Here is a 131,000-nt window from a genome sequence, read left to right as displayed (position 1 = left end):
AGGATTCTATAGGATTCTCTTTTTGGCCCTGAATAATTTCCTAGTTGCTATGGCAGTATGTTTTGGGTCATTGTCCTGCTGTATGGTGAAATGCCGTCCAATGAGTTTGGAGCAATTAACTTGTACTTGGACTGACAAGATGTTTCTGAACACTTCTGAATTCATCCTCATCAAAGGAGACAAGTGAGCCAGTTACAGTGGAAGCCATACATGCCCAAGCCATAACACGGTAGCAAACCGTAACCTGGCCAGCCTGTTTTTGTGGCCAAGTAGTGGTTTGCACCTTGCAGTGTAGCCTCTGTAGTTCTGCTGGTGAAGTCTTCTGCGGATGGTAGTCTCTGACTCATTGACGCCTACCTCCTGGAGAGTGTTCCTAATCTATGGGGCAGTTTTTTTTATTTTTATTTTTTTATTATGGTGAGCATTCTTTGGTTATCCACTAGAAGTCTTCCTTGCCATTTGCGATTTCTTAGCTCACCAGTGCTTTCTTTCCTTTTAATGAAGTTCCAAACTGTTGATTTTGGTCGGTTTAAGGTTTTGGCTATGTTTAATTATTTTCTGATATTTCAGCATCATAATGGCTTCCCTGACTTTCAATAACATCTCTTTGGTCCTCATGTTGACAAGACACCAATAGCAGACTGCACAAATTATGTGATGGAACACACCTGACGAACACACCTGTCAAGCCAATTGTCCCATCACTTTAGTGTAGCCTGAAATAGGGGGATTATGCATAAACATGTTGTAATTTCTGAATGATAAACCAATATGTACACAAATAACATCAAATAAAAGATGAGAATCTCTACGTTCTCATTTCAACTCCAAAAAGAAGAAAAAATGCTTCACTGTCCCATTACTTTCGCACGGTACTGTATGACCTTCAGTGGAAAAGGGTTCTACATGGAACCCAAAAGGTTTCTTCAAAGGGAGAGTGGAAGAAGAACCCTTTTTGGTTCTAGGTAGCACTTTTTTTCTAAGAGTGCAGGATCTGTGATGGGTCTGTCTGTCTCTATCTACGGTATATTCGCTTGAATGCCACAGCCTATTTTAGTATTGTTGCTGACCATGTGCATCCCTTCATGGCCACAATTGACCCATCTTCTAATGGCTACTTCCAGCATGATAATGCACCATGTCACAAAGCAAAAGTTGTCTTAAACTGGTTTCATGAACATGACAATGAGTTCAGTGTTCTTCAGTGGCCTTCCCAGGATCTGAATCCAATAGAACACCTTTGGGATGTGGTAGAACGGGAGATTCACATCTTGAAAGTGAACCTGAAAAATCTGCAGGAATTGAGTGATGCAATCATGTCATCATGGACCAGAATCTCAAAGGAATGTTTCCAACATCTTGTGGAATCAATGCCACGAAGAATTGAGGCTATCTTTGTTTTTGCTGGTCTGTAGGATCTATGATGGCCGTCAGCCCATCCTGTGTATCATGGACACAGCCATGATCAAAACCATCCTCATCAAGGAATGCAACTCCCTTTTCACTAACAGGAGGGTAATACGCTGAATTGAAGTTGTTGTATGGGGAAAAAAACATAAGGACTCCTTAAATAGATAATATCATTGTTATTCTAGCATTATTAATAGTACGTTAATCTTGCAGTATATAATAATTTTTATTTTTCTAGAATATCTATCTCAAAGGGCCTCTGTATGACGCCATGTTTATCGCTGAGGAAGATGCATGGAGACGGATCCGCAGTGTCCTGTCTCCCTCCTTCACCAGTGGGCGGATCAAAGAGGTACAGTCCCATCTCTCCTCTCCTTCTTTCATTCATTCCTTTATACAACACAAATAAATGAATGACTAACAACTCTGATGCGCGCGCGTGTGTGTGTGTGTGTGTGTGTGTGTGTGTGTGTGTGTGTGTGTGTGTGTGTGTGTGAGAGTGTGTGTTTGATTTGTACTATGTGTATAGTGTGTATTCATTGTTGTTTGTTGTTGTGTGAAGCAGCAACTTTAATTAATTAATCCAAGACAAATTTTCATCCGGGACATGAATATTTGATCTTATCTTCGATAAATTCAGTGGTCAGATGACAGAGTATAGAATAATAGTTCATCTTTGGAGTCACTTATTCTTTGACATAATGTATCCTGTATGGATGTATATTCTCAGGCTATATAAACATTAAAATAATTCCTGTTTCAAACATGATATTAATATATGTTTTGCACATATTAATCCACGTATCAATCATGATATTTTTCCATGTATCCTTCCCAACTCAGATGTTCGGGATCATGAAGCAGCACTCTGGTAACTTGGTCAGCAATCTGAAGAAGACGGCTGATAACGATGAGCCCATTGAACTAAAGGAGTGAGTATTTATCTCCGAGACGATAAGGTGAATTTGTAATTTCAGTGAACTCCCCCTTTAATTTTGTGGTTGTGGTTCTGGTAGTCAGAGATTGTGTGGTTGTGTTCCAGGTTCTTTGGACCATACAGTATGGATGTGGTCGTCAGTACTTCATTCAGTGTCGACATCGACTCCCTCCACAACCCCTCCGACCCCTTTGTGACCAACATCAAGAAAATGCTCAAGTTTGACATCTTCAGCCCACTGTTCCTCACAGTCGGTACAACTGCCCCCATATAACTTTCAGTCATTTTGTGCTTAATAAATGAAGCTATTGATTTCATTGATTAGACTGACATAAACCACACTGCCAATGGTTTGCGCTCTACTCATTTGACAAACACATGGGCCCTGTCAAGAACCAACCTCTAGTTCCTAAATGCTGGACACTTGGAGATCTGAGTGGATTGGATACAGAAGTGTCTAGGGATAGAGCCTAGGAGTTGTTTCTGGACAGGGCTGTGCATTGAATAGGATTGGAGTCACGTATCATGGTATTTCCTGTTCCTGTTTGTAACCGTGGCATTTCCTGTCCGTCCAGCATTCTTCCCCTTCATGGGTCCTGTTATGGCAAACAAGGAGGTATCCCTATTCCCTGCCTCGGTCACAGATTTCTTCTACGCTGTCTTTCAGAAGATCAAGTCCAATCGCGTTGCTAGCACCAGGAAGGTATGTAAATATATCTGATCAAATATACGATCTTCAGCCAGTATTGTGTAATACAATTGTAGAGATTTGGTAGCATCTGGTAGTTCTCATGTGATTTTGATCTGACGTAAGCCTGCTTCCAGAGTCGGGTAGATTTCCTGCAGCTGATGATAGACTCGCAGAAAGACAGCAACTCAAAGGGAGAGGAGCAGAGTAAAGGTGCCTGCCTTAACACACACACACACACACACACACACACACACACACACACACACACACACACACACACTGTATACTAGCATCTAACACACACACATACAGTACCTGCCTCAAACACCTATACCTACAAACACACCTACCACCCCATTTCTCCCATCATCATAGGATTGAGTGACCATGAGATCTTGTCCCAGGCATTATGACCAAGCTGCAGGAGGAGATAGACACTGTGTTTCCCAACAAGGTAACCCCTCTGCAGACTCCTATATAGTACTATTCATGTGGAACAGGTGATAGTGACAGTGACAGTGTGATAGTGACATGATAGTGACAGTGTTTTAGAGGGTACTGATGAGTGTGTAACCCCTGTGCACTGCAGACTCCTACAGATGGTTAGATAGGTGACAGTATTTTGCAGTGTGCTAATGTTTCTGTAGCATCCCTGTGCAGACTTCTGCCCAGTATTATTCATTTGAAACAGGAAGTAGATAGGTGTTGTTGGAATCTTCAGAATAGTTAAAAGGCCAGTACCTGAGGACCTGAGGGATCTACAGGGTATATACCTTAAAAGCATGTCTGACATGCAGTGGTGTGCATGACCATAGAGTGATTTCTAAACTAATACAATTATCTTAAAATAAATTATAAAACTAACAGGTAATCAGTGCAGAGACTTGTGTGATATGTGCTCTCCATCTGACTCGTGCTGCTGCATTTTGTATCATTTGCCAAGAGCTTTCTTTGGTCGACCAGACAGGAGAGTGTTACAGTAATCAAGGTTGCTAGTAATACAAGCATGCATTCGTCTCTCAGTGTCAGCCTGGGAGAGGAAAGGTTGCACCTTTACAGCTGTGTTCTGTAAAGGTCCATGTAATATTCAAGCGTTCTAAAAGCTTCCTAACGGTTGTAATGACTATCTTTAATCGGTAGCGATCAGGGAACAAGATCCCTTATAATAAATCCCTTATGAATAAATATTTCATTTATGAACGCTGTTTTGGTTCGGAAAACACGCTTTTTAAAATGCAGTGTCCTACCTGACATTCGGTTTGCATATAAACATGTTGTGAGTGCCAGGGGTGTTCTAGGGGAGTAGACTGACCTTTCTCTGGTGGCTGCCTCTCCCAATCGTGTGTGCATGCAGAAACACAACAGCTAATGTCCAACAGTGCAAGTTCATTTCGGGGGGATATATTATTATTAGGGAGGATGTTGTTGTTTGGACAACTTCAGACAGAATTTCTCCACGATGGCAGATTTCCGGCAAACTTACTTACTCTTCTTTAAGTGATACAAATATGTTTTAGTCACATTCTTGATATGGGTTTCAAAATTAAGATCTGAGTCAATGGTAACACCTTGTTTTTTTGCCTGGTGCTTAGTGTTACTGTAAGTAGTGTCTTTAAGTGTGCAGACAGTTTGACCAGGACAAGGACAAAGAGCATTTTGGCATCAGCATTAATTAATTAATTCTAAGGTCATTAAGAACCTAGTTAATAACTTAACAACATAGTGCTATCTCAGTGCTATGATCGGCACAAAAGCCAGATTGGAACATGTCAAAGGTACAGTTGGGAAGAAGGAGATTATTTAACAGTTTGAACACCTTTTTTTCAAGAATTATTATTTTTTTGCTTAAAAAGGGAAGGTTGGAGATTGGCCTAAAATCGCTAAGGACTGAAGAGTCTAAGTTACTTTTCTTCAGGAGGGGTTTCACCATGGTAGTTTTAGGTGCAGATGAACAGACCCCCACTTTGCTGAGCATTTCTGTATGACCACTGCAAAAGAGTTCATAGTGCTTCCATGTGGTGGAAGGTGGGGTAACAAGTCATCAAACACATCTTCAGGTCTTGCCTGAGTGATCCTCCTCACCTAATATTGGTTCTCTTATCTCAGAAGTATGTTGCAAATTCCTCACATTTGTAGGTGGAGAGCAGATCACCAGGTGTCTTGTGGGCGGGATTTATAAGGCTGTCAATTGTTGAAAAGAGCACTGTTTGAGTTGTTATGATTCATTATCAATTTTGAGAAATGATCCCGTCTGTCTCGGCGTTTTTTTATTGCCTTATTAAAAGCAGAAAGATGCTCTCGAAGAATATCAAGGTGGACCTGCAGTTTTTGTCCGCTCAGACTTTCTGCAAATTCTTTTAAATTTGGCCACAGCCTTTTTCAGTTTGACTGGTGCTACAGAGTCGATAGTTGCCCTTAGTTTGGTGTTGAAGCTGGTTGCTAAATCATTATCACAGGAGGAAGCTGTTGATGGTGTACTATTCATATTCATATTCATCATGAAATTCTCATCTGCTCAGCGACATGGCTAGATAAATAATAGAGTGAAAATATATTTTTCCCCACTTCTAATAGACTGACATGCATTCATGTTTAGCCAGGTTTCAGATAAAAACATTACAGTGCAGCTTTCGCTCTGAGATAAGATCAATAAAGGTTTTGCCAGATAGGGACCTAATATTCAAAAGCACCATGGTAATGTTCTCTGGGCTGTTCGGTGCTGCCCGGCCACAGTTAATGGAATGGATACCAAGTTATTCACATTTGAACCACCTGACAGTTTTCTTGTAGTCTGTCGACTGTGATAGGAAATAATAGACTGTAGCACATTCAGTATTCCAAGCAGTCAATCCACTAAAAGCAGCCCAGTTTAGTGGCATTTTGACTTCTGATTGATCCTTGTGTACATCTATCATTTACATTGTTCAGTGGAATCTAAATGTATTTTCTTCTAACTATCAAGATAACATTATTTAGCGATTTTTTTGTTTATTCATGTATAACAAAAAAGCAAGACACTATTACACACGTACATTGAAAGTAATGGCGTTCTGTATGCGGGTGTCATGAAATTAAGCTATGCAGATTAGAATAAGTATAGTACTGTGTTCATTTCCCCCCCAAAAAACACAAAAAACTAACAGCTCTTCAGATTTGCGACGAAAAAGAGTTAGTTCTGGGCTACGGCTACGTGAACGACCAATCACTAGTGCTCATGTGAGTGTAATATCCCTGTGCAGGCTCCTATCCAGTACGAGGCTCTGATGCAGATGGACTATCTAGACAGCGTGATCAACGAGTCTCTCAGGTTGTACCCCATCGACTTGAAAGAGTCGCCAAGAAATCTGTTGAGATCAGCGGCATCACCATCCCCAAGGGTATGGTCGTCATGATACCCATCTGGACCTTGCACCGTGACCCCGATGTGTGGGAAGACCCAGAGGAGTTCAAACCAGAGAGGTAATGGGCCACATCTTAACCACAACCACAATATCAATCACAACAGCAACGATAAGAGCAGTGTTCCACAAACAACCATAAAACAAACCTAAATGCGACGACCAAACACAAACAGGTTTCTTCAACCATGTATAACCATCATATTACTGTGATTTAATTGATATGTTCTTTAACCCCTCCTCCTCTGAACTCTCCGTGTGTAGGTTCAGTAAGGAGAACAAGGAGAGCATCGACCCATACACCTACATGCCGTTCGGGTTGGGCCCACGGAACTGTATCGGGATGCGATTCACTCTAGTATTGATGAAACTGGCGATGGTGGAGATTCTACAGAGGTTCAACTTCACCGTCTGCAAAGAGACAGAGGTGAGACAAAATAATGATACAATGATTGTAAATATAATTTTGTACCTATGACTTTGTTGCGTTTCTATATGTAGCAGAGGTGATTTTGGAATCACACTCGCGTGATGAGGTAGCCCTGCCTGAGACATGTAAACTGAAGTGTCGCCCTCAGACCTTGAGGATGTCCTCTTGGCTTAATAGTAGCGTTTGTGTCTTCCACATGGGAGACCCGGGTTTGAACCCCCATACTACAATTCTGTACTTGCGTACTGCATGAGTATGTACTCCCCATTTAATTTCCCAGATTGCATTTTTCAGTACTAGGCGCCAATCATCCTCAGTATAGGCTACCTACTAAATGATGGAAGTGTGAGATTTAAAAAAAAAGCTATTTGTATTTCTGCAAAACTCCCTCGAGACTTCATAGGGCCATTTTAATGTATGTCGACCCAAGAGAGGTTGTCCAGGAGTTTGAGTTTATTTGAATTTATAGTGCAATGCTACCCGAACGTAACAGTGACACTGTGTTAGGTAACATTCATAGTGTAACGCTGACATCTGTTTTACTCGTTCCTTCATACTTTAACTGTGTGTCAACTCTCACCAGATCCCCATTGAGATGGACCTGTTCCGCTGCCAGGAGTCCAACGACAACCAGCTCAAAGCAGACAGCCAGTGATGAGGACCTGCCCTGCTGCAGGTCTCTCAGTTATTATGTTACACATAGATCTAGGATCAGCCCCAACACTGGCTACTTTCAAAAATGGGAAAAAATAAAAAAAAGGGCTTCGCTTTTGCCTTAAATTGAAACTAAATTGGCGCTAATAATTGCACTGTGACTTTTATTCTTTTTTTTATGTCTTTTATGCGTTTTTATTCTAATTTTTCTTTCATGCTCTTTCCTTTTTATCTATTTTACGTAAAGCACTTTGAATTGCCTCTGTGTATGAAATGTGCTATATAAATAAACTTGCCTTGCCTTGCCTTGCCTCGCCTCGCCTCTGGGCTCTGCTGCTACTGTATGCTGCTCTCTTTGTATCTGTCTATTAGTGGAGGTCCAGGACTCGTTGTACAGAGACAGTTGTTGTCTGTCGTCTGCAGTGCAGGGATTTGCATGTGACTTGTGTATGTTTTGTACTCGTCTGGTAGTGGGTCTCTATCATCACGCTAAAAACGTGTGTATAATCACAAACTAAATCATAACATGAGAATGAACAACATGCCATCAAAACATGACAATAAATAGGTGTTAGATTAGATTCAACTTTATTGTCATTGTGCAGAGTACAAGTACAGAGACAACGAAATGCAGTTAGCGTCTAACCAGAAGTGCAAAAAAGCAGAAAAGTGCAATGTGAACAATATATACAGGTAGAGCAGTATAAGCAATATATGAGCAGTATAAGTAGTGCAGTATAAGCAGTATATGAGCAGTATAAGCAGTATATGAGCAGTATAAGTAGTGCAGTATAAGCAATATATGTATTAACAGTAACATTATAAGCAGAATAAATATAGAATGCAGTATGAACAGTATAAGCAGTATATGAGCTGTATAAGTAGTGCAGTTACCAATGTATTGGGTCTATCTATGGGTATCGTAGTGCAGCAGTAGTCAAAATGTACCTGCATTTTATCGGTTGAAGTGCCATCTCATCTGTCATAAGATTTGACTTGTAAAACTGAAAAGTAGGATACAACTAATAGCCTAAATGTATAAACACAGACCACAACCAAAAAACAACATGGGAAAATCGTTTACGCATCCTCTGCAGCAGGAACAGTGCAGAGAAAAAGTATGTACAGTAAACCCCATAACTGAATACACTTCATACGCTTCAGCGCGACACAGAACGCCTATACTGCAACAAAGTAAAAAGATGAGACAGACACGTGTCTTCAATAACTTGCATGTTTAATCAAAATACAAGCATTCGGCACATCGTTAACTTGTAGGAAAGTTTAATCAGGTTTTATCAATTGTATTATTTTAAATGTGAAATAAATATCATCAGTGCAGAGGCTATAACACACTACAAAAGTCACATTAAATCACGGAAAGTAGGCTAGGCTAATTAACGGAACTATATGAATATACAGCCGGAGCCCAGTCCAGGGTTCTGAAAGCGACAAGTAACAAGTGTGCCCATCAACTGTCTAGATATTAGGCCTATACGTAACATTTAGTCCTCCACTTTATATCACAGCCAGTATAACGTTTAAAATGACTACAAAACAAAAGCAATATAGTCTACAGTGAACGGCGCATTGTCCATTTGTCATACATGTCCAAACAGACCTGCTCACTTGAATAGGAAAGTAGCGCGGCGGTTCGTTGCTTCAGCAAACCTCTCGATGACTTTACTGTTGAAATCTATCTGTCCCTGGATCAATGCATTTTCAATGGAAAGCATGTCAAGGCCGTTCAGTCGCTGGTGTCTGTTCTGTTCTGACAGATGTATAATGTCTTTGAATCCAGCCGATGCCCAAATAGTCTCCACCAAAAATCATACATGGGAAACAGAACAGCGCATGTTTCGAGGTGGTAGCGGTTAGCCATCTCTTTTTGTCAAACCATTCCTGTTGGCCCTAAACGTTTTATCTCCAACTTCTCTTCCAAAGGCAATGTACTAAACCGCATGGTCAACAAATAATCTACACGATTCATTGTGAAAACTTTAGCTAGCTAGCATTAGCGATAGACGTACAGTAGATGAACTGAATTGCTTTATGATTATTTCCTGTCATGTCAGACCACGTTAACGACATTAGCGTTTAATAGTTTTTGGCCACCTGTTGCTAGGCAGAATTCATACCCAATATAATTTGCGTGAGGTTTTTCCTGCTTACGCCAAACACGCTCACGTTGTTCCCCTCGCAACGATGGGGCAAGAGTGCTCCGCTGCCCCACAGCAGAAAGACGGGACAGGGAGCGCAGTCCGCACACACTAGTAATTACTAGTAATTAGTAATTACTCCAAAAACTATACGGATTATGAGTCAAGTTTTATATATTTATACACACCAATTTCACCATTTAATCTATTTTGTATTAAATATAAAATACTTATTATTATTACTAATAAAAAATATGACTAATAATTGTTTCGTATTTGTAATGTACTTTATGAGACTTTATGTTTGTAATGTACTTTATAAAGAAAAAAACCCTGTATATCCCCAAATTTGATTCTATGCAATATGTTTTTTCAAATGTTGTATTTGTCTTGTAGGCTACTTTTGTGTAAGCCGTATATTGTGGGTAAAATGCACTATAAATTCAAATGAACTTAAACTTAAATGTGTATTGCAGTGGAATCCGATCCGCGTGTAAATCGAATCAATTTCCCATTGACATGAATGCAAGATTTACGCGCGCGGATTTGGAGTTAGGATTCCACCCAAAATGCGTTGCCATTGGTATCATTATGACGTTGATATGTACACAGAATTGAGAATGTTCTGCAATAATACACAAAGTTCTTGAACTTTTAGTTCAGTGGCATAACGAGCTAAGACGCAACCTGAACCTGTGCAATCAGTATTACCAGAGTGAGATATAAAGAGATTATAACCGGAAGATTCGGCGCTTATACACAGCCTACTGACTGAGGTAGGCTAATGTAGGCCAGAGATGTAGTATAGTTGACATATAGTATAGTTTTATAACACTTGTATTTGTAAATACTTGAGACGGCATAGGCCGACTACCTTTACAGCATTTGGACAAGGGACGCGTAAAAATGTCACTGAGAGATATCTGTCACTAGGAGATGATATTCCCATTAAGTCGAATTCAGCGTTGGATATTTCTATATGCCTAAAAACTCACATCTTTAGAAAGGCCTTCCTTTAGGTCCTGTCCTCTTGTTGTTGTTAGTGTTTTGTTTGTGGTTTTGTTTGTGTGTCTATTGCACTCAACTGCACAGGCTTTGAAATTGTCGGCTACAAATGAAAAACACATTCCAAATCAAATATATTTTTTATTATTATTATGAGAGACCTAAATGCATGAATTGAATTAGGGCTATTTTAATTTTGCCGAGGTCTTCTGCTTATTAGCCTATAGGCTCCTACCTGTACCAGGCCGATTCCAGTTAATAAAATGTGCCCATTATATGGCCACTGATATTTGACCTGTTGGCCACAATTGCAGGCTATATTTCAAGGCGTGTCAACAAACATAGCCAGCCAACCCACACTGGAAGCTTTTGCTGACTCTAACATAGGCCTCTGACAGGACCAAGTCACTTCGAACCATTGCATCGAACGCTGATAAGAGTTGTTAGGCAGTGAATTACCATGATAGTCATTCCAAACCCATTATGACGCCAGCCGAACGCACATTATAGATAATAACATTTCTTTGCTGCCAATCGGTGTACTGGTATTTGTTGACTGATTCAGAAGGGCAAACTCAAAGATTGTTATCCCATTCTCATTTGGGGAATCTTTCTGACATTCCTGTTGCATTATAGTATGGGTGTGTGGAGATTATTTCAATCATTTTTGTTTGTGTTCTATCTACTGTAGGTGCATAAAAACAATGGAGGTGAAAATATATATGAGTATTGAGGATATCAGGAAGGAGCATGAGAGGATTAAGACAGAGAAGGCAGAGTTTGAGAAAAAGATAGAGGAATATGAGAAACAAAAGAGAAGGGACCAAAAAGTTAGGCAGAGGGAGGAGGAGATCCTGGTCAGAAAGGCAGAAAGACTGCAGGAGGACAGGAATGAGTTCAATAGGGAGAGGGAGGAGATGAACAGTGGGATCAAGATCCTCATGATGGAGAATGAGAAAGAGAAGGAGTCCTCAAAGGAGATACTTAGAAAGGCTGAGAAGGCAGAGGCAGAGTTAAATATGATGAGGAAGGAGAGCGTGAAAATCCAAAGAGACGGGCAGAAGGTGGAGCAAGAAATGCTCAGGATGTGGAAGGAGAAGGAGACATTTCTCAAGGCCAAGAAACAGATGGAGAAAGAGATGGAGAAAAATATGGTGGCAGTCAAGAGGAGAGAGGCCCTGGTGATGGAGGCCGAAGAAAGACTTAAACTGAGCAAGGAAAAAGAGAAGGAAGAGCAGGAGAAGGAGACCTCAAAGGAGATGCTTAGAAAGACAGAGAAGGTCGGAGCAGAGTTGCAAATGATAAAGAAGGAGTGGATGAAAATCAAAAGAGACGGGCAGAAGGTGGAGCAAGAAATGCTCGGGATGTGGAAGGAGAAGGAGACATTTCTCAAGGCCAAGAAACAGATGGAAAAAGAAATGGAGGCAGTCAAGAGGAGAGAGGCCCTGGTGATGGAGGCCGAAGAAAGACTTAAACTGAGCCTGGAAAAGGAGAAGCTAGAGCAGGAAAAGGAGACCTCAATGGAGATGCTTAGAAAGACAGAGAAGGTCAGAGCAGAGTTGAAAATGATAAAGAAGGAGTGGATGAAAATCAAAAGAGACGGGCAGGATGTGGAGCGAGAAATGCTCAAGATGTGGAAGGAGAAGGAGACATTTAAAAAGGATAAGAAACAGATGGAGAAAGAGATAGAGACCATCAAGAGGAGAGAGGCCCTGGTGATGGTGGCTGAAGAAAGAGCGAAACAGAGTCTGGAAAAAGAGAAGCTAGAACAGGAGAGGGAGACATTGAAGAAGGTGAGCATGGTGACGATTAGAGAGATGGTAGAGAACCTATAGACTAAGTAGATGAAGGTGATTGTTGCTAGTTTTACTATAGCATTTAGTCCATGACCTTCAACTCTCAGTTGAATTTGTCCAATTCTTGTCTCACCTTGCACTCCCCTCTGATGTTACTTTTTTAATTTCAGATGAACGATGGCTCCAGATATGCCCCAACCCTCATGTTCTCGTTGAGAGCGACTCCTCTGATGGCTCAGCTGGTACACAATCAGGCAAACCAGGGGACGAGCCTTTCTGTCAAAAGCCTTGTTGATGTGGCCCTGGCTGAGAGCGTGTGGGGGTGCAGAGATAAGACAGGGGACTGCACATGCCGACACTGTTAGCCTGGAAACCTCAACACAATTGGCTGCTATTTAGGGATACATAGCAAATCAATTTATATAGTTGTCTTAAGTTCAATAAATTAAGTTGAACATTAAATTAAATTGACTTCCTTTCTCTACCACTGTGACTGCTTGTGGCATTTATTATTATAGAAAGTCTTACTTGTGATGACCGTGTTGTATGTAGCTGAAGATGAATGTAGCTATTTTTTTAAGTCGCTCTGGATAAGAGCTTCTGCTAAATTACTCAAACGTAGGCCTAAAGTACATAAAATAATGTATCCATTTCCTGTTAACCATCTCTAAACCCTAGATGGCAGTATTTACTCTTACACCAGAAACGTGACCAGTTTCACGTGTGGATGCAGAAGAAATAGCCTCCCAATCTGTTTCTGCAAGGAACTTCTAATTTATGGATTCTGTACATTGTTTTATGTTGAGAGTCTTGTCAAGTCTGAATATCTTAGAGTTGGGGTTTGTCCTCTACCTCCAAATATAAACGAGGACAATCCCTTTGTTTTTCATACAGGTACCACTATTGTATGTATTTCTATAATCTATGTTTCTATTACTTTACCATACTATGAAACTAATTGAATATGTTTTTAAGCGTCCAAAAAGCATTGATACCATTTCCAAGCACTCCAAGAATCATTTTGCGTTGCTGCTGCAGCAGCCGCGCAATGTCAACACTTTACACACGCACTGGTGTAGCATGTAACATTAAAATCCATCAACTTCATATCACACCATTGATGATTGGTGAACTTGTTGGATCAGTTAAGGCCTGTGCCAGAAATCAGTAGACACACCAATCACACAATGGGACTATAACAGGCACATACAGTGCATTCTGAAAGTATTCAGACCCCTTCACTTTTTCCGTATTATGTTATGTTACAGCCTTATTCAAAAATAGATGAAATTATTTTTTTTCCTCATTAATCTACACACAATACGCAATAAGGTGCTTCAACAAAAAACGTAAAGGGTCTGAATACGTATGTAAAGGTGATATTTCAGTTTTTTATTTTGAATAAATTAGCAACAATTTCTAAAAACCTGTTTTTGCTTTGTCATTATGGGGTATTGTGTGTAGATTGATGAGGAAAAAGGCTGTAACATCACAAAATGTGGAAAAAGTGAAGGGGTATGAATACTTTCCGAGAGCACTGTATTTACATCTTGATTCACATAATCACACCTCGTACACACTTGCAAGTGATAGCAACGCCTATCACCTGTCCCAATAAAGGGATGCTACAAGCGCGCCATTTCATCCTTTCCACTCTTCACTCTCTGACTGTCTGAAGTGTACTGTAGTTGTGTTGTTGTAGCTGGGTACACCTCAGCCTATGATTCTCATGGGGCGTTAGTTTGAAAAGTGTACTGTAGTTGTGTTGTTGTAGCTGGCTACACCTCAGCCTATGATTCTCACGGGGCGTTAGGTTGAAAAGTGTACTGTAGTTGTATTGTTGTAGCTGGCTACACCTCAGCCTATGATTCTCACGGGGCGTTAGATTGTCTCTGATAGAATCTTACGGTTCAGCTCAACGACGATTTTCACCTTCTGAGCACCTGTTAACTCTCTGAGCTAGCAGGCTAACCTGTGAGCTCTCAATTCTTTGTTATTGTTGAACCCTAGCTCGACGATAATTCCTCAGGTTATTATTAGAACTTGCAAGGTCACATGTGTAGGCTACAGCTAGCACTTGGGACGGACGGCTAACTAAGTTACTTGTTGTTTCCGGACAGCTGAGAACCTTGGCTAGCTTTGACAAGGTAATATTGAGAAATATTAGCACCCTGTTTGCAGGAGGGTTGGTCAGCTTGTGTTTGTAGCCCTAGGACTACTGAGCACTTTCTAGTAATTAATAATTTACTAGCTAGTTACCTCGTATAATGATCTGGAACATACCAGTTCTCTCTGGTGTGGGACCAGCACCATATCTAACTATGCGGGTACCAGTTCCCTGTAGCACGTGGGTGTAGCAATGCTGAGGTGTGCTGATATTGTACCTGTTTGTTGCATAGTGCGCTGTATCTAAACTAACCCCACAACTAAGTCAACTAATAAACATGGGTTACGCATATCTTAAACATGCCTGTGTGTGTGTGTGTGTGCGTGCGTGCGTGCGTGCGTGCGTGTGTGCGTGCGTACATGTGTTTTTTCGGGGATGCAGAGAAAGTCTTCCAGCTGTTCCAATGAGTACATCCATCCATCCATCCATCCATACATAGACCTATGCATTTAATTCTGGTTTGTTTATAACTAAGAGGAAGACACATTTATCATCTGTTAGAAATTATTTTTATAAAAACAGTTTATTATTGCTATAATAAAAATACATTACTGCAGTGTGCTAAATTTACTAATGTGATGGCCTGTTGACAAATGAGCGATGGATCAAGCATTAGTCCCATAGTACGTTGAATTAATACATGGAGAGGTTAAGCCAGGTCATCAAGAAAGATGTTGCAACACACGCTTACACAAAGAGCTATAGTGGAATAGTACCAGGCTAGGGAGGATAGGCTAGGGAGGACATACCAGAGTAGGTGTCTTATCTCTTACAGAGTGCTGACTCCGCAGCTGGGATGAATGGTGTGACCAGCCCGTGAACAACAAGGGATGCCAAGTCTAAACCATGGTTCCTCCCCAACCAAATAGCCAATCACAATCATTTTGTATACTGTAAATACTTTGTTTGACTGTTTGAATGCATCCATTTTTGGAGGGTTGGTTACAGATTAACAGCTTGCTGACTGTGATTTTCATCGCCAAAAGTGGTCCTTGTACAAGCCTAGAATTCTGACATGTAAATAAATAGCTAAAAGTAAGAAGTAGTTTGTCTTCTCTTCAAATAAAGAACACGTTTTCTCACACATCAAAAACCACTAGTTATCATCAAAAAGGATGGTCACAGTTTGCTAAAAAAGAGTACCTAAAAAGACTGCAGAGGTCTCGTAAAAGGTATTGTGGACAGATAAGATGAATATTATCATGGACTAGAGTGACAAAAGTTTGGAGAAAAAAGGATCTGCCCAAGATTTACAGCATACCACCTCATCTGTGAAACATGGTGCAGGGGGTGTTAGGTGTGGGCATGTATAGTTGCCATTAGAACTTGCTAACTTGTCTTAATTGATGATTGTACCTGCTGACGGCAGCAGCAGAATGTATTCTGAAGTGCACAGAAACATCTTGTCTGCTTGAGTGCAAGCAAATGCCTCCAAATGCATTGGATGGAGCCACACCATACAATAAAACAATGACCCAAAACACTGCCATAGCAACTAGTGGAAAGATCTTGATTGGCCAAGTCAATCTTCAGATTAAAATTCAATTGAACATGCATTACATTTCCCTAATGATAAGAATTTAGGCAAAAAGACCTCAAAACAAACAACAACTAAAGATGGCTGCAGTACAGGCCTAGCAGAGCATCACCAAAGAAGATGCCCAGCGTCTGGTGAGGTTAGTGGGTTGCAGACTTCAGGCAGTTATTGTCCACTAAATACTAGTGGATTGTCCACTAAATACTAAACATGACTGCTTCATTTGGACATTTGATAAGTCTGTCCCATTACTTTTGGGTACACTGAAATAGGGGGATTATGCATAAAAAGTGGGGTAATTTCTAAATGGTGAAACGAATGTGTATACAAATACCATCAAATAAAAGCTGAGAATCTCTACTTTAACCTTGTAGTAATTGTTTAATTTCAAATCCAAACGTTTGATAAAGTTCTTCATAACCAACATCAGGGAGATGTGACCAGAGAGTGGATCCTGGCTATAAGGGCACACTCTTGCCAACACACATTCTGGTGTGACATGTGGGATGTCTTATTGATCTATGTTGCTTTGGCTGTCTCCATGTGTGGATCATTGTAATCAGGGGTGGGGCTGGCCTGTTAAACACCTGTGCTTTGTTTCATTCAGGGAAAACAAAGAGATTTTTAACATTTCTTTTAAAGAGACAACACACATTTTCTGCCATGCCTCTGTCAATTGATTTGGCTTTAATCAATGGTTTCTTCTTGATGTTGTGTACATGTTTTCATGCCTATGTCACCTTTCAGAGGAAATCAAGGAACCTATCCAGATCTGATGTCGTATTAGATGAGTCAAACCCTGTCAGAACATAGTTTGCTTTTGCTAGATTCTTTTCTTTTCTTTTGTCTAGTATTGGTATACATGGTCGAAATGATGCACTCATATTTAGTATTTGGTCGACAATACTTTGTATGCACTAACCGTCTGGGACCCATTGACCCCACCAGGTGCTGGGTATCTTCTCTGGTGATATTCTGCCAGGCCAGCCATCTTTTTGCCAGGTCTTTTTGCCCAAAATCTTACCATCAGAAAATGAAATGCATGTTCAATAGGATTTAAATCCAAACATTGACATGGCCAGTCAAGAACTTTCCACTTTTTCGCCCTGAAAATCTCCCTAGCTCCAATGGCAGTATGTTTTGGGTCATTGTCTTACTGTATGATGAAGCGCCATCCAATGAATTTGGAAGCATTGCTTTTACTCGACCAGACAAGATATTTCTGTACACTTCAGAATACATTCTGCTGCTACTGTCAGCAGTAACATCATCAATTATGATAAGTTAGCAAGTTCTAGTGGCAGCTATACATGCCCAAACCATAGCATCCCCTCCACCATGTTTCACAGATGAGATGGTATGCTGTAAACCTTGGGCAGATCCTTTTTTCTCCAAACTTTCCTCTTGCAATCACTCTGATAATATTCATCTTATCTGTCCACAAGACTTTTTTCCACACCTCTGCAGGCTTTTTAGGTACTTCTTAGCAAACTGTAACCTGACTATCCTTTTTAAGGATAACTTGTGGTTTGCATCTTGCAGTAAAGCCTCAGCCATTTGCGATTGCTGAGCTCATCAGTGCTTGATTTTGGCAAGCCTAAGGTTTTGACTATGTTTCAGATTTTTCAGCTTTCACCATTTGTCAATTGCTTTGCTATTGTAATGTATCTCACACCTTGTCCTTTGTTGGGAATGATATTTAAGGAGAGGGACAGCGAGATATTCTTTGAGTTTTGGGTTAGGCCCATCACGGGCCTCCAAAAATAAATCTCTACGTTTTTATTTCAAATCCAAAAAGAAGAAAAAATGCTTCACTGTCCCATTACTTACGCACGGTACTGTATAACCTTTTGTGGAAAGGGTTCTACATGGAACCCAAAAGGTTTCTTCAAAGGGACAGTGGAAGAAGAACCCTTTTTGGTTCTAGGTAGCACTTTTTTTCTAAGAGTGCAGGATCTGTGATGGGTCTGTCTGTCTCTATCCACGGTATATTTGCTTGAATGCCACAGCCTATTTAAGTATTGTTGCTGACCATGTGCATCCCTTCATGGCCACAATTTACCCACCTTCTAATGGCTACTTCCAGCATGATAATGCACCATGTCACAAAGCAAAACTCGTCTTAAACTGGTTTCATGAACATGACAATGAGTTCAGTGTTCTTCAGTGGCCTTCCCAGTCACCGGACCTGAATCCAATAGAACACCTTGGGATGTGGCAGAACGGGAGATTCACATCTTGAAAGTGCACCTGAAAAATGTACAGGAATTGCGTGATGCAATCATGTCATCATGGACCAGAATCTCAAAGGAATCAATGTCACAAAGAATTGAGGCTGTTTTGAGAGCAAAGGGAGGCTCTACCCAGTATTAGTATAGTGTTCCTAATAAAGTGTTGGGTGAGTGTGTATCTAACTATCTTTGTTTTTGCTGGTCTGTAGGATCTATGATGGCTGTCAGCCCGTCCTGTGTATCATGGACACAGCCATGATCTAAACCATCCTCATCAAGGAATGCTACCATCTTTTCAGTAACAGGAGGGTAATACGCTAAATTGAAGTTGTTGTATGGGGAAAAAAACATAAGGGCTTCTTAAATAGATAATATCCTTGTTATTATAGCATTATTAATATTAGGTTAATCTTGCAGTATATAATAATTATTATTTTTCTAGAATTTCTATCTCAACGGGCCTCTGTATGACGCCGTGTTTATCGCTGAGGATGATACATGGAGACGGATCCGCAGTGTCCTGTCTCCCTCCTTCACCAGTGGGCGGATCAAAGAGGTACAGTCCCATCTCTCCTCTCCTTCTTTTATTCATTCCAACAACACAAATAAATGAATGACTAACAACTCTGACGTGTGTGTGTGTTTATGTGATTTGTACTATGTGTATAGTGTGCATTCATTGTTGTTTGTTGTTGTGTGAAGCAGCAACTTTAATTGTCCAAGACAAATTTCTATCCGGGACAATAAAGCATATTTAATCTTATCTTAGATAAGTTCAGTGGTCAGATGACAGAGTATAGAATAATAGTTAATCTTTGGAGTCACTTATTCCTTGACTATATACATAATGTATCCTGTATGAATGTATATTCTCAGGCTATATAAATATTAAAATAATTCCTGTTTCAAACATGATATTAACCCATGTTTTGCACATATTAATCCATGTATCAATCATCATGTTTTTCCATGTATCCTTCCCAACTCAGATGTTCGGGATCATGAAGCAGCACTCTGGTAATTTGGTCAGCAATCTGAAGAAGACGTCCGATAACGAAGAGCCCATTGAACTAAAAGAGTGAGTATTTCTCTCCGAGAAGATAAGGTGAATTTGTAATTTCAGTGAACTCCCCCTTTAATTTTGTGGTTGTGGTTCTGGTGGTCAAAGATTGTGTGGTTGTGTTCCAGGGTCTTTGGACCATACAGTATGGATGTGGTCGTCAGCACTTCATTCAGTGTCGACATCGACTCAGTCCACAACCCCTCTGACCCCTTTATGACCAACATCAAGAAAATGCTCAAGTTTGACATCTTCAACCCACTGTTCCTCACAGTCGGTAAAACTGCCCCCATATAGCTTTCAGTCTAAATCATTTTGTGCTTAATAAATGAAGCTATCGATTTCATTGATTAGACTGACATACACTGTGGAAACACTCTAATAAGTCCCTTTCTCACACCTACCACCCCATTTCTCCCACTCTCTCCATCGTCATAGGATTGAGCGATCATGAGATCTTGTCCCAGGCGATGATTTTCATCTTTGCTGGCTATGAGACCACCAGTAGCTCTCTGTCCTTCCTGGCCTACAATCTGGCAACCAACCCTCACATCATGACCAAGCTGCAGGAGATAAACACTGTGTTTCCCAACAAGGTAACCCCTCTGCAGACTCCTATATAGTACTATTCATGTGGAACAGGAAATATGATAGTGACAGTATTTTAGAGGGTACTGATGAGTGTGTAACCCCTGTGCACTGCAGACTCCTACAGTATATATTACTGTTGCTTTGGAACAGATGGTTAGATAGGTGACAGTATTTTGCAGTGTGCTAATGTGTCTGTAGCATCCCTGTGCAGACTTCTGCCCAGTGCTATTCATTTGAAACACGAAGTAGATAGGTGTTGTTGGAATCTTCAGAATAGTTAAAAGGCCAGTACCTGAGGACCTGAGGGATCTACAGGGTATATACCTTAAAAGCATGTCTGACATGCAGTGGTGTGCGTGACCATAGACTCTAGAATCTAGATCAAGAGAAGGCTGAGTGAGTCACCAATTCTTAGCAGGTGGTTTTGGAGCAAATTGGATAAACTGTTCAAAACAGCAATATGAAACTGGAGCTGTGTTCACACTACAGCACTGTTATAACTACAGTGGTGATACAATAGTACACCCTACTGGTCGAAATGAGGAAAAGCTTACGGCACCGGATCCTCAACCGACCAATGGTTGAGCGCCGTTGAGCAAAGTTGAGCGCTAACCCACCAATGACTTTGTCTTTTCTATTCCTAAATGAACCAGCTGATCAGGTTTTTTTGTTGAATTGAAAGATGTTTTAATATTTTGTAGCGCTCAACTCACCAATCATTGAGCGAGGAATTTCAAACGTCATCTAATTTATACGGCTCCGGAGGCCACTATCGGTGAATCTCATGTACGACGTTACTGTTACTCAGGTAAGTTTTATCCTCTTCATCCTTCGCTAGTTAGACATTTGTTAGGCATGTATAAAGCTGTGCCGATTTTGTCAAAAGATAAAAGATTGTCTGGAAATCAGCAACTGACCATACCATCGTTGACATATGCGGGATTTGGCTTGTTAATGTGTAATGACAACGTATTGACAACCTGTCAGTAGGCTAGCTGGCTAGCGCTAGCAGCTAACGGGTCTGGTGACACGGAGTTGAGAACGAACAAACATCCCATAAAAAGTGTACCCACACACTTAGAACAAGCGCATGGCGAGAGGTCTCATTGCCCGGTTTCGACGTGCCAATGCTCCTGCGCCAAAAGTCTTATATGCAGACAACAACTGCTGTCGGTAAGTTTAATAACAATTCCATTGAAACCTATGATGAAATTGATAATCCAAGTGATGTACATATCAGTTAACTTCATATAATTTTTTTGCAAGACACACATGGATAACACAGTTATAAAAACATGTAACACACGTACACAAAATGTTGATATAATTTCAGCGGTTCATCCTTCCTGGAGAATCTGTTTGGTGACTGGGTGCAGAGGGGTACTGTGGTCAGACTGGACATCCGACCCTGGCTGCACCGCTGGGATGCTGTTGTCATCAAACAGAGCCACGCCAAGTACGGGGTGTTCATGAGTGCCTTGGCAGGTGCGGTGCTCGCCTACAACAAGGCGGACATGATGCTCCTAGTCCAGGCGGTCAGGAGCGGCAACCAAGAGCTGTACGCCAGGTATTCGGACGAGGAGATTATGGCCTTCCTCAAGCCTCACCAGGTCAGGTCGTATGTCAGGCGCATTACCTGTGGGGTTGTGGTAAGTGTGATATTGATCCATGTATGAATTTCATGAATAAGAAGCAAACATACTTGCTTATTTGTCAATATGGATTCAACTGTACTGGACTAAGGTGTCACTCAGATCTAGTTTTGAAAATAAATGTAAGATCATTAGGAGTAACGACTGATTTAACACTGTGACGGCCCGCTGGCCTGTGCCTTTCCCTTCACCATATTTAACCCTCTGTTTGTCCTCGTTGTTTCTGTGAGTGTTCCAGGTGTGCAGTTTGCCTGATTGGAGGTGACAAGCCTTAATTGGGTGCACCCGGCGCGCAGGTTCACCTGACTGTTTAAAAGCTCTGGCTCCTCCTCCTCCTTCGGCAGACTCTACCTGCAGCAGACACTGCCTACGCCGCTGGTCTTGGCCCAGCATTGGCGTGTCATGCTGTTTCCTTTGTTTTGCCTTTGCTATCTTTTGTCTTTGTCATTTGGATTTGGTGCAGACGTTTTGTGCATTTGTTTGTTTGATAATTGCACCATATGGGAAAATAAAGCCAGTTTTGTTATTGGTAAAACCTACTCCGTCCATCAGTTGTGTTACACTCATTCTAGTTGTGACAACACTCAAAGCTGAGAATATACATGTTACAGGAGACCGCTTTGGTGATTGAGTCCATCATTGCCGAGTTCAGGGGACCAGCAGGCCTTGACATTGACGGAATCCACCTGTTCAAGTCGACAGAGGCAGTTGATGCTCACTGGGCAACTGTAAGCAAGCATCTCAGTTGCATGCAGGTGGGTTAATGTCTTTGCAGTCATCTTGTGTCATTATAAAACCATTCAAACTTGTATGGCAACATTTCAAAGGACACCAGAATAAATAAGGAACTTGCAATTCGTTGTGCTTTACAGGATCCCCCTGGCATACAGCTGTATGTTTCTGTGAAGGTGGTGGTGCTGAATGGCGTTCGGCTGAACAAGCACAGGTGCCGGCGAGGCAGTAACTCTTTGGAGGGGTTGCACGCACACCTGTACAATGCCATTCCTTCACAGAGATGTGGGATTATGCCATTCCAAGTGAGTAATTAAAAAAAAAAAACACTTCGATATAGCGTAGTTTCAATGATGCATTTTATTTCACAGCTTTAGTCATCACTTCTAAGCATATCCAATAACAGTCAAAATGGTCATGTGTTTCAGGTATACCTGATGGCCTTTGCTGTGCAGTGGAACAACCACCCGCTGTGTCGGCAGCACCCGTACTCCTGGTTCTTCCTGCACAGCCACAGGCTCCCTCCATCATATTTCGTGGGCCATCATGCAGTCAGAGCTTTGTACCTGTGGCACAGCCCCCTGCACCAACAACCAAGCCATACATGCCTAATAAGTCCTTGCGGCCATGTGGGGCTTGCCAAGTGCCTCAGTGTGGTGGGCAGCGTAAGAGGTACACACCCTCCAAAGACAAAGCAGCTGGAAGCTTCCAGAAAATCTTCTCCTATTGCCCGGCAACTAGAAAATCCACTACCTCTGGTTTTGAAGATGTTGTGTACGATAGTTTTGAACACTTCAAAAGTGTGGTGGATGAAGCATGCCGAGTTAGAAAAGAGGAAAAACTATTTAAAAATACCTGTGACTTACCTGTGTGATGCCACTTCTCCTATGCCATCTTTAAGAGAGAGAAAGAAAGAGAAAAAAAGCTTGTTTTTGTTTGTTTGTTTGAGTCAAAGTGTTTCAAAGTGTTTTAACAAGTAGAGCAATACAGTCAGCCTATTTATTTATATTGTAGTTAAAATGCACTTTGTAGTTTAATTAAAGAATGTTCTTGTCTTTTTTTATTATTTATATTGTAGTTAAAAATGCACTTTGTAGTATCTTTTTTATACAAACATGTTCTGGTCTATGTCCAATATCCGGTCCAATCTAACCTCTGTTTCAATCTAACACAATTAATTTACATACCCTTTATTGTTAGTTTATGTTCAATTAACCTGTGTTTTTGTCATGCGTGTCCTCGTGCTGTTTGTATGTCTTTGTCAGCTTCATGTCTTTGTGATGTTTGTATGTCTTTGTCCGCTTCATGTTTAACAAAAGTTTGCCAAAAAAACACACACAAAAAATGTAACAGAGAGGAATGGCTTGAGCATTTGTTGCTTGGTGACCTGTGTCTTTGGATAATCTTGTAGTTCTTTATTGGGCTTTGGCCTGTACAAAGCTATTGTGAATTTGTATCTTATGTGTTCTCAATTATTAATGTTTTTGTGTGCATGTCCTTGTGATGTTTGTATGTCTTTGTCAGCTCCATGTTTAACTAAATGTTTGTAAATGTTTGTCTCTCGTCATCTCACTCATGGCCTGTACCTTGACGTGGTGAGTGGGCTTTCAACTAAACAGGTCTGCCTACTTGTGTTTGTGTGTCATAAAAATAATATATCTGTGCCCCATACATGGAATCTGAGTGCATATGTAGTAAATGGAAAAATGTGCATGTTGAAACCTTTACATTGGGTTCTTTGTAAATTTTGAATGCATTTTCGTTTCACAAAATGCACTGTTCTCATGTCTTATTCAGTAACTGTTGGTGACCATCTGCGGCATTTTAGCAACCACACTCTTGCAGTTCGTTGGGACGAAACACATTCTAGTTAAAGAATAAAACTGTAATGCTATTTGGTAATTTGTGAATAACATGTTTAAGTAATAATATAAATAAAAGTATTATACAAGTATTTCAAGTATTTTGGAGTCTCTGTATGCTTGGGTTTCAGAAAAAAAGAGGAGGGTGGGACATGTCAAAAATGATTGTAGGTCAAACACCTAGAGTATAAGCTTTTGCAAATGTTTGTAAAAAAATACTTTTACCAACACCCAGTTTATTAATTATGGGCTGCATGGTAAGTAGGATGGTGGGGCATATCTCATGTCACACATCATAACACGAGGTGCAAGCATTCAGAAATGGTATGGTTTGTATGATCAGTTTCCCCTTATAAAGGGGAAATACACTATGGTATTTTTTGGTCAAAGCAATGCATCAATGGTGATCAAGTATTATAGACTACAATTTACTCTGACTCCTGTGAGAAAATGTGTTCTTTATTTGAAGAGAAGACAAACTACTTCTTACTTTTAGCTATTTAATTATATGTCAGAATTCTAGGCTTGTACAAGGACCACTTTTGGCGAAGAAAATCACAGTCAGCAAGCTGTTAATCTGTAACCAACCCTCCAAAAATGGATGCATTCAAACAGTCAAACAAAGTATTTACAGTATACAAAATGATTGTGATTGGCTATTTGGTTGGGGAGGAACCGCGGTTTAGACTTGGCATCCCTTGTTGTTCACGGGCTGGTCACACCATTGTCCTATCTGCGGAGTCAGCACCCTGTAAGAGATAAGATACCTACTCTGGTATGTCCTCCCTAGCCTGTCCTCCCTAGCCTGGTATTATTCCACTATAGCTCTTTGTGTAAGCGTGTGTTGCAACATCTTTCTTGATGACCTGGCTCAACCTCTCCATGTATTAATCCAACGTACTATGGGACTAATGCTTGATCCATCGCTCATTTATCAACAGGCCATCACATTAGTAAATTTAGCACACTGCAGTAATGTATTTTTATTATAGCAATAATAAACAGTTTTTATAAAAATAATTTCTAACACTCCAATAAGATTAGTAGGTTGACCTCGAATGTAGTTTATCAACTAATAACACATGAGTAAGGCTAAGAAGGGCTACGGAGGAAAGAGATATGAATGGTGGTTTATTTAACAGTTACCAATAACCTTAAATGTGACCAAGTAAACCAAATGAAAGAAATCAAGTTACATAGGTTAAAACCAGATAAAACAGAGAAGTTGTCTTTGTGTCTTCTCCCAGACTCAGAGGTGTCAATATGCATTGCTAATTAGATTGTGCTGGCTGCACCCCCTGGGTGGTCATTACAATGAGCCGTGTGAATGGCTCAAATGTCATCCAGACAAAGTGAGAGTGCATTAAATACATTCTTACACCCTTTATGTACACTTTTCCACCTAAATATATCAATCTCATCAATCTACATCAACTCAAACTATGCAAATAATGCAAACAACATTCAGCAGCCAAGTGGATTTCAATCAATTCTTATACATGACATTTCTGTAAATAAAACTTGAGGCCAGTGAACACCAGGGGGCGTCCTTCTTTCTGATCAATTTTCGTCCGATCCCAGGTTGAGCAATAGGGACTTGGGGGGGTCATGAGCCATTCCCAGGCGGTCTCCCATCCAAGTACTAGCCCGGCCCGACTCTGCTTAGCTTCCGAGATCGGACGAGATCGGGCGCGCTCAGCGTGGTATGGCCGTAAGCGAAGGAACCAGCCCTCTGCACTGTATATAAAGTCGAGGAAAGGAGACGCCCGCCACTTGACAACACAAACAATACTGCAGTTGATACGCAGAAGGCAGGGAGTTATCTGGGGGGGAAAAAACACCAAAACTGGAGCTGTGTTCACACTACAGCACTGTTCAAACTACAGTGGTGATACAATAGTACACCCTACTGGTCGAAATAAGGAAAAGCTTACTGCACCGGGTATTCCCAGGCGGTCTCCCATCCAAGTACTAGCCCGGCCCGACTCTGCTTAGCTTCCGAGATCGGACGAGATCGGGCGCGCTCAGCGTGGTATGGCCGTAAGCGAAGGAACCAGCCCTCTGCACTGTATATAAAGTCGAGGAAAGGAGACGCCCGCCACTTGACAACACAAACAATACTGCAGTTGATACGCAGAAGGCAGGGAGTTATCTGGGGGGGAAAAAACACCAAAACTGGAGCTGTGTTCACACTACAGCACTGTTCAAACTACAGTGGTGATACAATAGTACACCCTACTGGTCGAAATAAGGAAAAGCTTACTGCACCGGGTATTCCCAGGCGGTCTCCCATCCAAGTACTAGCCCGGCCCGACTCTGCTTAGCTTCCGAGATCGGACGAGATCGGGCGCGCTCAGCGTGGTATGGCCGTAAGCGAAGGAACCAGCCCTCTGCACTGTATATAAAGTCGAGGAAAGGAGACGCCCGCCACTTGACAACACAAACAATACTGCAGTTGATACGCAGAAGGCAGGGAGTTATCTGGGGGGGAAAAAACACCAAAACTGGAGCTGTGTTCACACTACAGCACTGTTCAAACTACAGTGGTGATACAATAGTACACCCTACTGGTCGAAATAAGGAAAAGCTTACTGCACCGGGTATTCCCAGGCGGTCTCCCATCCAAGTACTAGCCCGGCCCGACTCTGCTTAGCTTCCGAGATCGGACGAGATCGGGCGCGCTCAGCGTGGTATGGCCGTAAGCGAAGGAACCAGCCCTCTGCACTGTATATAAAGTCGAGGAAAGGAGACGCCCGCCACTTGACAACACAAACAATACTGCAGTTGATACGCAGAAGGCAGGGAGTTATCTGGGGGGGAAAAAACACCAAAACTGGAGCTGTGTTCACACTACAGCACTGTTCAAACTACAGTGGTGATACAATAGTACACCCTACTGGTCGAAATAAGGAAAAGCTTACTGCACCGGGTATTCCCAGGCGGTCTCCCATCCAAGTACTAGCCCGGCCCGACTCTGCTTAGTTTCCGAGATCGGACGAGATCGGGCGCGCTCAGCGTGGTATGGCCGTAAGCGAAGGAACCAGCCCTCTGCACTGTATATAAAGTCGAGGAAAGGAGACGCCCGCCACTTGACAACACAAACAATACTGCAGTTGATACGCAGAAGGCAGGGAGTTATCTGGGGGGGAAAAAACACCAAAACTGGAGCTGTGTTCACACTACAGCACTGTTCAAACTACAGTGGTGATACAATAGTACACCCTACTGGTCGAAATAAGGAAAAGCTTACTGCACCGGGTATTCCCAGGCGGTCTCCCATCCAAGTACTAGCCCGGCCCGACTCTGCTTAGCTTCCGAGATCGGACGAGATCGGGCGCGCTCAGCGTGGTATGGCCGTAAGCGAAGGAACCAGCCCTCTGCACTGTATATAAAGTCGAGGAAAGGAGACGCCCGCCACTTGACAACACAAACAATACTGCAGTTGATACGCAGAAGGCAGGGAGTTATCTGGGGGGGAAAAAACACCAAAACTGGAGCTGTGTTCACACTACAGCACTGTTCAAACTACAGTGGTGATACAATAGTACACCCTACTGGTCGAAATAAGGAAAAGCTTACTGCACCGGGTATTCCCAGGCGGTTTCCCATCCAAGTACTAGCCCGGCCCGACTCTGCTTAGCTTCCGAGATCGGACGAGATCGGGCGCGCTCAGCCTGGTATGGCCGTAAGCGAAGGAACCAGCCCTCTGCACTGTATATAAAGTCGAGGAAAGGAGACGCCCGCCACTTGACAACACAAACAATACTGCAGTTGATACGCAGAAGGCAGGGAGTTATCTGGGGGGGAAAAAACACCAAAACTGGAGCTGTGTTCACACTACAGCACTGTTCAAACTACAGTGGTGATACAATAGTACACCCTACTGGTCGAAATAAGGAAAAGCTTACTGCACCGGGTATTCCCAGGCGGTCTCCCATCCAAGTACTAGCCCGGCCCGACTCTGCTTAGCTTCCGAGATCGGACGAGATCGGGCGCGCTCAGCGTGGTATGGCCGTAAGCGAAGGAACCAGCCCTCTGCACTGTATATAAAGTCGAGGAAAGGAGACGCCCGCCACTTGACAACACAAACAATACTGCAGTTGATACGCAGAAGGCAGGGAGTTATCTGGGGGGGAAAAAACACCAAAACTGGAGCTGTGTTCACACTACAGCACTGTTCAAACTACAGTGGTGATACAATAGTACACCCTACTGGTCGAAATAAGGAAAAGCTTACTGCACCGGGTATTCCCAGGCGGTCTCCCATCCAAGTACTAGCCCGGCCCGACTCTGCTTAGCTTCCGAGATCGGACGAGATCGGGCGCGCTCAGCGTGGTATGGCCGTAAGCGAAGGAACCAGCCCTCTGCACTGTATATAAAGTCGAGGAAAGGAGACGCCCGCCACTTGACAACACAAACAATACTGCAGTTGATACGCAGAAGGCAGGGAGTTATCTGGGGGGGAAAAAACACCAAAACTGGAGCTGTGTTCACACTACAGCACTGTTCAAACTACAGTGGTGATACAATAGTACACCCTACTGGTCGAAATAAGGAAAAGCTTACTGCACCGGGTATTCCCAGGCGGTCTCCCATCCAAGTACTAGCCCGGCCCGACTCTGCTTAGCTTCCGAGATCGGACGAGATCGGGCGCGCTCAGCGTGGTATGGCCGTAAGTGAAGGAACCAGCCCTCTGCACTGTATATAAAGTCGAGGAAAGGAGACGCCCGCCACTTGACAACACAAACAATACTGCAGTTGATACGCAGAAGGCAGGGAGTTATCTGGGGGGGAAAAAACACCAAAACTGGAGCTGTGTTCACACTACAGCACTGTTCAAACTACAGTGGTGATACAATAGTACACCCTACTGGTCGAAATAAGGAAAAGCTTACTGCACCGGGTATTCCCAGGCGGTCTCCCATCCAAGTACTAGCCCGGCCCGACTCTGCTTAGCTTCCGAGATCGGACGAGATCGGGCGCGCTCAGCGTGGTATGGCCGTAAGCGAAGGAACCAGCCCTCTGCACTGTATATAAAGTCGAGGAAAGGAGACGCCCGCCACTTGACAACACAAACAATACTGCAGTTGATACGCAGAAGGCAGGGAGTTATCTGGGGGGGAAAAAACACCAAAACTGGAGCTGTGTTCACACTACAGCACTGTTCAAACTACAGTGGTGATACAATAGTACACCCTACTGGTCGAAATAAGGAAAAGCTTACTGCACCGGGTATTCCCAGGCGGTCTCCCATCCAAGTACTAGCCCGGCCCGACTCTGCTTAGCTTCCGAGATCGGACGAGATCGGGCGCGCTCAGCGTGGTATGGCCGTAAGCGAAGGAACCAGCCCTCTGCACTGTATATAAAGTCGAGGAAAGGAGACGCCCGCCACTTGACAACACAAACAATACTGCAGTTGATACGCAGAAGGCAGGGAGTTATCTGGGGGGGAAAAAACACCAAAACTGGAGCTGTGTTCACACTACAGCACTGTTCAAACTACAGTGGTGATACAATAGTACACCCTACTGGTCGAAATAAGGAAAAGCTTACTGCACCGGGTATTCCCAGGCGGTCTCCCATCCAAGTCCTAGCCCGGCCCGACTCTGCTTAGCTTCCGAGATCGGACGAGATCGGGCGCGCTCAGCGTGGTATGGCCGTAAGCGAAGGAACCAGCCCTCTGCACTGTATATAAAGTCGAGGAAAGGAGACGCCCGCCACTTGACAACACAAACAATACTGCAGTTGATACGCAGAAGGCAGGGAGTTATCTGGGGGGGAAAAAACACCAAAACTGGAGCTGTGTTCACACTACAGCACTGTTCAAACTACAGTGGTGATACAATAGTACACCCTACTGGTCGAAATAAGGAAAAGCTTACTGCACCGGGTATTCCCAGGCGGTCTCCCATCCAAGTACTAGCCCGGCCCGACTCTGCTTAGCTTCCGAGATCGGACGAGATCGGGCGCGCTCAGCGTGGTATGGCCGTAAGCGAAGGAACCAGCCCTCTGCACTGTATATAAAGTCGAGGAAAGGAGACGCCCGCCACTTGACAACACAAACAATACTGCAGTTGATACGCAGAAGGCAGGGAGTTATCTGGGGGGGAAAAAACACCAAAACTGGAGCTGTGTTCACACTACAGCACTGTTCAAACTACAGTGGTGATACAATAGTACACCCTACTGGTCGAAATAAGGAAAAGCTTACTGCACCGGGTATTCCCAGGCGGTCTCCCATCCAAGTACTAGCCCGGCCCGACTCTGCTTAGCTTCCGAGATCGGACGAGATCGGGCGCGCTCAGCGTGGTATGGCCGTAAGCGAAGGAACCAGCCCTCTGCACTGTATATAAAGTCGAGGAAAGGAGACGCCCGCCACTTGACAACACAAACAATACTGCAGTTGATACGCAGAAGGCAGGGAGTTATCTGGGGGGGAAAAAACACCAAAACTGGAGCTGTGTTCACACTACAGCACTGTTCAAACTACAGTGGTGATACAATAGTACACCCTACTGGTCGAAATAAGGAAAAGCTTACTGCACCGGGTATTCCCAGGCGGTCTCCCATCCAAGTACTAGCCCGGCCCGACTCTGCTTAGCTTCCGAGATCGGACGAGATCGGGCGCGCTCAGCGTGGTATGGCCGTAAGCGAAGGAACCAGCCCTCTGCACTGTATATAAAGTCGAGGAAAGGAGACGCCCGCCACTTGACAACACAAACAATACTGCAGTTGATACGCAGAAGGCAGGGAGTTATCTGGGGGGGAAAAAACACCAAAACTGGAGCTGTGTTCACACTACAGCACTGTTCAAACTACAGTGGTGATACAATAGTACACCCTACTGGTCGAAATAAGGAAAAGCTTACTGCACCGGGTATTCCCAGGCGGTCTCCCATCCAAGTACTAGCCCGGCCCGACTCTGCTTAGCTTCCGAGATCGGACGAGATCGGGCGCGCTCAGCGTGGTATGGCCGTAAGCGAAGGAACCAGCCCTCTGCACTGTATATAAAGTCGAGGAAAGGAGACGCCCGCCACTTGACAACACAAACAATACTGCAGTTGATACGCAGAAGGCAGGGAGTTATCTGGGGGGGAAAAAACACCAAAACTGGAGCTGTGTTCACACTACAGCACTGTTCAAACTACAGTGGTGATACAATAGTACACCCTACTGGTCGAAATAAGGAAAAGCTTACTGCACCGGGTATTCCCAGGCGGTCTCCCATCCAAGTACTAGCCCGGCCCGACTCTGCTTAGCTTCCGAGATCGGACGAGATCGGGCGCGCTCAGCGTGGTATGGCCGTAAGCGAAGGAACCAGCCCTCTGCACTGTATATAAAGTCGAGGAAAGGAGACGCCCGCCACTTGACAACACAAACAATACTGCAGTTGATACGCAGAAGGCAGGGAGTTATCTGGGGGGGAAAAAACACCAAAACTGGAGCTGTGTTCACACTACAGCACTGTTCAAACTACAGTGGTGATACAATAGTACACCCTACTGGTCGAAATAAGGAAAAGCTTACTGCACCGGGTATTCCCAGGCGGTCTCCCATCCAAGTACTAGCCCGGCCCGACTCTGCTTAGCTTCCGAGATCGGACGAGATCGGGCGCGCTCAGCGTGGTATGGCCGTAAGCGAAGGAACCAGCCCTCTGCACTGTATATAAAGTCGAGGAAAGGAGACGCCCGCCACTTGACAACACAAACAATACTGCAGTTGATACGCAGAAGGCAGGGAGTTATCTGGGGGGGAAAAAACACCAAAACTGGAGCTGTGTTCACACTACAGCACTGTTCAAACTACAGTGGTGATACAATAGTACACCCTACTGGTCGAAATAAGGAAAAGCTTACTGCACCGGGTATTCCCAGGCGGTCTCCCATCCAAGTACTAGCCCGGCCCGACTCTGCTTAGCTTCCGAGATCGGACGAGATCGGGCGCGCTCAGCGTGGTATGGCCGTAAGCGAAGGAACCAGCCCTCTGCACTGTATATAAAGTCGAGGAAAGGAGACGCCCGCCACTTGACAACACAAACAATACTGCAGTTGATACGCAGAAGGCAGGGAGTTATCTGGGGGGGAAAAAACACCAAAACTGGAGCTGTGTTCACACTACAGCACTGTTCAAACTACAGTGGTGATACAATAGTACACCCTACTGGTCGAAATAAGGAAAAGCTTACTGCACCGGGTATTCCCAGGCGGTCTCCCATCCAAGTACTAGCCCGGCCCGACTCTGCTTAGCTTCCGAGATCGGACGAGATCGGGCGCGCTCAGCGTGGTATGGCCGTAAGCGAAGGAACCAGCCCTCTGCACTGTATATAAAGTCGAGGAAAGGAGACGCCCGCCACTTGACAACACAAACAATACTGCAGTTGATACGCAGAAGGCAGGGAGTTATCTGGGGGGGAAAAAACACCAAAACTGGAGCTGTGTTCACACTACAGCACTGTTCAAACTACAGTGGTGATACAATAGTACACCCTACTGGTCGAAATAAGGAAAAGCTTACTGCACCGGGTATTCCCAGGCGGTCTCCCATCCAAGTACTAGCCCGGCCCGACTCTGCTTAGCTTCCGAGATCGGACGAGATCGGGCGCGCTCAGCGTGGTATGGCCGTAAGCGAAGGAACCAGCCCTCTGCACTGTATATAAAGTCGAGGAAAGGAGACGCCCGCCACTTGACAACACAAACAATACTGCAGTTGATACGCAGAAGGCAGGGAGTTATCTGGGGGGGAAAAAACACCAAAACTGGAGCTGTGTTCACACTACAGCACTGTTCAAACTACAGTGGTGATACAATAGTACACCCTACTGGTCGAAATAAGGAAAAGCTTACTGCACCGGGTATTCCCAGGCGGTCTCCCATCCAAGTACTAGCCCGGCCCGACTCTGCTTAGCTTCCGAGATCGGACGAGATCGGGCGCGCTCAGCGTGGTATGGCCGTAAGCGAAGGAACCAGCCCTCTGCACTGTATATAAAGTCGAGGAAAGGAGACGCCCGCCACTTGACAACACAAACAATACTGCAGTTGATACGCAGAAGGCAGGGAGTTATCTGGGGGGGAAAAAACACCAAAACTGGAGCTGTGTTCACACTACAGCACTGTTCAAACTACAGTGGTGATACAATAGTACACCCTACTGGTCGAAATAAGGAAAAGCTTACTGCACCGGGTATTCCCAGGCGGTCTCCCATCCAAGTACTAGCCCGGCCCGACTCTGCTTAGCTTCCGAGATCGGACGAGATCGGGCGCGCTCAGCGTGGTATGGCCGTAAGCGAAGGAACCAGCCCTCTGCACTGTATATAAAGTCGAGGAAAGGAGACGCCCGCCACTTGACAACACAAACAATACTGCAGTTGATACGCAGAAGGCAGGGAGTTATCTGGGGGGGAAAAAACACCAAAACTGGAGCTGTGTTCACACTACAGCACTGTTCAAACTACAGTGGTGATACAATAGTACACCCTACTGGTCGAAATAAGGAAAAGCTTACTGCACCGGGTATTCCCAGGCGGTCTCCCATCCAAGTACTAGCCCGGCCCGACTCTGCTTAGCTTCCGAGATCGGACGAGATCGGGCGCGCTCAGCGTGGTATGGCCGTAAGCGAAGGAACCAGCCCTCTGCACTGTATATAAAGTCGAGGAAAGGAGACGCCCGCCACTTGACAACACAAACAATACTGCAGTTGATACGCAGAAGGCAGGGAGTTATCTGGGGGGGAAAAAACACCAAAACTGGAGCTGTGTTCACACTACAGCACTGTTCAAACTACAGTGGTGATACAATAGTACACCCTACTGGTCGAAATAAGGAAAAGCTTACTGCACCGGGTATTCCCAGGCGGTCTCCCATCCAAGTACTAGCCCGGCCCGACTCTGCTTAGCTTCCGAGATCGGACGAGATCGGGCGCGCTCAGCGTGGTATGGCCGTAAGCGAAGGAACCAGCCCTCTGCACTGTATATAAAGTCGAGGAAAGGAGACGCCCGCCACTTGACAACACAAACAATACTGCAGTTGATACGCAGAAGGCAGGGAGTTATCTGGGGGGGAAAAAACACCAAAACTGGAGCTGTGTTCACACTACAGCACTGTTCAAACTACAGTGGTGATACAATAGTACACCCTACTGGTCGAAATAAGGAAAAGCTTACTGCACCGGGTATTCCCAGGCGGTCTCCCATCCAAGTACTAGCCCGGCCCGACTCTGCTTAGCTTCCGAGATCGGACGAGATCGGGCGCGCTCAGCGTGGTATGGCCGTAAGCGAAGGAACCAGCCCTCTGCACTGTATATAAAGTCGAGGAAAGGAGACGCCCGCCACTTGACAACACAAACAATACTGCAGTTGATACGCAGAAGGCAGGGAGTTATCTGGGGGGGAAAAAACACCAAAACTGGAGCTGTGTTCACACTACAGCACTGTTCAAACTACAGTGGTGATACAATAGTACACCCTACTGGTCGAAATAAGGAAAAGCTTACTGCACCGGGTATTCCCAGGCGGTCTCCCATCCAAGTACTAGCCCGGCCCGACTCTGCTTAGCTTCCGAGATCGGACGAGATCGGGCGCGCTCAGCGTGGTATGGCCGTAAGCGAAGGAACCAGCCCTCTGCACTGTATATAAAGTCGAGGAAAGGAGACGCCCGCCACTTGACAACACAAACAATACTGCAGTTGATACGCAGAAGGCAGGGAGTTATCTGGGGGGGAAAAAACACCAAAACTGGAGCTGTGTTCACACTACAGCACTGTTCAAACTACAGTGGTGATACAATAGTACACCCTACTGGTCGAAATAAGGAAAAGCTTACTGCACCGGGTATTCCCAGGCGGTCTCCCATCCAAGTACTAGCCCGGCCCGACTCTGCTTAGCTTCCGAGATCGGACGAGATCGGGCGCGCTCAGCGTGGTATGGCCGTAAGCGAAGGAACCAGCCCTCTGCACTGTATATAAAGTCGAGGAAAGGAGACGCCCGCCACTTGACAACACAAACAATACTGCAGTTGATACGCAGAAGGCAGGGAGTTATCTGGGGGGGAAAAAACACCAAAACTGGAGCTGTGTTCACACTACAGCACTGTTCAAACTACAGTGGTGATACAATAGTACACCCTACTGGTCGAAATAAGGAAAAGCTTACTGCACCGGGTATTCCCAGGCGGTCTCCCATCCAAGTACTAGCCCGGCCCGACTCTGCTTAGCTTCCGAGATCGGACGAGATCGGGCGCGCTCAGCGTGGTATGGCCGTAAGCGAAGGAACCAGCCCTCTGCACTGTATATAAAGTCGAGGAAAGGAGACGCCCGCCACTTGACAACACAAACAATACTGCAGTTGATACGCAGAAGGCAGGGAGTTATCTGGGGGGGAAAAAACACCAAAACTGGAGCTGTGTTCACACTACAGCACTGTTCAAACTACAGTGGTGATACAATAGTACACCCTACTGGTCGAAATAAGGAAAAGCTTACTGCACCGGGTATTCCCAGGCGGTCTCCCATCCAAGTACTAGCCCGGCCCGACTCTGCTTAGCTTCCGAGATCGGACGAGATCGGGCTGCGCTCAGCGTGGTATGGCCGTAAGCGAAGGAACCAGCCCTCTGCACTGTATATAAAGTCGAGGAAAGGAGACGCCCGCCACTTGACAACACAAACAATACTGCAGTTGATACGCAGAAGGCAGGGAGTTATCTGGGGGGGAAAAAACACCAAAACTGGAGCTGTGTTCACACTACAGCACTGTTCAAACTACAGTGGTGATACAATAGTACACCCTACTGGTCGAAATAAGGAAAAGCTTACTGCACCGGGTATTCCCAGGCGGTCTCCCATCCAAGTACTAGCCCGGCCCGACTCTGCTTAGCTTCCGAGATCGGACGAGATCGGGCGCGCTCAGCGTGGTATGGCCGTAAGCGAAGGAACCAGCCCTCTGCACTGTATATAAAGTCGAGGAAAGGAGACGCCCGCCACTTGACAACACAAACAATACTGCAGTTGATACGCAGAAGGCAGGGAGTTATCTGGGGGGGAAAAAACACCAAAACTGGAGCTGTGTTCACACTACAGCACTGTTCAAACTACAGTGGTGATACAATAGTACACCCTACTGGTCGAAATAAGGAAAAGCTTACTGCACCGGGTATTCCCAGGCGGTCTCCCATCCAAGTACTAGCCCGGCCCGACTCTGCTTAGCTTCCGAGATCGGACGAGATCGGGCGCGCTCAGCGTGGTATGGCCGTAAGCGAAGGAACCAGCCCTCTGCACTGTATATAAAGTCGAGGAAAGGAGACGCCCGCCACTTGACAACACAAACAATACTGCAGTTGATACGCAGAAGGCAGGGAGTTATCTGGGGGGGAAAAAACACCAAAACTGGAGCTGTGTTCACACTACAGCACTGTTCAAACTACAGTGGTGATACAATAGTACACCCTACTGGTCGAAATAAGGAAAAGCTTACTGCACCGGGTATTCCCAGGCGGTCTCCCATCCAAGTACTAGCCCGGCCCGACTCTGCTTAGCTTCCGAGATCGGACGAGATCGGGCGCGCTCAGCGTGGTATGGCCGTAAGCGAAGGAACCAGCCCTCTGCACTGTATATAAAGTCGAGGAAAGGAGACGCCCGCCACTTGACAACACAAACAATACTGCAGTTGATACGCAGAAGGCAGGGAGTTATCTGGGGGGGAAAAAACACCAAAACTGGAGCTGTGTTCACACTACAGCACTGTTCAAACTACAGTGGTGATACAATAGTACACCCTACTGGTCGAAATAAGGAAAAGCTTACTGCACCGGGTATTCCCAGGCGGTCTCCCATCCAAGTACTAGCCCGGCCCGACTCTGCTTAGCTTCCGAGATCGGACGAGATCGGGCGCGCTCAGCGTGGTATGGCCGTAAGCGAAGGAACCAGCCCTCTGCACTGTATATAAAGTCGAGGAAAGGAGACGCCCGCCACTTGACAACACAAACAATACTGCAGTTGATACGCAGAAGGCAGGGAGTTATCTGGGGGGGAAAAAACACCAAAACTGGAGCTGTGTTCACACTACAGCACTGTTCAAACTACAGTGGTGATACAATAGTACACCCTACTGGTCGAAATAAGGAAAAGCTTACTGCACCGGGTATTCCCAGGCGGTCTCCCATCCAAGTACTAGCCCGGCCCGACTCTGCTTAGCTTCCGAGATCGGACGAGATCGGGCGCGCTCAGCGTGGTATGGCCGTAAGCGAAGGAACCAGCCCTCTGCACTGTATATAAAGTCGAGGAAAGGAGACGCCCGCCACTTGACAACACAAACAATACTGCAGTTGATACGCAGAAGGCAGGGAGTTATCTGGGGGGGAAAAAACACCAAAACTGGAGCTGTGTTCACACTACAGCACTGTTCAAACTACAGTGGTGATACAATAGTACACCCTACTGGTCGAAATAAGGAAAAGCTTACTGCACCGGGTATTCCCAGGCGGTCTCCCATCCAAGTACTAGCCCGGCCCGACTCTGCTTAGCTTCCGAGATCGGACGAGATCGGGCGCGCTCAGCGTGGTATGGCCGTAAGCGAAGGAACCAGCCCTCTGCACTGTATATAAAGTCGAGGAAAGGAGACGCCCGCCACTTGACAACACAAACAATACTGCAGTTGATACGCAGAAGGCAGGGAGTTATCTGGGGGGGAAAAAACACCAAAACTGGAGCTGTGTTCACACTACAGCACTGTTCAAACTACAGTGGTGATACAATAGTACACCCTACTGGTCGAAATAAGGAAAAGCTTACTGCACCGGGTATTCCCAGGCGGTCTCCCATCCAAGTACTAGCCCGGCCCGACTCTGCTTAGCTTCCGAGATCGGACGAGATCGGGCGCGCTCAGCGTGGTATGGCCGTAAGCGAAGGAACCAGCCCTCTGCACTGTATATAAAGTCGAGGAAAGGAGACGCCCGCCACTTGACAACACAAACAATACTGCAGTTGATACGCAGAAGGCAGGGAGTTATCTGGGGGGGAAAAAACACCAAAACTGGAGCTGTGTTCACACTACAGCACTGTTCAAACTACAGTGGTGATACAATAGTACACCCTACTGGTCGAAATAAGGAAAAGCTTACTGCACCGGGTATTCCCAGGCGGTCTCCCATCCAAGTACTAGCCCGGCCCGACTCTGCTTAGCTTCCGAGATCGGACGAGATCGGGCGCGCTCAGCGTGGTATGGCCGTAAGCGAAGGAACCAGCCCTCTGCACTGTATATAAAGTCGAGGAAAGGAGACGCCCGCCACTTGACAACACAAACAATACTGCAGTTGATACGCAGAAGGCAGGGAGTTATCTGGGGGGGAAAAAACACCAAAACTGGAGCTGTGTTCACACTACAGCACTGTTCAAACTACAGTGGTGATACAATAGTACACCCTACTGGTCGAAATAAGGAAAAGCTTACTGCACCGGGTATTCCCAGGCGGTCTCCCATCCAAGTACTAGCCCGGCCCGACTCTGCTTAGCTTCCGAGATCGGACGAGATCGGGCGCGCTCAGCGTGGTATGGCCGTAAGCGAAGGAACCAGCCCTCTGCACTGTATATAAAGTCGAGGAAAGGAGACGCCCGCCACTTGACAACACAAACAATACTGCAGTTGATACGCAGAAGGCAGGGAGTTATCTGGGGGGGAAAAAACACCAAAACTGGAGCTGTGTTCACACTACAGCACTGTTCAAACTACAGTGGTGATACAATAGTACACCCTACTGGTCGAAATAAGGAAAAGCTTACTGCACCGGGTATTCCCAGGCGGTCTCCCATCCAAGTACTAGCCCGGCCCGACTCTGCTTAGCTTCCGAGATCGGACGAGATCGGGCGCGCTCAGCGTGGTATGGCCGTAAGCGAAGGAACCAGCCCTCTGCACTGTATATAAAGTCGAGGAAAGGAGACGCCCGCCACTTGACAACACAAACAATACTGCAGTTGATACGCAGAAGGCAGGGAGTTATCTGGGGGGGAAAAAACACCAAAACTGGAGCTGTGTTCACACTACAGCACTGTTCAAACTACAGTGGTGATACAATAGTACACCCTACTGGTCGAAATAAGGAAAAGCTTACTGCACCGGGTATTCCCAGGCGGTCTCCCATCCAAGTACTAGCCCGGCCCGACTCTGCTTAGCTTCCGAGATCGGACGAGATCGGGCGCGCTCAGCGTGGTATGGCCGTAAGCGAAGGAACCAGCCCTCTGCACTGTATATAAAGTCGAGGAAAGGAGACGCCCGCCACTTGACAACACAAACAATACTGCAGTTGATACGCAGAAGGCAGGGAGTTATCTGGGGGGGAAAAAACACCAAAACTGGAGCTGTGTTCACACTACAGCACTGTTCAAACTACAGTGGTGATACAATAGTACACCCTACTGGTCGAAATAAGGAAAAGCTTACTGCACCGGGTATTCCCAGGCGGTCTCCCATCCAAGTACTAGCCCGGCCCGACTCTGCTTAGCTTCCGAGATCGGACGAGATCGGGCGCGCTCAGCGTGGTATGGCCGTAAGCGAAGGAACCAGCCCTCTGCACTGTATATAAAGTCGAGGAAAGGAGACGCCCGCCACTTGACAACACAAACAATACTGCAGTTGATACGCAGAAGGCAGGGAGTTATCTGGGGGGGAAAAAACACCAAAACTGGAGCTGTGTTCACACTACAGCACTGTTCAAACTACAGTGGTGATACAATAGTACACCCTACTGGTCGAAATAAGGAAAAGCTTACTGCACCGGGTATTCCCAGGCGGTCTCCCATCCAAGTACTAGCCCGGCCCGACTCTGCTTAGCTTCCGAGATCGGACGAGATCGGGCGCGCTCAGCGTGGTATGGCCGTAAGCGAAGGAACCAGCCCTCTGCACTGTATATAAAGTCGAGGAAAGGAGACGCCCGCCACTTGACAACACAAACAATACTGCAGTTGATACGCAGAAGGCAGGGAGTTATCTGGGGGGGAAAAAACACCAAAACTGGAGCTGTGTTCACACTACAGCACTGTTCAAACTACAGTGGTGATACAATAGTACACCCTACTGGTCGAAATAAGGAAAAGCTTACTGCACCGGGTATTCCCAGGCGGTCTCCCATCCAAGTACTAGCCCGGCCCGACTCTGCTTAGCTTCCGAGATCGGACGAGATCGGGCGCGCTCAGCGTGGTATGGCCGTAAGCGAAGGAACCAGCCCTCTGCACTGTATATAAAGTCGAGGAAAGGAGACGCCCGCCACTTGACAACACAAACAATACTGCAGTTGATACGCAGAAGGCAGGGAGTTATCTGGGGGGGAAAAAACACCAAAACTGGAGCTGTGTTCACACTACAGCACTGTTCAAACTACAGTGGTGATACAATAGTACACCCTACTGGTCGAAATAAGGAAAAGCTTACTGCACCGGGTATTCCCAGGCGGTCTCCCATCCAAGTACTAGCCCGGCCCGACTCTGCTTAGCTTCCGAGATCGGACGAGATCGGGCGCGCTCAGCGTGGTATGGCCGTAAGCGAAGGAACCAGCCCTCTGCACTGTATATAAAGTCGAGGAAAGGAGACGCCCGCCACTTGACAACACAAACAATACTGCAGTTGATACGCAGAAGGCAGGGAGTTATCTGGGGGGGAAAAAACACCAAAACTGGAGCTGTGTTCACACTACAGCACTGTTCAAACTACAGTGGTGATACAATAGTACACCCTACTGGTCGAAATAAGGAAAAGCTTACTGCACCGGGTATTCCCAGGCGGTCTCCCATCCAAGTACTAGCCCGGCCCGACTCTGCTTAGCTTCCGAGATCGGACGAGATCGGGCGCGCTCAGCGTGGTATGGCCGTAAGCGAAGGAACCAGCCCTCTGCACTGTATATAAAGTCGAGGAAAGGAGACGCCCGCCACTTGACAACACAAACAATACTGCAGTTGATACGCAGAAGGCAGGGAGTTATCTGGGGGGGAAAAAACACCAAAACTGGAGCTGTGTTCACACTACAGCACTGTTCAAACTACAGTGGTGATACAATAGTACACCCTACTGGTCGAAATAAGGAAAAGCTTACTGCACCGGGTATTCCCAGGCGGTCTCCCATCCAAGTACTAGCCCGGCCCGACTCTGCTTAGCTTCCGAGATCGGACGAGATCGGGCGCGCTCAGCGTGGTATGGCCGTAAGCGAAGGAACCAGCCCTCTGCACTGTATATAAAGTCGAGGAAAGGAGACGCCCGCCACTTGACAACACAAACAATACTGCAGTTGATACGCAGAAGGCAGGGAGTTATCTGGGGGGGAAAAAACACCAAAACTGGAGCTGTGTTCACACTACAGCACTGTTCAAACTACAGTGGTGATACAATAGTACACCCTACTGGTCGAAATAAGGAAAAGCTTACTGCACCGGGTATTCCCAGGCGGTCTCCCATCCAAGTACTAGCCCGGCCCGACTCTGCTTAGCTTCCGAGATCGGACGAGATCGGGCGCGCTCAGCGTGGTATGGCCGTAAGCGAAGGAACCAGCCCTCTGCACTGTATATAAAGTCGAGGAAAGGAGACGCCCGCCACTTGACAACACAAACAATACTGCAGTTGATACGCAGAAGGCAGGGAGTTATCTGGGGGGGAAAAAACACCAAAACTGGAGCTGTGTTCACACTACAGCACTGTTCAAACTACAGTGGTGATACAATAGTACACCCTACTGGTCGAAATAAGGAAAAGCTTACTGCACCGGGTATTCCCAGGCGGTCTCCCATCCAAGTACTAGCCCGGCCCGACTCTGCTTAGCTTCCGAGATCGGACGAGATCGGGCGCGCTCAGCGTGGTATGGCCGTAAGCGAAGGAACCAGCCCTCTGCACTGTATATAAAGTCGAGGAAAGGAGACGCCCGCCACTTGACAACACAAACAATACTGCAGTTGATACGCAGAAGGCAGGGAGTTATCTGGGGGGGAAAAAACACCAAAACTGGAGCTGTGTTCACACTACAGCACTGTTCAAACTACAGTGGTGATACAATAGTACACCCTACTGGTCGAAATAAGGAAAAGCTTACTGCACCGGGTATTCCCAGGCGGTCTCCCATCCAAGTACTAGCCCGGCCCGACTCTGCTTAGCTTCCGAGATCGGACGAGATCGGGCGCGCTCAGCGTGGTATGGCCGTAAGCGAAGGAACCAGCCCTCTGCACTGTATATAAAGTCGAGGAAAGGAGACGCCCGCCACTTGACAACACAAACAATACTGCAGTTGATACGCAGAAGGCAGGGAGTTATCTGGGGGGGAAAAAACACCAAAACTGGAGCTGTGTTCACACTACAGCACTGTTCAAACTACAGTGGTGATACAATAGTACACCCTACTGGTCGAAATAAGGAAAAGCTTACTGCACCGGGTATTCCCAGGCGGTCTCCCATCCAAGTACTAGCCCGGCCCGACTCTGCTTAGCTTCCGAGATCGGACGAGATCGGGCGCGCTCAGCGTGGTATGGCCGTAAGCGAAGGAACCAGCCCTCTGCACTGTATATAAAGTCGAGGAAAGGAGACGCCCGCCACTTGACAACACAAACAATACTGCAGTTGATACGCAGAAGGCAGGGAGTTATCTGGGGGGGAAAAAACACCAAAACTGGAGCTGTGTTCACACTACAGCACTGTTCAAACTACAGTGGTGATACAATAGTACACCCTACTGGTCGAAATAAGGAAAAGCTTACTGCACCGGGTATTCCCAGGCGGTCTCCCATCCAAGTACTAGCCCGGCCCGACTCTGCTTAGCTTCCGAGATCGGACGAGATCGGGCGCGCTCAGCGTGGTATGGCCGTAAGCGAAGGAACCAGCCCTCTGCACTGTATATAAAGTCGAGGAAAGGAGACGCCCGCCACTTGACAACACAAACAATACTGCAGTTGATACGCAGAAGGCAGGGAGTTATCTGGGGGGGAAAAAACACCAAAACTGGAGCTGTGTTCACACTACAGCACTGTTCAAACTACAGTGGTGATACAATAGTACACCCTACTGGTCGAAATAAGGAAAAGCTTACTGCACCGGGTATTCCCAGGCGGTCTCCCATCCAAGTACTAGCCCGGCCCGACTCTGCTTAGCTTCCGAGATCGGACGAGATCGGGCGCGCTCAGCGTGGTATGGCCGTAAGCGAAGGAACCAGCCCTCTGCACTGTATATAAAGTCGAGGAAAGGAGACGCCCGCCACTTGACAACACAAACAATACTGCAGTTGATACGCAGAAGGCAGGGAGTTATCTGGGGGGGAAAAAACACCAAAACTGGAGCTGTGTTCACACTACAGCACTGTTCAAACTACAGTGGTGATACAATAGTACACCCTACTGGTCGAAATAAGGAAAAGCTTACTGCACCGGGTATTCCCAGGCGGTCTCCCATCCAAGTACTAGCCCGGCCCGACTCTGCTTAGCTTCCGAGATCGGACGAGATCGGGCGCGCTCAGCGTGGTATGGCCGTAAGCGAAGGAACCAGCCCTCTGCACTGTATATAAAGTCGAGGAAAGGAGACGCCCGCCACTTGACAACACAAACAATACTGCAGTTGATACGCAGAAGGCAGGGAGTTATCTGGGGGGGAAAAAACACCAAAACTGGAGCTGTGTTCACACTACAGCACTGTTCAAACTACAGTGGTGATACAATAGTACACCCTACTGGTCGAAATAAGGAAAAGCTTACTGCACCGGGTATTCCCAGGCGGTCTCCCATCCAAGTACTAGCCCGGCCCGACTCTGCTTAGCTTCCGAGATCGGACGAGATCGGGCGCGCTCAGCGTGGTATGGCCGTAAGCGAAGGAACCAGCCCTCTGCACTGTATATAAAGTCGAGGAAAGGAGACGCCCGCCACTTGACAACACAAACAATACTGCAGTTGATACGCAGAAGGCAGGGAGTTATCTGGGGGGGAAAAAACACCAAAACTGGAGCTGTGTTCACACTACAGCACTGTTCAAACTACAGTGGTGATACAATAGTACACCCTACTGGTCGAAATAAGGAAAAGCTTACTGCACCGGGTATTCCCAGGCGGTCTCCCATCCAAGTACTAGCCCGGCCCGACTCTGCTTAGCTTCCGAGATCGGACGAGATCGGGCGCGCTCAGCGTGGTATGGCCGTAAGCGAAGGAACCAGCCCTCTGCACTGTATATAAAGTCGAGGAAAGGAGACGCCCGCCACTTGACAACACAAACAATACTGCAGTTGATACGCAGAAGGCAGGGAGTTATCTGGGGGGGAAAAAACACCAAAACTGGAGCTGTGTTCACACTACAGCACTGTTCAAACTACAGTGGTGATACAATAGTACACCCTACTGGTCGAAATAAGGAAAAGCTTACTGCACCGGGTATTCCCAGGCGGTCTCCCATCCAAGTACTAGCCCGGCCCGACTCTGCTTAGCTTCCGAGATCGGACGAGATCGGGCGCGCTCAGCGTGGTATGGCCGTAAGCGAAGGAACCAGCCCTCTGCACTGTATATAAAGTCGAGGAAAGGAGACGCCCGCCACTTGACAACACAAACAATACTGCAGTTGATACGCAGAAGGCAGGGAGTTATCTGGGGGGGAAAAAACACCAAAACTGGAGCTGTGTTCACACTACAGCACTGTTCAAACTACAGTGGTGATACAATAGTACACCCTACTGGTCGAAATAAGGAAAAGCTTACTGCACCGGGTATTCCCAGGCGGTCTCTATCAAACTACTATCCCGGCCCCCCATCCTAGTACTAACCCGGCCCGACCCTGCTTAGCTTCTGAGATCGGGTGTGTTTTTTTTTTTTTTAACTTTTTATTATCAAAAATACATATTACAAAGCATATTTTACATTATTTACAAAAGGTGTTCAATACATCTAACATGGACATGACATAAACACACTACATTAAACGTGACGGACATAACACACACAGAACATTTGTGAAATTGTATTCAAAACCCCAAAAACAAATCAAAGAACTAAAAAAAAAGTGCCCAATGCTACACATTAAAAACTAAATCCCCAAATCCGGTTGCTGATATCAGAGTGCTGTTTTTTACAAAGTGTTTTTCAAAATCCACCCTCCCAAAAGTGTACACTAATCTAATATTCTTTTTAAAAAGTGACACAAACAGATCCCACACCCTCATAACTCTCACCTCATAATGTGCTACATTCCTCCTACATACAATAGCATACCTTACATTACTCATTATTACATTCACCAAATTAACATTAACATTTTTCTTTATTCCACACATTCCAAACAACAATAGTTTCTTCCATTCCTTTTCATTTCCGACTTTCACCCCACAGTGTTCATTCAACAAATTTTTCACATTCTCAAACAGTACAGACAACATTGAACATTCAAAAAATAAGTGATTAAAATTTTCATCTTCCCTTTTACATACATCACATTCCCTACATACATTCTTGTCAATTTGGTGCAAAACAACATTTGTGTAAACCCTATTGTGCCTAATTTTAAAATCATTGTGCTCACAGTCAATACTATTATATTTTACATTCAAATTTCCCCATACCTCTTTGACATTTAACCCCTCAAAAACCTTTTCCCACACCTTTTCCGACGCTGGCCTCTCCATCCCATCACCCAGTAAATCCGTGTATATACATTTAGTTGTGACATTTTCAAATTTAACCCTAAAACCCTTCCTCTCTACACTCAACTCTACCATCCTGTTTGATTCACCTACCTCTCCCTGTCCTAACATTAATGTTTTCCACCCATTACTAATGCTGTCCCTAATTCTCTTGTACATTCCTATAATAACCTGCCTTCTTACATCCTTATCTACTCTTCTTATTCCCTGTATGATTTCCTGTTCTGATTTGAAATTGTTATTGCTTTTGGATATTAAATGTTTGACCTGTTTTATTCCTGCTTTTTCAAAATGTTTATTTACCAGAATTGCATTGTTGTGAGTTATTTTTGTGTTGTGAAAGATTGGTTGATTTAACACCTCCCCCTTGTCCACACACTCATACTTTACATGTTTTAAATATTTCCCCCACGCTTCAAAAACCTCCTTATAAAAATCTGATACTCCCTCACACCTTGGTTTGTTAAAAATCATACAAAGACCATTCACACCACATCCACCACACCTGTGCAAGTAATCCTCAAAAAAACCCATCCAACAATACTCATCCCTACTATATAAATATTTTTTAATCGTTTTAACCCTCAAAGCCCTTTTTTTCACCTCTACATCTATCAATTTTAACCCTCCATCCTTAAACCCATTCATTAATACCTTGTGCCTAATTTTTGCCTGCTTCCCATCCCACAAAAAACTATTAATGGCCCTATTTAACTCATTTACAACCCACAACGGCAGCTCTAGTGCACTCAACACGTGATTCACCCGTGATAAAATTAAACAATTTACTACTATCACCCTGCCCCTCAACTTTAACTTCCTCATTTTCCATAAATTCAAATTCTGCTTTACCTTATTCACTACCCCTGCCCATGTAACATCCCTTGCTTCCTTTTCATTCTCACCTACATTCACTCCTAACACTTTTATCATCCCTTTCGCAACTTTCATTGGTACCTTAAATTCCCTCATATCTACCTTCCCTACACACATAATTTCTGACTTCTCTATGTTCATTCTCGCCCCTGATGCTTTCCCATATTTCTCTAATAAATACATAACCCTATTTAAACTGCCTACATTTTTCACTGTTATGTTTGTATCGTCTGCATATTGATGAATTAAACTCCTCCCTCCCCCTGGAATATTGATGCTTTGTATGTGTTGATCTTTTTTTAACATGGTGGCTAATGGTTCTGCTGTTATGCTGTATAATAAAGATGATAATGGACACCCCTGCCTAACTGATCTTTCTAAACTAAAACTATCTGTCACTACCCCATTACACTTCACCCTACTCTTTGCGCTACTATACAATAATCTAATCCAGTTCACTAATCTATTTCCAAACCCAAATCTCTCTAATGTCCTAAACATAAACTCGTGTTCTACTCTATCAAATGCCTTGTTGAAATCTACACTCAAAACTATACCTCCCTCTTCCTTCATATGCCTCACTACATCCCTGACTGACCCTATCGTATCTGCTATATCTCTCCCTGGAATACTGTATGCTTGTGTTGATGAGACTATGGACCCTACTACTGACTTAATTCTATTTGCTAATACTTTTGCTAATATTTTGTAATCCGTATTTAATAAGCTAATCCCTCTGTAATTCCCTAACTGCAACTTGCTACCCTTATTCTTATATAATACTGTAATTAAACCTGTTGACATTGTTTCACTAACCTTCCCTATCCTTTCCATTTCCCTATATACCTTTAACAAAATTGGACTAAATACCTCGCTAAAACATTTATAAAACTCACCTGGCAGGCCATCAGAGCCTGGGCTTTTGTTGTTAGATAGACTTCTGATGGCCGCATTCACTTCAAATCCTGACAACTCACTCTCACACACTCCCCTATCACTATCTGATAACCTATGCTCAACTGTCCCTAATACCTCATCTACACTATCTTTATCTACACTACCTTTCTTAAATAAATCGCTATAAAACCCCTGTACTGTTTCCAATATCCCTACATAATCATTCACTATCTCTCCTCTTTCATTCTCTATTTCTTCTATATAACTCCTACACTGTGTCCGTTTCTCTAACCTCAAAAAAAAAGATGTGCATTTTTCCCCTTCCACCGCATATTGTGCCCTACTCCTAACTATTGCTCCTTTACATTTTTCTTTTTCATGTGCTTCTAATTCTCCTTTGATACCTATATATTCTGCTATGTTTCTATTCGGATTCCTATCTATTTGTCTTAGTTCTTCAGCCATTCTTTCTCTCAATACCCATTCTTTTCTCTTTCTTGCTTGATTCCTTTTCCTACAATATCTCATACTTAAACTTTTCACTTGCTTTTTTACACATTCCCACCATTCACACACATCCTCCTCATATTTTTCACACATACTTTGCTCCACAACACACTTCATCACCATCTCTCTGTACTCCTTTTCTGCTAACACACTCGCATTCAAACACCACACTCCCCCCCCTTTCCCTTTCTGCCTGTTTCCAAATTGAAATGTGATTGCTGCATGATCGCTATATCCTGTAAATGTGTACTGTATATTAGTTATTTCCCTTGTGATTTCTTGAAAAGCTAAAACTAAATCTATCCTACTCTGTTTCAAAACCCCATTAACTATCTGCCTCCTTGAAAATTCCCTTTTACTTGCATTTCCCTCCCTCCATACATCTATCAAATTCCTAACCTCAATCATTTCTAATAAGCCCCTCCTCCCTGAATCTTGCTTAAAACTATCTACCCTATATGTATCTAACTTGGTGCAACATACATTGAAATCCCCCACCAGAATACAATTTCCCTTACAGTGCACACCCAGTGAAACAAAAAACTCTCTCTTTTCAATCTCCCTATTTGGTGCATACACATTTATCAATCTATACTTTACATTATTGACATCAAACTCTACACCTAGCACTCTCCCTTTCCCATCATTCAAAACCTCTGTTATATTTTGCACCACATTTTCTTTTACAAATATTGCAACCCCACATGATTTCCCCAATCCACAATTTACAAACAACAAACCCCTCCATTTTCCCTTGACTTCTGTGATTTTTTCTGTTGACCACTTCGTTTCTTGTATAAGCAAAATGTCTGTTGTGAATCTTGCCAGGACTTCCTCTACTTTCTCCATGTCATTTAAACCATTGACATTAAGCGAGGCAATCGTGACCATTATAAACAAGTTAAATAGAGTGTATGTCATTTTCAATATCATTTTTTCTTTTTCCCTTTCCTCCTTTCTTTGATTTTCTGCCAGCTGGCCAATTTGTTCGGTTGTCCTGCATATGCCCTCTTTCTCATTCCTTTTCCCATCAACATTTCCTCCTCAGACCCACTGTCACTCTTCTCCTCCTCAGTTACCATTGACACCATCGAGTCAGACATTTGGGGTGGGGGAGTTTTAGGTATTCCACCTCGCCAGCTAGCCGTTTCGTCTAGCGTGGGTGTATGGGTCGCCTCTCTAGACTCCATAGCTGCTTTCTTCCCTTCATTCGGACGCACAGTTCTCGGAGGCAAAGGCTCCCATTGAGATCCTCTCCCTCCGGTCTTCTGTCCGCCCCCTTCACCCCCTGTTGCCGGGTCCACCAATGCAGCTACTTCCTCATCTAGGCTCGACCCTATACCCCACTTCTCCCCCGTCTGCTCCTCCATCTGGGTGTCTGGCACACCTATCACCCCTTCATTAATTGAGTCCTCTACCACTGCCCCTTCCTCATCCTCCTCACTCCCTGATCTGCCTTCCTCCTCCGTCTCTACGGCGAGAGCGCTTCCCTCCTCCTCCCCTGCTTTACACACACAACCCGCTTCCCTATTTCCACACACTCCACACTTGTTTATAATGGTCACGCATTCCCTCGCATAGTGTCCCTGGTCCCCACATTTCCTACATAGGAAGTCCGGACACTCACGTACAATGTGTCCTGGTTGTAGGCACATCCTATTCCCTGGCGGTCTCTATCAAACTACTATCCCGGCCCCCCATCCTAGTACTAACCCGGCCCGACCCTGCTTAGCTTCTGAGATCGGGTGTGTTCAGGGTGGTATGGCCGCAAGCGAAAGTCCCAGCCCTCTGTACTGTATATAAAGTCAAGGAAAGGAGACGCCCTCCACTTGACAACACAAACAATGCTGTAGAGGCCTTTACGGAGTGCTTGCTACAGTGTAGCGTAGCGCGAACCGCGTACTAGTCGCACAAGTGACGCAGAAGCATGTAGAGGCCTTAAGTGTGCTCATCCATCACTCACTCGTTAACAACATGGCTTCGCTACTTTTCACAAAAGTATAAAGAAAAGGAGGAAATGAAATGAAATATATGTAGTCGGTCGTTCTTTTGCAAGGGGGCAATGGGTGGGGCACGGGTATGCAAGTAGCAAGCCCCTTACCTTGACTATGACAAAGTAATTAATGCTAATGTAAAAATATATGAAACATTCGCCAATTTGATTAATTTAGATGGTCACCCCTCACCAAACCACTGCTGCTCCAGATGGTTTGACGTTATCTCAAACTTCCTTCACTCAGTTTTTTCTGTATTATTTACAATATTGCTGTGAAAAGTGTATGCTTGTTATGTTAAGCAATAAAAGCAATGCCAGTTATGTTCTTAAGAATTGTCTTCTTTCCTCCAAAAAGTATAGATAATGTTATCAATATAATATAATAATCTACTCCTTAAGCAGTATCGATAATGGTATAGAATCGATAAAATCCTAACGATACCCATCCCTAGTTATGAATAGCCTAATTCATAACCACTTATAAAAATGCGTTTTGCATAAATTGTCTGCCAGGCAATTAAAAGGGACAGGCATATTTGAAACTTTGCAGCTGCTTTAATCATAATGATTAGTCAGGCTGCTCAGTATTATTGCAGATTGGGACCTACATAAATCTACTGCATATGTATGCATGTATGCTTGTTTTGGCTTACATCTCTTACATAACTTTCCAGGTATACTTACGAAATATCTGGGACAGCCCACCAATGCACAACCCGGGGGCCCTGCTATTGGGAAAGGAGTCAAGGTACAGACCCTCCATCTGCATAACAGCCTGCAACAGGTGGGTCGAGTCAAGTTTATTTATTTACTGTGAAATTGTGTGTTGAGTTATTATTATTGCATATTACAGTTGCACTTTTATTACCAATAACTACATTGATTTTGCCTGCAGGTGAATGGACACCAATCATACCAGCAGCCCCATGTTTAAGTACAACACAACCTACAGATGGAGAGACATCCACCCCATCTACCTCCACTGAAACACAGCCTGCACCACGTGAGCCCTGTGAATTGCACAATGCATTAGCACTTTTATTACCAATATATAAGTTATATGTCTAAGCAACACACACACAATGGGTATATAACTATATACATCTGTGTTTGACTTTACCTGCAAGTGAAAGGACACCTATCATAACACCAGCCCCATGTTTATGTACAACCATCCACTCCATCTACCTCCACTGAAACATAGCTTACAGCAAAGTCCTCTAGGACTCTAGTAAGTCCTCTAAGGCAGCACCTATAGTTCCTGCTGACTGGCCAGCCCTGTCTGATAAGGTGAGAACAGAGTTTGTAAGCAGAAGACCCTATCAAATAAAATCTGAATTAACTTTTCCGAAAAGAGAGAATGGAAGAAGTTGCCACCACCACAACTTTTACAGCACACTAGTAAATGGGGGAAAAATCATGAAAAGCTGTCTGGAAATATAATAAAGAAAATGTTTGTTCTAAAGCAAGTGTGGTTTGTGTTTTTGCTATCATGTTTAGATTTGAATGGATTACTGTATGTTTGTAGTGGGAAGGGGGTGCGGGGTTGATGAGATAGTGAGGTGGCAGCATCAGAGGGCAGGTTGGAGGAGTTTGGGTGGTAAGATATGCAGTGTGCAGGGAGTGTGGTATGCACACATAAGGAATTTTGTGGCATACGCGCACAGAGGGGCCTCTGGTATGCAGCGTGTAATGTGTAAGGAACTTCAGCGCACGCTGAGGGGGGGCGAGGCTACATATCTCGCCTATGACTCCAAAAAGGAAACCCCATGTGAAAAAAACAATACACTAAAGCATATTAGAAACACATGAATGTGTTTCTGTACGGTTTTGGGGATTGTTTATGGTAATTCTACATATCTATTTTGCTTTTGGCCTGTAAGGATTGGGATGGATATGTTACACTCGAACATCAGCGGAACCAAATGACGGCGCTCAGAGATGGTGGGGGGTTTAGCCCGAAGGCGTATTTAATAATAGAGGGGGAAAAGGGGTAGGGGAGAGAAGGATAATCCAAAAGAGTAATCGTGGGTCGGTCCAGGGTTCGGCAGGCAGGCGGGTAGTCGGACGAGCAGGGGTGTTCGGCAGGCAGGCGGGTAGTCAGACGAGCAGGGGTTCGGCAGGCAGGCGAGCAGGGGTTCGGCAGGCAGGCGGGTAGTCAGACGAGCAGATGTTCGGGAAGGCGGGAGGTCCAGTAGTCGGGGAGGGGGCTAGGTCCGTGGAGGGGTCGACGAGGGGAAACACCAGGGAGGACGGAGTATCTGGATAAGCTGTTTTGGGATCAATGTTTGGGGGCAACTTTCTACCAGGAGTGCCTTGACATAGTGCATCCATTCATGTCATGCACTTATCGAGAGTGGTTGTTGGGGAGGGAGTGGGAACCCAACAAATCCCACACTTTACAGTAATTCTTGTGCTTTAATTATTTAAGTATTATTAGGTTTATAAAAAGAGCAATTGAAGTAACAAGCTTGTTATGGGAGTTATTGTAAATTATCCTAAGTGTTGACATGTCAATTAGATAGGAATAAAACAGTATGTCATATTTTTTGTCTTTTATTTATCTATCTGTGATTAGCTGGGGGATGTTGTAGTAGATGTAGATTGTGTGATCTTCAGTATCAAGGGTCAAAACACAGTATGTAAAACATATATCTTGTACTATTTTGCAGTACCTCGTCTAAAGCGGGCATTATCTTTAATATACAAATGTTTATAAATGACCTGCTACAAAGATTCAGTCCAGATTAGTAGTGCCATGTTTTATAAGCCCCATTACATTAGCCTAGTTTGTATTTGCATGTCTCCAACACAGGAAAGGTAGACCAAAAACGTTTTGCTACATTTTGTCATTGTAGAGGTGGGCTATCGCAAATAGTTTAGAGGCAAGAGCTGTGAAGGATGTTTGAAAATACCCATCCTTCTGTGGTTGAAATTAATGACAGCGCTGACATTTGTGTTCCCTCCTTGTAACAAACTAATCACTCAAATTAAAATTGTTTGTGATTGCAGAGCTTCGCATAATCAGCGTGCTAGATAGACTTATACATATTACAGAATATCTCCTAAATGTAACAGTTTATTAGATAGCAGGTTAGATCATGAATTACAGGGAGATGAAGAGTGGAAATTGTTTAAATATCATGTTATCTTAACAGGGACCAACTTGTGTTTTTACAATATCCTTGTCCACCGTCACACTTTTTGTAATAGTCATCAAGCATTCTCTCATATGCACAGCAGCAACGCACAACAGTGTGGAGAAACGGGGGAAATATTTTAGTTGTAATTTGGCTTTGATAATGCAACCTATGGATTATAGAATAAAGTTATGAATGTTCATGCAATATAGGCTGGGTAGAGAAGATACAATTTTCTGTCCCATGCCTCTACTGTATGGTTGTGACAGAGACGCTTATATGAGAGTAGTCTAATGTCCCGCTTCAGGTTTTTACCACCAAGCCTACTTGTATTTCAATTTGAATACATTTACTGAAATTTCTAAAAACCTGTTTTCACTGTCATTCTGGGGTATTGTGTGTGGATTGATGGCAAATTCTTTTAATTTAATCAATTTTAAATTGAGTCTATAACACAACAAAATGTGGAAAAAGTAAAGGGGTCTGAATACTTTCCGAAGGCACTGTAGTGTGTTTGTCAGTGGCAGAGCTGGTGCATATCCAGTATCAGTGTGGGTCACATGTTGAAAGTGTAAAGCATGATTCCAGTGGATGCAAGTCTATGACTATGATAACTTTGCTCTGTTATTTCCTGGGGTAAACCACCAAATTAACAACAACAAAAGTCTAGGAATCGTGCAATGATAAAAAGGATCTTTGCAGGCTGAAACAACCATATGTAGATAGTTCTGGTGAGCAAACATATCAATGTGCTGTGGCGCCCGCCCCGTGCCAAAGCCCATGCGCGAGTGTGGGAAGGTGGTAAATGGAGTGTATATCTCGCCTCGCTTTGTCTCTGCTGTTTCTGCTGTCCCTCTCTTGCCCCGTGTTGTCTTTGGCAGGACCATGTATGGAGTTCCTGCGCCCCAAGGGGCCACAGCTGCAACCCGTGGAGATAATCACCGTATGCCCATACATGGAGTTCCTGCTCGTCAAGGCACAGCTGAAGGGCATCAGCAGGAGCAGCAGAGACCGTACAAAAGGAGCCAACGGAGCACCCAGTGGAGGGAGTTGCTACGGCGAACCAAGGAGCAGTTGATGAGAGAGAGAATAAGCCAAGTCACCATTGTCCAGTGTATGACCCCTGACCATAGGAGAGCCCCCTTTGAAGCCCGACCCCGAGAACGTCCGAGAGCCCGCTACATTGCCAACCTTCGCCTGTCTGACTACCCCGCTGCCGCCCCGACCTGGAACGTAAGAGGACCACCCACCGTGTACCGAACCCCCCTGCTATCTTCACGACACGACGCCTTCTCACCCCCACCCTCTCTCTATCACTTCCCTCTCCCCGCTAACCGAATAAATATCTTTGATTATAATTCTGGTGTGGACCTCTCTGCTTACACTGTGTTTGGGTCCGTGACGCGCCCGCACACCCCGGCGGCCGTCACAGTGCATTTCTTATTTTTTTGGCATTGGTTCATATTTGGATTGGGTAATACAAGACCCACCACATATTTCACTGGGGGATTCCTAGGCCTCCCCTCGCATACCAAAGGCCTAGGAATCCAAGGGAACAAAAAAGGATTTGTGACTTGGGGATTTTCTCAGAGAGAGGGATTGCTTAGCAGTGTTAAGATGGGGAAAGTAGTAGCATGCCGGTTTGCCTCTGGTTGAAGAACATCAGTGTCTCATCTCAGGTATGTAGGTATTGATAAACATTTTTTTATGAAGAAGAACTGCAATGATGGCTCAGTAACTTTACGTCATGTTTTTATTACTGTACCAAACTTAAAGGTTTATGATCGCTTTCCCTGTTATTGGTTATTATCACTAAAACCTATAGTTTTTTAAAACTGGTGTACTGTTTGAGCCAGTTATCGTGTTCTCGCGTAACCAATCACACTCCCAAAGACCAAAAAATCTAGTGTGTCCTAAACAACAATTTTCAAATGCAATGCTTTTTTTCGTTTCACACGGTTTTGTTTATTTAAGTTGATGGACTTTTGCATTAGACATCACTTCCCCTCGGTGTGTGTCAAGATGGTTTTGTTCACATTGTAAATTTCCATTATCACCCAGTTACCTCAACTTGAAATCCTCAAGGAAATGCTACAAGATACCAAAAACGTTTTATTATTATTTTTTTTTAATCTTTGCTTTCAAGCACATAATGTACGTTGATGTATTTCCACTGTGCACATTTTCTACTTTGCACAATTTGTACAGCTGTAATGAAACTGTTGTAAGTGTGCAAATAGAAATGTTCCACATTGTGTGGACAATAAAGTATTTATGTACTATACTATTTCTATTCTATTAACACATGAACCCAACCCTAACCGCACCCCCGGATTTTTCCCGGAAACCTTGTTACTGTTACTAGGTCTGATTGAATATGTATCCAGTAAAGTTTGTCTCTTTGTGGGTATGGAGTGTCCCTTTGTACTAAAAGTATCTGCTCACTGCACACACCAGCAGTGGGACCAGTGCGGGCAGAGGTTGCAGCACACCTCTTCTTGTGGGGGTTATGCTCCCCACAGAGACTACAAACTGTGGTTTTGGCAGAGGAGGAAGTGGCTTGCCTGTGGTCTAATAGAAAAAAAGAGAAAAAACAACTTATTTAATTTAAAAGCAAATCATTAAGTACACGAAGGTGATGCCATGGGTGGTGCAGCAGAGGCAGAAGGAGATGATCTTTTATTCTCGGTTGCAGAGGGGAAAGGTTAACTCATGTTAAACAGAGCAAGTTAGGCAAAAAGCATACATGACAACCACTTTTTACTTGTACATGAATAAGTGTAGAGTACACCTTGCTACAAATGTCTACTTTTCCACCTTACCTTTGGAGGAAGCTACCGAGGTGGACTTCCTAGTGGTCTGGGCTAAAAATGTTAAAATTGTTAGACATAATTTATTACATAAACAGATGAATGATAACTTCATTATACAATGTCATGTGGTTACCTTTGAAGGTTTCTGTACCTTCACAGGAGGTAGGATTCATGCCGGAAGAGACAGTGACAGTGGCATGGACACAGGAGGTGGGAGAGGCAGTGGTCCCAGAGGAGTTTAGACAGGGTTGGTGGTGTCTTCCTAGGTGGTGGTGGTGTGAAGAGTCACCGATGGTGGCTTGGAGGAGTTGGTGGTACCAATGGAGTTAAGGGGTGTTGATGGCATGACCTGGGAAGTAGGCACATAGCCTGCTACTGCAGCTGGGTGCCCCTATGGTTGTTACACAGAAGGTCTGAGGAACCAAACGACGGCACACAGAGAGCCCGAAGGCGTATTTAATAATGGTAATAGTGAACGGGGACAAGTGGATAATCCAAAGAGAGTAGTCGAAGTTCGGTCCAGGGGTCTGCAGGAGAGCGGGCAGTCAGACAGGCAGGAGGTCGGGCAGGTAGACGGGTAGTCGGACAGGCAGGCGGTCAGGCAGGCAGACGGGTAGTCGGACAGGCAGATGGTTGGGCAGGCAGACGGGTAGTCGGACAGGCAGATGGTCGGGAGGCAGGGAGGTCCAGTAGTCGGTAAGGGGGCTAGGTCCGTGGAAGGGTCGACGAGGGAAAAACCAGGGAGGACGAGGTATCATGGACACAGTACGATCTGGCACTGGAGTGGAGTTCAGGCAGGGTTCTTATAGGGCGGTGATTGCAGATGGTTTGCAGGTGTGCTGAGGGGAGACAGGAAACAAGTGCGCTGTCGACTGGGAGCTGGACGCTCCAGCGATAATCGTCTGGGCCTCAAGGTGGCGCCAGAGGGATGGTTAGGAGGGGGAACCATAACAGTGGTGTTGCCATTGTCAGGGTCCCAGCAGAGGCAATGACGGCATCTATGGTTTGGTCGATGGCAGCCCTCTCCTGCCCCCTCTCTCTTGTGAGGGCTGCCCACTGCTACTTGCCCTTTCCAGGATAAGTTCTGTTTATTCCTCGTCAGTGATGGCTCTGGCAGTCACAGGATACCTTCTGAGATCCCTCTGCCATGGTTAGTGAATGGCAGTGAGGGTCTTCGCCAGGACCTCTGGGATCAACCCTGCTGCCACTAGCGGGTGCTGCCAGACAGGTGATGGGACGAAAGGTCTGTGACTGCAGATGAGGACAAGCTGGTGGATGGCTCTTGGCTGTCTCCTGGAGAGGCGGTGGTGGTGGCACGGGGCCCTGACAGGAACCAAGACGGCATCAAACGTGACCCGAGCTGATGGGTCAAAAGGAAAGATGCCACACTTCTTAAAACCTTCCACCACAACACGCCGGTCCTTGCACTGCTGGTACGGGTAGCGGAATACCTGCTAATCAAGTTTGAGTTCTTGAAATGGCTGAGGTGTCCGGTTACCTTGGAGAACTCCTTCAGCGGCCCAAAGACTGACATTTTCAGCGGTTGCAACACATAGGTGCAATGTGGTGGAAGGCAAAGAAGTATAAGCCCTTCCCTTTTAGCCGCCACAATCACCTCCAGGAGACTTTTCTGTGTGTCAAAGACCAGAAGGAGAGGGCTCTCCGTGACCACATGTTTCAAAATGCTGGAACCACTTCCTGAACATCTCCTTGTCGATGTACCCTGATGGTGACTTTCCATACAGGGCACTGGGGGGAACTCCCTGTGTGTAGGGGTCGCTGGCGAATTCTTTTGCAAATATTATAAATGGCGGAATGTCATCCCCAGCTGTGTTTAAGCAGGCCATGACAGAGATGTGGTCTCTGGTCCCCGGTGACTGGTGATAGGGATGTCTACAGCCCTCAGGGACCAGTACTCTGTGCCTGCTCCTGTCCAACTGAAACCCTGACTCATCGCAGTTATAGACTTGTCTGTGTTTCTCCCTCAAACTGCTCTCCTCCAAGGTCTTCTCCAAGAGCTGGAAGTAGGTGTCCACCATCGGCTGCGTGGTGTACTCTGCTCTCCACCTGATTAAGATATGCTGAGCCTGTCTTCATGCCCGCCTCATGCTGAGCCTGTCTTCATGCCTCTCCCTGAACATTTCCCACCACTTCTTCCTGAGTGGTGGGATTCTCTCCCCTGGGTGCCTCTTCTGGTGTATGGCTGTACAGCAGCCGGGCCTTGGTCAAGGAGAACCCATGGTGCGTGCAAATACTGCAACAGAGCTTCCTCATCCTCTGGTGCAAGTAATTTAGCAGGGCCACTGCAGCAACCATGAGTCACCCGGCCACTGATCCTGTCCAACAGGGTCTGCCGCGACACTCCATGGACCTATGCAGAAAATAGGAAATTAATACTGTGCATATATATATATATATATATATATATATATATATATATATATATATGAAATGTAATTTGTGGTATGTTAGTGTGATGACAATTTATCATTATGATAATTGGTTTCACAAACTGAAAGCAATACCCACCTTTCTATGATGAAATGTGATTTTTATCTGTAACAGAGGTTGACTAAATAGTAACTAAAAAAAGTTGTCGCAAATGTCACATTTTAAGATTCGCAGCAAGTCCCGCATTACTTTAAAACATGATATATTTTAAAACTCACAACTTAGCTAAATGTTAATGAATTGTTATGAGAGTTGGTAATCAGATACCTTGGGGTTATGCAGGAGAGAATTTACCGTTATTTTTCTGGTCTTTTTCAAATGAATGTAAACAGTGAATGAAAACAGCTGATCGTGGGCATAACTGATAATAGGGGGTTAGCTAACTGCAGGTGCAGTTAGAGAGGAATAGAAAAAAAGCCATGCAACACTGCTTACCTGCACACTCTGAAGGTCTTGACCGAAACATCAGTGATTAAATGCAATGATTTTTTTAGTTTTTCTTTACAGTATGGATAGTGCCAACAGAGAGAATCCATGTGAGACTGACCAAACAAAAATTGGCCTGGTGGAATAGAGGAGTGGGCAAAGCAGTCATGAGGTTAGGGGCAAGTGAGTATAAGTAGACTAATTAGACTAATACTATAATTAAACGGGCAATCCGGAATACAAACAACAACACAGTGGTAACCACTCTCAATTATATGGTAAATTTAAAGACAATTGCAGGGTTAGCAATCCCACACCCAGTGAAGAGATCAAAGGACAACAGATAGTCTTAAAATATTTGAAGAGTGCAATAAAAGAGGGGTCCTCGCACCTAGAGGGTGTGAATACAATGAATACAATAAGTACAATGGATTAGCAGCCAGGGATAGATGAATAATTAACACAGTTGTAAACAGCCAGGACAGATGGCTTGTGTAAACAGCCTGGGCCAATTGATCTTTCAACAGACTGACCGATGCCAGGTCAGGTGGGAGTAGCTCCCTGGATGACGAAATGTAGTTCTTGAATGTTATTGGTGTATGTAGACAGGAACGGGTGTTCAACTTTGCAAATCTGAACCGGCTTCTTTCTCTGTGAATAAAGTCTCTGAATGAATCAACAGCTCTGGTTAACGGTATTTTATTTCAAAATACTATTATTTAAATTCTACGACAATTACATAGACATATATGACAGCTATGGATGCAAGGACTGACCATCCATGAGATCAAAATGATAGTTTTAACCATGTTTTGAAGCTATACAGTTTTACAATTGCATTGTTTACATACAATGGAGTAAAACTAATTTATATTTTGGGTTCTGATGGGGTAAAATAGTTGAACTAAGGGTAAAGGTTAGGGTTAGGGTCATGAGTGATTTATACATTTCATCCCAGATTGCCCCTTTAAAAGTACACTATGGAAGGTTAATTGTTAAACGATTAACCTCAGACTTTGAGCCTTGGCTTTACGGTTATCATACTCCTATGATATAATACAAATAAATATATTGCCTCATTAAACCAGACAATCCTTCGTTTTAGGCTAAAAACTTTAGAAAGAAAGGCTGATGCTCATGGACATTGCAAGGTGTGGCCCTTTCGGTAAATATTTAGCTTGAAAACATTTTTAACCTTGGGGAGAAACATCCACCGTAAATTCAGGGTGATTCTACTAACAGAGTTAATTTGTGACCTGTAATATTTACATGGCAAACTTAACCTTGGGGGCAAAATACAAGTGAATGACGAAATACAGTATATAGCTTGAAAACGTTGTTATTCTTGTGGCGAAACAGTCCTCTTAGAATAGTAATAGACATGTTTACCATTAATTATTTATCAGTCCGGCCTGTCTCCAAAATGGACAAGAGTGTCTCCAGTTATGTTTACATTCTGCAGTTTATGACACTTGAATGATTTGATGACGAATTTGACACTTGATACTACTCCAGGAAGCAAACTTAGACTTTCTGTTGCCAGTTAGGGGGATGAGTTTGTTATTGTGTAATGACCTGGCTGGGGTGCATGTTTGTGTGACTCCGAGGGTGAGAATCTGAGGCCGTGGAGAAGGAATATCTCTAGCCGATGTGGTTGCTCCCTCTCAGATGCCAGTCAAAGAGAGTCAGGAGAGGGTCAAGGAGATGGCAGTGGGGTCATACATACAGGAGGAGGTCAATTATGTGGTTAGCCCTCCAGGCCAAAGGCATGACCCTTTTGGCTGAAGAGCATTCTCAGTTGCAAAATCTTCCATAACATACTATCATGTGTTGAAACTTTCATACTCTTATGAAAGTTTATAATAAAATAAAAAGAAAGTTTATAAGTTTAAAATATAAAGTTTCAACACTTTAAAGTATTTGTACGTATGCGTTTGCTCAAAACCATTTTCTCAGTGCATGTTAATCATTTATCAGGGGGGAGTTTACATTCCATAATCTTTCACTGTCAGAATGTTGAAAGGCTCAGTGGCAAGTTCTCTCAGTGTGTCAGCCCCTGGATAGTCTTTTCGTGGGTGAGTTAACTCATTAATATGTCAAATTTCCTTCTTTGTGCCAATGAAGAGTATGTATTTAGATTCAAAGCCCTAACAGTTGCGTGGAGACTATTTGTTTTCAATTTGATCCCCTACTCTAAGGAGGTGTTTGACCAGTAAAATGTCTGAAGTGTTGAATTGTCTGTTGGACATGTGGTTTGTTGTGGGAACTGTAATAATCTGGATATGCCAGTGCATGAATATAGTTTTGGTTATTTAGTCTCTGAATAGTCTAGACTTGTTAATTGGGTTGATTATTAAGTGTTGTGTATTAAATTAAATATTTGAATTTAATTTTTTTCATACTTTTGTTTTGTTTGTATTTAAAGTTATCAGTATAATATTCTCTTCTCTATGCTCAGAAGTTGGATGTACTTTTTGAGTCATGAGTAAAGTTACTAGTGTAGTAAGTGTCTTACAAGGTGTGATTTTATTTTATTTATTGATTTGCACACACACAATTACAAATGAACGACAAAATGAAAAGCCTCCTCTATAAAGTAGTAAAAAAAAGAAAAAACAAATTTGAGGTGTGCACAAAGTACAGGCAAATGATAATTTTTAGATGTGATTTTATTTTTGGCCTTTTAATAATGAATACACTATGAATAGGATTTTCTTCGGTGAGACAATCACATACAAATCTGCATTTATAGACTCACTTTGCTGTACGTCTTGTGTTGATTTAATTTCCAGCCTTTTAGCCTGTGGCTTACCGCACAGCAGGGTTGCCAGGTCTGGCTAAAAGTTATTCCCCATTAAAAACCTCTAATGTTGCGAAATCGCTCCATACATATTTTTATAGTGTGTGTGAGTGTAATTGTGTTGTGTAATCATGGGCAGTACACAGCATTCCAGGACCATATACTATTATTTCTAAATCATAAAGCGCTTCTATTGTATGTTACGTAATGCTAATTGATCACATGTATGCTATCTAAGGCTGGAACACCAGCAGTCAAACGCTGTTCAATGAAACCAGCACTGTAGGAAACCCACAGTGCAAAGAAATCCTGTCCATCCAAAACCACATGTTCATTTGGTCTTGGCAGTTTGCAGAGTGGAAAATGTTTCTTTCCATAGTGCAGGTTTGAATGAGTTTGCGGTTCCCAGTGCACATTTGATAGAAGTTTAATTCGATCATGGACCAGAGTAAGCAGTTGTCACATGCGTGATCATTTCAAATGACAACACACTCAATCTTTCATTCTAGCTGCATGTGCACGTATAATTATTCCCACTGAATAAGGGCTAACATTTCCAAACCATAACACACTCTTATTCTATGTTATTGGTCGTAGGGATATAAACATTTACACTGTTCAGTTTTCTTGGAGCATGACATTGAGAGAGGAATTGGCCATGCAGGCCACCAAAGCAAGTTGACTAATAGCTTGGTTAGTCACATAGTTGCCCCTGGCTACACTAACTGTCCCCTAAGCTAATAGATCTCATGCCTAATCTTCATTCATTTCTTTGTCAGGCTAGAACAATAAGGTAAAACATTATAGTAAAACATAGAAATAATACAAACAGTCATTCACCACACTCTATCCTGTCCATGGTGTAACAGATGGCTTAAGGTGGACCCAAGTGTAGAGAGACAGGACTCAAGAGTTACCAAACTCAAATGTAGCTTTACTTTAAACCGTCACAGGACGGACGGACGGACGGACACAGGTACAGGTACAGGTACAGGTACAGGTACAGGTACAGGTACAGGTACACCCATGGAACATTAGTTCACGACTGATCGACAGGTGAAGCAAAAAAACCAGGCTTATAAGCTTGCAGAATAACAAGACACAGGTGAGGACAATTAACTAAAAGAGAAGAATAAGGAAAACAATGAGTAGGGGAAGCAGCAGGATGAGGAGGACTCCTCACACATGGACAATTACCTACATATCATCACATTACAATCACAATTTATGTGTTACACAATGATCTCAAACCATTGATTTTCTCATGGAATCCCTATAAAATGTGGCCTCTTCTTGTTGTTCCAATAACAATGTTTAATGGGTTGCAGTGTTCCGTTGTTGCATGGTAGATCAGAATTAATGGGCTTGCTTCAGCAAGTCCAACTATTGTTATTGCTCATACTTATTCTTCTTATTATTAGTGGGCTTGCTTCATGGTTGGGCCTCTCCCTGGTAGAGAGCAAGCTGCCTTCGTCTTCAGTTGTGCAGAGCTGGTTACTGCTCTGTTGTTAAAATTGAGCAAAAACTCTTCATGCCTTTCTCCTGTCATCAGGAGGGTGGGTGTGTTTGAAATGTGTGCTGGTCCCAATGTAAGGCCTGTGCTGGCCATTTGGCACCTTCTGATGCCATTGTTTAGGGTCTATTGAGGGGTATGCTGACTGCCAAACATAGGACCTCAAAGACATATTCATCAGAGCTGTGGTTGTGTGCCAGGGTTTACAACACACACACACACACACACATCCTATAGATACCCCTAACACTTTCTATGAGACACACACATATAATGCATTATCATTTATTATAAAATAAATATATTTTAAAAGTACAGAGAGCATTAGTTTACCATTTTTTCATTGTACTGTGGTCGTCAGGTGATCAAATGACTCTAGTTACTATTACATATTATCAATAGCCATGCCACAATTTCCTAGACATTGCACTGTAGAATGCATTTGTGTATCTATCCCAAAAGTCAGAATTGTGTTTGCACAATAAATTAAATTAATTTATTGTAAATTAAATAATACATTAAAACCACACATATGGCAGACACATTAACAGTTCATATACTGACAATAGTGTTGCTTCACCATTAAAAGCTTCGATTCTATTTTCCATAGAACCAAAGTTCAACAGTCAGTGCAAGCTCTGCTTTTTGTGCCTTGTATTATACTACAGTTTGTGTTTCAATGACGAGGGGACTTATAGAAGTCAAACGTATTGGTCCTATAATAATATTACTACTCTTCTACTTAGAGTTTGCTGAGATTGTAAACTATCCTAGGCCTACAGCTGTCGCTCCTGTCTCTGGATGTGCTTGCCCAATGTAGTTTATCTTCAGAACAAATGGCAAAACAATTCTTCTTTAGGAGTTTAGGTGCACAATGTTTCTAGTATGCTTTTCAGATTTTGACCATGCATGCGTACCTGCATATTGCTTATGTGAACCCCTCTTAATTTGTAATATTTATACTATATTGTATTGATATTGCAGACCTAAATCATATTTTTTCACATTATAAAAAGTATCACATTAGCTTCAGTGATGACTTCTTTGCACTGGTGTTTTGTCTTGGAATATACTAGTATATATATAGTAGTTTGTATAGTGCTATTTTTTTACAATCTTGTACCTTTAACATTTTTATGATAAGATAATATCATTGTGTGCTGTCCTGTAACATGGATATGTCATTAACACGAGTCGTCAGAGGTCCACAGGGTAGTATGTCAGAGTTTAAAAGCTTCACGCGACGACTATTTACCATGTTTTATTTCAGGTAATTAACCTTGGCAAAACATCCACCAGGAGGCATCGTTGAGGAGGAATTTGAATGGATATGCTTACAGTGTGTTTTCGAGGCCTTTCTGTGTTTACAAACATTGCCGCCTGATGAATTATGTGAAGAGTAGCTTTTGAGTTGTTGTTTCAATTTGGAAAAGGGCATATTATTGTCTGGTCGGAGAAATTATGTTCTTGGATAAACCTTAATTTTGAATAAATCAATCAACTCTTCATCAAATGTGAAGACATGAAATATATGTGGCAGTGTGTCTGCGAAATTGCATATTAATTAACTCATAGCGATATAATGTTTCTCAGTTGATTCCGCGCATTTCTATAGGCTATATGGACACAGCACGCTCACAAAGCAAAGAGCGCAGTTTGTGACATTAATTTTCCACTCTGGCACTGCAAGTTCACGTTGAACATATTTCACATGATTGAAATGAGAGCTTTTATGAATCAATCAAAAATGTTTACATGCCATTTACAATGATGAGAATAAATCTGAGAAGTCAAGGGATAATGTCGAACAGGCAGGTGAGGGACATTAAGCTGTCATGTTGACATGCTTTTATTCATATTATTCTGTAGGCTATAGCCTTATATATAAAACTCACAACTGTTAATCTGTTAACAAATTACATTCACTGTTTTACTGCCCATATCCAACAAGTCATTTGTAGTTGCCTACTGTCTGTATTTGGCTGTTCTTTTTCGACCCTGTCCATCATATCATGTATCATAATTGGCTACAAACTATGTGTGCTTCCTTGAGCTCCGTTTACAACAAGCTCAAATCGTTTCCCAAACAAAACAAATGTGTGACAATTTATCTAGCCACTAGACAGTCTTTGAGAGACACAATTTGAATGCTGAGTACAGTAATGTTCTTCATTTAACAAATTCTGTTAGTTCATAGAAGATTGACATGCAAACATTGATTTTACTGTAGGCAAAATTATGCATATTTTAGAAAACAGGTAATCAATTCCATTTTACATCACGGAAATAATAAAATGGTTGTGTTCATTTATGGATTTCAAATTATTTTTAGGTTACCCAGCTTGGAAGCATGGGTTTTAGGAGTAGTCTAACCAGTGTGATATCAAAGCGCAAGTTGCTATCGGTATATTAAGGAGTGAGCTAAGACAGAAAGACTTGTGTTCTCTATGACAACTGCATCGTAATATGGCAACATACGTGGGCTAACATTAGACAGATCACAGAAGCATGACAAACATCTCTGCTGCCATAAGTGGGGCAATCAGGATGATGGGGGTTCTGTAATTTATACTGACAGAACAAACTGTCTTTTAAAATTTCGGTGATGGGCAGTGGATTACAAAATAGGGGGGGAAGGTGTGGAGTGGGGGAAGGTGAGCGAATTTGTCTGTTGGAAAATTCATACAGTCGCCATACGTTCGCAACAAAGTAATGTCTGCTAGTTGAGAGAGCCATCCGCTTGGCCAGCTCGCAAGTTTCTTTCCATGTAATGTTAGGGAGGCCTACTGCAATCCCTTACTGTTAGCTGGTTTAGGCAGCTAGCGGTGGTGCATCTCTCTGCTGTTTGACTAGTCAAAAAGTATAAAAAATTAACTTCAACTGTCAATAGTGGATTTGTCAGTTATCAATAGCTGGTACATTTTTATTTAATATCCGCCAAATATTAAATCATGATGCCAGTTATGATAAATGTTTGAAATGTAGTATCTTTGAGTATTATGAAAAGCGCTATACAAAATAATTGCATTATTATTATTATTACATTGAGTGGACGAGAGAAGGCTGCCCTTGCTGAAAATTCACATAGTATTATGATGTTTTTAATGATAACAACTGTTTCAACAACAATTTTTCTATCCAGTCTCAATCCCACTGAAACCCAAAATCTTTACTCCTGTCTGGCATGAAAATCCCTAACTTCATTATTAACCCATTTGTGCCGGATGCTGCGCTACGCAGCATTGCATCTACCGCCGGATGCTGCGTTGCGCACATTTGAATTTACCGCCAGTTTCTGCGTAGCGCAGCATTTTTGATTTGTCGTAATTTTCACAAGTGCAGCATATAATGCACTGTCATTGGTTCAAATACACGAGGTGGGTCTTGTTGATTTTTTAAAACCACGTGAGCACCCAAATGTCGTGTGGTTCGCCGAACGCACTTGTATGTCTGATTGATTTTCGGCGAACATTTGGCCGCTCACGTGGTTTTAAAAAATCAACAAGACCCACCTCATGTGTATTTGAACCAATGACAGTGCATTATATGCTGCACTCATGAAAATTACGACAAATCAAAAATGGCGGTAGATTCAAATGCGGTAGATGTCGCGCGGCATTCGGCACAAATGGGTTAAAGTCGACTCAGGCTTATTCATGTCAGATTGCGCTAAAACTTGTCTGTGCTGAAAGAGAATGTGTGACAATGTTATGAGTGGATAGGAGTTTGTCCCATTGCTTGGTCCTCATTAAAATAACCTGATATTTTAACCATTTCGACTCTGTAATTCATGAGCTGCTAAAAAAACATCCTTCAAAGCTCTTGTCACCGCCTTGTGGTGGCTTTCGGCAGCACTTCAAACCTTGTGTCTCCTCCAGCAGCGCCATTGAGGTAGACCACCGCTGGGATAGTGGCGTGAACCGATTAACCACTGGCCCACTGTATAATAAAATAAGTCATTGTGAAACCCATGTCCCACTCCTTCCCTGACTTACCCTGTTTTTAACATAATACCGTTGTTACAATTTCAAAATGGTCCTTACAATGGCCAAAATGGCCCACCCAAAATGTGGTCCTCTGTGGCTCAGTTGGTAGAGCATGGTGCTAACAATGCTTAGGTTGTGGGTTTGATTCCTGCTGGGACCATATATACTGAAATGTATGCACTCACTGCAATGTAAGTCGCTTTTGGATAAAAGCGTCAGCTAAATGGCACTGTTATGAACAGTTTACCCATTTCAGCCTATTAGACCTTATTGTTCCCCACCTGTGTGTGTACAGTATATGGGCTACAGAAAAGGGCACGAGATCCATGCGCGTGGAGATGGACAAATTTGTCACGATTACAGACATTTGGAACACTTTTGCATATAACTCAATTGCTTGTTATAACCAAGCAGAAAACATCAATATTTGTTTTGAATGTGGTTTGCATGGTGGAGTATAAGAGCTGCTGGATTTGTCTGTGGACAGACACATTTGCGTAAAGGCGCATAGCCAATGAAAGAAGAAGCGATTTTGTGTCCACTTTAATTTTTTTCACTTTTTTTTACACTAGCAAATTGTACAAACCTTCTTGCACATGTCATTATTGCTTCAGATTTGTGTTCTGCTTTACTTGTTATCAAGTATTGGTGCTTCACATTTTACTGTGTTATTTGTACTGTACAGTTACACCAATTATATCTGTCGATAAGTTATATTCAATATGTAAGCTTTTATTTGCTCTTTAAAATACAAAATGTGGTATTCCAATGATTCTTAAGTGCTGACTAAACTACTGACTACTTTTGATCTGTCCCATGACCACCAGGAACAAGACAGATGAGTGCAGATGAGGTCGAGCTATCACCTCAACTCCAAACTAACCCTGAAATGCTTAGGCTCAATGGGATTCCTCTCAAGTAGACCTAATGTTAAAATAAAGCAAGGTTGATACTGAATTAAACAGGCTGAGCCATGGGCTACGAATATAGTAATGTCCCTCACACAAACAGTGCTCTCATCATGACTACCATATTACCCAAAACTGTGGGCTGATTTCAAATAATGCTATTAAAGCAAGGTTAAATCACTACATCCACACAAATCAAAGAATCAGTCATGTAAATCATCAAAGCTTTATAGGGCACGTAATGTGGGTTAACTGGACGCCAGACTCTGTAGGACAGATGACTAATAGCTCCTTCGGTTTACAAAAATAATATACATTGATTGATGCTTGAATACTATCCCTGGGCTCCAAATGAATCAAATAAACACAACAACATGGCCTTCAAGAGGCAACAATCCCTCGATAGCAAGAGATGGGATGGGACAGGAGAGAAAATCTTATTTTGGAAACAAAACTTTTCTGTAAGCACATTTTCCCCATGGCACTGAGTACTAGGCGTGATTCGAACAGTATAGGCAGACAGACAAACTATGCGCCTCTCATTCTCCCGTTTATCATGACTTCAAACTGGCTCCCAACCTACCCAAATATGTGGGCTTCATTTAAATAAGTATATACAATGCCCTCCATAAGTATTGGAAGGAGGAAGCATTTTGTCTTCTTTTAGCTCTATATTCCAGTTTTTATACAACAGTTTGGATTTTAAATCAAACAATTACTACTACTACGGTCAAAGTAGAGATTCTCAGGTTTAATTCAATTTAAACATAGTCCCCCTATTTCAGGGCTTCAAAAGTATTGGAAAAATCATATAATGTCCAATAAATATTCAATTGGATTTAAATCTGAAGATTTACTTGGCCAGTCAAGAACTTTCCGCTTTTTGGCCCTGAAGACCTCCCTATTTGCTATGGCAGTATGTTTGGGGTCATTGTCTTACTGTATGATGAAGTGCCATCCAATGAATTTTAGAGCCATTTGTTTGTACTCGAGCAGACAATATGTTTCTTTACACTTCAGAATACATTCTGCTGCTGCTGTAACATCATCAATTAAGACAAGTTAGCCAGTTCTTGTGGCAGCTATACATGCCCAAACCATAGCACCATGGCTCACAGATTACGTGGTATGCTGAAAATCTTGCAATTGCTGAGCTCACCAGTGCTTTCATTCTTTGTTAATGAAGTTACAAACTGTTGATTATGGTAAGTCTAAGGTTTTGGCTATGTTTACAGATTTTTTCATTGACGTCTCTTTGGTCCTCATGTTGACAGACAGCAATAGCAGACTTCAAAGACAAATGCAAGCCGAGAATCAAGACTAGACATTGACAGCTCTCTTATGCCTGCACAAATTATGACGGAACACACCTGACTAACCAGAAACACCTGTCAAGCCAATTAATACTTTTGGTGCCCTGAAATAGGGGGACTATGCATAAAAGGGTTGTCATTTCTAAATGGTCAAACCAATCTTAAAAAATTAAACATTGAATTAATGTTTCAAATCCAAACTGTTGGAGTATAGAATACTAAAAGAAGACAAATGCTTCCTCTCTCCAATACTTATGGAGGGCACTGTATATATAAGTGTAGCGCCCCTTTGCTGGTCTGAGCAATTAATAGGGGTGGCTAACCTGAATTCTTTAAATAAAATGGTATCTCTACCTATTATTGTATGTTTACTTTGTCTATTATATATTAACACAGTCCCACCAATTACTTGTCTTTTGTTATTTTATTCAAATCAGTCCTCTTTCATTTATATGAAATCCCCAAAATAGAGTACATGAAATTAAATACAATAACTCTTAACATGCACATACAAATATCAAAATGTAAATGGTAAACACTGTAAACCTCAATTAAAAGAAATAAAACCTATTCTAAAGCCGGCAATGATAACTACGACAACAATACCAAAGTCCAGTGCGTTGCAGGCCTGGCGCGTGTAGCTTGCGTGCGTTGTAGCTCACCTAAAATGGCGGCTCCTTCACTCCCACGAGATAGACGACACACCAAACTCCCAGTTCCGTAAGCCGGCAGCCTCGCGAAGCTCCTCTCTCGGCAACCGGGGTAGTTCTCTCCAACGGCAGGACTCTTTGGTACTACTGTCTCTCCCGGTGGCTATCGACGTTTGGAACTCCCTTGTTGGTCGAACACACAGCCCATAAGCCTCCGAAGGAAAAACTAGCTATCTCACTTCTGAGCTAGGCTAGGCTAATCCAGTTGGTTGACCGTCGGAACGGTTACTCCTCTACAGAGAAAGTGTTCCTAAACAGGTCATACGCCGAACGTAGTACTTTGTAGAGTTCACGGGTTGTGTACTCGCATTACCTTGTTCTAAACAAGAAATAAGTGGGCTACCTATTTCCACACTATTAGATTTCACAGCCAGCAGTATATTACATCCGTTCTCTTTCTTCGCCTTCTCCCAACTCACGTCTCCTTCTCCTCCACCTCACACCTGACCTCCAACTCACTTTTTCATTGGCTTATGAAAATAAACAAAATGCACAAACGTTATATTTGAATATTTTCTCACAGAAATCAAAAGTAAATTCTTTTACAATATTGCCAGCATTGTGAACATAGTATAGAATAAAACAAAATACATTTCACATCATGTAAATAATTCAACACATGAACTTAACCCATGAAACTCTATTCATTTTGCACAATATCCAATACCAAACATAGTAATAGTTTTACCCTTTTTAGTCCTATGTATTCTATTAATGAACTTATTCTATATATACTATTTATTAATTAATGAACTTTTAATAGTTAGGCCTAATTTCCATAGGGCTACAAATATATATCTTAGCCAGAATGAGCCAGTGGCAGATTACTAGTGGGTATGTGGAGAAGGAAGGCTAATGGCGGCATTACCCGCTGATTGGTCAGGAATATGTGCTAGGGTTCGGAATCGGAATAAATATCATGACTTTAAAATACCTCTCCGCACGTTTTAAAGTTTGATTAGTCTAAATAGCTTGAACGCTGTAGGAGGAGTAGCATACCAAAAAATCGGAAGAATTGGAATAATAATGATAAGAAAAAGAAGAATAAGTATGAGCAATAACAATAGTTAGACTCTCTCTGAACCACTCAATATTTGTTGTGAAACAACACAGCACAAGTCCAAAATGCATGTAGGTGACTAGCAAGCTAGCTAGTTCAAGCTAAAGCTAACAATGCTACCATTGCTACTAACTGACAAATAGTCATGCCATTACCCAGATACATTTGTTGACTGTGTCTACTACTGTAAAATGTAATTAAACGTCACATACCCGCTTCGAAGTCGCTCTCGCTGTCCTCCCAACGGGAGCCCTGCAAAAAAGAAAAACAACAACAACAACCTGTCGTAGAAACGGCTGCCCCAGTCCACGCACAGCCAATCCTGAAAAACACGAAGGCATTTTTCAGGCCTTCCTTGCTAATGCTAATGTCGTAGACTTTAAGTTATAATACTTAAAAATAAAATACCGTTAACCAGGGCTGTTGATTCATTCAAAGACTTTATTCCCGCAGAACATGTAGCCGACCCCGTTATCTCCTCAGTCACCTGTCTTTATAGATTTCACACAGGTTAACGCCTTCTATTCAACGTGTTTCTGATTCCTGTCTACATACACCAATAACATTCAAGAACTACATTTCGTCATCAAGTTTTGTCTAATCAGGCCTTTTGTTCTGACTGTTTGACTTTGTTTATTACTTAATAGTCTTAGTCTTGAATGTTAGTCTTGGTTGCGATAAAAGTTTCCTCTGCACAGCCTCAGCTTTTAACCCACTAACAAAACGGTCACGGAGTGCATCATTAAGATGTGCACCAAACTCACAATGAGTTGAAAGTTGCTTCAAAGCTACTATGTAATCAGACAGACTCACCGTCTTGTTGATTTTTTTTTTGGAAAACGGAAACGTTCCGCGATGACAAGCGGTTTCGACTTGTAATGCTCACTGAGCGACTCGCTTAGCTCCTCGTAGGTTTGTGTGCTAGGTTTTTCAGGACTGACTAAATTCTTTGCTAAGTCTGTCGGCATCCGCTCCGATTACCGACAGAAACACGCTGACCTTTTTGTCAGTGTCCACCTCGTTTGCGATCATCCACTGTTCCAGTCTTTCCAAGTAAGATTCGAAATCTTCCTGTCCTTCTTTGTATTCAGCTAACGCACCGATTTGGAAACTAGTAGCCTTTAGCTACTTAGCTTCCGTTTGCTAGCCTCTTTCTTTCGAGCTACAAAGTTCGTTTATTGCGTTCTACTTGCTGCAAAGTTGTCTCTCGTCACTGAGATCATCTTTCATTAGATATCCCATCCTCGTCGCCAAATTGTAATATATTTAGAGTTATATATATTCACGGTTTCAATAACGGAGACCGAACATTACGTGGATGCTTGTTTACTGATCAATTTTAAGACAGAGTACAGCGCATGTGCACAACAGCTAAGGACTCTTACACAGCCAATAGGGAAAGCCCTTATTAATACATTGGAAACACAAAGTTGTAATAATGCCAATACATTACAGTGACGTATTTTTGTGTACATTACAGTGACGTATTTTTGAAAAGTGTTGAAAATACATGTCATGCATCAGTATTACAGAATAATTAGTGCTACTGACAATTGTCGTTGCTAGGATTGCGTGTTTCTTGTGCCATTTCCCCAGCAACGTGTGTGTAAGACTAGAGTGGTAGGTTAGAACAGAGCCAAATAAGGTGTAATTAAGCCATTACAACAACAACAATCAAATGACCACACAAACCTGACATCACTGTCCTGCCCTCCCATCAGGCAGAATATCTAGCATGTGTGTGTGAGTGTTGTACATAGTCAGAAGGTAGTCCTAGATGATGTACCAGGAAGAACGAAACCCAGATAACAATTCCCAAACCTATCACTAGGTAACATAGAGTAGGCCATTAGAACACAAATCCAATAAGTGTTGTTCAATATGCTTCAGCTGGGTAGTTGAGACCTAGTGACTTTGGAGTCTGCTATTGATGTCTGTCAACATGAAATCTGTCAAGAAATCTGCCTTATTTCACTCTATGAGAAATAGAAATAGAAATTCAGTAAAGTGTCTTATTGGTCAATAATGGTCTGTAATGAGAGTTGGTGTCATTACAGATTCACACAAAACAAACTCAAGCATCCAATAAGTATTCTAGTTAAAGTTTAAATAATAACCTCACATGCCTTCTTGTTATGTCCCCTCTCTCTCCTTTTCCCCTCTCTCTCTCTGATATGCAGGGCCACAGGAGTCTCATTGTCTTTACTTACAGACACTTATTACATATATTTGCAAATAAATGAGTGATGGAGTATCTCAAATTGATTTAATGTCTCTGTGTTTTCTTTTCTTTTGGTGACACTTAACACTAAGGTTTCCTTTTATAATGGGTTTATAATTCAGTTTGCACATTATAAGCATGTGTTGCATTTATAGCATTAGTAACAGTGCAGCCACATATTTTCAAATTATTTGAATTGTCACTATCTATGAATGAATCATTAAAGAGAAGCTACGGGATATGGCAATAACTATTTCTGTATTATTTAACCTCTTATTTTGTGTCTAAATTATCAATGCATAGTTTGTACAAATATAATCAATTGAATCACTGTTTTCTCATTCAGCCACAGACTCCCTAGTTTATCATCGCCAACTTTAGAAGCAGCATTACTGTTAAGTGTGTCGATGTCACTGGTCTACGTGGAATCCACACACATACGCACCACACTGAGGGCATGTAACAGGGACCCGTTTCCAACTCATTAGCGCTACATTGAGAACTGTAGGCTGAGATTATAGAAATTATCTCGTAGAATCACTTTAATAGTCAAGAAACTACTCAGAAATCATACCACAATTAAACTTGAAAAAGTTCCAGAAGAAACATTGTTTCTCTTTAACAGAGCAATATCCAAGACTGCGTAAAGAGGGAGAAAAATATCTTTCTTAAAGATCAGATTTTAGTAAATAGATATTATTGCACACAATTGGGCTATAAGAATCTCAAAGACAGAATCAAACATTTCACTCTCTATAGTAGTGATTTTGGTGTCTAGTGTCAGAGGAACATATTTCATCCCCACATTAAGTAAACACAACTAAACTAATTCATATGTAATGTCCTCCAACTTTACATCAAGAATAAAGACACACTGTGTACTCTGTACCAGTATAGTAACACTACTACTAGAATATATGGACTTGCAATGGAATTTGGCCTTGGAGGGCTACAGGTCCTAGGCCCCCCATTCCCTAGCATCTGATTTCATGTCTCTGCATTGTGTACTGGTTATGGCATGGTACCACTAGGTGAAAGGTCGAGAGGCACATAGAATATTGTACAATTCCAACAGTCCCCTCTTTGATTATTTTAAACAAAGTATAATAATCAAGAATTACCAAAATGAATAATAAAAACATGAAAAAATATAAAAGTAACAACAGGAAATATAAAAGAACCACTTTCCTCATCTTACTAGTGAGTGAGATCTGCTTGTCCTATTTCACACATACAATACGTTGAGTTGACACCATGAGCATGCATGATGTACAGGACTGAGTGAGCGCTGCAAAACATGTTTGTCTACTGATGCTGTATCTTGAACCGTCATCTGCGTTTAACTCACTCACTGCCAAAGAATTCCGGTACACTCACCACCTGGAGTGCCAAGTGTTTTATGTGGTATTCACCTAGCAATAATACTTGGATTGGCTACAAAATGAAGAAGTCGCCCTTGGTGCTCTAGAATGTTGACAATTTGGGTCTCTGGGACTTTATTCCTGGTCCTCTGTGGCTCAGTTGGTAGAGCATGGCGCAAACAACGCTTAGGTTGTGGGTTAGATTTCTGCTGGGACCATACATACTGAAAAAAGTATGCACTCACTGCAATGTAAGTCGCTTTGGATAAAAGCGGTAGCTAAATTGCATATATTATTATATATTAGTCTCATTTCCCAACATTTCTCGTGATTACGTAGTACCATTAGCCAATTTATCCATCTTCTCTGCCAAAGTCCTGATATCAGTCAGGGCATAGTAAACACCTACAGGAGCTACAACAGAGAGAAGAACATGTTGAATACCTGTAGTGTGAGACAGTTTGAATATTACATCAGTCTTAAGTAAACGTCTAGTGTACTGTCCTTAGATAGCCACAAACAGAAAATAAATTAGACAGCCAAAAAATTTGACAGACACGCAAACACAAAATAAATATAACATTTAGTGCTAAAAACAACGCATTAAATGCAGAGCAGAATAATTAGTGCTATTGACAATTGTCGTTGCTAGGATTGCGTCTTTCTTGTGCCATTTCCCTAGATTCACGTGACCGTACCTGTTTTCAATTAGTGGCATTTTGGTTAATAAAATGGAGAGCACGCTCCGAAGTTAGCTCTGGCTTAGAGTTAGAGTAGTAACATAGAGTAGGCCATTAGAACACAAATCCAATAAGTGTTGTTCAATATGCTTCAGCTGGGTAGTTGAGACCTAGTGACTTTGGAGTCTGCTATTGATGTCTGTCAACATGAAATCTGTCAAGAAATCTGCCCTATTTCACTCTATGAGAAATCCCATAGGAATGGTTTTCGTCCTGTGGAGAGATAGAAATAGAAATGTAGTAAAGTGTCTTATTGGTCAATAATGGTCTGTAATGAGAGTTGGTGTCATTACAGATTCACACAAAACAAACTCAAGCAGTAGTCAGTCACCATTTCAAGTTATATTTAATAGACTAGGACAGTTCAGATTAAAATACATGTTCATCTGGGTTTAAAGATGAGAGCATAAAACCTCTTCTGATAGAGAGGGACTTCAAAAATGTAATTGGATATAGGGCCATCGCAGATTTTGTCCACAGCCACTCCCATGGCAGTCAAAACCATTGGTAATTATGTGAAACACCAAATTTCCTGATTCACGGCTCATTCTGAGAATTGGAATCATATACCAGCTATACACTAACTATGTATAACTTTGGTTTGTAGTCTCACTGAGGTCCAGCTCTCCACCAAGGGCACTGCAGAGGGACACAGCACGCCTCACCTCCCACAGGGACCAGGTACAGGAGCTGCAGGAGGAGGGCTTTGCTGGAGCTGAGGGGAGACAGAGGAGGGAGCGTACATTGTACAATGAGAAATCCTCCTCCCTCCTCCTCATCAGAGATCAGTGTGTCTGTCCTTACCCCAGACGGACTGTGTCTAAGTGGGATGAGCTCCGTGCTGTGTCCCTCTGCTCCTATGCTGACAGGTCCACAAAGGAGGAGCAGGAAAAATCCAGCCTGTGCTGCAGAGCCCTGAGCTGCTCTGCTGCTGCCCCCTGCTGGATGTGTGAGGCAGTGCAGCAGTGGAGGAACCTCAGCAGCAGCCTCCTGTCAACACTGCAGCAAGGGATACAGGGTCAGCTGTACCTGGTGGAAGACCTCGTTGATGAAGATGATGTTGTCCCGCCAGCCGGACAGCGTGCTGCTGTTGGAGTGGCTCTTCTCTGGCTCGGCAGGCCCGTTGGGCTCCCCCTCCTCTCCAGTCCTTCTCCTTCCCCTGGAGAATTGCACAACTTTTTTTTATAGATTGGTGTTACAAATTCTTTAGCTGAGTAGTTTTACTGAGTTAATACCTATGTCTGATCTAAATTTCATGTGAATGGCTGCAATGGAAATATGTTGAATTAAACATTTGTTGATGTGTTGAATACTTATTTTCCCGCACTGTATATACACACTCACTGAGCACGTTATTAGGAACACTATACTATACTCGGTAGGGCCTCCCTTTGCTCTGAAAACAGCCTCAATTCTTTGTGGCATTGATTCCACAAGATGTTTATAACATTTCTTTGACATTCTGGTCCATGATGACATGATTGCATCACGCGATTGCTGTAGATTTTTCAGGTGCACTTCCAAGCTGTGAATCTCCCGTTCTACCACATCCCCAAGGTGTTCTATTTGATTCAGATCTGGTGGCTGGGAAGGCCACTGAAGAACACAGAACTCATTGTTATGTTTCTGAAACCAGTTTTAGACGACTTTTGCTTTGCGACATGGTGCATTATCATGCTGGAAGTAGCCATTAGAAGATGGGTAAATTGTGGGCATGAAGGCATGCACATGGTCAGCAACAATACTCAAATAACCTATACTAATCTTTACTTTGCTACAGCCATCGCTGGCTGACATTGTCATTCACTGCCATCAACGGAAATCAATGTTTCCCACATTATATTTCATGCCAACGTCAATCAAAAGTAACCTCAAACCAAGTACTGTAACAAAGTGATGAAGGCTTATCAAAGGTTACAGATGCATAGTCTTGAACCAAAATAAGAAAAACATACAATAATGATTGAATGGGTGGACTATGGTTTTAAAAGACCCAGAAAACAACCAAAATATCGTATGATGAAAAGAAAGAGATTCCCCAGACTGATGAAGAATAATGGACAGATGCCAAAAATAGAAATGAGACATTTTTTTTAATATACTGTGAAGAGGAGGTGAAAGTAATAAAGGGAGTGGAGAAAACAAGGGAACAAAGCTTTAGTCACAGTGAAAAGGTAATTAGTGAACAGGAGAGAAGTGCCATCACTTACTTGAGATTTTTTGATCATTTTGAGTTATAATTCTAGTGTTTCTTTTTTGTTCATCTGGTTCACTTTCTTACCTCTGTATCTATCTACAGTTTTCCCGTCTTTTCCAAGGGTAAACAGACCCGAGTTCAATACCCAACAGCCACACTTGGCAGAGTAGACAGCGAACACAATGCAAAGGTGGGCTAATGGAAAACTGTTTTGATAGATTCAACAGTTTAGATTGTAGATTCATTGATAGGTTGGTTGATTGATTTACATTGAGCAGGACCTCTCTCTTTATGTTCCTTCCTCAGATGTCTATCCACAGCTGGACAATGGTAATTTGCTGAAATGAACTGTGTATTAACAGTCAGGAGAATTCAAAAGGTAAGAGGAGACTAACAGCAAAAATATGTATAAAAAGTAGCTTGAGTAGAAAAAATGTGAAACAATAAGCCTACAACAAATACCAAGTCACCAGCGTGGCTGAAGCCATATTTATTCTGAATGGCCATACCTGAATAAAGTATTCATGCAGTAAGTTATGGTTTATAATGTTTGTAGAGCGCACACATACACTCACCGGCCTCTTTATTAGGTACACCTTGCTAGTACCGGGTTGGAATCCCTTTTGCCTTCAGAACTGCCTTAATTCTTTGTGGCATAGATTCAACAAGGTGCTGGAAACATTCCTCAGAGATTTTGGTCCATATTGACATGATAGCATCACGCAGTTGCTGCAGATTTGTAGGCTGCACCTCCATGATGTGAATCTCCCGTTTCACCACATCCCAAAGGTGCTCGATTGAATTGAGATCTGGTGGCTGTGGAGGCCATTGGAGTACAGTGTCACTCATTGTCATGTTCAAGAAACCAGTTTGAGATGATTTGAGCTTTGTGACATGGCACGTTATCCTGCTGGAAGTAGCCATCAGAAGATGGGTACACTGTGGTCATAAAGGGATGGACATGGTCAGCAGCAATACTCAGGTAGGCTGTGGCGACAAAGAAAGAAACATCTGTTAATACTTATAGACACCTGTTCTGTCCTCATACATAGCTGAACACCTCTAAACACCTCCCAAGAGTCTGGAGACAGAATGTCAGTCTGACTTCAGGTTTATTGACTTAGAAAGAGTGAAACTGAGAAAGAGAAACAATAATCAATGATATGGTTTCACATCCACACATTGCCTTGCCATACATCACAGAGATGATCTAACAAAGAAATAGCGACATATAGCTACAATGTGTTGTATTAACATTGAAATATAGTATCCTCTCTTAGCTAACATAACCAAGAATACCCAATGTGTTCTTATATAATGCTAGTATGGTCTCACATGAAGAAATAAAAGGTAAGTTTACATAATCACCATGAAAGCCAATAGTACAAGCTAAACTAGCATCTTCCACAACACAAACACTTGTCTACAGTGGGATATTACTGATAGTCCTTTCGGTCCCTGCACTGATGGACACTATAAAGAATTATGGAGAACTCTCTGGTTATCAAATCAACCAATCAAAATCAGAGGCAATGATGTTAGTTGGACAATGGCCAATTCAAATGTCAGGAAGGCTTGATTTCCACTGGTCTCAAGGATTTAGATACTTGGGAATTACTATAACAACTGACCTATCAAAATTGTTTAAAGCCAACTATGGGAAATTGATGGGCCACATAAAAGGGGACCTTACAAGATGGGAAATTCTACCACTCAAGAATAGAAACGATAAGAATGAAGATTTTGCCAAGATTGCTTTTTCTCTTCCAATCACTACCTATCTATGTTCCTGCTTCCACCTTTACTATATTGGATAAATGGCTGTCCAAGTTTATTTGGCAAAGCAAGCGACCCAGACTTAAATTTAAAAGACTACTCTGCCCAAAAGACAGGGGAGGCCTGGACTTACCTAGCCTGAAAAAATATTATTGGGCAGCCCAACTCAGATCAATGATTGCTTGGATATCCCAAGACACTGACACTATATGGGTGGGAATGGAACAGAGTGAATGCCCAAATTTGCCTTTAGATTCAATACCATTCTTAAACCAAGACATATGGGGGAAAAAGAAAATTGCTAATGTATGGAGCAAGAACACCTTAAAAATATGGTCAATCTTGAGGAAAAAACTACAACTTCCCATGACCATTTCCAGAGCTATAATGATAGCAAACAACTGTGAGTTCTCTCCATCTAGGCTGGACAAGGGATTCCTAAAATGGAAGGAAAGGGGTTTAGTGGTTTTGGACCAGCTGTTTGACGGAGCAGTCCTAAAATCATTTGAACAGCTCAAAGAGGAATATGATTTACCAAACCAAGACTTCTTTAGGTACTTACAAATTAGACACTATCTACAAAGTCATAAAGAATGGGAACAGCTCTGTTCCTTACCAACAAAATTGGAACACCTCTTCATATCAACAACTAAAGGAATAGTGAAGACAAAGTTCATATCACATATTTACAAGATATTGCAGGAAGAGTTAAAAGAAGATAACTTAGATATTAAAGAAAAATGGGAACTAGAAATGAACACAATAATCCCAGATGAGCAATGGGAGACTTCATGCAGACAGGGACATAGGATATCCAGTAGTCCAAACTGGAAGGAATTTGGATGGAAAATGAAAATGAGATACTTTAGAACTCCACTTATAACATCAAAATGGAGCAACACCTCAGATCATTGCTGGAGGGGTTGTGACCTGGTGGGAGATCACACACATATATTTTGGGACTGCCCAAAGATATCAGAATACTGGAAAATGTACAAAAAGAAATAAAAAAATGTCTCCATATAGATTTACCTCTTAAACCATTACACTTTATACTAGGGGTACTGCCAACTGATCTTGAAGAGAACAGTCAAACATACTTGCTGAGAATCCTCTTTTTAATAGCGAATAAGGTAATCACAGCCTCCTGGCTGAGGCCACACCCTCCAACAATTACACAATGGAGGGAAAGAATCCAAAACGTTTACAACATGGAATATACAACAGCATTATTACAACTGAAAGTAGATGTATTCCTAAATAAATGGTCATCCATTGCCCTACATTTTCATTTGATATGATTGAAATGCAGATTATTATTATATATTTTTTTAAAGATTATTGTTACTGTTATTATTATTGTTGTTATTGTTATTATTATTGTTGTTGTTATTGTTATTGTTGATGATGATAATGGTGATAATGTTGTTGAACATTACCTTATAATTTACCAAATGTAATCTATACTGTATGTATGTGGTATTGCTGAGATAATGATCATACCTCACATATATATTGGTTAAGATGAAAGATATCCATGGACTGTTAACCTTTCTGTGGACTTACCCGCGGCACCTTACTGTACCATCAAAAAGATTTGTTGTGACATACTGTATGACTGCAATTTATAAAAGGAAATGATAATAAAAAGTTAGAAAATAAAATAAAAAAATAAAAGTGTACTGTAGTAGTATTGTTGTAGTTGGCTACACCTCAGCCTATGATTCTCATGGGGCGTTAGATTGTCTCTGATAGAATCCTACGGTTCAGCTCGACATTCAACGACGATTTTCACCTTCTGAGCTAGCAGGCTAACCTGTGAGCTCTCAATTCTTTGTTATTGTTGAACCCTAGCTCAACAATAATTCCTCAGGTTATTATTATAACTTGCTAGGTCACATGTGTAGGCTACAGCTAGCACTTGGGACAGTCGGCTAACTAAGTTACTTGTTGTTTCCGGACAGCTGAGAACCTTGGCTAGCTTTGACAAGCTAATATTGAGAAATATTAGCACCCTGTTTGCAGGAGGGTTGGCCACCTTGTGTTTGTAGCCCTAGGACTACTGAGCACTTTCTAGTTTGACATAATTCCTAGCTAGTTACCTCGTATAATGATCTAGAACATGCCAGTTCTCTCTAGTGTGGGACCAGTGCCATATCTAACTATGCGGGTACCAGTTCCCTGTGGTAGCACGATGGTATAGCAATGCTGAGGTGTATTGTACCTGCTTGTTGCATCGTGCGCTGTATCTAAACTAACCCCACAACTAAGTCAACTAATAAACATGGGCTACGCATATCTTAAACATGCCTGTGTGTGTGTGTTTGTGTGTGTGTGTGTGTGTGTGTGTGTGTTTGCATACATGTGTTTTTTCGGGGATGCAGAGAAAGTCTTCCAGCTGTTCCAATGAGAACATCCATCCATCCATCCATACATAGACCTATGCATTTAATTCTGGTTTGTTTATAACTAAGAGGAAGACACAGTTATCATCAAAAACCACTAGTTATCATCAAAAATGATGGTCACAGTTTGCTAAAAAAAGTACCTAAAAAGCCTGCAGAGGTCTGCCTAAGTTTGGGGAAAAAAGGATCTGCCCAAGATTTACAGCATACCACCTCATCTGTGAAACATGGTGCAGGGGGTGTTAGGTTTGGGCATGTATAGTTGCCATTAGAACTTGTTAACTTGTCTTAATTGATGATTGTACCTGCTGACGGCAGCAGCAGAATGTATTCTGAAGTGCACAGAAACATCTTGTCTACTTGAGTGCAAGCAAATGCGTCCAAATGCATTGGATGGCGCCACACCATACAATAAAACAATGCCATAGCCAAAACACTGCCATAGCAACGAGTGGAAAGATCTTGATTGGCCAAGTCAATCTTCAGATTAAAATTCAATTGAACATGCATTACATTTCCCTAATGATAAGAATTTAGGCAAAAAGACCTCAAAACAAACAACAACTGAAGATGGCTGCAGTACAGGCCTAGCAGAGCATCACCAAAGAAGATGCTCAGCGTCTGGTAGGGTTAAATACTAGTGGATTGTCCACTAAATACTAAACATGACTGCTTCATTTGGACATTTGATAAGTCTGTACCATTACTTTTGGGTACACTGAAATCGGGGGACTATGCATAAAAAGTGAGGTAATTTTTGAATGGTGAAACCAATGTGTACACAAATACCATCAAATAAAAGCTAAAAATCTCTACTTTAACCTTGTAGTAATTGTTTAATTTCAAATCCAAACGTTTGGAGTATAGAGCCGAAAGAACAAAAAAAAATTTGTTGTCTCATTACTTACACAGGCAGGGGTTTGGGAAAGTGAACAACATTTGACGGTGAATACATACTGTATGTCAAACCCCAGCCTGACCACTCCGTTCTTCCACCTCGGCTGGCCGCCTCTAAGAGGATGCAGTGGTCGCGCTCGTTGGTCACGGCTTTTCACTGTCTTGGCGCCCCGGTGGTGGAACGAGCTTCCCAGTGCGGTCAGGACTGCAGAGTCACTACCTATCTTCTGCCGTAGATAGAAGACCCATCTCTTCAGGCTACATCTGGACTGTCCCTCCTAAAGACCTCTTCACCTTCCACTACCCACCTGTACAGTTCCTCTACTGTAAAGCATTTTTAAAAAGCATTGTGACTGCCAATGGCCCCTGGTCCTAGCATAGTTTTGTTTTTCTTATTGTAGTGGTGTCCGTGTACACAGAGGCAGACGCAGCGGTGTAGTGAGGGAAAGGTCCCGTTTATTCATACAGTCAGTAATCGTTCAATCAGAGTTCGTTGGCTTTCCAGCCTCGTCAGAGCGTCTCTCTCTCTCCACTGTCCGCTCTCCTCGCCTTTCTCGCCGTTTCCAGCCTAGCTACCGAAATGGCAGAAGCACACACATCTTAAACATTCGCCGACGAGACTTAATTCGCAGCAGGTGTGCAACAAAAGTCTCGCCGACACAACCCCGGCCACGGTCCTGTAGCTCCCTCTACAGGCCGAACGCTGCATGTCCCCCCACACTTATGATGACTGATGTATAGATGATTCACTTACTTGAGACAAATGTACTTGTTGTAAGTTGCTTTGGATAAAAACATCTACTAAATGTCAAAAATGTAAATGTAAATGTGATGAAAATGGGTGAAGTGTCTAGCCCCAAATTTACAAAAAATGGTTAGGGCATAAACCCAATATTTTCATGTTTTATTAATTTTTCCAGAGAACAGATTGGTGTTGAATTGTGGGATATATGAAGGATTGCCCCTTTTAAAAGGCTACCCATTTTTAATTGGCAATTATGGCACTTGAAAGTAGCCAAATATCCCTCTGATAAAAAAAACAACCTAAAAACTTGACATCAAAGATGAGCATGGAAATTAACAGGCCATGTAGCAATTAAGTTTGTTTTATTTTCTAGTGCATGAGGTTATTCGCAGGTTACCTAAATGTTAACCTCGTCCTCAGGCTATCGCTCACAGCGCATATAAGTCTGGAATAACAACGACTCAAACCTGGCCGTAGGGTGGTTACTGATTAAAGTATTTGTTATTATTTGATTTCAGCTAATCACACGGCTGCAAGGTGTAGCTTTTTATCAGAAATGTGTGGAATGTGCTGTGGAAGATGATTGATGCGAGGTAAAGCCCATGGCTATGCCCCGTCCCCATTTTTGACGCTCTTGCTCTTGGCTTAATGAAGGCCAATGAAGTTTAACGCATTGGTCCAACAGACCTTTTGGGCATTTGGGCAGAAGTGTCTGGGAACGAGACTACTTAAATCTTAACATAATATTAACATAATCTTCAGCAGTACATGCTAAGCACAGTGTATCTATGAGAAGATATTCAGCACTTTGCTCGTACAAAAGTCCTACAATTCCGAAGCGAGTATAAACCAAGGCAATAATTAATATTAAATACATTTAACTACATTCATAAAGTTCTTCATAACCAACATCAGGGAGATGTGACCAGAGAGGTGGTGAGTGGATCCTGGCTATAAGGGCACACTCTTGCCAACACACATTCTGGTGTGACATGTGCGATGTCTTATTGATCTATGTTGCTTTGGCTGTCTCCACGTGTGGATCATTGTAATCAGGGGTGGGGCTGGCCTTTTAAACACCTGTGCTTTGTTTCATTCAGGGAAAACAAAGAGATTTTTAACATTTCTTTTAAAGAGACAACACACATTTTCTGCCATGCCTCTATCAATTGATTTGGCTTTAATCAATGGTTTCTTCTTGATGTTGTGTACATGTTTTCATGCCTATGTCACCTTTCAGAGGAAATCAAGGAACCTATCCAGATCTGATGTCGTATTAGATCAGTCAAACCCTGTCAGAACATAGTTTGCTTTTTGTGAGATTATTTTCTTTTCTTTTGTCTAGTATTGGTATACATGGTCGAAATTATGCACTCATATTTAGTATTTGGTCGACACTACTTTGTATGCAAACCGTCTGGGACCCATTGACCCCACCAGGTGCTGGGTATTTTTTCTGGTGATATTCTGCCAGGCCAGCCATCTTCAGTTTTTGAGGTCTTTTTGCCCATAATCATACCATCAGAAAATGAAATGCATGTTCAATAGGATTTAAATCCAAAGATTGACATGGCCAGTCAAGAACTTTCCACTTTTTCGCCCTGAAAATCTCCCTAGCTCCAATGGCAGTATGTTTTGGGTCATTGTCTTACTGTATGATGAAGCGCCATCCAATGAATTTGGAAGCATTGCTTTTACTCGACCAGACAAGATATTTCTGTACACTTCAGAATACATTCTGCTGCTACTGTCAGCAGTAACATCATCAATTATGATAAGTTAGCAAGTTCTAGTGGCAGCTATACATGCCCAAACCATAGCATCCCCTCCACCATGTTTCACAGATGAGATGGTATGCTGTAAACCTTGGGCAGATCCTTTTTTCTCCAAACTTTCCTCTAGCAATCACTCTGATAATATTCACCTTATCTGTCCACAAGACTTTTTTCCACACCTCTGCAGGCTTTTTAGGTACTTCTTAGCAAACTCTAACCTGACTATCCTTTTTAAGGATAACTAGTGGTTTGCATCTTGCAGTAAAGCCTCAGCCATTTGCGATTGCTGAGCTCATCAGTGCTTGATTTTGGCAAGCCTAAGGTTTTGACTATGTTTCAGATTTTTCAGCTTTCACCATTTGTCAATTGCTTTGCTATTGTAATGTATCTCACACCTTGTCCTTTGTTGGGAATGATATTTAAGGAGAGGGACAGCGAGATATTCTTTGAGTTTTGGGTTAGGCCCATCACGGGCATCATTCTCCCGCGTTGGGGAAAAATAAAAAAGTTTTTATTTCAAATCCAAAAAGAAGAAAAAATGCTTCACTGTCCCATTACTTACGCACGGTACTGTATAACCTTTTGTGGAAAGGGTTCTACATGGAACCCAAAAGGTTTCTTCAAAGGGACAGTGGAAGAAGAACCCTTTTTGGTTCTAGGTAGCACTTTTTTTCTAAGAGTGCAGGATCTGTGATGGGTCTGTCTGTCTCTATCCACGGTATATTTGCTTGAATGCCACAGCCTATTTAAGTATTGTTGCTGACCATGTGCATCCCTTCATGGCCACAATTGACCCATCTTCTAATGGCTACTGCCAGCATGATAATGCACCATGTCACAAAGCAAAAGTCATCTTAAACTGGTTTCATGAACATGACAATGAGTTCAGTGTTCTTCAGTGGCCTTCCCAGGATCTGAATCCAATAGAACACCTTTGGGATGTGGTAGAACAGGAGATTCACATCTTGAAAGTGAACCTGAAAAATCTGCAGGAATTGAGTAATGCAATCATGTCATCATGGACTAGAATCTCAAAGGAATGTTTCCAACATCTTGTGGAATCAATGCCATGAAGAATTTAGGCTGTTTTGAGAGCAAAGGGAGGCCCTACCCAGTATTAGTATAGTGTTCCTCATAAAGTGCTCTGTGAGTGTATATCTAACTATCTTTGTTTTTGCTGGTCTGTAGGATCTATGATGGCCGTCAGCCCATCCTGTGTATCATGGACACAGCCATGATCAAAACCATCCTCATCAAGGAATGCTACTCCCTTTTCACTAACAGGAGGGTAATAAATTGAAGTTGTTGTATGGGGAAAAAAACATAAGGGCTCCTTAAATAGATAATATCATTGTTATTATAGCATTATTAATAGTAGGTTAATCTTGCAGCATATAATAATTATAATTTTTCTAGAATATCTATCTCAACGGGCCTCTGTATGACGCCGTGTTTATCGCTGAGGATGATGCATGGAGACGGATCCGCAGTGTCCTGTCTCCCTCCTTCACCAGTGGGCGAATCAAAGAGGTACAGTCCCATCTCTCCTCTCCTTCTTTCATTCATTCCTTTATACAACACAAATAAATGAATGACTAACAACTCTGACGTGTGTGTGTGTGTGTGTGTGTGTGTGTGTGTGTGTGTGTGTGTGTGTGTGTGAGAGAGTGTGTGTGTGACTTGTACTATGTGTATAGTGTGTATTCATTGTTGTTTGTTGTTGTGTGAAGCAGCAACTTTAATTAATTAATCCAAGACAAATTTTCATCCAGGACAATAAAGTATATTTGATCTTATCTTCGATAAGTTCAGTGGTCAGATGACAGAGTATAGAATAATAGTTAATCTTTGGAGTCACTTATTCTTTGACTATATACATAATGTATCCTGTATGGATGTATATTCTCAGGCTATATAAACATTAAAATAATTCCTGTTTCAAACATGATATTAATATATGTTTTGCACATATTAATCCACGTATCAATCATGATATTTTTCCATGTATCCTTCCCAACTCAGATGCTCAGGATCATGAAGCAGCACTCTGGTAACTTGGTCAGCAATCTGAAGAAGACGGCTGATAACGATGAGCCCATTGAACTAAAGGAGTGAGTATTTATGTCCGAGACGATAAGGTGAATTTGTAATTTCAGTGAACTCCCCCTTTAATTTTGTGGTTGTGGTTCTGGTGGTCAGAGATTGTGTGGTTGTGTTCCAGGTTCTTTGGACCATACAGTATGGATGTGGTCATCAGTACTTCATTCAGTGTCGACATCGACTCCCTCCACAACCCCTCCGACCCCTTTGTGACCAACATCAAGAAAATGCTCAAGTTTGACATCTTCAGCCCACTGTTCCTCACAGTCGGTACAACTGCCCCCATATAGCTTTCAGTCATTTTGTGCTTAATAAATGAAGCTATTGATTTCATTGATTAGACTGACATAAACCACACTGCCAATGGTTTGCGCTCTACTCATTTGACAAACACATGGGCCCTGTCCAGAACCAACCTCTAGTTCCTAAATGCTGGACACTTGGAGATCTGAGTGGATTGGATACAGAACTGTCTAGGGATAGAGCCTAGGAGTTGTTTCTGGACAGGGCTGTGCATTGAATAGGATTGTAACCGTGGCATTTCCTGTCCGTCCAGCATTCTTCCCCTTCATGGGTCCTGTTATGGCAAACATGGAGGTATCCCTATTCCCTGCCTCGGTCACAGATTTCTTCTACGCTGTCTTTCAGAAGATCAAGTCCAATCGCGTGGCTAGCACCAGGAAGGTATGTAAATATAACTGATCAAATATACGATCTTCAGCCAGTATTGTGTAATACTGGTAGTTCTCATGTGATTTTGATCTGACGTAAGCCTGCTTCCAGAGTCGGGTAGATTTCCTGCAGCTGATGATAGACTCGCAGAAAGACAGCAACTCAAAGGGAGAGGAGCAGAGTAAAGGTGCCTGCCTTAAACACACACACACACACACACACACACACACACACACACACATCCACACACACACACACACACACTGTATACTAGCATCTAACACACACACATACAGTACCTGCCTCAAACACCTATACCTACAAACACACCTACCACCCCATTTCTCCCATCATCATAGGATTGAGTGACCATGAGATCTTGTCCCAGGCAATGATGTTCATCTTTGCTGGCTATGAGACCACCAGTAGCTCTCTGTCCTTCCTGGCCTACAATCTGGCAACCAACCCTCACATCATGACCAAGCTGCAGGAGGAGATACACACTGTGTTTCCCAACAAGGTAACCCCTCTGCAGACTCCTATATAGTACTATTCATGTGGAACAGGTGATAGTGACAGTGACAGTGTGATAGTGACATGATAGTGACAGTGTTTTAGAGGGTACTGATGAGTGTGTAACCCCTGTGCACTGCAGACTCCTACAGATGGTTAGATAGGTGACAGTATTTTGCAGTGTGCTAATGTGTCTGTAGCATCCCTGTGCAGACTTCTGCCCAGTATTATTCATTTGAAACAGGAAGTAGATAGGTGTTGTTGGAATCTTCAGAATAGTTAAAAGGCCAGTACCTGAGGATCTGAGGGATCTACAGGGTATATACCTTAAAAGCATGTCTGACATGCAGTGGTGTGCGTGACCATAGAATGATTTCTAAACTAATACAATTATCTTAAAATAAATTATAAAACTAACAGGTAATCAGTGCAGAGACTTGTGTGATATGTGCTCTCCATCTGACTCGTGCTGCTGCATTTTGTATCATTTGCCAAGAGCTTTCTTTGGTCGACCAGACAGGAGAGTGTTACAGTAATCAAGGTTGCTAGTAATACAAGCATGCATTCGTCTCTCAGTGTCAGCCTGCGAGAGGAAAGGTTGCACCTTTACAGCTGTGTTCTGTAAAGGTCCATGTAATATTCAAGCTTCCTAAAAGCTTCCTAACGGTTGTAATGACTATCTTTAATCGGTAGCGATCAGGGAACAAGATCCCTTATAATAAATCCCTTATGAATAAATATTTCATTTACGAACGCTGTTTTGGTTCGGAAAACACGCTTTTTAAAATGCAGTGTCCTACCTGACATTCGGTTTGCATATAAACATGTTGTGAGTGCCAGGGGTGTTCTAGGGGAGTAGACTGACCTTTCTCTGGTGGCTGCCTCTCCCAATCGTGTGCGCATGCAGAAACACAACAGCTAATGTCCAACACTGCAAGTTCATTTTGGGGGGATATATTAATATTAGGGAGGATGTTGTTGTTTGGACAACTTCAGACAGAATTTCTCCACGATGGCAGATTTCCGGCAAACTTACTTACTCTTCTTTAAGTGATTCAAATATGTTTTAGTCACATTCTTGATATGGGTTTCAAAATTAAGATCTGAGTCAATGGTAACACCTTGTTTTTTTGCCTGGTGCTTAGTGTTACTGTAAGTAGTGTCTTTAAGTGTGCAGACAGTTTGACCAGGACAAGGACAAAGAGCATTTTGGCATCAGCATTAATTAATTAATTCTAAGGTCATTAAGAACCTAGTTAATAACTTAACAACATAGTGCTATCTCAGTGCTATGATCGGCACAAAAGCCAGATTGGAACATGTCAAAGGTACAGTTGGGAAGAAGGAGATTATTTAACAGTTTGAACACCTTTTTTTCAAGAATTATTATTTTTTTGCTTAAAAAGGGAAGGTTGGAGATTGGCCTAAAATCGCTAAGGACTGAAGAGTCTAAGTTACTTTTCTTCAGGAGGGGTTTCACCATGGTAGTTTTAGGTGCAGATGAACAGACCCCCACTTTGCTGAGCATTTCTGTATGACCACTGCAAAAGAGTTCATAGTGCTTCCATGTGGTGGAAGGTGGGGTAACAAGTCATCAAACACATCTTCTCCTCACCTAATATTGGTTCTCTTATCTCAGAAGTATGTTGCAAATTCCTCACATTTGTAGGTGGAGAGCAGATCACCAGGTGTCTTGTGGGCGGGATTTATAAGGCTGTCAATCGTTGAAAAGAGCACTGTTTAAGTTGTTATGATTCATTATCAATTTTGAGAAATGATCCCGTCTGTCTTGGCGTTTTTTTATTGCCTTATTAAAAGCAGAAAGATGCTCTCGGAGAATATCAAGGTGGACCTGCAGTTTTTGTCCGCTCAGACTTTCTGCAAATTCTTTTAAATTTGGCCACAGCCTTTTTCAGTTTGACTGGTGCTACAGAGTCGATAGTTGCCCTTAGTTTGGTGTTGAAGCTGGTTGCTAAATCATTATCACAGGAGGAAGCTGTTGATGGTGTACTATTCATATTCATATTCATCATGAAATTCTCATCTGCTCAGCGACATGGCTAGATAAATAATAGAGAGAAAATATATTTTTTCCCCACTTCTAATAGACTGACATGCATTCATGTTTAGCCAGGTTTCAGATAAAAACATTACAGTGCAGCTTTCGCTCTGAGATAAGATCAATAAAGGTTTTGCCAGATAGGGACCTAATATTCAAAAGCACCATGGTAATGTTCTCTGGGCTGTTCGGTGCTGCCCGGCCACAGTTAATGGAATGGATACCAAGTTATTCACATTTGAACCACCTGACAGTTTTCTTGTAGTCTGTCGACTGTGATAGGAAATAATAGACTGTAGCACATTCAGTATTCCAAGCAGTCAATCCACTAAAAGCAGCCCAGTTTAGTGGCATTCTGACTTCTGATTGATCCTTGTGTACATCTATCATTTACATTGTTCAGTGGAATCTAAATGTATTTTCTTCTAACTATCAAGATAACATTATTTAGCGATTTTTTTGTTTATTCATGCATAACAAAAAAGCAAGACACTATTACACACGTACATTGAAAGTAATGGCGTTCTGTATGCGGGTGTCATGAAATTAGGCTATGCAGATTAGAATAAGTACAGTACTGTGTTCATTTCCCAAAAAAAGAACACAAAAAACTAACAGCTCTTCAGATTTGCAACGAAAAATAGTTAGTTCTGGGTTTCGGCTACGTGAACGACCAATCACTAGTGCTCATGTGAGTGTAATATCCCTGTGCAGGCTCCTATCCAGTACGAGGCTCTGATGCAGATGGACTATCTAGACAGCGTGATCAACGAGTCTCTCAGGTTGTACCCCATCGACTTGAAAGAGTCGCCAAGAAATCTGTTGAGATCAGCGGCATCACCATCCCCAAGGGTATGGTTGTCATGATACCCATCTGGACCTTGCACCATGACCCCGATGTGTGGGAAGACCCAGAGGAGTTCAAACCAGAGAGGTAATGGGCCACATCTTAACCACAACCACAATATCAATCACAACAGCAACGATAAGAGCAGTGTTCCACAAACAACCATAAAACAAACCTAAATGCGACGACCAAACACAAACAGGTTTCTTCAACCATGTATAACCATCATATTACTGTGATTTAATTGATATGTTCTTTAACCCCTCCTCCTCTGAACTCTCCGAGTGTAGGTTCAGTAAGGAGAACAAGGAGAGCATCGACCCATACACCTACATGCTGTTCGGGTTGGGCCCACGGAACTGTATCCGTGCGATTCGCTCTGGTATTGATGAAACTGGCGATGGTGGAGATTCTACAGAGGTTCAACTTCACCGTCTGCAAAGAGACAGATGTGAGACAAAATAATGATACAATGATTGTAAATATAATTTTGTACCTATGACTTTGTTGCGTTTCTATATGTAGCAGAGGTGATTTTGGAATCACACTCGCGTGATGAGGTAGCCCTGCCTGAGACATGTAAACTGAAGTGTCGCCCTCAGACCTTGAGGATGTCCTCTTGGCTTAATAGTAGCGTTTGTGTCTTCCACATGGGAGACCCGGGTTTGAACCCCCATACTACAATTCTGTACTTGCGTACTGCATGAGTATGTACTCCCCATTTAATTTCCCAGATTGCATTTTTCAGTACTAGGCGCCAATCATCCTCAGTATAGGCTACCTACTAAATGATGGAAGTGTGAGATTTAAAAAAAAAGCTATTTGTATTTCTGCAAAACTCCCTCGAGACTTCATAGGGCCATTTTAATGTATGTCGACCCAAGAGAGGTTGTCCAGGAGTTTGAGTTTATTTGAATTTATAGTGCAATGCTACCCGAACGTAACAGTGACACTGTATTAGGTAACATTCATAGTGTAACGCTGACATCTGTTTTACTCGTTCCTTCATACTTTAACTGTGTGTCAACTCTCACCAGATTGAGATGGACCTGTTCCGCTGCCAGGAGTCCAACGACAAAGGGCTCAAAGCAGACAGCCAGTGATGAGGACCTGCCCTGCTGCAGGTCTCTCAGTTATTATGTTACACATAGATCTAGGATCAGCCCCAACACTGGCTACTTTCAAAAATGGGCTTAAAAAAAAAAGGGCTTCGCTTTTGCCTTAAATTGAAACTAAATTGGCGCTAATAATTGCACTGTGACCCTAAAATGCACTGTGACTTTTTTTCTTTTTTTCTGTCTTTTATGCGTTTTTATTCTAATTTTTTTTTCATGCTCTTTCCTTTTTATCTATTTTACGTAAAGCACTTTGAATTGCCTCTGTGTATGAAATGTGCTATATAAATAAACTTGCCTTGCCTTGCCTTGCCTCGCCTCGCCTCTGGGCTCTGCTGCTACTGTATGCTGCTCTCTTTGTATCTGTCTATTAGTGGAGGTCCAGGACTAGTTGTACAGAGACAGTTGTTGTCTGTCGTCTGCAGTGCAGGGATTTGCATGTGACTTGTGTATGTTTTGTACTTGTCTGGTAGTGGGTCTCTATCATCACGCTAAAAACGTGTGTATAATCACAAACTAAATCATAACATGAGAATGAACAACATGCCATCAAAACATGACAATAAATAGGTGTTAGATTAGATTCAACTTTATTGTCATTGTGCAGAGTACAAGTACAAAGATAACGAAATGCAGTTAGCGTCTAACCAGAAGTGCAAAAAAGCAGAAAAGTGCAATGTGAACAATATATACAGGTAGAGCAGTATAAGCAATATATGAGCAGTATAAGTAGTGCAGTATAAGCAGTATATGAGCAGTATAAGTAGTGCAGTATAAGCAGTATATGAGCAGTATAAGCAATATATGAGCAGTATAAGTAGTGCAGTATAAGCAGTATATGAGCAGTATAAGCAGTATATGAGCAGTATAAGTAGTGCAGTATAAGCAATATATGTATTAACAGTAACATTATAAGCAGAATAAATATAGAATGCAGTATGAACAGTATAAGCAGTATATGAGCTGTATAAGTAGTGCAGTTACCAATGTATTGGGTCTATCTATGGGTATCGTAGTGCAGCAGTAGTCAAAATGTACCTGCATTTTATCGGTTGAAGTGCCATCTCATCTGTCATAAGATTTGACTTGTAAAACTGAAAAGTAGGATACAACTAATAGCCTAAATGTATAAACACAGACCACAACCAAAAAACAACATGGGAAAATCGTTTACGCATCCTCTGCAGCAGGAACAGTGCAGAGAAAAAGTATGTACAGTAAACCCCATAACTGAATACACTTCATACGCTTCAGCGCGACACAGAACGCCTATACTGCAACAAAGTAAAAAGATGAGACAGACACGTGTCTTCAATAACTTGCATGTTTAATCAAAATACAAGCATTCGGCACATCGTTAACTTGTAGGAAAGTTTAATCAGGTTTTATCAATTGTATTATTTTAAATGTGAAATAAATATCATCAGTGCAGAGGCTATAACACACTACAAAAGTCACATTAAATCACGGAAAGTAGGCTAGGCTAATTAACGGAACTATATGAATATACAGCCGGAGCCCAGTCCAGGGTTCTGAAAGCGACAAGTAACAAGTGTGCCCATCAACTGTCTAGATATTAGGCCTATACGTAACATTTAGTCCTCCACTTCATATCACAGCCAGTATAACGTTTAAAATGACTACAAAACAAAAGCAATATAGTCTACAGTGAACGGCGCATTGTCCATTTGTCATACATGTCCAAACAGACCCGCTCACTTGAATAGGAAAGTAGCGCGGCGGTTCGTTGCTTCAGCAAACCTCTCGATGACTTTACTGTTGAAATCCATCTGTCCCTGGATCAATGCATTTTCAATGGAAAGCATGTCAAGGCCGTTCAGTCGCTGGTGTCTGTTCTGTTCTGACAGATGTATAATGTCTTTGAATCCAGCCGATGCCCAAATAGTCTCCACCAAAAATCATACATGGGAAACAGAACAGCGCATGTTTCGAGGTGGTAGCGGTTAGCCATCTCTTTTTGTCAAACCATTCCTGTTGGCCCTAAACGTTTTATCTCCAACTTCTCTTCCAAAGGCAATGTACTGAACCGCATGGTCAACAAATAATCTACACGATTCATTGTGAAAACCTTAGCTAGCTAGCATTAGCGATAGACGTACAGTAGATGAACTGAATTGCTTTGTGATTATTTCCTGTCATGTCAGACCACGTTAACGACATTAGCGTTTAATAGTTTTTCGCCACCTGTTGCTAGGCAGAATTCATACCCAATATAATTTGCGTGAGGTTTTCCCTGCTTACGCCAATCACGCTCACGTTGTTCCCCTCGCAACGATGGGGCAAGAGTGCTCCGCTGCCCCACAGCAGAAAGACGGGACAGAGAGCGCAGTCCGCACACACTAGTAATTACTAGTAATTAGTAATTACTCCAAAAACAGCACTATACGAATTATGAGTCAAGTTTATTATATTTATACACACCAATTTCACCATTTAATCTATTTTGTATTAAATATAAAAGACTTATTATTATTACTAATAAAAAATAGGACTAATAATTGTTTCGTATTTGTAATGTACTTTATGAGACTTTATGTTTGTAATGTACTTTATAAAGAAAAAAACCCTGTATATCCCCAAATTTGATTCTATGCAATATGTTTTTTCAAATGTTGTATTTGTCTTGTAGGCTACTTTTGTGTCAGCCGTATATTGTGGGTAAAATGCACTATAAATTCAAATGAACTTAAACTTAAATGTGTATTGCAGTGGAATCCTAACTCGAGATCCGCGTGTAAATCGAATCAATTTCCCATTGACATGAATGCAAGATTTACGCGCGCGGATTTGGAGTTAGGATTCCACCCAAAATGCGTTGCTATTGGTATCATTATGACGTTGATATGTACACAGAATTGAGAATGTTCTGCAATAATACACAAAGTTCTTGAACTTTTAGTTTAGTGGCATAACGAACTAAGACGCAACCTGAACCTGTGCAATCAGTATTACCAGAGTGAGATATAAAGAGATTATAACCGGAAGATTCGGCGCTTATACACAGCCTACTGACTGAGGTAGGCTAATGTAGGCCAGAGATGTAGTATAGTTGACATATAGTATAGTTTTATAACACTTGTATTTGTAAATACTTGAGACGGCATAGGCCGACTGCCTTTACAGCATTTGGACAAGGGACGCGTAAAAATGTCACTGAGAGATATCTGTCACTAGGAGATGATATTCCCATTAAGTCGAATTCAGCGTTGGATATTTCTATATGCCTAAAAACTCACATCTTTAGAAAGGCCTTCCTTTAGGTCCTGTCCTTTTGTTGTTGTTAGTGTTTTGTTTGTGTTTTTGTTTGTGTGTCTATTGCACTCAACTGCACAGGCTTTGAAATTGTCGGCTACAAATGAAAAACACATTCCAAATAAAATATATTTTTTATTATTATGATGAGAGACCTAAATGCATGAATTGAATTAGGGCTTTTTTAATTTTGCCGAGGTCTTCTGCTTATTAGCCTATAGGCTCCTACCTGTACCAGGCCGATTCCAGTTAATAAAATGTGCCCATTATATGGCCACTGATATTTGACCTGTTGGCCACAATTGTAGGCTATATTTCAAGGCGTGTCAACAAACATAGCCAGCCAACCCACACTGGAAGCTTTTGCTGACTCTAACATAGGCCTCTGACAGGACCAAGTCACTTCGAACCATTGCATCGAACGCTGATAAGAGTTGTTAGGCAGTGAATTACCATGATAGTCATTCCAAACCCATTATGACGCCAGCCGAACGCACATTATAGATAATAACATTTCTTTGCTGCCAATCGGTGTACTGGTATTTGTTGACTGATTCAGAAGGGCAAACTCAAAGATTGTTATACCATTCTCATTTGGGGAATCTTTCTGACATTCCTGTTGCATTATAGTATGGGTGTGTGGAGATTATTTCAATCATTTTTGTTTGTGTTCTATCTACTGAAGGTGCATAAAAACAATGGAGGTGAAAATATATATGAGTATTGAGGATATCAGGAAGGAGCATGAGAGGATTAAGACAGAGAAGGCAGAGTTTGAGAAAAAGATAGAGGAATATGAGAAACAAAAGAGAAGGGACCAAAAAGTTAGGCAGAGGGAGGAGGAGATCCTGGCCAGAAAGGCAGAAAGACTGCAGGAGGACAGGAATGAGTTCAATAGGGAGAGGGAGGAGATGGACAGTGGGATCAAGATCCTCATGATGGAGATTGAGAAAGAGAAGGAGTCCTCAAAGGAGATACTTAGAAAGGCTGAGAAGGCAGAGGCAGAGTTAAATATGATGAGGAAGGAGAGCGTGAAAATCCAAAGAGACGGACAGAAGGTGGAGCAAGAAATGCTCAGGATGTGGAAGGAGAAGGAGACATTTCTCAAGGCCAAGAAACAGATGGAGAAAGAGATGGAGAAAAATATGGTGGCAGTCAAGAGGAGAGAGACCCTGGTGATGGAGGCCGAAGAAAGACTTAAACTGAGCAAGGAAAAAGAGAAGGAAGAGCAGGAGAAGGAGACCTCAAAGGAGATGCTTAGAAAGACAGAGAAGGTCGGAGCAGAGTTGCAAATGATAAAGAAGGAGTGGGTGAAAATCAAAAGAGACGGGCAGAAGGTGGAGCAAGAAATGCTCGGGATGTGGAAGGAGAAGGAGACATTTCTCAAGGCCAAGAAACAGATGGAAAAAGAAATGGAGGCAGTCAAGAGGAGAGAGGCCCTGGTGATGGAGGCCGAAGAAAGACTTAAACTGAGCCAGGAAAAGGAGAAGCTAGAGCAGGAAATGGAGACCTCAATGGAGATGCTTAGAAAGACAGAGAAGGTCGGAGCAGAGTTGCAAATGATAAAGAAGGAGTGGATGAAAATCAAAAGAGACGGGCAGGATGTGGAGCGAGAAATGCTCAAGATGTGGAAGGAGAAGGAGACATTTAAAAAGGATAAGAAACAGATGGAAAAAGAGATAGAGGCCATCAAGAGGAGAGAGGCCCTGGTGATGGTGGCTGAAGAAAGAGCGAAACAGAGTCTGGAAAAAGAGAAGCTAGAACAGGAGAGGGAGACATTGAAGAAGGTGAGCATGGTGACGATTAGAGAGATGGTAGAGAACCTATAGACTAAGTAGATGAAGGTGATTGTTGCTAGTTTTACTATAGCATTTAGTCCATGACCTTCAACTCTCAGTTGAATTTGTCCAATTCTTGTCTCACCTTGCACTCCCCTCTGATGTTACTTTTTTAATTTCAGATGAACGATGGCTCCAGATATGCCCCAACCCTCATGTTCTCGTTGAGAGCGACTCCTCTGATGGCTCAGCTGGTACACAATCAGGCAAACCAGGGGACGAGCCTTTCTGTCAAAAGCCTTGTTGATGTGGCCCTGGCTGAGAGCGTGTGGGGGTGCAGAGATAAGACAGGGGACTGCACATGCCGACACCGTTAGCCTGGAAACCTCAACACAATTGGCCGCTATTTAGGGATACATAGCAAATCAATTTATATAGTTGTCTTAAGTTCAATAAATTAAGTTGAACATTAAATTAAATTGACTTCCTTTCTCTACCACTGTGACTGCTTGTGGCATTTATTATTATAGAAAGTCTTACTTGTGATGACCGTGATGTATGTAGCTGAAGATGAATGTAGCTATTTATTTTAAGTCGCTCTGGATAAGAGCTTCTGCTAAATTACTCAAACGTAGGCCTAAAGTACATCCGTAAAATAATGTATCCATTTCCTGTTAACCATCTCTAAACCCTAGATGGCAGTATTTACTCTTACACCAGAAATGTGACCAGTTGCACGTGTGGATTTCAGAAGAAATAGCCTCCCAGTCTGTTTCTGCAAGGAACTTCTAATTTATGGATTCTGTACATTGTTTTATGTTGAGAGTCTTGTCAAGTCTGAATATCTTAGAGTTGGGGTTTGTCCTCTACCTCCAAATATAAACGAGGACAATCACTTTGTTTTTCATACAGGTACCACTATTGTATGTATTTCTGTAATCTATGTTTCTATTACTTTACCATACTATGAAACTAATTGAATATGTTTTTAAGCGTCCAAAAAGCATTGATACCATTTCCAAGCACTCCAAGAATCATTTTGCGTTGCTGCTGCAGCAGCCACGCAATGTCAACACTTTACACACGCACTGGTGTAGCATGTAACATTAAAATCCATCAACTTCATATCACACCATTGATGATTGGTGAACTTGTTGGATCAGTTAAGGCCTGTGCCAGAAAACAGTACACACACCAATCACACAATGGGACTATAACAGGCACATACAGTGCATTCTGAAAGTATTCAGACCCCTTCACTTTTTCCGTATTATGTTATGTTACAGCCTTATTCAAAAATAGATGAAATTATTTTTTTTCCTCATTAATCTACACACAATACGCAATAATGACAAAGGTGCTTCAACAAAAAACGTAAAGGGTCTGAATACTTATGTAAAGGTGATATTTCAGTTTTTTATTTTGAATAAATTAGCAACAATTTCTAAAAACCTGTTTTTGCTTTGTAATTATGGGGTATTGTGTGTAGATTGATGAGGAAAAAGGCTGTAACATCACAAAATGTGGAAAAAGTGAAGGGGTCTGAATACTTTCAGAGAGCACTGTATTTACATCTTGATTCACAGAATCACACCTCGTACACACTTGCAAGTGATAGCAACGCCTATCACCTGTCCCAATAAAGGGATGCTACAAGCGCACCATTTCATCCTTTCCACTCTTCACTCTCTGACTGTCTGAAGTGTACTGTAGTTGTGTTGTTGTAGCTGGGTACACCTCAGCCTATGATTCTCACGGGGCGTTAGGTTGAAAAGTGTACTGTAGTTGTGTTGTTGTAGCTGGCTACACCTCAGCCTATGATTCTCATGAGGCATTAGGTTGAAAAGTGTACTGTAGTTGTGTTGTTGTAGCTGGCTACACCTCAGCCTATGATTCTCACGGGGCGTTAGATTGTCTCTGATAGAATCCTACGGTTCAGCTCAACGACGATTTTCATCTTCTGAGCACCTGTTAACTCTCTGAGCTAGCAAGCTAACCTGTGAGCTCTCAATTCTTTGTTATTGTTGGACCCCAGCTCGACGATAATTCCTCAGGTTATTATTAGAACTTGCAAGGTCACATGTGTAGGCTACAGCTAGCACTTGGGGCGGACGGCTAACTAAGTTACTTGTTGTTTCCGGACAGCTGAGAACCTTGGCGAGCTTTGACAAGGTAATATTGAGAAATATTAGCACCCTGTTTGCAGGAGGGTTGGTCAGCTTGTGTTTGTAGCCCTAGGACTACTGAGCACTTTCTAGTAATTAATAATTTACTACCTAGTTACCTCGTATAATGAATTGGAACATACCAGTTCTCTCTGGTGTGGGACTAGCACCATATCTAACTATGCGGGTACCAGTTCCCTGTGGTAGCACGTGGGTGTAGCAATGCTGAGGTGTGCTGATATTGTACCTGTTTGTTGCATCGTGCACTGTATCTAAACTAACCCCACAACTAAGTCAACTAATAAACATGGGCTACGCATAACTTAAACATGCCTGTGTGTGTGTGTGTATGTGTGTGTGTGTGTGTGTGTGTGTGTGTGTGTGTGTGTGTGTGTGCGTGCGTGTTTGTGCGTGCTTGCGTACATGTGTTTTTTAGGGGATGCAGAGAAAGTCTTCCAGCTGTTCCAATGACAACATCCATCCATCCATACATACATTGACCTATGCATTTAATTCTGGTTTGTTTATAACTAAGAGGAAGACACATTTATCATCAAAAACCACTAGTTATCATCAAAAAGGATGGTCACAGTTTGCTAAAAAAGAGTACCTAAAAAGCCTGCAGAGGTCTCGTAAAAGGTATTGTGGACAGATAAGATGAATATTATCATGGACTAGAGTGACAAAAGTTTGGAGAAAAAAGGATCTGCCCAAGATTTACAGCATACCACCTCATCTGTGAAACATGGTGCAGGGGGTGTTAGGTGTGGGCATGTATAGTTGCCATTAGAACTTGCTAACTTGTCTTAATTGATGATTGTACCTGCTGACGGCAGCAGCAGAATGTATTCTGAAGTGCACAGAAACATCTTGTCTGCTTGAGTGCAAGCAAATGCCTCCAAATGCATTGGATGGAGCCACACCATACAATAAAACAATGACCCAAAACACTGCCATAGCAACTAGTGGAAAGATCTTGATTGGCCAAGTCAATCTTCAGATTAAAATTCAATTGAACATGCATTACATTTCCCTAATGATAAGAATTTAGGCAAAAAGACCTCAAAACAAACAACAACTAAAGATGGCTGCAGTACAGGCCTAGCAGAGCATCACCAAAGAAGATGCCCAGCGTCTGGTGAGGTTAGTGGGTTGCAGACTTCAGGCAGTTATTGTCCACTAAATACTAGTGGATTGTCCACTAAATACTAAACATGACTGCTTCATTTGGACATTTGATAAGTCTGTCCCATTACTTTTGGGTACACTGAAATAGGGGGATTATGCATAAAAAGTGGGGTAATTTCTAAATGGTGAAACCAATGTGTATACAAATACCATCAAATAAAAGCTGAGAATCTCTACTTTAACCTTGTAGTAATTGTTTAATTTCAAATCCAAACGTTTGATAAAGTTCTTCATAACCAACATCAGGGAGATGTGACCAGAGAGTGGATCCTGGCTATAAGGGCACACACTTGCCAACACACATTCTGGTGTGACATGTGCGATGTCTTATTGATCTATGTTGCTTTGGCTGTCTCCATGTGTGGATCATTGTAATCAGGGGTGGGGCTGGCCTTTTAAACACCTGTGCTTTGTTTCATTCAGGGAAAACAAAGAGATTTTTAACATTTCTTTTAAAGAGACAACACACATTTTCTGCCATGCCTCTGTCAATTGATTTGGCTTTAATCAATGGTTTCTTCTTGATGTTGTGTACATGTTTTTATGCCTATGTCACCTTTCAGAGGAAATCAAGGAACCTATCCAGATCTGATGTCGTATTAGATGAGTCAAACCCTGTCAGAACATAGTTTGCTTTTGCTAGATTCTTTTCTTTTCTTTTGTCTAGTATTGGTATACATGGTTGAAATGATGCACTCATGTTTAGTATTTGGTCGACAATACTTTGTATGCAATAACCGTCTGGGACCCATTGACCCCACCAGGTGCTGGGTATCTTCTCTGGTGATATTCTGCCAGGCCAGCCATCTTTTTGCCAGGTCTTTTTGCCCAAAATCTTACCATCAGAAAATGAAATGCATGTTCAATAGGATTTAAATCCAAACATTGACATGGCCAGTCAAGAACTTTCCACTTTTTCGCCCTGAAAATCTCCCTAGCTCCAATGGCAGTATGTTTTGGGTCATTGTCTTACTGTATGATGAAGCGCCATCCAATGAATTTGGAAGCATTGCTTTTACTCGACCAGACAAGATATTTCTGTACACTTCAGAATACATTCTGCTGCTGCTGTCAGCAGTAACATCATCAATTATGATAAGTTAGCAAGTTCTAGTGGCAGCTATACATGCCCAAACCATAGCATCCCCTCCACCATGTTTCACAGATGAGATGGTATGCTGTAAACCTTGGGCAGATCCTTTTTTCTCCAAACTTTCCTCTTGCAAAGCCTCTGCAGGCTTTTTAGGTACTTCTTAGCAAACTGTAACCTGACTATCCTTTTTAAGAATAACTAGTGGTTTGCATCTTGCAGTGAAGCCTCAGCCATTTGCGATTGCTGAGCTCATCAGTGCTTGATTTTGGCAAGTCTAAGGTTTTGACTATGTTTCAGATTTTTCAGCTTTCACCATTTGTCAATTCCTTTGCTATTGTAATGTATCTAACACCTTGTCCTTTGTTGGGAATGATATTTAAGGAGAGGGACAGCGAGATATTCTTTGAGTTTTGGCTTAGGCCCATCACGGGCATCATTCTCCCGCGTTGTCCTTGACGCACGTTAACGTATGGTTAAAACTTACAGACGTATGTTGTTTTAAATTGTGTTAAATTGGTTATTTTGTTGATACTCTATTCTCATTCTTCCTATGGGCATTAATGTGATGTTGTGCGCTCGATAAAGGTTCTGTTAATCAGGGCTGGCTCTAGCCATTTTGGTGCCCAAGCATTTTTCCTTCTTTTGCATTATCAAATGTCTAAATTAAGCACTCATGTTTAGTATTTGGTCCCCAATCCTTTGTATGCAAAAGTGCAAAAGTCTGTGACCCATTGACCCAACCAGATGCTGGGTATCTTCTCTGGTAATGCTATGTTGCAGCGACTGTTGTTGTTTTTTTAGGATGTTTTGCCCTAAGTCTCCTCTTGAGCAAATGAAATGCATGTTCTATAGGATTTAAATCTGGAGACTGACTTGGCCAGTCAACAACTTTCCACTTTTTGGCCCTGAAAAATTCCCTAGTTCCTATGGCAGTATGTTTTGGGTCATTGTCCTGCTGTATGATGAAATGCTGTCCAATGAGTTTGGAGCCATTTACTTGTACTTGGACTGACAAGATGTAAATAAATGATTCTCAATTATGGTGAGCATTCTTTGGTTATCCAATGGAAGTCTTCCTTGGCCTACTAGGTAATTTGCGATTTCTGAGCTCACCAGTGCTTTCTTTCCTTTTAATGAAGTTAAATGAAGTTCCAAACTGTTGATTTTGGTAGGTTTAAGGTTTTGGCTATGTTTATTTTTTTTCTGATATTTCAGCATCATAATGGCTTCCCTGACTTTCAATAACATCTCTTTGGTCCTCATGTTGACAAGACACCAATAGCAGACTGCACAAATTATGTGACGGAACACACCTGACGAACACACTTGTCAAGCCAATTGTCCTATCACTTTTGTGTAGCCTGAAATAGGGGGATTATGCATAAAAGTGTTGGAATTTCTGAATGATAAACCAATATGTACATTATATAAAAAATAAAAATCTCTACGTTTTTATTTCAAATCCAAACAGAAGAAAAAATGCTTCACTGTCCCATTACTTACGCACGGTACTGTATAACCTTCTGTGGAAAGGGTTCTACATGGAACCCAAAAGGTTTCTTCAAAGGGACAGTGGAAGAAGAACCCTTTTTGGTTCTAGGTAGCACTTTTTCAAAGAGTGCAGGATCTGTGATGGGTCTGTCTGTCTCTATCTACGGTATATTTGCTTGAATGCCACAGCCTATTTAAATATTGTTGCTGACCATGTGCATCCCTTCATAGCCACAATTTACCCACCTTCTAATGGCTACTTCCAGCATGATAATGCACCATGTCACAAAGCAAACGTCGTCTTAAACTGGCTTCATGAACATGACAATGAGTTCAGTGTTCTTCAGTGGCCTTCCTTGTCACCGGATCTGAATCCAATAGAACACCTTTGGGATGTGGCAAAACGGGAGATTTACATCTTGAAAGTGCACCTGAAACATGTGCAGGAATTGCGTGATGCAATCATGTCATCATTGACCAGAATCTCAAAGGAATCAATGTCACGAAGAATTTAGGCTGTTTTGAGAGCAAAGGGAGGCTCTACCTAGTATTAGTATAGTGTTCCTCATAAAGTGTTGGGTGAGTGTATATCTAACTATCTTTGTTTTTGCTGGTCTGTAGGATCTATGATGGCCGTCAGCCCGTCCTGTGTATCATGGACACAGCCATGATCAAAACCATCCTCATCAAGGAATGCTACTCCCTTTTCACTAACAGGAGGAAAATACGTTAAATTGAAGTTGTTGTATGGGGAAAAAAACATAAGGGCTCCTTAAATAGATAATATCATTGTTATTATAGCATTATTAATATTCGGTTAATTTTGCAATATATAATCATTGTTATTTTTCTAGAATTTTTATCTCAACGGGCCTCTGTATGACGCCGTGTTTATCGCTGAGGATGATGCATGGAGACGGATCCGTAGTGTCCTGTCTCCCTCCTTCACCAGTGGGCGGATCAAAGAGGTACAGTCCCATCTCTCCTCTCTTTCTTTTATTCATTCCAACAACACAAATAAATGAATGACTAACAACTCTGACGTGTGTGTGTGTGTGTTTATGTGATTTGTACTATGTGTGTTGTGTGAAGCAGCAACTTTAATTGTCCAAGACAAATTTCCATCCGGGACAACAAAGTATATTTAATCTTATCTTAGATAAGTTCAGTGGTCAGATGACAGAGTTTAGAATAATAGTTCATCTTTGGAGTCACTTATTCCTTGACTATATACATAATGTATCCTGTATGAATGTATATTCTCAGGCTATATAAACATTAAAATAATTCCTGTTTCAAACATGATATTAACCCATGTTTTGCACATATTAATCCATGTATCAATCATCATATTTTTCCATGTATCCTTCCCAACTCAGATGTTCGGGATCATGAAGCAGCACTCTGGTAATTTGGTCAGCAATCTGAAGAAGACGGCCAATAACGAAGAGCCCATTGAACTAAAAGAGTGAGTATTTCTCTCCGAGAAGATAAGGTGAATTTGTAATTTCAGTGAACTCCCCCTTTAATTTTGTGGTTGTGGTTCTGGTGGTCAAAGATTGTGTGGTTGTGTTCCAGGTTCTTTGGACCATACAGTATGGATGTGGTCGTCAGCACTTCATTCAGTGTCGACATCGACTCCCTCCACAACCCCTCTGACCCCTTTGTGACCAACATCAAGAAAATGCTCAAGTTTGACATCTTCAGCCCACTGTTCCTCACAGTCAGTACAACTTCCTCCATATAGCTTTCAGTCTCAATCATTTTGTGCTCAATAAATGAAGCTATCGATTTCATTGATTAGACTGACATACACTGTGGAAACACTCTATGAGACCACCAGTAGCTCTTTGTCCTTCCTGGCCTACAATCTGGCAACCAGCCCTCACATCATGACCAAGCTGCAGGAGGAGATAGACACTGTGTTTCCCAACAAGGTAACCCCTCTGCAGACTCCTATATAGTACTATTCATGTGGAACAGGAAATATGATAGTGACAGTATTTTAGAGGGTACTGATGAGTGTGTAACCCCTGTGCACTGCAGACTCCTACAGTATCTATTACTATTGCTTTGGAACAGATGGTTAGATAGGTGACAGTATTTTGCAGTGTGCTAATGTGTCTGTAGCATCCCTGTGCAGACTTCTGCCCAGTATTATTCATTTGAAACAGGAAGTAGATAGGTGTTGTTGGAATCTTCAGAATAGTTAAAAGGCCAGTACCTGAGGACCTGAGGGATCTACAGGGTATATACCTTAAAAGCATGTCTGACATGCAGTGGTGTGCGTGACCATAGAGTGATTTCTAAACTAATACAATTATCTTAAAATAAATTATAAAACGAACAGGTTATTAGTGCAGAGACTTTTATGATATGTGCTCTCCATCTGACTCGTGCTGCTGCATTCTGTATCATTTGCCAATAGCTTTCTTTGGTCGACCAGACAGGAGAGTGTTACAGTAATCAAGGCTGCTAGTAATACAAGCATGCATTCGTCTCTCAGTGTCAGCCTGGGAGAGGAAAGGTTGCATCTTTACAGCTGTGTTCTGTAAAGGTCCATGTAATATTCAACCTTTTTAAAAGCTTCCTAAAGGTTGTAATGACTATCTTTAATCGGTAGAGATCAGGGAACGAGATCCCTTGAAATAAATATTTCATTTACAAACGCTGTTTTGGTTCGGAAAACACGCTTTTTAAAATGGAGTGTCCTACCTGGACACTCGGTTTGCATATAAACATGTTGTTACTGCCAGGGGTGTTATAGGGGAGTGGACTCACCTTTCTGTCTCTGGGGGCTGCCTCTTCCAATCGTGTGCGCATGCAGAAACACAACAGCTAATGTCCAACACTGCAAGTTCATTTCGGGGGGTTATATTATTATAAGGGAGGATGTTGTCGTTTGGACAACTTCAGACAGAATTTCTCCACGATGGCAGATTTCCGACAAACTTACTTACTCTTCTTTAAGTGATACAAATATGTTTTAGTCACATTCTTGATATGGGTTTCAAAATTAAGATCTGAGTCAATGGTGACACCTCTGTTTTTTGCCTGGTGCTTAGTGTTACTGTAAGTAGAAGTGTCTTTAAGTATGCAGACAGTTTCTCTCTTTCGGTTTTTGCTCGAATGACTAGTTCTGTGACATCCATATGTCTGCAATGCATTTCACCAGGAAATCAATCAAACTGTTTGACTGGTGCTACAGAGTCGATAGTTGCCCTTAGTTTGGTGTTGAAGCTGGTTAATAAATCATTATCACAGGAGGAAGCTGTTGATGGTGTACTATTCATATTCATCATCATGAATCTCATCTGCTCAGCGACATGGCTAGATAAATAATAGAGGATGCAACAGGAGTAAGACCCTTTGTAATCACTAGGTCCAGGGTGTGGCAGTGGTTATGGGTGAGCCCAGTAACTCGCTGAATAAAGTCCGTAGAATTCAAGAGATTCATCAAATCCATGGCTGTCGAGTCAGTCTTATTGTCCACATGTAGGTTAAAATCACCAATGATAATAATCTTAGCATAATTTGAATGAAAGGTAGATGGGCCTTGGATGAAACCGTGATCTTTACATTTCTCATCCTTGTCATCAGGTGTCTTTATCACTCATTACTGTGCAACAGGAGGCTGATGGAGGTAGAAATGGTAGGACAGCTCATTGTAATTAGAGCTTGACAGACATATCTGATATTGGCCTTAAAGAAATATCGGGGAGTTATTCACCATGTTATATATAATATAGAGGAAACTGGACAGCACTTATTATGGATCATTTAACACAATTACACATGACACAACTGTGTTAACAGAGACACAATACGTCCTGCTCCTGTACATGTTTGTATATACTGTACATTTTCCCCTATGTCTGCTAAGGGCTTCACTGCTTTTTCCACTGTTTATGTGGCACATAGGATATTTATATGTAATTGGCCACTTACGTAAATGGGCGATTCTTAGACTACGGGCACTTTCATGTCCTTTGATCATATTTTATAAAAAAAAAAAAAAGAATTGGGAATATTCACACTTTCATAGTTATCTTTACAATGAAAGTACTTTAGGAACTTTTTACCGGTAGTCTATGATGATTTTTTCACCTTTTTCAATGTCGTTATAGATGCAAATATTGCTGTTTTGTTTTATCTATTTTTTTTTAAATGTGACTGAATAAAGTATCAGTAAAATAATCAAAACATAATTGGGGTATTTAAGGTCAAACAACTATTTATGTGATTTTATATACAAAATGTAGTTGTCCCACAGTATTGCCATCATTTCCACCACAACACTGTAATGTCCCTTTAAAAGGTTTGTGTGAAAGATGGTTTGGGTAGTTTCTATGGAGATGAACAGTTACATCACAGCACATGTCTGATATGGAGGATATTTTGGATTTCTTCACCAACTTTTGAAGAAAACTCAAGGTAAATATTGCTTGAAATGAAACAATAAAAATATTATGTCATTTCCAAACATGACGTAACATCAATTGAGTTTGTAAATAAATCGATTTTTTAACGTACATAGATGTATTTTGCATGCATGAAATGCTAGGTACCAATTCATAGCTAATCTGTGATGCTAGCTTGGATTTTTTTACAAAATACTGTAAGATTGTCATTTCCACCTCCGTCATTTCCAACACATTACCTTCTTGGGTGGAAATGACAAAGGTGAGGTGGAAATTACATTTATGCTTACAAGGTGCAATTCATAGATTGTGAGGCTACATATGTGTAATTTATTTATTAAAATGTACAATGTTAATGTTTTATTCAAATGCATATTTGTTGAAATGCATTTTCATCTATTTTTAAGATGCCACGGACCTCTCTGCAGAAAGGTCTCAGGCCTATAGGGACAGAATAAAAGAGGACCCTGTCAAATATGAAGAGCGACTGAAAAGAGACAGGGAGAGATACCTGAGGAAAAAAGAAAGAGGGGTTGACCCAGAAATGACCCAGAAATGACCCAGTCATTTCCACCACCTCATACCTTTTTTTAAAAATAGTTACAAAATTCTAATCACTCATTAAAAACTTCTGCATAGTTTATGGGATAATGTTCCACTTAATGTAATAACACAAGTAGTTATTTCCTGAAATGTATCTAACCAATCCAATATTATATTTCAGGTTGTGGAAGCTTTGTGTTTGGTCCTCATCTCAATTAATTTACCTAATCCACAAATGTATGGTAATTGCAATATAGGTATAAACTGGTAAAACTATGTGTGAAAGTGGTCTTACACTGTTGAGAAATTATGTATATCATACTTTTTTTAAATAATAATCAAATGTTTACATGTGATGGAAATTACATTTGTTCAATGCGGGTCGGACAATATGTAAAAAAACACCAATTTGTCTTGTAATGTTAGTGCGTTCTCTTATGGATCATGAAACTAGACTAGTTATATTAACCTGTTAGACTGTAACAATTTAGATTTGAACATTTCTTTTCCCCTCAAGTTCACAAGGCCAAAAGTGCCTGTAGTTGAAGAATCGCCCAAATGTGTTATTTTATATGTATGCACTTTATCTTGCATGTTTACAGACTCCCCCCATTCAATTTCACGCATTTCTATTTGGAGTATAAAAGGCACTAGATCACCTGCGGGTATATAAGCTGTGGCTTGCGCTGCGTTCTTCAGTTGGCAGTTAATACCTGAACCAGTAAAGACTGAGGACCAGACGACTCACTAGTGTGTTTTCCATTTATTCTTAAGCATAAGCATTAATACAGTTTGTCATTAATGTAGGCTTTCTATTTAGTGTACCGTTATGCATAGTAGCATATGAAGTTTGTAGTCTGTTAGCGGTAATTGCGCTAGCTTGGTATCCTAAACGAGGACGAGTTAGCACTAGCTTGCCGTTTACGATGAGTGGTTGTTGTCAAATGACACCTGACAAAACATGTCGAAGGGAGTCTGGTGTAACGTTTGCCTGACTCCACTGATACAGATGTATGTGTAGGATTTAATGTTAGAGTGTTTTGTAGTTTACATTTTCTTTGTTTTTCTTCGTTTTCTCCTAACGGTTAAGAGAAGGTAGACGGTTAGAGCCAGAGCCCGAACCGCTGATGAACAGCGCTGTAGTTTACCGTTGCCAAGGCAACCAGGCAGCTCACAGGTTGTACCATATTTCTAAATCATTATTTTGATATAATACTGAAATGTATATATACATACTGAAATTATATTGTTATTGTTTTACATTGTAATTTGTATTGTTCCAACTAAGTTCATTGGCAGTTAATACCTGAACCACGAGTATGTTTTCCATTTATCCCCCCCCCCCCTATACTAAGACTAACCCCAACCCCACCCAGAGACCTCTTCATCCCCGCTACCCCCCTTGTACAAGTTCTCTCCTGCTAATACAAATAAAATGAAATAGCCGACTGCCTATGGCCCCTGGTGTGAGCATTGATTACTTTGTCTTATGATGACTGTTGGATAGATGATTCAATTACTTAAACAAATGTATTGTTGTAAGTCGCTTTGGATAAAGGCGTCTGCTAAATGCCATGAATGTAAATGTAAATTACAATGGAGGGCCATGTCCAGAAACGACCCCGAGCCCCTACCACTGATCTATATACCTATATCTATGTCTGTGTTTTGTCTATTAATTAATAATATGATGATGATTAATCCCAACGACGTATATTTTCCAAGAAAAAACATGAGCATATCTGTAATCAAATAAATATCTCCTGCGTCATAATGCTGTTGTCTTGATGACGCTGCTAGCAATGACGTAAATTTATGTAAAAGTCACTTTGGTCACTTGAACCTCCAGTTGTTGTCAAATAGCCTTTGCTGATTGTCATTTGTAATGTGGTACGCTCATTAGTGGAAATAGATTCAATTACATTTCAACACAATGGAGAAAAACTGGTGGGACCCGCCGCAGGTAAGTTTGCCTTGCTCTATTTTAGTTTAAATAAACGGGAATACTTTACATTAAATTGCCCCAATACTTGGGCCAAATGTCCAAGGACGTAGGATGTATCTTTCGAGAGGGGGTGCTGCCTAAATGTTGTGTAAAGGGCTGTGCCATGGCTGCTGGTGGGCCGGTCGATCTGTGGGCTGCGGGGCCGGTGAGCGACACGATGTGTGGGCTTCGCGCAGATCCCCCCTACCTTAATCGAATAAGCACTAGGCCTACAAGCTCCTGTATATTTTCAGCCTACCTCAAGTCCGTGAACTGCCTTCAAGTAAACGCAAAGCTGTAAGAAGCAGGGCTGAAAATTAATCAAATTTAATCAAATCAAGCTCTATCATCCGTGGTGACAACATGTTACTGTACACTTGTTTGTATTCGTATGTTATCGTCCAGTCAAAGTAGCCTACAATTCAAAGCAACATTTCCCCCACAATCAGGACCTAGACCTACTGCAAAGAAATACTCTTAATTGGCTACACTTTGTTGTTAGATCGCTGTGAAGTAATTCATCCGACTCGGCAGACAGTTTGATCCCAACATCAAGTCAAATCGCGGTAATTTCGGTGAGGGCGCAATTCCAAAAACAGCTGTTTGTCAGTGAAAGAGCAGCGTAACAGCCTAAAAAGTGAAACGGGACGAGCTCAATCGTTATTACAGAGAGAAATGTGGCTGCAAAATCAACCATTTTAAAGATCAACATTAAAACGAGACAGATTCTCTTTTTAGCTTGACAAACGCAAATAACCTATAGAGGAGGGACTATCGAAGAACGATGATTGACAGAACAATATCAAAATGGTTAATTTGATGTTTTCAGGTAGGCCCTATCTAAAATATAACCAAACATAGTTGGCACTAATAGGTCTTAATCGACAGGACCTTTCCTTAAGTAAGTCGTAAGTTGACTTTGCAAAGGGCCTACAATTACTTACTGTACAGGCCTACATAATTTGCAATATAAATTGTGTCGGATATGTTGAATAAAAGGTAGATGTAGGCCTTTTTTAAAGGCAAAACTAGAGAGCCCCTTTTGGGAAATTGGGAACGCAACAGCCTATTCTTGAGAACATTGTGAGGTACCGCAATCTCTTTGCGAGGGAAGCCTGTTATCTAACACAATCATATTTCTTGACGTTTCCCTGTCATTGTGTCTGTCATCTCCATCAGGAAGTTTCAAAGCCCTATGCTACTGTATTTGATAACTACCCACTCACCCCATTCAGGATGGCTAAACATAGACAATATGTAAAGATCACTGGAGACAACTGAATGGTTTTATACTCAGAAAAGACAAATACATTCATAGAGACATTCTCGAGACTGCACCTGTAGTGTGTTCACTGTATGTCCACAGGAGTGTAAAGAGGATCAGGCTGCCCTGATGATGGAGGCAGCAGGACCGGCAGCTTTCGCAGCCTACACCCCACTCCCACAGAGGACATCAAGACGGGCCAGGCACACGAGAGAGAGGGCCAGAGTGGCTAAAGAAAGAAAGGAAGAGAAGGAGGGTTGGAGGAGGGAGATGGAGGAGAGAGCGGAAGAGGTGGAGGGAGCCCAAAACCTTCTGCATAAGGTGAAGGAGCACACCGATGCAGAGAAGGAGAGGCTGAAGGAGGAGAGAGAGAGGGTGGACAAGGACAGAGAAATGGTGGACAAGGACAGAGAAATGGTGGAGAGGAAGAGGAAGATAGTCAACCATCTTAAAGATAATATGGAGAGGAAGAGGAAAGTGTTGGATAGAGACACTGAGAAAGTGAATGAATGCAATGCAATACTCAGTCGCATTCAAAAGACGCAGGAAAATAACAAAAAGGATTTGGAGGAGAGGATTGTCCAGTTGGAAATAAAGGCGAAAGAGGTGGAGGAGGTGGAGAAAGTGACAAAGGAGATGGAGGAGACTTTCCAGAGGGAGATGGAAAAAACAAGAAATGAGATGAAGAGGAGAGAGAAGGAGGTAAAGAAGAGTGAAGAGAGATTAAAGATGAGTGAGAAGGAGACCGAAACAATGGAGGTGATGAAGAGAAGGGTAGAAGAGGTTGACAGAGAGATGGAGAGAATCCTAGAGGAGAAAGAAATGGAGGTGAAACAAGTGAAAGAGAGGATGGAGGTGATGAAATGGGCAGAGGAGGAGAGAGAAAAAGACAGGAATGAGAAGAAGAAAGAAAAGGATATTGAATGGATGAGAAAGGAGTTGGAGGTGATGAAGAGAGTAGAGGAGGTGGAGAGAGAGAAGGAGAAAATCCTGGAGGAGAAAGAATGCGACGTTAAACGTGTGAGAGAAGAGATGGATGTGATGATAAAGAATATGGTGGAAAGGAGGGAGAGGGAAGTGAAAGAGGAGATGAGGATGAAGACAGAGATGGAGAGAGAGAGGGAGAAGATTGAAAAGGAGAAAGAAAAGGTTATTGAATGGATGAGAAAGGAGATGGAGGCGGGTATGAAGAGAGAAGAAGAGATGGAGAGAGAGATGGAGAGAATCCTGGAGGAGAAAGAAAGGGAGGTGAAACAAGTGAAAGAGAGGATGGAGGTGATGAAATGGGCAGAGGAGGAGAGAGAGAGAAACAGGAGTGAGAAGGAGAAAGAAAAGGATTTTGAATGGATGAGAAAGGAGTTGGAGGCGATGAAGAGAGTCGAAGAGATGGAGAGAGAGATGGAGAGAATCCTGGAGGAGAAAGAATGTGACGTTAAACACGTGAGAGAAGAGATGGATGTGATAAAGAATATGTTGGAAAGGAGGGAGAGTGAAGTGGAAGAGGAGATGAGAAAGATTACAGAAGATGTCGTGAAGTGGATGAAGACAGAGATGGAGAGGGAGAAGGAGAAGATTGAGAAGGAGAAAGAAAACGATATTGAATGGATGAGAAAGGAGATGGAGGCGGGTATGAAGACAGTAGAAGAGATGGAGAGAATCCTGGAGGAGAAAGAAATGGAGGTGAAACAAGTGAAAGAGAGGATGGAGGTGATGAAATGGGCAGAGGAGGAGAGAGAGAGAAACAGGAGTGAGAAGGAGAAAGAAAAGGATTTTGAATGGATGAGAAAGGAGTTGGAGGCGATGAAGAGAGTAGAAGTGGTCGAGAAAGAGATGGAGAAAATCCTGAAGGAGAAAGAAGATGACGTTAAACGCATGAGAGAAGAGATGGATGGGATGATAAATAATATGGTGGAAAGGAGGGAGAGGGAAGTGAAAGAGTTGATGACAAAGATTACAGAAGATGTCGTGAAGAGGATGAAGACAGAAATGGAGAGAGAGAAGGAGAAGACTGAAAAGAAAAGAGTAATGGCGGCGAACCTGGAGTTTGCCAGAGAGAGCATGGAGAGGGCTTTCCATAAAGGGAAACAAAATACAGGTATGCCCTCCATTATCTGCTTACAGTGCATTCTAAGCATGATCCTTTTGGCTTCTCAAATCACCTCAAAATAATTTAGATTTTATCTATACAAATGATAAGACAATTTTTCTCTTTCAGATATTTCAACACAGAGACAATTCTGGAAATCCACAACTATCCCGAACTTACTACCACAATAACTACCCTGCATACTACCACTATAACTACACTTGCCGTTTCAATTCTCTTTCATTAAAGTCATATTCAAAGGCAAACTGTGTGTCATGTTTGAAATGCTGTATTTTACAAGTTGCATAGCTGTAAACTATGTTGAGTGATGATGAGTTTAGGAAGAAAAGGTATGTAAAAAATGAATACTCCTGCACACACGATTGTTACCTGTGCTTATTTATTGTGTCGACGTTTCGGTTTATGACCTTTATCAAAACATTTTTATCTGTGAGGTCTGTATTCCTAACACCACAAAAAGACAAAGTGGTGGTGTTTGTGTTTTTTACATTTACAAGTTGAGGAAGAAAAAACATGGCACATGTATGCACATGGGTTAGATTAGAAACAATCTGGGTAAACCTTAATTTGAAGAGGTATGCATGAGGTCTGTTATGTTTTTCTCTATATGCCATAATATTGATTACAATGATCAACATATTTGTACCCTGAAAAGAACCCAAACTGAACAAGTTCCCCATTATAAGTACCTGTGCATTTACATAGATGATACACTTTTAAAATACATGTTGAAAAAGTGATCAAGAGTTTGTGAGTTAGACTTGTACTTGTTTTGTAAAGAAATGTCTTGCTTCACCTTTGATAATAGGAGGAAGATTGTCTTGGCAACGCTCCTCCCTGTCCGTGATTATGGTGACACAATTTAAAATCACACGACAGCCTCAATTCTTAAACCACTAGACCCGATTTATCACTCTGCTCTGCAGTTCATTTGTAGGCATGTTTTCTGTACCCACCATTGTCTTTTGTATCAGTCTGTGGGTTGGGATTCTTTGACGTTGAGAAGGGCTTATCATTGGATTTCATCTGTATATGAAGCAGTTCTTTTAAAACTCCCATTTTACCTCACATCATTGCTTTTATGGCGACTTAGTGGCGATCAAACTTGCAGCTTGTTACTATTTAATGTGCTACAAGTGATTACAGAATTGAGAAGAACTTTTTAGCTGCTGTGCTCCTCAGATATGGAATGATCTTCAGGCTAGACTGAGGTTGGAGCACTTGGTCCCTTACACTTGTACCATCATCTGCTTTTTAGTTGACAATATATGCAATAAATACCTTTTTTACACAAACATCTTGAATCAGAATGGGTCAGCCCTAGCCTCTTACACAAACAGGGTCACAGTCAATGGGTACAAAACTGGAGCAAACGTGTGTATACCAAGATACTGTACCTCGACTCCTTTCCATTCCAAAAGAAATGTGTCCCTTTCCCTTCACTCAAATGTTGTGGATGACATGTACATAAAGCTACACACTGGTGCAGGTGTGATGTTATGAAAGCTTTAGCATTTAGCATTTCCTGTGTCCAGGCGTTCTATTCACTTCTAATAGGACAAATGAAGGTACACTTGCCTCATAAGGCTCATTCTTGTTTCATTTGTCCTATTAGCTCCTACTGACCTCACTTTACACAGACACAGAGGAGGAGAGACTCAGACTCATTAGAAGTTTATTACTGGATCAGTTTACAAAACAAAACAAAACTGCATGGAGCGTACAGTACAGCAGAGCTTGGAGTACCAGACATGAACACACACCTCACATGCACACACACATCGGAGCTGTCACAGTGGTATACCTTGGATCACACACAGACACACACACACATACACACACACACACACACACACACACACACACACACACACACACACACACACACACACACACACACACACACACACACACACACTCACTCTCTCTCAGGGCTGCATGCGGATAGCTCCATCCAGTTTGTTGACCTCTCCATTGATCATGGGGTTCTCAACCAGTGATGTCACCAGGTGGGAAAACTCTGCAGGGTCTCCCAGGCGCGAGGGGAAGAGCACTTGGCGGGCCAGGAATGAACGCACCTTCTCAGGTTCACCCGCCAGGAGAGGAGTGGAGAACAGACCTAAGGAGAGGGAGAGAGAGGTTGTCTGATATGGAGAGGAAGGGGGGGGGGGAGGAGTGTGTGAAAGAGTGCGTATGTATGTGTGTGTGTTTACTGACTGGGTGCGATGGTGACCACACGGATGTCCATGGGTGCCAGGTCTCGGGCGATGGGTAGAGTCATCCCAACAATACCCCCCTTAGAGGCTGAATACGCAGCCTGACCCACCTACAGAGAGAGAGAGTGAGAGTGAAGGAAGGGGCTGTTGAGACAGTGTTGTGTGTGTGTGTGTGTGTGTGTGTGTGTGTGCGTGTGTGTGTGTGTGTATGTGTGTGTGTGTGTGTGTGTGTGTGTGTGCGTGCGTGCATGGTGCAATGGAGGTCTTGGCGATCTGTTGGTTCTTGTGTGTGATTGGCTGACGGTACTGCAGCATGTTGACCTCTTCCTCACTGCAGGGTCTACTACAGTTGGAGCAGTCAGAGAGCACAGCCTGGGCCCCTGCAACCAAACATACACCCTGAAATATGGTTTGGACAAAGGATCCCAATGTCAAGATAATATTGCTGTAGGGAGGCTAGTCTATGACACAATACCATGTGGAAATGTCAATGATTTTCTAAAGATGAGTGGATAGTGGATAGTGGATAGTGGATAGTGCCTGGTGGGGTCGCAGACTTCAGGCAGATTGTTGACCTAATACGAAACATTAGTACTTTATTTGGACATTATATGATACTTTTGAAGCCCTGAAATAGTGGGAGTATGTTTACAAATGTTTTTTTAAAAACCCATTGAATTAAAGTAATATTTGTTTGATTTCAAATCCAAGTGTAGAGCTAAAAGAACAGAAAATCCTTCCTCTTTCCAATACTTATGAAGAGCACTGTATTCATGTTAATCAGTTGCTTCATTACTGTAATATGTGATGTTTTTTGAACTAGTATTTTGAAATACTGTTTTTAGGAGCTAATGATATAAAACAAGTGCATACATGTAAAGAACATAACACATTTTTAGAGGAGTTCAAATATGTAAAATTCAGTATTACACGAAAGAAAATATTTGCCCAAAAATATTTGCCCCATAGTCCTTCTTGAATCAATGGGTCTGCAAACTATTAAAACCCAATAGGGATCAAACAGGCAGCAACTATTAGCAGGATGTTAAGATAAAGGCCGACAATAACATCACTGAGTGTTGCCCTCTGCGCAGGGATCCCCTTTCAATCATTCACTAGCCATGGCTTCAACTTCACCTCTCACATACTCTTTCGCCTGTGTTTCATGATCTGAAACACAGGTGTCATGACGGGATAAAATAATCACTTCAGCAGACGTGTCCGGGGTTACTCAGAAGAAGCGATTGAACCTGTAAAGATGGGTTACCTTCCGTACTTCTCCACCGAGACATGGACTCTCCTTGCCTTACTCATCACTCTGATCGTAGTGTAAGAAGTTTTAATAAAAAATATTATTTGTTACAGTTATCTATTACAGTTATCTAACAGTTTCAATGATACCTATGACTTGATCGTTTTGCTTTTGTTTCAAGACTTCAGGAAGTCTAAAGCTGGCGCACACACCCCCATCCTCATCAACGGGACTGAGGTGGAGCGAGTCACCAGCTTCAAGTTTCTGGGTGTCCACATCTCTGAGGACCTCTCCTGGACCCTCAACACCTCCACCCTGATAAAGAAGGCTCACCAGCGTCTCTTCTTCCTGAGGAGACTAAAGAAGGTCCATCTATCTCCTCAGATCCTGGTGAACTTCTACCGCTGCACCATCGAGAGTATCCTTACCAACTGTGTCACAGTATGGTATGGCAACTGCTCGGCATCGGACCGGAAAGCACTGCAGAGGGTGGTGAAAACTGCCCAACGCATCACCGGTTCCTCACTCCCCTCCATCGAGGCTGTCCAGGGCAAACGATGCTTGCGTAAGGCACGCAGCATCGTCAAGGACATCTCTCACCCCAACCATAGACTTTTCACCCCACTCCCCTCCGGGAGGCGCTACAGGTCTCTCCGCACCCGAACCAGTAGGTTCAGAGGCAGCTTCTTCCCTGCGGCTGTCACCCTGCTGAACACGAACACTACACCTACCTGACAACCTACTACCCCCGCAACCCCCCCCCCCCCCCCCCCCACCCGGACAATTGCACTATTGCACTATTACTCCCCTCCCCTGCTCTTACTCTTACTCAATACCACTGCTCTTCTGTACATACCTGTCCATACTGTTCATACTGTTCATAATGCACATAATGCACATATCCTATATTTTCTTTAATACTACTGCACATACTGTACATACTTGTTTATACTGTTTATACGGCATTCCATATTTATATTTATTCTGCATCTACCTCATGTTACTGTTAATACATATATACTGCTAGACTGCATTACCTATACAGCTCATATGCTGCTACACTGCTCATACTGTAACTATTTATTCTGCTATAATGCTACTGCTAATCACATACTGCTATACTGCACTGCTATATATACTGCTTATACTATACTATATTATACTGCACTACTACTGATCATATATTGCACTACCTGTAAATACTGTTCATTGCACTTTCTGCTATTTTGCACTTCTGGTTAGACGCTAACTGCATTTCGTTGTCTCTGTACTTGTACTCTGCACAATGACAATAAAGTTGAATCTAATCTAATCTAATCTAAAAGTCAGATTGTTGATTTATATTTGTTCTGACCAGGTATGGATACTGGCCATATGGAATATTAAAAAAACTAGGCATTCCTGGTCCCAAACCCATCCCTTTCCTCGGGACGATGATGGGATATAAGAAGGTTTGTAGAGATTAAGCCCATAAACAACAACATTGTAGACTCATCCATGATGTGTGTTGTTGTGGTGAAAGCCATGGGAGCTGAATATGAATTGTTTTACCCAGAAAAATGGGCAATAAAGCTTTTGAACGAAAACGAAAAGAGAGGAGTGGGAGCCGGTCTGTAGTGGAAAAGGGCCATCATAAACTAAGCCACAGTTCAGGTTTATGACAAGCATTTATGAACTGGCTATTTTTTTGTTTAGTTTTTTTGTTCCCAGGGTGGTTTCACCAATTTTGACACAGAGAGCTTCCAGAAATATGGGAAACTGTGGGGGTGAGTCTGCTAAACTGATCCTGGTTATTGTTAACTATGATGGATATATGTATCTCTCAGTGTCTACAGTATACACTCTTAAACCAGGCGGACACCGTGCGATTTTCACAAACACAGACGATCCAACCGACGAAATGGTCTCATACACCAAGACAAATGATCTGTCTTGATGCAATGTACACTGCCCAAGCAACAATTTCATGCTTCCCCATTAATAATTTGAATCTGTTATTGAGCGATTTAAGTTTTAAGCTTTTAAGTATTCTGTAGTATGGTCCCAAACACAACTTGTTTGACAACGTTTGACAACATCCTGGATTCTCATTGGTTGAGGCTCCAAAATTGCCTCTGAGCACGTCTCAAACTGCATGAATAAAGAGTAGCCACGACATGTCAGAATTCAAATCGGAAGTGATTGTGTCTTCCCTCCATGTCATTGAAAGGGCAAAAATGTAATTAAAAAAAATAAAGAAAAAAAGGGTTCTAAAAGGATTCTTTGGTTGAATAACTCTTATGGGTTCTATTTGCAGTGCCCTGCGTAAGTAATGGGACAAGCATTTTTTCTTCTTTTGCATTATGCAAATGTCCAAATTAAGCACTCATGTTTAGTATTTGGTCCCCAATCCTTTGTATGCAAAAGTGCAAAAGTCTGTGACCCATTGACCCAACCAGACGCTGGGTATCTTCTCTGGTAATGCTCTGCCAGACCTATATTGCAGCGATTGTTGTTTGTTTTTTTAGGATGTTTTGCCCTCCTCTTCAGCAAATTAAATGCATGTTCTATAGGATTCTATAAGATTCACTTTTTGCCCCTGAATAATTTCCTAGTTGCTATGGCAGTATGTTTTGGGTCATTGTCCTGCTGTATGGTGAAATGCCGTCCAATGAGTTTGGAGCAATTAACTTGTACTTGGACTGACAAGATGTTTCTGAACACTTCTGAATTCATCCTCATCGAAGGAGACAAGTGAGCCAGTTACAGTGGAAGCCATACATGCCCAAGCCATAACACCCCCTCCCCCATATTTCACAGATGATGTGGGATGCTGTAGATATTGGGCAGTTCCTTTTTTTCTCCACACTTTACACTTGCCATCACTCTGGTACATGTTTTTCCAGAACTCTGCAGGCTCTTTTAGGTACTTTTTAGCAAACCGTAACCTGGCCAGCCTGTTTTTGTGGCTAAGTAGTGGTTTGCACCTTGCAGTGTAGCCTCTGTAGTTCTGCTGGTGAAGTCTTCTGCGGATGGTAGTCTCTGACTCATTGACGCCTACCTCCTGGAGAGTGTTCCTAATCTATGGGGCAGTTTTTTTTTATTTTATTTTTTTTATTATGGTGAGCATTTTATGGTTATCCACTGGAAGTCTTCCTTGCCATTTGCGATTTCTTAGCTCACCAGTGCTTTCTTTCCTTTTAATGAAGTTCCAAACTGTTGATTTTGGTAGGTTTAAGGTTTTGGCTATGTTTCATTTTTTTCTGATATTTCAGCATCATAATGGCTTCCCTGACTTTCAATAACATCTCTTTGGTCCTCATGTTGACAAGACACCAATAGCAGACTGCACAAATTATGTGATGGAACACACCTGACGAACACACCTGTCAAGCCAATTGTCCCATCACTTTAGTGTAGCCTGAAATAGGGGGATTATGCATAAAAATGTTGTAATTTCTGAATGATAAACCAATATGTACACAAATAACATCAAATAAAAGATGAGAATCTCTACGTTCTCATTTCAACTCCAAAAAGAAGAAAAAATGCTTCACTGTCCCATTACTTTCGCACGGTACTGTATAACCTTCTGTGGAAAAGGGTTCTACATGGAACCCAAAAGGTTTCTTCAAAGGGAGAGTGGAAGAAGAACCCTTTTTGGTTCTAGGTAGCACTTTTTTTCTAAGAGTGCAGGATCTGTGATGGGTCTGTCTGTCTCTATCTACGGTATATTCGCTTGAATGCCACAGCCTATTTGAGTATTGTTGCTGACCATGTGCATCCCTTCATGGCCACAATTGACCCATCTTCTAATGGCTACTTCCAGCATGATAATGCACCATGTCACAAAGCAAAAGTTGTCTTAAACTGGTTTCATGAACATGACAATGAGTTCAGTGTTCTTCAGTGGCCTTCCCAGGATCTGAATCCAATAGAACACCTTTGGGATGTGGTAGAACGGGAGATTCACATCTTGAAAGTGAACCTGAAAAATCTGCAGGAATTGAGTGATGCAATCATGTCATCATGGACCAGAATCTCAAAGGAATGTTTCCAACATCTTGTGGAATCAATGCCACGAAGAATTGAGGCTGTTTTGAGAGCAAAGGGAGGCCCTACCCAGTATTAGTATAGTGTTCCTCATAAAGTGCTCTGTGAGTGTATATCTAACTCTCTTTGTTTTTGCTGGTCTGTAGGATCTATGATGGCCGTCAGCCCATCCTGTGTATCATGGACACAGCCATGATCAAAACCATCCTCATCAAGGAATGCTACTCCCTTTTCACTAACAGGAGGGTAATACGTTACATTGAAGTGGGTGTATGGGGAAAAAAACATAAGGGCTCCTTAAATAGATAATATCATTGTTATGATAGCATTATTAATATTAGGTTAATCTTGCAGTATATAATAATAATTATTTTTCTAGAATATCTATCTCAACGGGCCTCTGTATGACGCCGTGTTTATCGCTGAGGATGATGCATGGAGACGGATCCGCAGTGTCCTGTCTCCCTCCTTCACCAGTGGGCGGATCAAAGAGGTACAGTCCCATCTCTCCTCTCCTTCTTTTATTCATTCCAACAACACAAATAAATGAATGACTAACAACTCTGACGTGTGTGTGTGTGTGTTTATGTGATTTGTACTATGTGTATAGTGTGTATTCATTGTTGTTTGTTGTTGTGTGAAGCAGCAACTTTAATTGTCCAAGACAAATTTCCATCCGGGACAACAAAGTATATTTAATCTTATCTTAGATAAGTTCAGTGGTCAGATGACAGAGTTTAGAATAATAGTTCATCTTTGGAGTCACTTATTCCTTGACTATATACATAATGTATCCTGTATGAATGTATATTCTCAGGCTATATAAACATTAAAATAATTCCTGTTTCAAACATGATATTAACCCATGTTTTGCACATATTAATCCATGTATCAATCATCATATTTTTCCATGTATCCTTCCCAACTCAGATGTTCGGGATCATGAAGCAGCACTCTGGTAATTTGGTCAGCAATCTGAAGAAGACGGCCGATAACGAAGAGCCCATTGAACTAAAAGAGTGAGTATTTCTCTCCGAGAAGATAAGGTGAATTTGTAATTTCAGTGAACTCCCCCTTTAATTTTGTGGTTGTGGTTCTGGTGGTCAAAGATTTTGTGGTTGTGTTCCAGGTTCTTTAGACCATACAGTATGGATGTGGTCGTCAGCACTTCATTCAGTGTCGACATCGACTCCCTCCACAACCCCTCTGACACCTTTGTGACCAACATCAAGAAAATGCTCAAGTTTGACATCTTCAGCTCACTGTTCCTCACAGTCGGTACAACTGCCCCCATATAGCTTTCAGTCATTTTGTGCTTAATAAATGAAGCTATTGATTTCATTGATTAGACTGACATAAACCACACTGCCAATGGTTTGCGCTCTACTCATTTGACAAACACATGGGCCCTGTCCAGAACCAACCTCTAGTTCCTAAATGCTGGACACTTGGAGATCTGAGTGGATTGGATACAGAACTGTCTAGGGATAGAGCCTAGGAGTTGTTTCTGGACAGGGCTGTGCATTGAATAGGATTGGAGTCACGTATCATGGTATTTCCTGTTCCTGTTTGTAACCGTGGCATTTCCTGTCCGTCCAGCATTCTTCCCCTTCATGGGTCCTGTTGTGGCAAACATGGAGGTATCCCTATTCCCTGCCTCGGTCACAGATTTCTTCTACGCTGTCTTTCAGAAGATCAAGTCCAATCGCGTGGCTAGCACCAGGAAGGTATGTAAATATAACTGATCAAATATACGATCTTCAGCCAGTATTGTGTAATACAATTGTAGAGATTTGGTAGCATCTGGTAGTTCTCATGTGATTTTGATCTGACGTAAGCCTGCTTCCAGAGTCGGGTAGATTTCCTGCAGCTGATGATAGACTCGCAGAAAGACAGCAACTCAAAGGGAGAGGAGCAGAGTAAAGGTACCTGCCTTAAACACACACACACACACACACACACACACACACACACACACACACACACACACACACACACACATACACACACACACACACACACACACACACACACACTGTATACTAGCATCTAACACACACACATACAGTACCTGCCTCAAACACCTATACCTACAAACACACCTACCACCCCATTTCTCCCATCATCATAGGATTGAGTGACCATGAGATCTTGTCCCAGGCAATGATGTTCATCTTTGCTGGCTATGAGACCACCAGTAGCTCTCTGTCCTTCCTGGCCTACAATCTGGCAACCAACCCTCACATCATGACCAAGCTGCAGGAGGAGATACACACTGTGTTTCCCAACAAGGTAACCCCTCTGCAGACTCCTATATAGTACTATTCATGTGGAACAGGTGATAGTGACAGTGTGATAGTGACATGATAGTGACAGTGTTTTAGAGGGTACTGATGAGTGTGTAACCCCTGTGCACTGCAGACTCCTACAGATGGTTAGATAGGTGACAGTATTTTGCAGTGTGCTAATGTGTCTGTAGCATCCCTGTGCAGACTTCTGCCCAGTATTATTCATTTGAAACAGGAAGTAGGTGTTGTTGGAATCTTCAGAATAGTTAAAAGGCCAGTACCTGAGGACCTGAGGGATCTACAGGGTATATACCTTAAAAGCATGTCTGACATGCAGTGGTGTGCATGACCATAGAGTGATTTCTAAACTAATACAATTATCTTAAAATAAATTATAAAACTAACAGGTAATCAGTGCAGAGACTTGTGTGATATGTGCTCTCCATCTGACTCGTGCTGCTGCATTTTGTATCATTTGCCAAGAGCTTTCTTTGGTCGACCAGACAGGAGAGTGTTACAGTAATCAAGGCTGCTAGTGATACAAGCATGCATTCGTCTCTCAGTGTCAGCCTGGGAGAGGAAAGGTTGCACCTTTACAGCTGTGTTCTGTAAAGGTCCATGTAATATTCAAGCTTTCTAAAAGCTTCCTAACGGTTGTAATGACTATCTTTAATCGGTAGTGATCAGGGAACAAGATCCCTTATAATAAATCCCTTATGAATAAATATTTCATTTATGAACGCTGTTTTGGTTCGGAAAACACGCTTTTTAAAATGCAGTGTCCTACCTGACATTCGGTTTGCATATAAACATGTTGTGAGTGCCAGGGGTGTTCTAGGGGAGTAGACTGACCTTTCTCTGGTGGCTGCCTCTCCCAATCGTCTGTGCATGCAGAAACACAACAGCTAATGTCCAACAGTGCAAGTTCATTTCGGGGGGATATATTATTATTAGGGAGGATGTTGTTGTTTGGACAACTTCAGACAGAATTTCTCCACGATGGCAGATTTCCGGCAAACTTACTTACTCTTCTTTAAGTGATACAAATATGTTTTAGTCACATTCTTGATATGGGTTTCAAAATTAAGATCTGAGTCAATGGTAACACCTTGTTTTTTTGCCTGGTGCTTAGTTTTACTGTAAGTAGTGTCTTTAAGTGTGCAGACAGTTTGACCAGGACAAGGACAAAGAGCATTTTGGCATCAGCATTAATTAATTAATTCTAAGGTCATTAAGAACCTAGTTAATAACTTAACAACATAGTGCTATCTCAGTGCTATGATCGGCACAAAAGCCAGATTGGAACATGTCAAAGGTACAGTTGGGAAGAAGGAGATTATTTAACAGTTTGAACACCTTTTTTTCAAGAATTATTATTTTTTTGCTTAAAAAGGGAAGGTTGGAGATTGGCCTAAAATCGCTAAGGACTGAAGAGTCTAAGTTACTTTTCTTCAGGAGGGGTTTCACCATGGTAGTTTTAGGTGCAGATGAACAGACCCCCACTTGGCTGAGCATTTCTGTATGACCACTGCAAAAGAGTTCATAGTGCTTCCATGTGGTGGAAGGTGGGGTAACAAGTCATCAAACACATCTTCAGGTCTTGCCTGAGTGATCCTCCTCACCTAATATTGGTTCTCTTATCTCAGAAGTATGTTGCAAATTCCTCACATTTGTAGGTGGAGAGCAGATCACCAGGTGTCTTGTGGGCGGGATTTATAAGGCTGTCAATCGTTGAAAAGAGCACTGTTTGAGTTGTTATGATTCATTATCAATTTTGAGAAATGATCCCGTCTGTCTTGGCGTTTATTTATTGCCTTATTAAAAGCAGAAAGATGCTCTCGAAGAATATCAAGGTGGACCTGCAGTTTTTGTCCGCTCAGACTTTCTGCAAATTCTTTTAAATTTGGCCACAGCCTTTTTCAGTTTGACTGGTGCTACAGAGTCGATAGTTGCCCTTAGTTTGGTGTTGAAGCTGGTTGCTAAATCATTATCACAGGAGGAAGCTGTTGATGGTGTACTATTCATATTCATATTCATCATGAAATTCTCATCTGCTCAGCGACATGGCTAGATAAATAATAGAGTGAAAATATATTTTTTCCCCACTTCTAATAGACTGACATGCATTCATGTTTAGCCAGGTTTCAGATAAAAACATTACAGTGCAGCTTTCGCTCTGAGATAAGATCAATAAAGGTTTTGCCAGATAGGGACCTAATATTCAAAAGCACCATGGTAATGTTCTCTGGGCTGTTCGGTGCTGCCCGGCCACAGTTAATGGAATGGATACCAAGTTATTCACATTTGAACCACCTGACAGTTTTCTTGTAGTCTGTCGACTGTGATAGGAAATAATAGACTGTAGCACATTCAGTATTCCAAGCAGTCAATCCACTAAAAGCAGCCCAGTTTAGTGGCATTTTGACTTCTGATTGATCCTTGTGTACATCTATCATTTACATTGTTCAGTGGAATCTAAATGTATTTTCTTCTAACTATCAAGATAACATTATTTAGCGATTTTTTTGTTTATTCATGTATAACAAAAAAGCAAGACACTATTACACACGTACATTGAAAGTAATGGCGTTCTGTATGCGGGTGTCATGAAATTAGGCTATGCAGATTAGAATAAGTATAGTACTGTGTTCATTTCCCCCCCAAAAAACACAAAAAACTAACAGCTCTTCAGATTTGCGACGAAAAAGAGTTAGTTCTGGGCTACGGCTACATGAACGACCAATCACTAGTGCTCATGTGAGTGTAATATCCCTGTGCAGGCTCCTATCCAGTACGAGGCTCTGATGCAGATGGACTATCTAGACAGCGTGATCAACGAGTCTCTCAGGTTGTACCCCATCGACTTGAAAGAGTCGCCAAGAAATCTGTTGAGATCTGCGGCATCACCATCCCCAAGGGTATGGTCATCATGATACCCATCTGGACCTTGCACCGTGACCCCGATGTGTGGGAAGACCCAGAGGAGTTCAAACCAGAGAGGTAATGGGCCACATCTTAACCACAACCACAATATCAATCACAACAGCAACGATAAGAGCAGTGTTCCACAAACAACCATAAAACAAACCTAAATGCGACGACCAAACACAAACAGGTTTCTTCAACCATGTATAACCATCATATTACTGTGATTTAATTGATATGTTCTTTAACCCCTCCTCCTCTGAACTCTCCGTGTGTAGGTTCAGTAAGGAGAACAAGGAGAGCATCGACCCATACACCTACATGCCGTTCGGGTTGGGCCCACGGAACTGTATCGGGATGCGATTCACTCTGGTATTGATGAAACTGGCGATGGTGGAGATTCTACAGAGGTTCAACTTCACCGTCTGCAAAGAGACAGAGGTGAGACAAAATAATGATACAATGATTGTAAATATAATTTTGTACCTATGACTTTGTTGCGTTTTGTGGGAAAACGTGTTCTTTATTTGAAGAGAAGACAAACTACTTCTTAATTTTAGCTATTTATTTATATGTCAAAATTCTAGACTTGTACAAGGACCACTTTTGGCGAAGAAAATCACAGTCAGCAAGCTGTTAATCTGTAACCAACCTTCCAAAAATGGATACATTCAATATGTCAAACAAAACATTTTACAGTATACAGAATGATTATGATTGGCTATTTGGTTGGGGAGGAGCCGCGGTTTAGACTTGTCTCTCCTCTCGTTGGTGTTTTAGGCTGGTCCCAGCCCCTGACACTCGATCCGTTCCAGGTGGAGATATCGCCGGTCCGTTCCCTTTGAGGGACGAGTTGACCTGTTGAAGAAAACATACACCTACTCTGATTTGTCCTTTCCTACCCTAGTATTTTTCCATTACATCATTCTTATGTTATGTGTGTGTTGGAGCATCTATCTTGATGACCTGACCCTTACCTCTTCATGTATTAATCCAAGTACCATGGAACTAATGCTTGATTCATCTCCATCACATTAGTAAATTTAACACACTGCAGTAATATATTTTTATAGCAATAATAAACTGTTTCTTATAATAATGTTTTCCAACACTTCTCAATCAAGAGTTAATGATTATCAAACAAATGTTCCCTGTATCCGATTATTAAAAACATATTAATTCAATTGATTTGGATATGGAATATCAAATACAATTATCAACAACTTCTTAATCAAAAGTTAATGATTATCAAAGATAAATATTTCCTGAATCAGATGATTAAAAACATATTAATTCAATTGATTTGCACATGAAATATCAAATACAATTATTAACAACTTTTCAATCAAAAGTTAATGATTATCAAAGATAAATATTTCCTGAATCAGATGATTAAAAACATATTAATTCAATTGATTTGCACATGACATATCAAATACAATTATTTTAATCAACTAAAAAAGAACTGAATAGCTTTATTTACTTGTCTGCTATTGAGCATTATAATGCAACTGTTTTCATAAAAATAATTCCTAACAGTTTCTATATGTAGCAGAGGTGATTTTGGAATCACACCGCGTGATGAGGTAGCCCTGCCTGAGACATGTAAACTGAAGTGTCGCCCTCAGACCTTGAGGATGTTCTCTTGGCTTAATAGTAGCGTTTGTGTCTTCCACATGGGAGACCCGGGTTTGAACCCCCATACTACAATTCTGTACTTGCGTACTGCATGAGTATGTACTCCCCATTTAATTTCCCAGATTGCATTTTTCAGTACTAGGCGCCAATCATCCTCAGTATAGGCTACCTACTAAATGATGGAAGTGTGAGATTTAAAAAAAAGCTATTTGTATTTCTGCAAAACTCCCTCGAGATTTCATAGGGCCATTTTAATGTATGTCGACCCAAGAGAGGTTGTCCAGGAGTTTGAGTTTATTTGAATTTATAGTGCAATGCTACCCGAACGTAACAGTGACACTGTATTAGGTAACATTCATAGTGTAACGCTGACATCTGTTTTACTCGTTCCTTCATACTTTAACTGTGTGTCAACTCTCACCAGATCCCCATTGAGATGGACCTACAGAACACTCTGATGCCCATACGGCCCATCAAACTCAAGCTGCTGTTCCGCTGCCAGGAGTCCAACGACAACCAGCTCAAAGCAGACAGCCAGTGATGAGGACCTGCCCTGCTGCAGGTCTCTCAGTTATTATGTTACACATAGATCTAGGATCAGCCCCAACACTGGCTACTTTCAAAAATGGGAAAAAAAAAAAAAAAAGGGCTTCGCTTTTGCCTTAAATTGAAACTAAATTGGCGCTAATAATTGCACTGTGACCCTAAAATGCACTGTGACTTTTATTCTTTTTTTATGTCTTTTATGCGTTTTTATTCTAATTTTTCTTTCATGCTCTTAACTTTTTATCTATTTTACGTAAAGCACTTTGAATTGCCTCTGTGTATGAAATGTGCTATATAAATAAACTTGCCTTGCCTTGCCTTGCCTCGCCTCGCCTCTGGGCTCTGCTGCTACTGTATGCTGCTCTCTTTGTATCTGTCTATTAGTGGAGGTCCAGGACTCGTTGTACAGAGACAGTTGTTGTCTGTCGTCTGCAGTGCAGGGATTTGCATGTGACTTGTGTATGTTTTGTACTCGTCTGGTAGTGGGTCTCTATCATCACGCTAAAAACGTGTGTATAATCACAAACTAAATCATAACATGAGAATGAACAACATGCCATCAAAACATGACAATAAATAGGTGTTAGATTAGATTCAACTTTATTGTCATTGTGCAGAGTACAAGTACAGAGACAACGAAATGCAGTTAGCGTCTAACCAGAAGTGCAAAAAAGCAGAAAAGTGCAATGTGAACAATATATACAGGTAGAGCAGTATAAGCAATATATGAGCAGTATAAGTAGTGCATTATAAGCAATATATGTATTAACAGTAACATTATAAGCAGAATAAATATAGAATGCAGTATGAACAGTATAAGCAGTATATGAGCTGTATAAGTAGTGCAGTTACCAATGTATTGGGTCTATCTATGGGTATCGTAGTGCAGCAGTAGTCAAAATGTACCTGCATTTTATCGGTTGAAGTGCCATCTCATCTGTCATAAGATTTGACTTGTAAAACTGAAAAGTAGGATACAACTAATAGCCTAAATGTATAAACACAGACCACAACCAAAAAACAACATGGGAAAATCGTTTACGCATCCTCTGCAGCAGGAACAGTGCAGAGAAAAGGTATGTACAGTAAACCCCATAACTGAATACACTTCATACGCTTCAGCGCGACACAGAACGCCTATACTGCAACAAAGTAAAAAGATGAGACAGACACGTGTCTTCAATAAACTTGCATGTTTAATCAAAATACAAGCATTCGGCACATCGTTAACTTGAAGGAAAGTTTAATCAGGTTTTATCAATTGTATTATTTTAAATGTGAAATAAATAGCATCAGTGCAGAGGCTATAACACACTACAAAAGTCACATTAAATCACGGAAAGTAGGCTAGGCTAATTAACGGAACTATATGAATATACAGCCCGAGCCCAGTCCAGGGTTCTGAAAGCGACAAGTAACAAGTGTGCCCATCAACGGTCTAGATATTAGGCCTATACGTAACATTTAGTCCTCCACTTTATATCACAGCCAGTATAACGTTTAAAATGACTACAAAACAAAAGCAATATAGTCTACAGTGAACGGCGCATTGTCCATTTGTCATACATGTCCAAACAGACCCGCTCACTTGAATAGGAAAGTAGCGCGGCGGTTCGTTGCTTCAGCAAACCTCTCGATGACTTTACTGTTGAAATCCATCTGTCCCTGGATCAATGCATTTTCAATGGAAATCATGTCACGGCCGTTCAGTCGCTGGTGTCTGTTCTGTTCTGACAGATGTATAATGTCTTTGAATCCAGCCGATGCCCAAATAGTCTCCACCAAAAATCATACATGGGAAACAGAACAGCGCATGTTTCGAGGTGGTAGCGGTTAGCCATCTCTTTTTGTCAAACCATTCCTGTTGGCCCTAAACGTTTCATCTCCAACTTCTCTTCCAAAGGCAATGTACTAAACCGCATGGTCAACAAATAATCTACACGATTCATTGTGAAAACTTTAGCTAGCTAGCATTAGCGATAGACGTACAGTAGATGAACTGAATTGCTTTGTGATTATTTCCTGTCATGTCAGACCAC

The 131,000-nt window shown here is 42.2% G+C and overlaps 1 pseudogene across 1 annotated transcript; it reads left to right on the top strand.

Annotated features, from left to right (window-relative positions):
• Positions 1-80,016: 80,016 nt before the first annotated feature.
• LOC310824399 (cytochrome P450 3A27-like) lies at positions 80,017-127,218 on the top strand (annotated as a pseudogene). The gene is made up of 11 exons: positions 80,017-80,183; positions 118,890-118,983; positions 119,246-119,298; positions 121,711-121,810; positions 121,944-122,057; positions 122,495-122,583; positions 122,694-122,829; positions 123,456-123,489; positions 123,696-123,856; positions 126,633-126,852; positions 127,056-127,218. The product of its transcript is annotated as a cytochrome P450 3A27-like (transcript).
• The last annotated feature ends 3,782 nt before the right edge of the window (positions 127,219-131,000 follow it).

Source organism: Argentina silus (genome assembly GCF_951799395.1).
Source record: "Argentina silus genome assembly, contig: scaffold_132, whole genome shotgun sequence".
NCBI classification, from domain to species: domain Eukaryota; kingdom Metazoa; phylum Chordata; class Actinopteri; order Argentiniformes; family Argentinidae; genus Argentina; species Argentina silus.
Note: the sequence above shows the minus strand (reverse complement) of the source record. Positions and strands in the feature narration are given on the sequence as shown.